This window comes from Alligator mississippiensis, chromosome 1 (genome assembly GCF_030867095.1).
Source record: "Alligator mississippiensis isolate rAllMis1 chromosome 1, rAllMis1, whole genome shotgun sequence".
Lineage (NCBI taxonomy): Eukaryota > Metazoa > Chordata > Crocodylia > Alligatoridae > Alligator > Alligator mississippiensis.
Window position 1 is genome coordinate 478,137,682 of NC_081824.1, and position 133,077 is coordinate 478,270,758.

At 58.5% G+C, this 133,077-nt stretch overlaps 1 protein-coding gene across 2 annotated transcripts; it reads left to right on the top strand.

Moving 5' to 3' along the window:
* The first annotated feature begins 20,423 nt into the window (after window positions 1–20,423).
* On the top strand, window positions 20,424–113,825 carry PDE2A (phosphodiesterase 2A). Of its 2 annotated transcripts, none has more exons than XM_059723072.1 (30): window positions 20,424–20,581; window positions 64,600–64,689; window positions 71,496–71,584; window positions 86,543–86,652; window positions 87,331–87,386; window positions 90,211–90,270; window positions 91,321–91,480; window positions 91,586–91,638; window positions 92,014–92,088; window positions 92,657–92,698; window positions 93,903–93,971; window positions 94,542–94,672; window positions 95,834–95,945; window positions 98,151–98,190; window positions 98,687–98,750; window positions 99,667–99,745; window positions 99,861–100,038; window positions 100,381–100,493; window positions 100,613–100,690; window positions 101,154–101,276; window positions 101,903–101,973; window positions 104,128–104,250; window positions 104,866–104,953; window positions 105,653–105,700; window positions 105,981–106,055; window positions 106,629–106,728; window positions 107,176–107,288; window positions 108,384–108,422; window positions 109,138–109,244; window positions 109,693–113,825. In XM_059723072.1, exons 1-30 carry the CDS (start codon window positions 20,474–20,476, stop codon window positions 109,904–109,906), a joined length of 2,808 nt encoding a protein of 935 aa, XP_059579055.1. In that variant the 5' UTR covers window positions 20,424–20,473; the 3' UTR covers window positions 109,907–113,825. The 2 variants fall into 2 exon arrangements, with proteins under 2 accessions (XP_059579055.1, XP_019354570.2); XM_019499025.2 differs by lacking the exon at window positions 20,424–20,581 and adding an exon at window positions 23,374–23,453.
* The last annotated feature ends 19,252 nt before the right edge of the window (window positions 113,826–133,077 follow it).

The following is a 133,077-nucleotide window of genomic DNA, read 5'->3' on the forward strand; positions in this document are numbered from 1 at the left end:
CCTCGCTGGGGCTGGCGGACTTGCTCAGAGGTCACCCAAGGAGACTGGAGCAGAGCCAGGCTCTCAGGTCTCAGCTTTCTCTCCCGAAACAAGAGACGGGCTTTCCTGGAGGCCTCGGGAAGGCGAACGCTGCGGTCCGCTCTCCCCGCTCGGCTTGCCCAGCTCGCTGCATCAGGCTAACAGGACTACGACACCCCTTTGGTCTGCCACTCGCAACTCCCTTGATGAGGCCGTCCCTGGGCCATGAGAGCCTGCTGCCTGCCTCTCCCCAGTCGCCGCTGCTTTTTAGCATGGGGAAAAACTTCTGCTGAAGAAGCAGCAAGAGCCACCGGGCAACAAGGTGGTGGAGGACACGGCAAGCAGAGGTGCGGGCACTCCTGTGCTCCCCCTTGTCTCCCGAGGTAGCCCAGCTCCCCAGCCCCTGCCTGGACATACAGGACCCCCCAGCAAGTGCCTCCCCTCCGGGTTCCTCATTTGCAAGCTGTCGCCATAGAGATCTCGTTAGGGCTTCATGACTTATTCATTGGCCAGTGCCACGGTAACAAGAGTTCACTCATCCAGTCCGTGCTGGCTTGCGAGTTAAAAATAAAAAGCTGCAGCCGGGGGCTTGGAAACAAGGCAGTTTCTGCCGGGCTTCAATCCGGAGCGTGGACCCTGCTCTTTGCCAAGGGATGCTGCTGCCCAGATAGGGCACAGGGCGAGGATCTGGGACACCTGGGCTCTTTTTGTACCATCTTGGGCAAGGCGGTTGGTCTCAATTGCACTGCATGCAACATGGGGATGGATGCATGGGCTGGCCTTCGCTGAGGTGTCAACCCGGGTGCATGGGATGGGAAAGCATGCCCTGGCCCACTGAGCCTGGGGGTGGATTCAGGGGCAGGGGATGCAGCGGTGCAATTGCACCCTGCTTTGATTCCTAGTCCACCTGAACTTTAAAACCAGCTGCCTGGGAGCAGCAGCGTATTTCTATTCAGGCAGCGCTGAGAGTCAATTGACTTCCTGATTCCTGATTATCTCCCTGCTTCCTGCTGATCTCTCTCCACTCTGCAGGTGTTAATGACCCTCTGTCCTTTTTAATGGTCCTGCTGTTCCACTGTTCAAACTACCCTTTCTTCTGCAGCGTTGCAGCCTGTTCGCCAGTCCTGGGGCTGCCTCTCTTCTATTTCACAGCCCTGCAGGCTGTTTTCAGCTCAAGCTAAACACTTTTAACTCAGGTGTGGCCATATCAACTCAGGTGCAGACACGACGGACAGTGCAGTATTGCGAAGACACTCAAGAAAGGGAGATTTTGTTTTGCGAATCTGAATAAGAGGTGTGCATTTACCTATCGTGAATATGGGGCTAATGACACAATGTCTTGTTGCCTATTTTGACTCTTTTTTGCCTCGTTGGTGGGTTTTTAAAAAAATCTTAAAACCTACGCTCGCAAATTAATGTGCATGCCAGTAGTTATATTTTTTGGCTTTGCTCTTAAATTGAATAATATAGCTTTTGCCTCTAGCATATGAGTACAGCTTCTACAACTGGAGGAAAATGAGTCGTGCTGCATGTGGAGATGTGCCACATGTTCTGCACCCCCCTTCTCAAAGTCCCAGATCCATCCATAATTGAGCCCAATGCCCTGCTATGGGCATGTCACCTGTCCTTCCAGGCAGCCTTCGCGTCCCCTGCCCAGCGCCTGCAGGCTCGTCTTGTAGCGTGTAGCCTTCTGCACTGGCATTTGCAAGGGTTTCTGTTGGGAATTAAATGCTCATTAGCCTTGTCCAGAGCCAGCCAGTCCGCAGCCTATTGCTGTTCCCTTTTAACCCATTCCTTGCCCATCTGCAGCCAGGAGGATCCGGGAGCTGGACCAGCCCTGAACAAGCAGCGACTGACAAGGCTGAGACTCTTCTGTCGGGAAAGAAAAAGGCTGAGGGGGGTGGGCTGGAGGTCTGTAACTTTGTGCAGGGTGGGCTGTGCCAATGCTCCTGCTGGGCTTTGCTGCCCCCCCCCCCCCCTTTCTGCTAGGGAGGTTTTTAAGCCTCCCATAAAGGTGCTGGCTGCAGCCCAGGCTGGGGATGGGGACTGGGCTATGCCAATGCTCCTGCTGGGACCAACCTAGAGGGCTGCCCCTCTGCTCAGGGTCAGACCGATGCTGCATTTGGGGTTAGGAAGGAATTTCTCCCTGGTCCAATTGGTGTGGACTGGGGTGGGGGGGGTTGTCTTTCTCTGCAGCGGGGCACAGCCTGTGCCTAGGATCTCTTGAGTGTATATGGACATTTCATAACAGCAGGACATCACGGTCCCCCGGCTTTCCCTGCGACAGGGTGGGGTGTGATGCCTGGTGCTGTGCCAGGGTGACGGGGGTTTTGCTCAGAGGTTGGATGGTGGGTTTGTCTGGGCTGGTTTGGACAGGGCGAAGGCAGGGCTTGGACTAGATGTGACTTGTGCCGTGTCTCTGTGAGTCTAGGAGCCCGAAGCCCGGTGAGGTCAGCTGCCCGGCCTCTCCTGCCTAGATGAATCCCGGACCGTACGGAGGCGAAGTCTTGTTTATGCAGAAAGCAGGCATCGCGTGGCTTTGATCTGCCCTGACGAGCCCCCGCGGGCCAACGGCTTCAGACAGCTCGCTGAGTCTGCCCTCGAGGGAGCCAATTAGTGGCAGATGAAGGGGCCAGGGGTGTCCCTGCAGGGGTGAGGGAGCAGCAGGAGCTCTGGGCTGGGAGCCAGGTTAGAGCCCCCCCATCCTTGCCCATCCTTTGCCTGAGCTCAGCTGCAAGGGCGGAGAAGAGCAGGGCTTGGACAGAGATCCTGGGTTGTCTCCTGCTCTACAAGATAGCACTATGCCCTCCTGATCCTACCTGGAGTCCCCAAACACTTCCTGCCTTGACCCGGACTCACACCATCCTTGGCCAGACCCTTTCCCCACTGCTTTGCTGTCAAGGGCATCGTGGGCCTGCAAAGCTCATTGAGATGCTGCAGAGGAGGCAGGTCCTCGGGCTGGTGTCCGGATCCCGTGATGATCCGGAGCCACTCGAGCCCTCACCAGCGCCAGCTGCAGTCCCCGCTGCCTGGCACGGGGCATGCGTCTCCCCGAGCGGCGCGGCAATTAGCAGCTGCTTTGTTCAAACAGAGCCAGAGGGCACCGGCGAGGGCAGCTCTTCGCTTGAGCTGGCAGGGAGCCGGCAGGATCAGCCGACTGCAGCTGGGGAGAGCTGGCAGCACGACCCCTTTCGCAGAGGGCTCGGGGCAGCCGGCGGGTGACGCGGCAGGTCGGGGACCAGAGAGGGGCTTCAAAGCCAGGGGTACTTAGTTCACATCCCCTGGCCTCACTAAAGGGTATAAATCCCCTGACTTCAGTCTCAGCAAGACCCCCTGATCACACTGTTCGGCCTTATCAAGTGGAAGGTGGCAAGGGGGGCAGCGAGGGACCCGTTCACCCCAGTGCCTCTGCCGCCCTGGGTGCAAGCCTCGAGGGAGGGCACGAAGAGACTCTGTCACCCCCGTGCTGGGCCTTTGCTGCGGGGAAGGTCCCGGGCGGTTTGCTAATCCAAGCACTGATGTCGTTGCTCTTGGGCAGACATCTCCCATTAAGCTCAGAGCAGTCCAGGTGCTGGTGAGTCCCTGCACCGTCCCCCAGCCCTGAAAGACGGGGGGCTCCATGCCCTGCAGACCGACTGAGGGAGGGTGGCTGTCCCCGGCCAGAGCTGCTGCACCTAGGCTGATATCCACTTAGGATGAATCTCAGGAAAGACTTCTTCTCTGCCAGAGCAGGGAGGCAGTGGGATAGGCACCAGGGAAGGGGTCGACTCTCCATCACTGGGGGGGTTCAAGGAGACTGCTTGGGGATGATCTAGGTGTAGCAATGCCTGTACTCTACATTTCCAGGCTTCTGGGCTTTGCTGGTTGCTCCCTTCCCACTATTGCTACGCGTGTCAGGGGGGTTTTAAGCCTCTCAGCCCCCCAGGACCCACCATGCACGGTGCTGACAGAGCGACACCCAGATGGAAGAAGTGCTGCTGCTGCTTCCAGCAAGGGGCTGGGAGCACACAGAGAAGAGAGCATGCTTGCGGGTCAAGCGTGACCTTGTGCTCAGGGCACGGCTTTCTGCCACTGCTTCCCTGTCGGGCCCTGGTCCTGTCACTCAGCCTGCCTGCTCCCTGCCTGGACGATGGGCAGTCTCATCTTGGCTCTTGCCCGTGCCTTGTGCATCGAGTTGGCAGACCCTCCAGCCTATCTCTTCTCGGGTATAGCTCCGGCACTGACACAAGACCTCCCTGGTCTCATTTGAGTTCCCCGGGGAGGGCTGTAACGCTACCCTCTATCAGCTATTTCCCAGCCAGGCTGACCCGTGCTTCGGTGCTCAAAGGAACCCCCCCTCCAGCCAGCTACGATTCACCCCCTGCATCTCACTTCTGCTGAAACCCTGCAAGAGCAGAGGAGAGATTCCCCTCCTTCCCAGGCTTCAGCCCAGTCTCTCCTTATCTCCCAGGCAAAGACGCTTTAATGGATCTCCTCATCCTTGTGTCTGCGGCGAGTCTGCTCCCTCAGCTCCCGGCCGGACCAAAGCTTCTGAGCAGGGGACAATTTAGATGGCAGCAAGTGATTAGCTGCTTATTTCCATCCTGAATTAGCACTCTTGAATAACTTTTTGGAGGCCCTTTATCCCTCTCCTCCTTCCCCCCGCCCCGCGGATGCCAAGGGCATGGGGTGGCTCTTTGATTTCCATGTTATTTCCGTTGTGACGCGTGTGCATTTTCTCTCCAGAGCCGAAGCACAGGACACAGGCGGGTTACAGCTGCCTTGCCGGGGTGGGGGAGAACGGGGCAGTATTCTTCACCCCTGTCCTTTCCAGGGGCCAAAATGCAGCTCCTGACACATGGGAGCCATTTGCGAGTGACAGCCTGTCGCCCCGGGCTTGGCTTCGCTTCCTTTTTGAGCCAAAGTGGCCCAGTTCTACATTATTTTTGGCAGTAATTTTCCCCTTGGAAATGACTTTTCTTTTCAAAATGCCATCCCTGTTAGTTTAGGAAACGTCTCCCCCCCAAAAAGCCCCTGACATTTGGAATTGAAAGCAAATGCGTCGCCGTTGTTGGAATGAAAGGCTTTGATTAGCCTCGATGATTAGCCTTTCTCCTCCTGATTTTATTTCAGTACAACCTACTGTATTTTGGGGGGTTTACACTGCATAGGAGCAAAACAGGGTAGGGGTTGAATCATGGAAATTGCCTTTCAAGTTGACCAGGGGATAGGTGGTCAGTCTAGGGGCATCATGCTAGGTCAGGGGTTTACTGGAATGAGAGTCAAGGTCAAAGCTGGGGGTCAGACCCAGTCTTGGATAACAAGCCAAGGGCTGAGACAGGGCCGTGGTCAGGGCAAGAGGTGGATCCAGGTCAGGAGAGGAACCGGCAGGAGGGTCCAAGCCGGAAGTTCACGGCACGGCATCAGGGTTAGGAGCTCCAAGCAGGCCACAGGCACAGCAAGGCAGTCTGTTGCCCAGACAGCTCATGGCTGGAGCCCATGGGAGCGGGACCTTGCCCTCATTCTCGGATTCCCTCCAGCCGGGACCCGGGGCTGGATTATCCCCTGCTGGGCTTCGACTCGTGGCAGTAACCAGCACGCTGCCCCTCCCCTGGCTCCTCTCGGGAGACTTGGTTTCAAATCTCAGCTCTGCCACTGACTCCCCGCTGTGGCCTTGGTCAAGTCCACCAGTCTCCGCATGCCTTTGCTTCCTGCTGGCCCAGCAGGGCTGGAGTTACGTCCTCCCTGCCTTGTCTCCTCAGAGCGCTGGCATTGGCAAGGATGTGGCTGGCATGGTGAGCCTCGCTGCAGCAAATATTCAATTAAATGGTTATTGAATGATCACGGGAGGCTGGGGCTGGCTGGAGCCACAGAGAGAGTGCAGCCAGCAGCTGAGAAAAACGGCCCCCCGCTCGGACCCCTGCCACGTAACTGTGGTTGCTAGCAGGGGACCTCCTCCAGACTGAGCCCCCCATTTCCTAGGCCCGTCAGGGTATACTCTCCAGCCCCGCTTGCCAAATGCCAGCACCTAACCCAGACCCCTGGGAACGTCGCTCAGCGCAGGGCGGGAAAAGGCTGGGCATCAGGGGGCCCGGATCCTGCTCCAGGCCCGAAGCGAGATGAAAGAGCATCGGCAATATTGTGCTGGGCTTTGCCAAGCTGTTCTCAGCTCCCGAGCCTGGAAGGGGGGCTAGAGCGGGCCGAGCGGGGTGAGAAGACCGGATCGTTTCATCCTCGGCAGGTGAAAGGCACGGGTCCCCCCCAGCTCCTGCAGCCGCTCTGCAAAGCAAATGCACTTCACACCTGCTCGAGGGCAGGTGGCAGGGCGGGCACCGAAAGGTTTCCGTGCTCTGTGCCCAGCCCCGTGGTTTCACCAGCCACCGAAGATCCCTGTGAACGCTGGGCATGGAGCAGGGGGTCTGGCTCCAGAAACTGGAGTCAGAGGCCAGGGTGGGAGTCAGGGACCAGGAGAAGCTAGAGGGCTCTGAGCAGGAAAAGCCTTTTCTGACCCCTTTCCTGGACCGGCCAGCTCCAGCAAGGGGATTTTTTGTTGCTTTATAGCTGCAGGGAGATGAATGGATAAAAAGGCAAGTGCTCCAGCTCCATGCACACGGCACCCCAGAGGGATGGCACCGACCCGGCAGCCGTGGCAGGATGCCCGCGGGAAGCTCTGGGCATGCACAGGCTGCAGAGGGTGCAGGCGGGCAGTTCTCGCCCCCTCGGTGCTCCCAGGGACCCTCTTCAAATGCCAGCACTGCGCTGGGTGCTAAGTGCCATGCTATGGCAGCTGCTTGGCACTGGGCAGTTAGCAGCAGGCACAGCTCACCGGGACAGTAGAGAGAGAAATCCCAGACATCCTAGAGCAGTGGGGCTGGAAAGGGGCTCCAGAGGTCACATCTAGTCCAACCCCGGGTCTGAGGCAGGATCAGCCCTGTCCAAAACACCCAGTGGCACTGGGCACAGGCACATGCTGCAAACAGGATGCAGCCACCGCAGCGGAGGAGCAATCTGGCAGCAACAGGAGAGGCAGAAGGACCCGGCAGGAGCTGCCTGGAGAAGGGCAGGGGCTGGGGATGTGGTTACTTTGGTTGAACCAGATCTTCTGCAGGAGAGAGGAGAGTCAGGGCCCCTTGGTGCCCCCCTGGCATCCTCCGATGGGCCCTGACAGCTCACCTCATAGCAAGGGGGGAAGGCGGTAGCTCCAAGTGGACCCACTCCACCGCCCCCAAACACGTGCCTAGAAAGGGGATTCACTTCTGAGTAGCTGGAGCAATAGAGAGACAGCCAGGACAGATCACCGGGGGAGCACAGAGACCTGGGGACAGGCCAGCGGATGACCCCCGAGGCCTGAAGTCAGTAGGAGCCTCGCTCCTAGCTGCAATGGGCTTTGAAGGAGGGCTGCAGAGAGACCCAGAGCAGAGACATGAGCCCAGGGCTTCTTGTGCTTTTCCAGCCAGTCTCGTTAGGTTTCTGCTGGGGAAGGTGCGGGGTTGTCTGTGCGTCCGGGTGATTTGCAAAGTGCAGATGATCTGAGTGCCCCACGCTCCAGCTGCAAACCGCGGTTTTTTCAGGATTAAAGATGAGTCACCGGAGAAAAACCATGCTGTTGTTTCTCACCTATCACCCCCCGGCATAGCATACGCGCCTTGTTTCTGAAAGGAAGAATGCAGGAAAACAAGATCTTTCTCTGTAGTAGAGTCCCTGCCAGAGCAGGGAGGCAGTGGGCCGGGCGCCTGGGGACAGGGTGGGCTCTCCATCGCTGGAGGGGTTTGGGGAGAGGCTGGACAGTCCCTGGCCGGGGATGATCTAGGTGCAGCGATGCCTGGGTGCTACTATCAGGCTTTGGGGCTTTACTGGTTGCCCCCATGGGGCTCAGAGGGAATTTTGCACCTCCCCTTTGCAGCTCCATATGTCAGAGGGGGTTCAAGCCCCCCCCAGAGGTGCTGGCTGCAGCCTTGGCTGGGGATGGGGACTGGGCCGTGCTTTCCCTGTGGCAGGGTGGGTGTGATGCCTGGTGCTGTGTCAAGGTTGACTGCAGTTTTGTTCCAAAGTTGGACAACAGGTTTGTCCGGGCTGGTTTGGACAGGGCTGATCCTGCCCCAGGCAGGGCTTGGACTAGACTTGACCTCTGCAAGTCCCCGCCAGCCCCACGGCTCTGGGAGTCGATGTTTTCTTACTGAGTAGCAGCAGCAAAGGAGCTCACCTTCCCTGCTCTGCTTCCTGCAAATCGCTGCAGATTTGACTTTTGCTTTCACCGAGCGAGTGGCTGAACCTGCTCCTAACATATTTCTTGTATATAATGCACGCTACAATACACTGGCAGCTGGTTTTGGGGGAAAAGGCGCATGTTGTATATGGAAACATATGGTAATCGGCCTAGCCGCCCTGCTTGTTCCTTACCAATGGATAACGGCAGCCAGGAAAATGGTATTGCTGCTGCTTCTTTTTTTTTTTTTAGAAGGACTTTTCTTTGGCTTACTTTACACTTACAATGCAGAACTTTTTTCCCCCTAGAAAGCTCTGGAGAGTTCAAGTATAACAAGTGGCAGATGAAACCCTGGCAGGTGAAACGGAATGGACTGTAAATAGCTGGCTTGTTGCAAATATGCCTGGTCCTGCGTTACCTCCTATTTAACTCAAACAGTCAACAAACAGCTCGGAGAAAAATTCACTCCGGTAAAACTCTTCCCCTCACCCCCAGCTCCCCACACGGCCCATTCGGGGGCGGAGGAGAGTCCCTCTCTGGTTCCCCAGCCCTGCAAAGACACTGCCCGTAAAAGCAGCTGGGCATTTCTCAGAGAGAAGCCAGCAAGGGCAAGGGGCTGGGAGCAGGGCATTTGCTGCCCGTGAGCAAGAGATGCCAGCTGCCTTGCTCCGCTCCCGAAACCCCGCGCGCTCACCCAGCGCCAGGCTCCTCGGCGGAGATGCATTGATCTCCCTCCTCCCCAGCTGCCTGTAGCTAAGCAACGGGGGTTTCTGGGACCTTTGCCGCTGGGCTGACATTTCCCTGCTCCCGACCTGGTAGGGGCTGGCGCTGGGGGGAGCCGGTATAGCTGGGGGCTTGCAATGCTGGAGCCGGGGTGGTGGTGGGGGTGGATGGATTAAGCAGAGCCGTGCCCCCCTGCATCGCAGCAGAGATGCCCAGGCAGCCATGCAGATGCTTCTCCATCCCCTCCCATCTGCTCCCACGGCTCTGCCCCCACCACCGGTGTATATTTGGTCTGCCCGTGGGTGTTTCGGAGGTGTTGGGCTCCTGGGCAGCCGGGGGGAGGGACCTAGCAGTGATTTGAAGGGGAAAGGCCTGAGTGCAGCTCAGCTGGTCCAGGCACCCCGGTGCCTGAGGGCAGAAACCTGAGCCCCTGCATCCCCACGGGTCCTGTAATGCAATCCTCCCTCGCTGTCTCAGCTTTCCTCTCCGGTTTCAGCTGGATGCGGGGGTCTTCTCCTGCCCCAAGCTGTCCTGCAGGGGTGATGTGATGCCACTCTCCACACCAGAAGCAGCTGCATTTCCGGGTCAGGGGAAGACACTTTGCCTTTCCAGGGGAGCAGTTTGGGAGCTGTCAGGCACGCGGGCCTGGCCTTGCAGCGATTCCCTGGGGGGACGGAGGCCTTTCGTGAAACCGGGATTTCCCCTACATAGTCGGGCCAAGTATTGCTGTGTCCCAGGTAAACAGCCACCGGCTGTGTGAGCTCCCTGGGGATGGCTAGGTGTGATTCACAGCCAAATGCAAACCACTGCCAAAGACTCTGGGATCCCCCAGGCCTCTGCCGCCTGCCTAGAAGCTCTCGGCCTGCCTGGGGAGAAGGCCCGTGATGGTTTGACTCCCCTCCTCCCCTCCTTGTCCCTTCCATAGATTCATAGACGTTAGGGTCGGAAGGGACCTCAATAGATCATCGAGTCCAACCCCCTTGTCACACCGCGGCTCAGTTCTGGGACTAAGTGGCTGATACGTGGGGAAGCGAGGAGCGTTCAGCCCCCGACACGCTCCCCAGTCCTTTGGGAAGCCCCACCTTGGCAAGGAGGGAGTTAATGCCTTGTGTGATTACTGAACTGGAGGGAAACTGAGGCACTGAGGGAAACTGTGGGGTCACCCAGGGGTGCTGCAGAGGCTCCTGTACTGCAATGGAGCACCCCCAGCTTTACAGATGGGGAAACTGAGGCTGAAGTGTGTGTGTGTGTGGGGGGGGGGTGTGCAGGGAGGGGGTCATCTGTGCGGTCCTGCGATGTGTTTGTGGCAGAGCTAAGACCAGAGCTTGGGCTCCCCAGGTCCTAGTGTCACGTCCTGTCTACTGGACCCGCCGCCTTCTGCCGTCAAACTCGACTCGCCGCTGTTTCGGCCTGCCCGGCTCTTTCCCCTTTCTGTCTAATTAGGTCCGTGTGCTGCTGTCTCGTTTTCGCCTCTGTGCCACTTCCAGCCAGCTCGGGCTGACCCTGAAGGACTCCCGCACAGCAAGGCTGCTCTCGACAGGCCTCCTAGAAGCTGCCAATTAAGGAACTCGCTAACAACGCTCGCGCCTGCCCGCAGTGTTCACGGCAGCGTCGGCGGCCAGCGCCTTCCCTCAACAGCAGCAGGTGCCCGTGCCGTGGTGAGAGCGGGCACCGCCACTCCTCAGACGGGAGGCCCTGGCTCAAACGAGCACCCCGACCCAGAGCATTTCATTCCTGCTTCTCCAGCGACCAGGTTTTCTGGCATAACATCCCCCAATTCGGCTGCTGGAAAAATAGGAGTGTGTGTTATAAGTGAGGAAATACGGTAATTGCGGCTTCTGCTGGGGATGGAACTCCCTGGCTGCTGGCTGTAGATCCTCCCCACCCCCTTACACACACACACACACACACACACACACACCCCCAAATGGTGTGTCTCTTCTGGGGGGGGTGACATGTTGTAGGCAAGAGAATATGGTACTTGGCCTGGCATACTCAATCTATCAACATCCCCGGGCACCCCATACCTGCTACCTACCTTATTGCCGCTTGTACCTGGTGCTAAGCCCTGTTCTGTGGTGTGTGTGTGGATTTGTACGTGTGTGGGGGGTGTGGGGAGTGGGAGGATGTGTGTGTGGGGGTGTGTGAAGGTGTGGGGGGTGTGAGTGGGTGTGGGTGGGTGAGTGAGTGAATGGACATAGGTTTGCGTGGGGGGGTGTATGAGTGACTGTGTGTGAGAGGGTGTGGGGGGTGTGAGTGGGGTGAGGTGTAGGGGTGTGTGTGGGAGGGTGTGAATGGGTGTGGGGTGTGGGTGGGGGCGTGTGAGTGTGTGTGTGTGCATGGGAGGGTGTGAGGTGCATGTGTGAGTGTTTATGGGTGTGTGTGTGGATGTGTGAGTGGGTATGTGTGTGTGTGTTGTTACCTACACTTCGTGTTAGCCTTCAAGTGGTGGCCCTGAAGCCCCAGCTGTGGCCTGGACTGGAGCAGTCGGCTCTCTGGGGAGCGCTTTTTGGGAGCAGACATTTACCCCCAAGACAAAGGACCAGCGCAAGCCATTGCCCACGTGAAGACACAACAGAAAGTCTGCACAAGCCTCACGCGGTGCCGAGCACAGAGCGCCTCCCGCATCTGGGCGTGCAGAAGTGCTCTGGGGCAGCGGGGTCCCTGCTCTTGCTTGCATCCCTCGAAGCATGCCGGGATGGTGGGAATAGGAGAGCTTGGAAAAGTCAGCCCCTTGCAGCGGAGCTCGCAGCCCCCCTCCGGAGAGCCCTGCCCTGAGACCAGCCTGATCTCACTGCTGCAGCCCCACGGAGGAGACAGACTGTCCAATATTGTTAGACTTCAACCCACAGCCCCCAGGGCAGCCGGCTACGGGGAGGGCATCTGCTCAGGGTGCGTGCATCCAGGACTGGGGGCGACTGGTCTCAGCATGGGGCTGGAAGCAGAGCCGCCGGATGCCTTGTTCTCTCCCACCATGGGCCTCAGACCTAATGAGGCTTCACTGATGGGACATGATTTGCAGACATGCTGCCAGGGTTGGTAATTGCTGGGCCGTGTCCCGTGTGTCTCTGGCCTCTGCCAGGTGAGCCAGGCTGTGTGCCAGGCTGGGCCGTGCCTCCCCGAGTGCCAGGAGCAGCTGGAGCGTGCTCTGATGCTGCAAAGGGGGTATGGCGTTGCTTGGCGGGGCAACGTCTGGAGGTAGCCAGCTGGCCACGGTAGTGGTAGCTCTGCTGTCTAGATGGGAGGGGATTGGGGGTGAAGAGGAAGGCAGACCGGTGTTCTCCTAGCTACTTGGAGGGGAAACGCTGGCCTGAAAGGCGAGTTGAACTTGTCGGTGTCTGGGCTGCTGACCTGGCCTGGTGGCAGCCGCCGGAGCTCTCCTTGTCCTTGAAATGATGGAGCTGGGGTGGGGTGGGGGGTGTCTTTAGCAGACAGGACTCTGACGCCGAGTGTTTCGGAGCTGAGCAGTGGGCAGGGGGTGGCAATGGTGAGCCGCCCGAGCACAGCACCCTCTTGGGTTCTCCGGGCGTCTGGCACTGGCCTTTCCCTTCCCAAAGCAGGATGCAGACCGCTGGCTTGAAGGTGCAGCAAAGTAACTTCAGATCAGATCTACGGAAAAAAAAACTCCTTCGCTGCCAGAGCAGGGAGGCAGTGGGACAGGAGCTTGGAGAAGAGGGGAGACTCTCCAGCACTGGTGGGGTGCAAGGAGAGGGTGGACAGCTCCATGTCGGGGATGATCTAGGTGCAGCGATGTCTGGGTGCTACTAGGGGAGTTTTCCAGGCTTCTGGGCTTTGCTGGTTGCCCGTGACACCCACCTTGCTGCTCTATGCATCAAGGGGGTGGGGGAGTTTAGGCCTCCCTTAGAGGCACTGGGTGCTGCTGCAGGCCAGGCTGGGGATGGGGACTGTGCTGTGCCAATGCTCCTACTGGGACCAACCCCAGAGGGTCCTGGCTAGGGGGTTTTGCCCTCATGCTTAGGGTCAGATGGATGCTGCATTTGGGGTCAGAAGGAATTTCCCCCCCTGGTCACATTGATATGGACTGGAGGGGTTTTTGCCTTCCTCTGCAGCGGGGGCACAGCCTCTGCATGGGATCTCTATATGAACAACCTTTGCAGCAGCAGGATGTTGGCAGCCGCGGTCCCCCTGCTTTCCCTGTGGCAGGGTCGGGTGTGATGCCCGGGCTGTGTGGTTGTGCTCAGAGGTGGGACAATGGGTTTGTCTGGGCTGGTTTGCACAGGGCTGAACCTACCTCAGGCAGGGGTTGGACTAGATGTGACCTCGGCAGGTCCCTGCCAGCCGCACTGCGGTAGGATTTTCTATGATTTTTGCTCCGTCCATCCTCTTTGCCCTGGCTGGGGGGGCCAGGAGGAAGTGCTACACAAGCCCTTACGGGCACAGCAGCTGTCCTGGGGCTGGGGGTCCTGTCGAGGGGTCCTGGAGCAGCTGTTGTGCAGTGGGGTGAGGTGGCCCAGCTCCTGGCACATGATACAGCAGGGATCATGGGGCTCACAGCCCCTTGTGCCCTCCAGGACACCAGCGGTTAAATCAGAAGCTGCTCTAATGCCCCCAGAGAGGGGCAGACAGCATGCACCCAGCGTTCGGAGCAAGCCCCGCGCCAGGGCTGAGGAAGGCTCTGCTCCTCCAAACTCATGCCTGGCATGTGCAAGCCGCTCCCGCTGCTTCCTTTTGGGAAGAGGATGCTTAGCCCTGCGCTCTCCCTGCCCTCTTGGTGGGTGTGAAGAAGCCCCCAGGGCACCTGTGCTGGGCAGGATCCATCCATCTGCCGCTAGCAGCTCCCACAGGAGCAGCTCCAGGCTGCTGTGCCCTGCAATTTCCTCACAGGGCAGCTGCAGACAGCTGGTGATTTAGCCCCGCAGTGGTTCTCGGTGCCGCGGCGGGACGTGGCCGCAGCCCTGTCATTACCCACTGCCCCTGTAGTCGCACCGTGGCCCCTCACAGACAGGATCCATCCTATCCTAGGATGCAGCTAGCTCTGGGGTGGAGTGTGGCTGGCAGGTTGCAGGAGGCATTGCAGGGTGAGGAGGTGGAAAGGAAAATCCCTGCTTAGGTTTGCAGGGAAGAGGCAGGTGTCCCTTGCTCTCCGTGGCAGGGCTAAGTGGCTTTGTCCTCCCCCCAGGACTGGGCCTCATCTCCTTCCAGGGTCTCTTAAGCCGCTGGGTGCCCTTGGGAGCCCCCAGCCACATGTGCCAGCTGAGGCCCCTGTTCGTTATGGGGCAGGCTCATCAACGCCCTGAGCCAGGATCTCTTGCGAGGATGGGGCCTGGGGTCAGGCTGCAACCCCTCTTGCAAGAGAGGGCTGAGCTTGCCTTGCAGGGCTGGGGAAGGGGAGGGCGGGCTGTCCTGCCCCTGTGCCCAGCCGCCTTCCCCTCCTTGCAGGGGGAGCGGGAGCAGCTTGGCTCAGCCCTGAGTCATCAGCACAGCTGGTCACTCCAGTAAACAGCCCCTCTGTGCCTAAACCGCTGCACCCGAGGCTTGGCCCCCTGCCTCTCCGTTCCCTCCAGAGTGCTGCTGGGTGACGCACGGCACTAGTTGTTCCCCTGCCTTGCTGCTGAGGGTCGTCACCGGTGGGCATGGGATAGCGGGGTCATGAATGCCAGGGGATGGGCCTTTGGAGTGCTGTGCCAGCACCAGGGCTGGCATGGATATTTGTTGTTCCCTGAGCCGTGGACAAGAAGCTGAACAGGAGCCAGCAGTGTGCCCTTGCTACCAAGAAGGCTACCGGCATCCTGGGCTGCATTGGCAGGAGCGTTGCCAGCAGATGGAGGGCAGTGATTTTTCCCCTTTATTCGGCACTGGGGAGGCCACATCTGGAGTCCTGTGTCCAGTTGTGGACTCCCCACTACACAAAGGATGTGGGGAAATTGGAGAGGGTCTAATGGAGGGCGATAAAAATGGTTGGGGGCTGGGAGACATGACTGGTGAGGAGAGGTTGAGGGAAATGGGCTGATGTAGTCTGCAGAAGAGAAGACTGAGGCAGGATTTGATAGCAGCCTTCACCTCCCTGCAGCAGGGTGCAAAGAGGACGGAGCTAGACTGTTCCCAGTGGGGGCAATGACAGGACAAGGAGCAATGGGCTCAGGCTGCAGCAAGGGAAGCTGAGGTTGGATATTAGGAAAAACTCTCTCACAAGGAGGGTGGTGAGGCACTGGACCAGGCTCCCCAGAGCAGTGGTGAACTCTCCATCCTTGGAGGTTTTGAAGACTCAGGTAGACAAAGCCTTGGCTGGGATGATGTAGCTGGGGCTGGTCCTGCTCTGAGCAGGCGCTGGACTAGATGTGACCTCCTGAAGTCTCTTCCAGCCCTCATTGTCTATGTACCTATGAAGGGCCACGGGGCGTGGAGCTGGGGGCCTGCTGTGCCTGGTGCTAGGCTCACGGGTACCCACGGCAGCTGTTGCCCCATGTCTCCTTCGGAGATTGATGGACATCTCCCCCTGGTCCCAGATGCACATGCCCCTGCAGTCCGCTCCATGGCCATGGGCTACCTCGCCTGCCAGAGCCACAGCCATGGAGAGACCCCTGAACTCACATGCCTTGCTGATCTCTTTAGGCTGGTCCATGCCTCTGTATCCTGGCCAGGGAGTCTTGGGCTGGGGGACGAATCCTGCCCTGGTGAGCAGTCTCTCTCATCCGGCCCTGGCGCTGCTGGAGCCCTCCTCCAGGCCTCCGACACTGCCGTGTGCAGCAGACCTAGCACCCCTCCTTTGCCCTGCTCCCTGCCTGGGGCCTGCCCCACTCCAGAAGTGCCTGCCAGCCCCTCGCAGGCTGGGTCCGGCCCCACGCGCAGCCGCCACTCACGTTAATTAATAATAATCCCCCTGTCCCCTTCCCTTCACGCCTCCAGTGCATTAAGCCTGTAACCATCACAACGGGGCCTTCTTCCCTCGTGTAGGCGCCGGCTGTGAAGGCGGTTGTTGCTGCAGGGGACTAAAAATACCCAGCCATTATAGTACTGAACAAAGGAGCCGCTCGGGCTGGGTCTCTCCCCACCTCTGTATTTCTTCTGCAGGGCCTGCGGCCCCCTCCTCAGCTCCAGGCTTGCTCCATTCCCTTGCCCAGCTGTGCCTTGTGCTCCCAGCACCTCTTCCAGTGGTTACTGCTGGCTTCTGAGGCCGTGAACTTCCCTCAGAGCAGTGTTACGGGGGACGAGAGAGGCAGGAGCTAGGGGGCTGTTGGCTGCTTTACCACCTGGTGCTGGACATGTTTCCAGAGCTAAGCAGGTGTGGCATAGGAGACTTGGTGCCAGCAATGGGTGAAGCTGGGGCATGCAGCGTGTTGCAAAGTTGCAAATGCATCATGCAGCTGTACCCCAGCAGGGGCAAAATTACTGCCCCCTGCCCCCCTCCTCCCGAAGGGCAATTCTTCTAGCTTTCCAGCACCACGTGCTGCCTTTGTGTGCGGCTGCCCTGGCTGTGTGCTTCCCTTGTCTGTGAGCGCAGAGCGGGAGAGCCGGGGACACTGATCCTATCACCCCAGTTGCATGGCAGGGGTCAGTGTCCATCAGCTCCTGAGCTGCCAAGGACGGGCGCACAGCTGGGGGCGCCTGAGTTGGGGGGAGGAGGGATTGCACCCCACAGAAAAGGGGTGACTGGTCCCCAGGGGCAGTGCTGGCATTGTGGGCCCCTCTCAGTACTGCCCCCCTCCGCCAACACTGGCTGCCAAGACTTCCCCCATTGCTGCCGTGCTCATCTCTTCACTGTAGCAACAAGCACAACATGTGGGCAATGCCCATTGCATGGGGAATGAACCTAATGGGAGCAGGACAGGTATTTGGGGCAAGGAAGGGGCCTGGCTTATAGCAGCCCATGGTTCAGGGCCTCCATCCAGGGTAATAGAGGAGCAAAGGAGCCATTCTACCCATTTTATAGCCAGGGAAACCGAGGCACAGAGCCATCAGCTCACACAGGGAGTTTGCAGCTGAGGCAGGACTGGACTCATCCTTCCTTACTGCCCCCAGGCCCAGCTGCCTCTCTCCCACCCTGCAGTCAGCAAGGTGCCCTCCTCCAAGCGAAGCATCCCCTTGGTGTCTGCCTGGCATGGCCAGCTCCCCGGAGCGGAGCCACCGACTTAGGTCCGTGGCCAGACCCTGGGCAAAGACAGGCAGGATAATAACCTGTGACTCAGCCCCGCCGCCTGCATGGAGCCGTGGCGCTGGGAAGCTGCAGGCGTGTGCATGCATGTAGGGGAATTAGTTGGGAACACGCATGCTGCTGACAGCCACTGAGCCCGGCAGGAGCCCAGCTCCCACATGGGCTGTTGCAGCCTGGTCCCTCCTCACCTTGTGGGGCCAGGGGCGGTGGGATGGGGCTGCAGCCCATTGCCCAGGCTTGGCAAGGGGGCAAAGCTGGGTGGGCATGGGGATCTAGCTGGGGGAACGTGTCTCTGGGCTCTGGCCACGCGAGGGCAGCATCACTCTCCTGTACGCACGTGGTCAAACTGGGATGGTTTGGTGCCAGGCAGCGTGCTCCAGCTAAGCGCTCTAGCTGGGTTTATACCATGCCGGGAACTGCAGGCTTTGCTCCTCCAGGCCTCTTCTGGTCCCCAGGGAGGCACCAAACCCCACATCCCCAGCTCTGGTAGGGGAGAAGAGGATTGTGAAATTTGCTGGCTTCCTGGAGGAGGGCAGTCAGGTAGCCCGGGTGCTATCCCAGGACTGGCTGCAGAGGGGGCATTGGGCCTGGGTCACAGCCCTGTCCTGTGGTTGCTGCTGGCCACCTGGCTCTGGATGGGCAGGGAGACAGGGCACCCCCTCTGCCTTTGCTCTGGGTTTGGATCCCAGTGTCTGGAGACCTGAGGAGGCTGCAGAGGAGACTGGGGCTGTGATCTCAGTCTGTGGAGGTGTGCTTCTGTGCCTGTCTCCTGGAGTATGCCCCTCACAGTGGCATCCAGGCGCCCATCAGAGCCCCGGCCAGCAGGCTCTGGCCCTTGCCATCAGAAGCTGCCTTCCTCAGGCCTGGATTGGGCCAACAGGGGTGGGATAAGGCCGGTCCTGAGGCTGCAATCGGGAATGCTTTCATTGTACCATGTATACTAGTATTTGGGGAGGGGTGGCGGGGGCACTGGGCTGCACAGACAGAGCTGGGAGCATGTGGAAGGCTTCCATGCAGCCCCTTGCACCTCTGGGTGGGTGCCTCAGCTGACACACCCAGCCCCAAGTTGCTGGGTGCATGCCTCGGTTTTCCCAGATGTAAAATGGGCACAGTGCCCTGTCATTCTTTCCCACTCCCTGTGTTAGGGCTGGCCAAGTGCAAGTCCATCGGGGTGGCGAGAGGGGATGATGTAGCTTGGAGAGCCAGGCAGGAGGAGGCCTGCTTTGCAGCCTGCACCCTCTCCCCCACGGGGCTGCAGCAGCTCGTGTCCCTCTGCAGAGCTGGGCCGATCACTGCTCCCGACTCCCCTGTGGCTGGTGGAGAAAGCTGGAGTTTTCTTTGCTTCCCAGCCTGCGGCCACGGGTGCAAGAAAGTGCATGGGTGCAAGAAAGTGCACAGATGCAAGGAAGTGCACAGGTGCAATGGTGCAAGGAAGCCCCAGCAACACCTCACGCCAGGCACCTGTCCCTGGCTGCCTTGGACACTTGTGCTGGGAAGGCAGAGCCCCTTCCAGCCAAGTCCAGGGCCCAGCTGCCACCGAGGGTCTCTCAAGTGAATTTGAATCCTCCTTGCAGCAGGGCACTGCCAGTTCTGCTTTACCTGGGGCAGATTCAGTGCTCTGGGTATCTCTGGGCAATGGGCCCTGTGACTTGAACGGGTAGTTTCCAGCCTTGCTTAGACAAGCCCATGCCCAGGGTGTTTGGATGGGGATGCTGCTCTTGTTTCAGGCAGGGGGTTGAATGCAATGTGACCTCCGCAAGGTCCCTGCCAACCTGGCTGTTCGACGATCCTACAACAAGCTTCTGGGCATTGCCCCGGGACTCACATGGAGCAAAGGCATCAGCCAACCCCCTTCTTCCTATGCTCCCAGGGGCTGGCAGATGCCCCACCAGGATTTGCAGTGGCCCAACCCTGCACTGGATGGCTTTGCTCTGCGTCTGGTTGACCACCCCGCTCCCTGGGCTCCCCTGCCTGCCACAGGAGCTGACGATACAAGGGTCCCATTGAGCGCAAGGAGGAGATAGCTGGCCAGATAACCACGCAAATGGAGACAGCTCCGGCTGGGAACAGCTGCTGTGGCACGTAGGAAGCCAGGTGCTGTTGGGTTGCAGACAGGGAGGTCTGCAGGCAGCTCATTGCATAGCTGGCATGCCACATGCCACTGCCACGGGGCAGGGCAGGACAGGTAGTGGCGTGTGGCATGTCTGAGAGGGTGAACTCCCCAAAATGCGTGAGTGTAAGCCTATTCAGGGCCCGCTCCTTGCACCATGCTCAGTTGTCCCGTGACATATTGCAAGCACTGGTGCCTGGCTATGGGGGTATAACAACCCGCTCCTGGCCATAGGGGCTGCTCCTTGCAGTGTGGGGTGGCAGGACCTGCTGGCCCGTTTGCAAGGGATCAGCCTTGTGCCTCAGGCAGGCGGGCACTCGCGGGCCAGCAGAGCAGCTCCATCCGTGGCTCAACACGGAGAGCGGCTCCTGACAGGAGCCAGAGGCTGCAGGGTGGGCGCCCGGCTCAGCCAGCCCCCAGCTCTTCCTGGGACGTGGGTCCCCTCATCAAGCTGCACGCAGAGCATCCCGGGAGCGAACGTCTGGCCCGTGGGCTCCCAAGCTGAGCAGCAGCTCCAGCATGCACCCATTTCTGTGGGGCAATGTGGAGGGCCACCAGGCAAGGAAAAGCCAGGGTCCTCTCTGCCTGCCGAGAGAAGGGGCTGCCAGCTCGGCACCACCAGTGCGTGCAGGGGGAGGCACAGGACCTGCGGGTAGCAGGGGGCAACACCCGCCCCAAAGGATGGGAGAAAGGGACACCGCTTGCCCCCATGTTACAGATGGGGAAACTGAGGCAGGGCTGTAGCAGAGCTCAAGGGCATGGAGGGTGCTTATGGGGGGGCTTTGTGGGACTTGAGGGCAGGGGATGGGCAGCAGGGAGAGAGGAGGCCTGGCCCCAAGCTGCTGCCAGTATCCGGTCGCCAGGCACATGTGGATTTGTGCCTCACAGGGCCCAGGCTCTGTGTCCGTGAGGAGACTGGGGGTGTCTTTGTGCCTCAGTTTCCCTGCTCCTCTTCCAGTGGTGGGGGATGGCAGCGGGGGGGGGGGTGTCTTCATGCCTCAGTTTCCCCACTCCCCTTTCACCAACTCGTGTCTCCACTGACTCGTGTCCCCCAGAGCCCGGCTGCGTGTGATGGGGTGGGGTGTGTGTGGGGGGGTGCCTCCGTGCCTCAGTTTCCCTGCCTCTTTGCCCCGGCCCGTGTGCCGCGGGCGCCCCGGGAGCGGCCGGCAGGTGCGGGCGCGGGCGGGCCGGGCCGGGCCGGGCCGGGCCGGGGGCGGGGAAGGGGCGGGCCGGGGAGGGGCGCGGGCCGGGGCCGGGCGGGAGCTGCTCGGCCGGGCGATGCTGGGCTGGGGCCGGGGCCGGGGCCGGGGCTGGCGGCGGCACCATGGTCCTGATCCTGCACCACCTGCTCATCGCGGCCGTTCAATTTTTCAGGCGGGGCCAGCAGGTCTTCCTCAAGGCGGACGATGCCCGCGGCTCCGAGGCGCTACAGGTAGGAGCGGCCCCGGCCCCGGCCCCGGCCCCGGCCCCGGTGGGGGGATGCTCGGAGCCCCCGGTCCCCCGCGCGCCAGCCCAGGGGCACGCTCACACCCAGCCCCGTGCACCTCGTATCCAGCCCCGTGCACCGGCCCCCAGCCCCCGGCACCCAGCACCGTGCAGCCAGTACCCAGCACCGTGCATCCAGCACCGTGCACCCGGCACCCAGCACCGTGCAGCCAGTACCCAGCACCGTGCATCCAGCACCGTGCACCCGGGACGCAGCACCGTGCATCCAGCACCGTGCACCTGGGACGCAGCACCGTGCATTCAGCACCGTGCACCCGGGACGCAGCCCCTGTCCCCCCGCACCGTGCACCCAGCACCGTGCACCCAGGCGCTGGCCCCCAGCCCCGCGCATCCTCCCGCACGACAGCTCCTCGCGCTGCCCCGGGGGTCGCTGCTCGTTGCCGGTGGCCCCGCAGCTCCCGGGCGCCGGGCTCTGGCTGCCTCCGCGCCTGGCAGCGCACGCGGGCTCCGAGCTGGCTGCGAAGTAACTTCAGCCGGGGGGGCTGCGAGCTGGAGCAGCCGGAGTGAGCCCCGAGCTAGCAAAGCCCCCCTCCTGCAGCATCGCTGGCCCGGCCCCCACTCCCCCCATGCCCATCCTCATCCCCTTCCCTGGACCCTGCCCTTGGCAAGGGCAGGTGGGCACAGGGAGCTGGCACCTCCCAGATGGTTGCAGCTTTGGTGCCAGGTGCCAGCCCCTCTTCCCTGCTGGCGGAGGCTGCACCATGGCAAGGCTCCCGGTGGTTGCTAAGGGTGCCCGGCTTCGGGGAGGGGGTGGAAAAGGCTCTTGCCCGGTTTGCACGCTGGTGTTACGCGCACACGGTGATAGCTGGCTGGCTGTGCAAAGTGCTGCACGGCAGCCAGGCCCTTCCCAGAGGGGCATCCAGGACGTAGGGATCAGGGAGCAACAGTTTCCTGGCCCCCCAGGAGCTCTGGCAGGGCGAGGTGGCAGGGATGCACATCAGCGGCCGCACTGGGGGTGGGAGCCCCCAAAGCCACGGGCCGGGGTGTGTGCTGTTGCAGGCGGACCCTGGAAGGCCCTGATCCCCCGCCCCGCTGCGCCCTGCTGCAGGCAGTGTCTGTGCGCTGGAATTTGTCTGCCCGCTATGATCAAACTCAGATGGCGCCAGTCCCCTGCAGCCAGCAACTGCTCTCCTGCAGCTGGCGGTGGAGCCGGGTCTCTGGACAGCCCTGGCATGGCTGAAGCCTTCATCCGGCACTGCCAGTGCCATGTAGGGATCAGGCAGGACAGACCTGCTTTCTGCGGAGGGGACTCCGAACAGCGCGGGGTCGGACTTCTCCCAAAGTGAGGCAGAGGCTGCAGCGACTTGCGTGTGAGGCGGGTTGAGCCCAGCCAGGGTGGGGGAGGCGAAATCGGTCTGGAAAGGATCCAGGGTGGGGAACAGGCTCCTGCCCGTCATCGGGAGATGCAGGGGATGCTGCGCTGCGGGGTTGGAAAGCAACCGTCTTGCGGAGAGCATGTGGCGCCTGTATTATACATGAATGCACATGCACAGGGCCTGCATTACACGTGAATGCACACACGCACACATAATGTCTGTATTGTACATGCACACACGTGCACATGCACACACTGCCTATACAGTATTGCACGTGCACACACAGGTGCACAGTGCCTGTATTGCACATGAACACTCATGCACACACGCGCACACACACACACACACTGCCTGTATTGTACATGATGGCATACACACACGCACACCCAGTGTCTGTATTATACACGCACACACACACATGCACAGTGCCTGTATTATACATGAATACACACACACACACTGCATTTATTATATGCACGCACACACACAACAGCTACATCCTGGTGGATTGTGGTCTGGGAGCTGTGCTACGTGCGTTGCTCTAGCAGGGGGTGTGGGGAGCTGGAGGCAGGGGCGGTGGGGCGAGTCCAAGGGTAAGTGCCTGGTGTCGCCCTCTCTGCTGGCCCCGGGACAGAGCGAGCACTGTAGGCAGCTGGGGGATGGCAGCCCGGACCCTCCAGGAGAGGCAGAACAGGGGAAGGATGGTCTAGTGCTACGGGCAGTGATCAGAGCTTTGGGAGACACGGGTTCGAGTCTCTGCTTTGCTACCTGTGTCTTGTGTGACCTTGGGCAAGTCCCTTAGCCTCTCTTAACTTTGGTCCCTGTCTGAGCAATGGAGTCTTAGACAGAGAGCAAGAAAGAAGGATGCTCGCATGCATGCGGGGCTTCATGCCAGGTTCCCGGCTGCTCTCAGGCCTGGGGCTGGTCAGATTCGGGTGTGGGTGCCCCTTGCCCAGCAGCTGGGCCGAGCTGTGGGCAGTGGGTGATGTGGTGCTAAGGGTGTCTGCTCCCGTCTCCACCTCCGTGCCGATGCTCCCCATCCTGAACAGGGCCCTGGCAGAGGGCCTCCGCACAGGTCCCTTCATTAAAAGGCTCCTAATGAGGGGATCTCTAACATTGCTCCTGTTGCAGGGAGGTCTTTGGGGAGGCAGTAGCAGGATCGGGGCCTCGCCTGGCTGGCGGCAGGCTCAGGCCGTCGGGTGAGGACACTGCAGGGCTCTGTCTTGGGGTTCTCCAGGGTTTCCCTCTTCCCTGTGACCTCCCTCCCCGGCCCTCGTCTCGCGTGTGACGCCAGCACCCCACCCCGGCTGCTCCCAGCGCTGAGGTCGCCCTGGCCGCCCGTCCGTCCGTCCGTCCATCCGGGCCTGGAGGAAATGGGCAGGCCGGCGTTCTGCCTCTCGCAGGGACGGCACGGCTGGCCGGGATTCCTGCAGCGCTCGCGGCCGGGGATGGGCTGTGAAGATGGGCGGCCTCCAGGACAGCGTGAGCACGAGCCCCTTTCTCTCGGGATTGCTTCTGTCCCCAAGCCCCCCGGACCCTCTCCCCTCCTCATGCTCCTCCCTGCTGGGCTTCTTCTCCGTGGCTGTCTTCCTTGTCCTCCTCCCGTCCCTCTGTGTCCCAGCCCGCCTGGGGTCTGCAGTGTCCCTCCCTGTCCCGGGTCGCATGTCCCTTGCCATGTCGTGCCAGTGCAGGCAGGGGTGGCACGCGGGGCTTTCCGGGAGCCATTGGGCCAAATCCTCGGCTGGTTCAAATCCCCAGGGAGAGCAGGGGGCTGGTGCCGATTCCTGCCAGCTGCTGGGACGGGGGCTTGGGGAGTGCATGGCAGGGGCTCAGGACAGCCGCTGCCCAGCTGTGCACGACCCCAGGCCCCCATTAGCCTTGGAGGGAGGCCGTGTGAAGCCATGAGCTTGCTCTCGGGCCTGGGAAGAGAAGCCAGAGGGCTCTTGGCAAGGGGTGGGCACGGTGTTTGCAAGGGGCAGAGCTCCCTGAGCCCCTGGTCTGAGCCCCTGGGACGTGCAATAGGGCTGACTCATTGCTGCTGCTCCGGGGACAGGAGGTGGGGCCCGTCCGGTCCTATCCCCGCCACGTCGTGGTCCCCCGTGCACAGCGCTGGCCCCCGTCAGAGGCTTTGAGACATGATGTGGCCTTGGCATCACTCGCACAGACCCCCACATCACTCAAGCAAGTGATGCTACTTGGTTCTCCCCCCCAGCTCAGCCCGGTATGAGCCTTTACCCTGAGGTCTAGGAGCCTGCCGTGCTGGGCGCTGTACATGGGCAGAGCCTGAACAGATGCAGGGGAGAGTCCTGAGACCTCAACTGCAGGCAGGGAAACTGAGGCACAGAAGCGTGACATCCATGAAGTCTGCCAGGGATCCTGGCTAGTGGGACCTGCCAGCCTGGGTCTGCTCTGGCTCTCTCTGCTTCTGGACTCTCAGGCAGGACCGAGTCGGGGAGGATAGGTGATGAGAGGCACGGGGCTCTGTCCCCCTCCCCTCTGCATGGCTGCGGCTAGCAGGAGCCCCTTGCCCTATTCTTTTCCTCCCCTTTGCTGTGTAAGGAGAGGGGAAGGAAAACTTGGCAGGAGCTGAGCCAGCCCTGCGGAGGGAAGGATGGGTGCAGCTGGGAGTGGGAGCAAGCGATTCCCATGCAGGCTGCTCTGACATCTACCCCCAGCTGAGTCTAGGGGCTTGCAAAAGGCTGCCACCAGGTCCTGCCACCCTGCTCGAGTCCCTGCCACCAGGCTTCAAAGCTGTCGTGGGCTCTTATCTTCTCTTGCAAGCTGCAGGCGAGGGGGCCACAGCAGGGCTTGGCTACAGATAGGAGGGGCCCCCAGGCCTGCCCTGGGCACTGGGCTGCCTATAGCGTATGCCCCTGGGTCTGTTTGCAGCTGCTTTGGCTGTGATGTGAGATGCAGCCGGTTGCAGGACAGCAAGGGAAGAGGCTGGAGGCCTGCATGTGGGGCTTTGTGAGCTGCAGACAGTGCCAGAGCCACAGATCCAGATCTGAGGGGGCTTGGTGGCAAACGTGCCCCATTGCCTGCATCTGCAGATGCCCAGCAGCTCGTGCTTGCGTCCGAGCTGAGGCTAGGCTTAGCTGTGCCATGCCTGAGGTCACGTAGCAGGTCGGTAGCAGAGAAAGGTCCCTAGTCTCAAAGCTTGAAACTCTGCTCCAGCCAGCACTGCTGCCAGGCATCACTATCCCCTGGGTGCTGGACATGCACCAAGCTCCTTGCCCCAGTTGTCTCTGGCATCAGTCAGGGCAGTAAGTAGCTCAGGTGTCCTGGCGTCTGGAAGGGGAGCATGTCTCTGTGCCCCCAGCCTGACTCCCCGCTGCCCAGCCCGCGTGCAATCACTGTTCGGAGCCCAGCTCGGCCCGCGCCCGGGCTGCGCTGGTTGCCATCTGCGGCCCCGTCATCCTTCTTCCTCCCTGCCTGGCTGGGCCGAGCCCCGATGCAATTACCAGCTGACACCCCCATGCATCACAGCCTAATTGATATGTGTTAGCAGCCTGGGCAGACAGGCCCTAATCTAATCGGGCCGAGCAGGGCTGGCGTGGTGAAGGCAGAGTTGCATGCCTGTCTGCTGTGGGTGCTCAGGTGGCGTGGAGGCCCCCGCCGCGCCTGGGACTGGATGGCGTGTGAGGATCCTGAGGTGGTGGGTCTGGAGGGGGCAGCTCCCAGAGGTTTTGTGCAGGCTCTGCTGGTCCCATCTGCGGTGCCAGGGCTGCCTCCGGCTGTGCACATGTGCTGTCGTCCCTGCCCTAGCTCCTTATCCTCTGACTTCTGCCTCCTTGCCAGTCCCTGGGGTGGGCATCCGGGGGTCCCGAGCATGCTCAGATCCCAGGTGCTGGTGCAAAGTGTGCCCTGAAGCCCCCCTGCTTCCTCTGGGTGACGGTGTGTCCAGGAGCTGACTTCTCCTTGCTTTTAGGAGTGCAATGGGCTGTGCCTCCTGGCTGTCCCCGAGCCGCAGTAAGGAACCCAGGTGTCCTGAATGCCATTTCCACCTCCAAGGGCTACCTGAATTGGTTTCCAGCAGATGGTTTTCAGGCTGAGACTGAGGGCGGGCTGGCAGGGGAGGTGGGGCATTAGCCGCAGGGTCTTCAGGGCTAGTAAGGTGAAGCATTGTGGCTCATGGCCTAGTAGAGATCGGGACTGAGCCCTGCAACCCCAGCAGCAAGACCGCCGTCCCCATGGGTCCCTGCAGTGATTGACACCGACCCGTGTTAACATGCCCGGCCCCCGGCTCCCTTCCCCGGTGTTTTACAACTGTGTTTCCTTAACAGATCTAATTGCATTAGCGAGGCAGCCGCCTCGGTAATTAGAGGCTCTGCCTGGGATGCATTGCAGAAGAGCCATTTGTCTTTGGGATGCGGTGTGTGCAGTTCTGTGTGCAGGGGTGTGTGTGTGGATGGTTTCACGGGGTCTTTTCTGAGTTGCATCCCTGGGGGGAGGGGTGCATCCCTGGCTGAGAGAGCAATGGGCTGTGAATCAGACCTCTTGGGTTTGGGAGGTTGGAGCAAGGGGGCTGGGACTTCTCCCCACACCCCCCATAGGACTGTCGCTGTGGGTGGGATCAGGATGGCTGGGTCTGTCTCTCTGGGACATAGAGACCCTCTTCTGGGGTACAGGGCGGCAGCGCCCCGTGGGTGGGCAGGCAAGAGAAGTTATCCGTGGGCATGTGCCCACCCTGCTTTACAGCTCTGGTTGGCCAGCTTTTCTCCCCAGGGTCTCCCTGACCAGCACGCTGCGCCTGGCTGGCACGCTGCACCCAGTGCACCCCTGGGGACAGGCTCAAGCAGGCGGCAAGGGGAAACTGAGGCACCCAGTGCGGGTCCACGATCTGCCCCAGGCCTCACCCTGTGGGGCGGGGGCCGATCTGGGAGCAGAACCCAGGTGTCCTGAGTCCCCGTAAGGACATCATTAGTGCCAGACTGAGTCACACTGGGTCCGTCTAGCTTGGTGTTGCACCTCCAATAGTAGCAGGCATGGATATTTTGCAGGGAGAGCATCTCCAGAGGGGTCTGTCCCCTATGCACCACCCTCCCCGACATCCACCATCTGTTGGGTTAGAGATGCCCAATGCTTCTGTTCGATAGCCACGAGCAGATCGATCCCCCGTGAATGTATCCGGTCCCTTGCTGATCCTGGATCAGCTATCCGCCTTCACCCTGTCCTGTGGCAGTGAGTTCCACAAGTTAACAACATGTCGCATAAAAAAAGGGTCCTTTTTCTTGTTCATTTTGAACCTTTTAATATTCTAGGACTTGGCGAGCAGCAGGTCTCCATTCACTTGCTCTATGCCCTTCGTGACCATATAGACCTCTGTGCTGTCCCCCGTCCGCCTCCTCTTCTCCACACTGAAGAGTTTCCCCACTTTGTCCAGAGGCAGCTGCCTTTCTAGTCCCTCATTTTTGCTGCCCTTCTCTGTCCCTTCTACTACATATTTCTGGAGATGTGCTGACTCCCCCAGCCGGTGCTTCCCACCCTCCGAGGAACGGTGGAACGGGATCTACCCCCAACCCAGCCATGGGCCTGATTCTGCCCTGCCGCTGCATGCGGCCCCGATCCAGCCAGAGACCCACGTGCCACTGGCTTGGAGGAGACCGAGTCTGCATTGCTGCGGACAGAGGAGCTGGGGGCTCAGATCCTTGTACTAGGATGGCCGCCTACCTTGCACGGCAGGGTGCCCGTTGGAGGCAGGCCAGCGCCACGGCCAGTCCCAGCCGCACTGTGTGGGGCCGTGCTGTGCTCTGCTATCCTGGCATTCCCTGCTGCAGCAATGCCCTCCCTGCCAGCCCTGCCTGTGCCCTGCAGGTGGTACACCCCCCCCCATGCCTCAGTTTCCCCATGGGGCTGGCCTGGAGCCTTCTCCCCACGCTGTATTTTGCGCAGAGCCTGGAGCGTCCAGGGCGGCGGGCACAGACTTCCCAGGGAGTCATTTGTCTCCGCGTCAGCATCGTTTCCTCCCGGTGACACAAACACATTAGCAGGGTAATAAAGGGGAGGAAAGGGCCGGGGACCGTGGCCGCACACAATGCCGTGCTTGGACGCGGGACAGAGGCAGCGCTGCAGGCACGCCCGGCTTCCTCCCCCACCCCCGGCCGGCCGCAGGGCCCCCATCCGCCCAGCTGGGGTGAATGGCCTGGGGTTGGGGGGACCTGGACCCAGGTCGCCACTCCCTGCCTCAGTTTCCCCACTCTGTCCAGAGGCAGCTGCCATCCTTCTTGGGCCCTGTTAGGCAGGGGGTGGTTTGTACAGCGCCGTGCACGCTGGGGCCTTGATCTCCAGGGGCTGCCAGGCATGGGTTTGCGGTGCTTTCTGCCAGGCTGTTTGCGGGCAGGGCTGAGAGCCCGGCGGTGCTGGGCTGGATCCCCAAACCCCTTGGAAAGGGCCGAGCTCGCAGCATCTTCTCCCTGATGGACTCACCGCAGCCGAGTCCACGATCAGACCGTGGCACGTGGCTTTCCAGGAGCCCAGGCTATGCAAGGGGGGAAGCCGAGCCCTTGTCCAAGGCATGGCTCTGAGGCTGAGCACCCAGGAGTCCTGCTCTGCCTGACCCCCTTCCTTATTCCTTTCCTGCAGCCTGAATGAGCTGCCTGCATGCCAGGAAGGGAGCCATGGGGGGACCCCCGTGGCACGAGGAGCTGCCAGGGCCGAGGGAGAGGGAAGGGGTGAGGCTGTGGGGGTCAAGCCCCAGTCCCAGGGTTCCTGCTTCCAGCCCCCGTGGCCTCGGGTGCTCGGAGAGCCTGCGAAATTCCCCTGTGCCGGAGATGGGGCCTTTCTTCTCGCGGCGCTGAGACATGTCGCACGTAGGTGCTGGCACCGACCCGCCAGGCACGGGGCTCCCCTTGGGACGGGGCTGTGTGCGGGGCAGGCCACGGCCCCCGGGGTGGGCAGGGTGTAGGGGGTGGGCCGGGGCAGCCTGGCTCTTGGGACTAGGACCTAGCCCTTAATCAGGTGCCAATCCGGAGTCACTCCATTATGAGCTGTCTGGGCCTACGTGGGCACAGCGGCCAGGAAACAGCAACAACATGCAGCTGCAAGGGCAGAGAGGTGTGATCCCAGCATGAGATCTGCAAGATGCTTTGGTGCCCTTTGTGCCTCAGTTTCCCTGTCTGTAGTATGGGTACAGGGCCCTCTGCCTTGGTGCTTTGCAAGGGCTGCCAAGAGGGCTGGGTTTGCCTGGCTGCTGTTTTGTCATCTGCTCTGGATTCACGCTGAATGCCAGGCCGGTACCCCCGTGTCGCATCTGGGCAGGCTCCAGGAGGGTTTTGCAGGCTGTGATGGAGATGGGGTGGGAGAGGGGATGGACCTAGGGAAGGAGTGAGTGAAGCAGGCAGGGAGCAGTGGATGCGACGGTGGGATACGGGCCAGGGGAGCTGGGGCTGGCGTGGAGGCCGGCTTCGGTTGCATCCATCCCCAGGCGTTTGTCGCCCAGTCGAGACTCCCGGGATGTCCTGGGCGTGTGCACGCATGATTTGCACAGCTGCAGCCACGTGCGCTGTATCGGAGCTGTCCTGGGCGTGTGCACGCATGATTTGCACAGCTGCAGCCACGTGCACTGTATCGGAGCTGTGCACGTGTGTGTGTGTGTGCACACATCTCCAGGTGCATGTCCGTCCTGCTGGTGTGCAGAGCAGGCACCGCCCAGCCCCATGTGTCTCACCAGCCTGTTGTGTCCGGACGTCCCTGCAGGCCCGTCGCCCCCTGTCCTGGCCCATCCCCGCCTGCCCAAGGAGAGGAAGCGTACAGCCTGTGACCTGACCCTGGCCCCGTGCATGCTCTCGCTTCCTGCCATGAAGGGGTGTCCGGCCCACGACACTGGGTCTGGCTCCGGCTCTACCCAGGGTGTTCAGCTCCTCAGCAGATTCTTGCCCCTCCAGGCAGGAAGGTGAGAGCCGTCGATGCCACTCATTGCACGGGGAGCTGGGTTTGGGCCCAGCTCCGCTACTGCCTTGCTGGGTGGCCTTGGTGCAGTCACTTAGCCCCGCTGTGCCTCAGTTTCCCACCACAGTCTGGGCTGTGAGTGCAGACCTTGCAGGCCTGGGCTGAGCATGGTTTATGACGTGCCAGGGGGATGCCAGGGCAGGAGCTGGGCGTTTGCTTGCACATCTTCTGGCCCCTGTCTCTGGTGATATCTTGGGGCTGTTGTCGTAGATGAGGGAGAAGTGGCTTGCCCAAGGTCACAGGCTCAGTTGCTGGCAGAGCTAAGGCCAGGACTCAGGACTTCACAGCCTGTGGCTTCAAACCATGAGACCTTGCTTTCTCCTGGCGTCTGGCCCAGGATTGGGGCCCCAGCACCTGGAGCAGGCTCTTTGTAGGGCATTCAGCCTTGCAGAGCTTGCAGCCTTGCAAGGCAGGGGTTGTTCTGCCACCAAAATGCAGCTGCCTCTGGGGGGGAGCCTGCTGCACCGAGCACCGAGCCAGCTCCTCCTACCGAGCTCGGGGTCCTGGGTTCAGCATTTCAGCTGAACTGAAGGTGGTGGGGGGGGGGGACCCCAGCAGCCCAGAGCCCCCCAACTCTGCTCCAGGCCTCTTCCTCACAAGGGAGAGCACCCACCTCAGTCACGGGTGATCTAAGTGTAGCATTGCCCAGGCTCAGTCCAGCTCCCATGGTTGTCACTGGGAAGATGCCAGGGCTCGGCCAAGTTTGGGCTGGGAGCTCTGCCCACGGGGGCAAGGAGGGCCTAGGAGGCAGGACCCCGAGAGAGCTGTCCCGTGGATGGGTGCAGGTGCGGGAAGGACAGGGTTAACTCATTCCTCCTCTCCCACCGTCCCTGCATGCAGCCTCGGCTTCGGCTGAGCAATTTCTCATATTCCTGTAATTTCCACTGCGCGCCGCTAATAATCACAGCCATTAACCCCCCCGCCGGGAGCCGGGCCCGGGCCCTGGAAAAATTAACTATGAAACACTGCTCTATTCTCCAGACCTCACGGGGCTGGTGCAGAGGAAGGGGAATGGCAAGGACCCTTCTTTATGGTCCTGCTCGTGATGCAGCTGCTTCTGGGGTGGGATGCCTTGGGTATCAGTACTGCCATAGGGAGAGGGGAAGGGGAACATGGGTAAGCTAGGGGCTTTATGTGGGAGGAACCTTGCATGGAGCCCCTGCCCGTAACCCCTGGCCGGGCTGGGTCCGGCAGGGGGATTTGGTTGCATAGTTAGCCGGCTGCGTGCAAGGGTTGCTTTGCTAATTATCCCTTGAAGCCTCTTGTCTCTCTTCAAGTTCTTGGCATCCGTCGCATCCTGCGACAGAGAGATCCGGGGTTAGTTGCGGGCCGGGTGAGAGCAGAGGTGTTCTCTGCCGGGCCAAAAGGCAGCCACTGCTGGGGTGCAGCCAGGCAGGGCCGTGGCGTGGCACCCGGCTCAGCCTTTCCCACGCCTGCGGTGCATGAGGTTTTGGGGTCCTGGCTGCACCCCTATGCAGGAGGGCTCCCGTCCAGCCTCTAGACAAGCCCCGCTGCCGGGTGATAGCCCTGGGGCTCATCCCATCTCCCCCCCGCGCCTGGATGGAGACAGGTTTTGCTTGCGGTCGGGCTGCCCCTCTCACTGCTCCCGGAGTCTTGCACCCTCACCTGCCATCCAAGGCCTCGACTGTTGTGGACAGCCAAGGCACCTGCCCCAGGTATTCCTGCTAGGACGGGCCGGTCGCCTCTGTGCCCTGCTTCGGAGATGCCTGGGTGCCCCTTGGTTTGCTATTCCAGGCTGGAAACTGTCTCTCCCCAGGGAGAGGCCCAGCCATTCCCAGGCTGCTGGAGGTTGTCAGCTGCTGCAGAGAGCCTGGTCCCAGGCGCCCGCACCGTGCCAGTCTCCATCACCCAATTCATGTACTGTTCGCAACCTCCGTTCATTGCCTGTCATTTGAGCCCCGGGGCCTGCTCTGCACTCGTGCCCCCGTACCAGCTTCATCCCTCGCCTCTGCCCCCTCTCCCATTTCTCCTTGTCCTTAAAATGCAGTGCCCAGAGCTGGCTGTGGGTCCATCACCTCCCGTGCACTTGGCATCTTTGCATTGCTCCCTCCTGCTCTGCTTGCAAAGTACCTGGACACCCAGGCTCTTTCTCAAGGGTGCTGGTACCCAGCCAGCGACCCTCCTCTGCATGCACATGTCCTTCCCACAGGGTCTCCCTGTGTGTTGCTCTGGATCGAGATGGGTGCAGACCGCAGCTTTGCCAGTCCCTGTGCTACATGCAGGACGGCAAGGCAGCCCTGTCCTGTCTGACATTCCCTTGGGCACCCAGAGCCCGGGCTGTCGTGGCAGCGAGCTGGCGCTGGCTCTGAGCAGGGTGCCTGGCTCTGCTCGGAGGATAATTGGTGCATGGGATCGAGACAGGGAGGAGAGACATAGAGAGCCCAGCTAGCCCTGGCAGTGAGCCCCTGGCAGCCCTGGGCATGGAGGGTGACTGCCACATGGGAACTTGACCCTGTCCTGGGCCCGGATGGATGGAGACGAGCCGGGTTTTACGGAGGGAAGGGGGGCAGGGATGAAGCCTGGGCCCCCAGCACCAGCCCCCCGCGGCTCTGGGGCTTTGTTAGCAGCCGTCTATGAAAAGCGAGCCCTGGACATCTTCTCTGCCTGCGTCCCCGAGCAGATGGAGATCCTAGCAACCGGCGCCGGCAGCCACGGCGCCAGCAGCCTGCTAATTATTATTCATAATCAAGGCAAATTAGCCTCGATTTTCGGGTTGCCGATGGCTGTTCCCCACTCCCTGTTCACCCTTCTCTTCCTCCCTGTGCGGCTGGCGGCCGGGGGGGGATGCTGCCCCGGGAGCTGTGGTCTGCAGAGGGAGGCCCACACCCTCAGCCAGCTCCGCTCCATGCCTCAGTTTCCCCATCCTCGGTGATACAGGCAAAGCACCCCGATGCCAGGGGTGACCCCAGTTCTGCTCATGCCACCTGAGCTACGGGGCAAGGCCACGTTTCCTAGCATGGCCTCTGCTCCCCTGGACCGTCCCGCTCCCCCATTGACTGAGGTTGAATCTCTCGTGCCCACCTCTCTCTGGAAGCTGCTCCAGGTGCCATCTCCTGGGGGTTGCAGTGGGTGGGGAGTCTCTTGCAAGCAGCCTGCCCTACAGCTGACTCCTGGAAAGGGGCTGCCCGCTTTCCCGTCCTGCAGGAGCCCTCTTCTCTAGGGAGGACCCAGTTGGTGCTGCAGGGCTGGGCATGGAGATGACCATGGTATTTCCGTGCTTGCCAGGCTGTTCCTGCCATTGTCTTGGCTCCTCTCCTTGCACTCAGCCCCAGAGGTGGCTGCCTTCTGGTGCTGGGCCAGCATCCCCTCCCTGTCCTGGTCCAGGGGAGAAGATATCTAGGAAGCTCATTAAAATCCCCCAGAGCCCGAGCGGGCTTGGGCCAGGAGACAGGAAGGCGAGTGCCCTTCCCGGGAAAGCCTTCCAGGAACACCGTGTCCCGCCGCCGCGCTCTGGAGCTCTTCCTCCATTATGAGTGCAGACCCGCGGCTCCTCTCCCTGGCCTCATAGTAGCTGGAGCCCCCTTGGATGCCAGGTTCGGGCCCTGCCGGCCATGGCAGTGAGTCCCTGGCTGTGTTCCACCCCAGAGGTGGGTGCATGCCACAGGGATGTGTGCATGGCTAGACGCTTGCCCCCCGGGTCAGACCGTTTCTCTGTGCAGCGAGTCATGCAGCCACTTCTGGCAACCGTGGCACCAGCTCCTGATCAACACCCCCGTGCTCTGTTGTCTGCTGCATCCTAGTTGACCTGCTCCCCGCACCCCTCCGGTCCGAGCTGAGGCCCTCCAAGCGGGCAAGGGGGCACTTAGGAGACCCCATGCCCAGCATGCACCCACCCAGAGGGACAGTGCGAGGTGCCCTCAGGTCTGCCTTGTCCCGCTGTGCCTGGCTTGATTCAGAGGTGGGCTGAGAGGTGGCCGGGAAGCTCGGTAGGGCCGTCGACCTGGATGGGGTCTTCCTGGGCACGTCGCAGTCGGGCTTGCTGATGGGCAAAGGGGGTCGAGCCTCCAGGCTGCTAGCCATCCTGGTCTGTGAATATAAGCACTGTTCCCACGGGAGAGAGCCCCCGGCTCCCTCCTGCACATCTCAAGGCTTTTTCCAGGCTCTTCGCAAGCATCGAGGTCCTCAGGCAGAGAAACCTTGACCCAGCACGGCTGCAGACCGACCCCTTCCCGGTGTGTCCCTGTTCCCCTCTGCCCCTCAGTCTGCCCCTGTCCCCTGCATTGCTGCTGTCTGGCCCGTCTCGCTGAGGTTGACAGCGATGAGTGAGCTGCTGCTGTCTCTGCCACTGATGGCATCTTATGGGCTTAGGCACATCACCCAGCCAGGCACTGTGAGAAGCATCCCCCACCCTTGGGTGCCAAGTGCCCCGTGTGGGTGGGTGGGTGTGTAACGATGGGCTTTGGGCTCTTGGCATGAATCCAGGGGCCAAATTTCACCCTGGGGCAGCTCCTTTGGAGCCAGCATGAACACCCCTACCCTTAGCCCTACCCCTACCCCTAACCCTGGGCCTGTTTCCTGCCCGGGGACGTCAGCACTGGCTGCTGCAGGCACACGGCCCTTTCTCTTGACTCGCTCTTTCCATCGGGGCCGGGCAGCTCCCTGCCCCCCGCTGCGTGGATTCATCATGGGGTATCACAGCCCCCAATCCCCCACTGAGCGCGGCCCTGCCCTGTCCCCCCCGCCGGCCAGGCGGACAGCTGAGCACGCCGTGCATCCACCACCCGCCTCCTGCTCCGCCTTAATCTTGGTGGCCAGAAATAAGTGCCCGGGCAGGCTGCAGTCAGCTGGCTATTTTTGGAGGCATCCAGCCTGCCCCCGTCAGTCACCTCCGGCTGCCCGTGGGCACTGGGCTGCCGCCTACCCCCTCCTCGTGGCAACCGGCAGATACTCTCTGTCCATGTGCTGCAGTGGGCACATCCAGTCCATAGACTTTGGAAGGACCTGCCGAAGTCACATCCAGCCCTTTCCAAACCAGCCCGGACAATGCCATTGCCCGACCTGTGAGCAAAACTGCAGTCATCCCTGGCGCAGCACCAGGCATCACACCTGACTGCCACAGGGAAAGCAAGGGGACCACAGCTGCCAGCTCCTGCTGCTGCTGATGGAGAGCCCACCCCTTCCCTGGCATCTGTCCCACTGCTCTGACAGTGAAGTTTTCCCCGGGATCTGATCGGTGCTGCCCGAGGCCCTGCGGGACAGCTCCTCCCCACCTCCCCTTTGTCTGGGCGTAGCATTTCGGTGCACCCTTATCAGCAGCCTTGTTGCACCACGGCCTCATGCATGGCGGGGTGCTGCGATACCAGGCCAGGCTCTGCGGTTGTATGGAGGCAAGCAGCCGGCTACCACGTGGCCACAGCCCGCTCTGGCACCGAGCACACGTGTGTCCTCCAGCGGGCAGTGAGGTGGGACTGGAGGCTGCAAAGGTCTGGGCTGAAAGGGCTGAGGCTGAGTGCAGGTGGAAGGGGAAGGGCTGGACTGGCTGTAAGGGCCGGGGCATGGGGCAAGGGGAGTGGGTTGTTCATCCTTGTGTGCCTCAGTTTCCCAGGTGGTTGAGCTAGGATGTTCCTCTTGTCTGTCCTGCCCGTCCCCCTATGCAGGTCGAGCCCAGCACAGGCGGCCCCGGTCTCGTTCGCAGCATGGCTGGCTACCGCCAGCAGTACTGGAGGCCACGGGCGGGCAGTGCTCATGGGCATCTGGGGCAGGCAGAGTGGGGTGAGCCAGCCCCTCACTCGCTGGCCTCAGCATCCCAAGGCAGGCCTGATCCTGGGGCTTGCTCTGAGGTGCACATGCATGTGCATGCCTGTGAGTGTGTGCCCATGTGTACATGTGATCACATGCACACATGTGCATACATGCGTATGTGTGCATGGCTGTGCACATGCAAATGTGTACATGTGTGCATGCATGTGTATGTGCAAGAGTGCACACACTGTGCCTGCAAATGCATGTGCACACGTGCAGGTGTGAGTGCATGCATGCTCATGTTCGCACAGGAGCGGACGTAGGCATGCGTGCACGTGGGAGCACGTGCGCACGACTGTTTGACAAGCCACTTGTCTGCCCCCTCCGGCCCTTTGTTTACCCCTCCAGTAACAACTTCCTCCCCTTCCCTTTGCCAAGCCCATGTGTTTCGGGAGCGCGCCCGCCCGCCTGCTCTTCTCCCTTATCAGCAGTTTGTTAGCAGCCGGTGGGCAGGCCCGTGTTGTTCCAAGGAGCGCGTGACGTTTCGGGCCACGGGAAATCCTTGAAGGGGGTGGCTGGCGGCCACCGCACCGCCTGTCCTCCCCGACAGCAGGACATCAACAGGAAGCGGCCTTGACCGTGGGTCCCTTGTAGGGCCGGAGCGTGGGAGGAGGGGGCAGGCGTGCGGCAGCTCGGGCGTTGGAGCGTCTGCCCTCATGGAGGCACCTGCCTCGCTGACTTTGGCAGCTCTTGTGTGGAAGGAGCATGCTGAGGCTTCTTTATATACAGCACTGTGCACAGCCCGAACGGGGCTCTTTCGGGGTACGACCAACGGCGTGATGGGCAGCAGAGCACTCGCCTGTGGCTCGGGACAGCTAAGACCATGCACATTGGCCCGGCTCAGTTTGAGCCTTGATTCCCTTCTTAATAAGAGATGGCCTCCCGGTCACTCCAGGGACCGTGGTCTCCAGGCTGGTAGCTCTGACCCCGCCGCCGGCTGGCCTCGAGTGCACGCAGCTTGTGCCCCTGCTTAGCGAGGTGCGGCCCCGCTCCCTGGCGGGTGCAGGAGCCCAGGGGTTGCCGTCTCCCGCCAGCGCTGCAGGAAGCTGCGGTTCCTTCCTCCGTTTCCTCTCCTGATGCAACGGGAGGGCAGGGCGAGGCTTGGGGCAAGGCCCGTGGCGCTGCCTGCTCCCAACGCTGGCACAGCGGAGCTGGGGCCACTGTCTGCAAGCTGTCCCGGTTGAGCCAGGGAGGGTGACTGGGCTGTGCCAATGCTCCTGCTGGGACTCAACCCTGAGTGGTCCTGGCTAGGGGGTCTTGTCCCTCTGCTCAGGGTCAGATCGATCCCCGTTTTTGGGGCCAGGGAGGAATTTTCACATTGATACGGACTGGGCGGGTTGCCTTCCTCTGCAGCAGGGGCACGGCCTCTGCCTGGGATCTCTATGTGTGAACAACCGTTGCAGCCGCAGGACGTTGGTGACCGCGATCTCCCTGCTTTCCCCGCGGCAGGGTGGGGCGCAATGCCTGGTGCTGTGCCAGGGGCGACTGCGGTTTTGCTTAGAGGTCGGACACCGGGGGAAACACAATTCCTTTCGTTAGTTTTAATCTCACTGCCTGCTCGTTTCTCGTCGTGATCCCCAGTTCTTGTCTGGGAGAGTCGATCATAAATCCCTGTTGCCTTTCTCTGTGACCTTTAGCGTTGTGCAAACCCGTCTCCTACCCCGCATCAAGCATCTCTTTTCTAGACTGACCGGGCCTGGCCTTTTCAGTCTATCCTCACGCCTCCCCATTGCATTAATCATCCTCGCTGCCCTTTTCTGCACCTTTTCTAGCTCTTCTGTCTCCTCCTGCAACTGCAGGGGCCAGACCCGGGTGCCCTATTCCTGGTGTGGATGCACGTGCTCCCTAGATGCAGCAGACGGCTCGCGTGGGCATTGCTCAGTGTCTGTGTGTGGTCATGGCTCGCCAAAGCATCCCCAGTTCCCCATGGGATGGGCACTGCCCCGTGCAAATGGGGAGGAGATGCAACAGCCATCGGTCACCAGGCGTCTGAGCATGCCCTGAACCCCAGCGGGGTCAGGAAGGTTTTCGTAACATCGTGGGCTGTTGACCTGGCAGCAGCCGAGGCTGCCCGTCTTTAAGGGACCGATCCCCACAGCTGCACAGCCCTGGCGTCGGCGTTGCATGGGTGGGAAACTGAGGCACGGGGAGAGCTGAAATCATGCTGCTCAGGGCATTGGCCGGCATCCTAGGAAGGGGCCAGCGACAGAGGGGTATTGTCATGGAGATGGTACCCAGATAAATGCATGAATGGCTGCTGGGGGAAAGCATGGGGGGGAGTGAGGCACTATAGGATCGCACCTGGGATTTTCCCAGCATGCTTTGGGGCAGACCCATCACCTTGTGGGAGGTGGTGGGTGGCAGGGAGCCGCATGCAGCCGGCAAAGGGGCCAGGCTCCCATCTGGCCTCTCGCCATCCCAGGCAGACCCCCCTGCCCCCTTCCAGGCAGGGATCCGGAGGTCCGGGGGGGCTGCAGGCACGACCCCTCTCCCAGTCCCCCCAGCCACAGGGCGCGGAGCTGGTGCTGGTGAAGGCATCTGGGGGGGAGGGAGGATGAATCATCTCCCGCTGGTATTTTTAACCGCGCTCCAGATGGAGCTCAGCCCGGCGCGCGGTGACGCGGCGTCGTGTTGCTCGCAGCCTGTTGCTGGGGCTCAGCCTATTTCAGGCTCCCCCTGGGAGGGGAGGAGCGGGGGCCGGGGGTCTCTGTCTCATTGCTCTGCTCCCTGCCGGCCCCCGGCCCTGCACCCCGGAGCAGGGCCTGGCGGCTGGGCAGCGAAGGGGCTGCCCCGCGTGGCAGCACCCCTGCCCCAGGGGTGCTGAGAGGCCACGGGGAAGGGCTGGGAGCAGGACCGAGCTGCCCAACCTCCCTGCTGGAGATCTTCCTATGCCCACTGCTGGGGTGCCCCTCACTCCCGACCCGCAGCCCCCGCCGGGTTAGTGCAGGCGAGCCTACAGCTGCACCGGGACTTGTGGCAACGTCCTCTGATGTCCATCTCAACCCCTGGGCCTGGTTCTGCGGTAGCACCCCCACTCTGCTGAGCCCCAGCATTTGCACCGTCTGCTGCTTGCAAGCTCCTGTCACTTCTTCCGTGCTGTCCTTCCTCCCCTGGTTCGGGCTCCCTGGTGCTGGGTTTTCCGGGCAGTGCCCTGCAGACCTGGAAGGTCTGGACTGCCCCTTCCTGGCATGGCTAGCATGGTCCAGCCCCTGCCAGCCAGCCAGTCCCATGGACAGAGGCTCCTAGCAGTGACCTGGTCTTTGGCTCCATATGGACGTTTGCCCGACAGACTTCCAGCAGGAGCATGGTGCGTGCGAGGGGTCCCAATCCTGTGTCTTGGACCTCCATAGGGGCCCTAGGTCGCTGCCTCCCAGCAAAAACCCGGTGAAAAGGGCGATCTGCTGAGAGCAGCAGAGAGTGTCTGGTGCTTCCCAAGCTTTTGGGCTTTGCAGGTTGTCACATGGGGCTAGGAAGGAATTAATGACATTTGCAGCAGCACAACGTTGGCTGCTGCCGTCCCCCTGCTTTCCCTGTGGCCAGTTTGGGGGCTCTGGGAGACTGGGCAAAGGGCCTTGTAACTGTGCGGCTGGGTTGATGGTGTAGTTTCCAGCCTCCTTTAGACAAGCCCGTGTCAGGGGTGGTTTGAATGGGGGGATGCTACTGCCTCAGACCGGGGGTAGGATGTGATGTGACCTCAGCAAGGACCCTGCCAGCCTGGCTCTGATTCTGCGCTTGTTTTTTGTTAACACCCGTTTGCCTTTGGTGCCTAACGACCGGCAGAGCATGCAGTGAGCAGGGCACGTGGGCCACGTGGACAGGAGGGCAGAGCGAGATGCTCCTGGACACCATGTGCTCTGCTCCCTGGGGCTGCCACGGGCTCTGTGCTGTGAGGCAATGCCCACACGTGAAGGCCCCAGTATGCACATGGCTCACGGGCCTGGGTCGGTCCATGCCGATGGCTGCCCGCCGGGTGCAGCTGCAGAAAGGGAAGTCCGCCCCCGCCGTGGCTGGCTCTTGGCAGGCAGCCCCAGACGCCTAGTCCTCACTGCCAATCCTCCGTGTGCGTGCCAGCCCAGCTCACATCTCTGCCCTAGGGCATGCGGCTCCGTCCCACCCCTCCGGCAGCCTTCCTGCCGCCTCCTGCATCGTCTCCCTGCTTTGGTGCTCCAGCTGTTAAACAATGCAGCCTTCGAACTCAGCAGCAGTGACAGCGCCCAGCCCCTCTTAGGGACAGAAGCACCCTGCAGAAGCAGCTCATCAGCGACCTGGAAGATGGCAGAGTGCACCCTTAGCAAGGTGGCAGATGACACCAGCCTGGGGGAGTAGTGGATACACTGGCAGGTAGGGCTAGGATTCAGAGTGACCTAGACAAACTGGAGGATTGGCCAAAAAGAGATCTCATGAGGTTCAACAAGGACAAGTGCAAAGCCCTGCACTTAGGATGCAATAATCCCATGCATCGGTGCAGGCTGGGGGTGATGGGCTGGGCAGCAGCTCTGCAGAAAAGGTCCTGAGGGTGACAGGGGACAGTAAGCTGAACAGGAGCCAGCAGTGTGCCCTTGGTGCCAAGAAGGCTACCGGCATCCTGGGCTGTATTGGCAGGAGCGGTGCCAGCAGATCGAGGGCAGTGATTCTCCCCCTCTGCTCAGCACTGGGGAGGCCACATCTGGAGTCCTGTGTCCAGCTGTGGGCCCTACTACAGAAAGGATGTGGACACATTGGAGAGAGTCCATTGGATGTGATAAAAATGGTTTGGGGGCTGGGGGACACAAGTTGTGAGGAGAGACTGAGGGAATTGGGTGGATTTAGCCTACAGAAGAGAAAACCGAGGGGGGATTTGATAGTCGCCTTCAACTCCCTGAAGGACAGTTGCAAAGAGGCTGGAGCTGGGCTGTTCTCAGTGGGGGCAGATGACAGAGCAAGGAGCAATGGGCTCAAGCTGCAGCAAGGGAAGTTGAGGTTGGGGATTAAGAAAAACTTTATCACAGGAAGGTGGTGAAGCACTGGACCAGGCTCCCCAGAGAAGTAGTGGACTCTCCATCCTTGGAAGTTTTTAAGTCCCCGCTAGACAAAGCCTTGGCTGGGATGATGCAGCTGGGGCTGGTCCTGCTCGGAGCAGGGGGTTGCACTAGATGTGACTCCTGAGATCCCTTCCACCCTCATTGTCTATGATCCTATGAATTGGGTCCTTGGGTCCTGTCTGCCCAGGGATGGTCATCTGGATTAAAGGGCGAGAGGGATTGAAGTTTCATAGTTGCATAGTAGTTTCATAGTTGGTAGGGCCGGAAGGGGCCTGAACAGATCATCAAGTCCGACCCCCTGCCATGGGCAGGAAAGGATGCTGGGGTCAAACGACCCCGGCGAGGTGGCTGTTTAGCCTCCTTTTGAAGACCCCCAGGGTAGGAGCCAGCACCACTTCTCTTGGAAGTTGGTTCCAGATCCTAGCTGCCCTGACAGTGAAGTAGTGCCTCCTGATGTCTAGCCTGAATCTACTCTCAGTCAACTTGTGGCTGTTATTCCTCATTACTCCTGGTAGTGCTCGGGGGAACAGGGACTCCCCCAATGCCTGCTGGTCCCCCTGACCAATTTGTAAACAGCCATCAGATCCCCTCTCAGCCTTCTCTTGTGGAGGCTGAACAGGTTCAGGTCCCGTCGCCTCTCCTCGTAGGGCCTGCCCTGCTGCCCCTGACCGTGCGGGTGGCCTCCTCTGGACCCTCTCCATGTTGTCCACATCCCTCCTGAAGTGCAGTGCCCAGAACTGGACGCAGTACTCCAACTGCAGCCTGACCAGTGTCACATAGAGGGGGAGGATCGCCTCCTTGGACCTGCTCGAGATGCATCTGTGGATGCATGACAAGGTGTGGTTGGCCTTCCTGACTGCATCCCCACACTTTCTGCCCATGTTCATTTGACATCAGTAATGACTCCAAGATCCTTTTCTGCCTCTGTGCTGATGAGAAGGGAGTTCCCCAGCCTGTAAGTCTGCTGCTGGTTCTTCCTCCCCATGTGCAGCACCTTGCACTTGTCAGTGTTGAAACCCATCCTGTTCTCATCCGCCCACCCCTGTAACCTGTCCAGATCTAGTTGCAGCCTGTCCCTCTCCTCCAGTATGCCCACTTCTCCCCACATCTTAGTGTCATCTGCGAATTTGAACAGGGTGCTTTTTACCCCCTCGTCCAAGTTGCTGATGACAATGTCGAACAGTGCGGGTCCAAGGACCGAGCCCTGGGGGACCCCACTGCCCACGTCCCTCCAGGTCGAATGTGACCCGTCCACCACCACTCTCTGGGTGCGGCCCTCCAGCCAATTTGCAACCCATCCTGCTTTGAGCAGGGGGTTGGACTAGACGTGACCTCCAGAAGTCCCTTCCAGCCCTTGTTTTCTGTGATTCTATGAAAGGAGGCCTATTGCACCCAGCTCTGAACCTGGATTCATCATGACAGACACAAGGAAGACAGATGCACCGTGATTACTGCTCTTGCAGTGTTTCTTCCAAGTTACATCAAGCCACAGTTTGAAACAGCTGTGCGACAGCCACTAAAATACTGCACGGGTTGTGACCAGATGTGTATGAGATAGCCGCTCCCGATTGCCCCCCATGCCGCTTTTTTTGCTCATCCGTGAAGCACCCCTTCCCTCCCTCCATCTCCTGAATCATCTTGCTCCCTTTTGGGAGCGTTTCATCCTATTTGGGACAAGGGGCTCTTATCCCAGTCTAAGAGTAGACAGTAGCAGCAGGCCTTCTGGTGTAAATCCCCAAGCTGCACTTGGGAAGGGCATAGCAGGAGGGACGATAGCCCCCATGGAGCCGGCATGCTGTGGCTGGGAGTTAAGGAAGGTGTTATGCATGTGGTCGCCGTGTCCAGCCTCCCCTCTCTGCCATCCACCAGGCACTGAGTGACCGGGGCGACCCTTCAGAGGTGGCAGAAACAGGCCTCAGCCATCAAGTGCCTTGCACAGGTGACAGCAGAGGTGGGCAACCTCTGGCACACGAGCCACAAGCGGCACAGGCAGCTGATGCGTGTGGCACACGGGACAGGCTGCTAGCAGGGAGCGGACAGCAGAGCAGCAGATCGTCAGGGGGCATGGGGCCAGGAGCAGACAGCAGAGCAGCAGCTCGGGCAGGGCAGACCGGTTCGGCCACATCGGATCCTGCTCGCAAGGCTCCCACCAGTCTGTAGGAGATGGCGATTCACGTTCCTAAGGGCCGTGGCCGTCCAAATCCTGCCGTGCAAAACCGGCCAAGGTCAGGTTTCTCTGGGTGTCTCGCCTCTGAGGCGCCTCTTTGGATTGACTCTCTTCTCTGTACAAGCCTCGTTTGCCTGGGGCCAGGAGCTCACCCGGGGGCTGTACAAGTGTGCGGCGGCAGCAGTCCTTGCTTCTCGACGCGTGCCGTGCTGTTCTCCCGGTGACGATGCCCGCGAGCAGCGTGGGTCCCTGTGGATGCACCGACTCCTGCCAAGGATAAATAGCAGGCAGGGCCAGGTGGGGAACCGAGGAGGTTTGCTTCTGCGTGCTGCCAGAAAGTGATAGCCTTTGAGTGGGTTTGGGGGACTAGGCGGGGGCAGAGACCCGTGCCGGACTGGCCAAGAGCCCTGTGTGAAAGGCGGGTTGGATGGAGGGCGCAGAAGAGACCATGTGAGGCTGTCATGAGCTGTAATGAGGGCAGTTTCTCCCTGGGCAGCTGGACATGGAGATGAGGCCAAGCTTGGTGCCAGGCTCCCTGCTCCTGTGTGGCCCCTGCACCCACATCCCCCTGGAGCAGCAACCAGGGGCTCCTGGCCCCTGCGGGGAAGTGGGCACTGGTTTGCTCCCTGCTGCCCTGTGGTTATTAGGACTGGACGACTCTGCCATCCCAGATGCCCTGCGAGCCTAAATGCCCCGCAGGGTAGGAGAGGGTCGGCTGGGCATCTGAGGAAGTGGACTGGAGCCACTGGGCTGCTCTCTCCCTGTCACCCGTGCATCCTCCCATCCTTATGTCCTCCTGTCTGAGCAGCTCTGCCCTCACCAGGGATGCAGCCTGAAGCAGGAGCATCTCTGTCCAAACCACGGTCCAACCTCTTAGCAAAACTACCGCCACCCCCAACACAGCGCCAGGCATCACCCCCGATTCTGCCACGGGCAAAGCAGGGAGACCGCGGCAGCCAACATCCTGCCGCTGCAAAGGCTGTTAATAGATGCTCAAGCCACGTGTTTCTTATCTCTTATCCAGGTTCGTGATGAGCGTCTTAAGTTTCCGCTGGGGCACATCTGTGCCAGCGGCTGGATTAGCATCCCCCAAGCCATGTCAGGTGCTGCCGTGGGCACAGACAGACGGAGATGCAAGCTGGCATTTAATCTGGGAGGCATTCCTCTGCTAAGCTGGCAGATCCCGCCAGCCCTGCCTCTTACCCCCTTCTCAAAGCAGAGCACTGCCCAGGGCTGGGAGAGCCGCGGCCCCTGGGGGAGGGCTCCAGGCCCCCTGCTTGGCCCTGTGTTGGCACAGGCTTGAGCATGTCTCGGTCCCCTCGGCTCCAGTCCGAGATGCTCTGCAAAGACTCCAGCCGGGCAGGGGCTGCTCTCTCCAGGAGCAGGGAGACCAGGCATTGCCCATCCCTGGGGGCAGCTGCAGCAGATGTGGAGCACCCGACTCAGCTCCCTACTGAACTTGGGAAGCCGGGAAACCTGGGCACATTTATGGCATCACTGCCCACACCCTGGGTTCAGGGGCCTGGCAGAGGCAGGTGCAAGGCAAGTCGGCGCAGCAGTGCAGGGTGCCTCCAAATCCCCACTTGCAGATGGCAAAGGACACGGCCCCCAACCCCTCCCTGCGTACTCAGCTCACCCCTCTGGAGCCTGGCCCTTTAAATGGAGGGGGGCTGCTACCGCTGGGCAGATCTTGGATTTAGGAAAGGGGGGTGCACACGATGAGCTGCATCAGTGCATGTAACACAATGCACATTTTCCTTAGTTAAAGAGATGTTACAGAGGGAGGCAATGCCCCCCTCCCCTCCAAGTCTGTATGTGTTTTACTGGGAGGGAAAATCCCTTCCTGACCCCAAATAGGGGGTCTTTTCCTCAAGCTGAACATGCCCAGCTCCTTCATCCTCTCCTTGTGCGACTTCCCTTCCAAGCCCTTGATCATCTTCATCACCCGCCTCTGGACCCGCTGTAACTCCTCCATATCCTTTTCTAAAACGTGGAGCCCAGAACTGCACGGTCTCCAGACGAGGCCTAACCAGCGCCCAGCAGAGAGGCACGATCATCTCCCGCATCTCGCACCTGATGCTTCTGATGTCGCTCAAAACGGCATTCATCTTTTGTGCAGCTGCATCACGCTGCAGAACAACCCAAGGAAAAGTTAGGCGGCGAGAGCAGCGGGGAGCTGGGAAGCACCGAGACACTTGGCAGAGCGAGTCTGTCAGAGGCTGTGAACGGCTGGCCCGCACAGGGGAGCAGAGTATTTGATGTGCGGTTGTACACAAGTAGGACAGCACCACTCCGATACCTTTCTACGGCATCCAAGTGCAGACGGCTGTGCTGCGGGGAGGCAGATAAGGTCATGCATCCCATCGGGGCTGCAGCTTGAAACATTTAGGAGATGCCATTCGGGCTTTTGCAAAGTCAGCGGGCATTGCAGATGTTCCCCGTGCCCGTGGGATTGCACGTATGGCAGCTGTTGTTGCAGCCCGTGTCCCTGCACAGGCATGAAGGGGTCCGGTGCTTCCCTGCAGAGTCAGATGGAGGAAGGGGGAGACAGTGGGGGTGTCTTTGAGCAGGAAAGGGGAGGGAGGAATTTCACCTGCTGCAGGGGCTTTAAAAAGCGGTGCCTGGATGGGGACTGGAGAGGTCTGGGGTCTGGTCAGGGGTGCCCGTGGGAGCCGGGGTGCTTGGGTCAAAGGGGGAGTTGGTTACACCTTGCTTGGACCCTGGGAGCACGGGCCTGGAGTCCCCGCTTGCTCCATGGGGCTGCTTTCAGCTGTGTTCACCTCCTGCCTTCCCCTTCCCATCCAGGAGCTCCCAGGTGGGAGGGCCGCATCCTGATCTCACTGAGGCATGAAGGTAGAGGAGCCCCGGGGCAGGGAACTGAGGGCTGCATGGCTCGGCGAGGCTGAGGGCGCACTGGTGCATTGTAGGGGCCAAGGGGCCAGTGCAGATTTTCCCATGCAACCACTTGCAGCTGCTTTGGATGTCAGCAGAGCAGCGGGCCCATGAAAGGCCAGGGCCAGGCAGCTGGGCATGCAAAGGGTTGGCTGTGCATGGGGTGTGCAAAGGGTTGGTTGTGCAGCGGGGCGTGCAAAGGGTTGGTTGTGCACAGCCCTTTGCACTGGGCTAGGACCTGTATACAGGGCAGCTGTACTTGGCCCCGAACGCGAGTGACGCATCCCCGGGCAGCTGAGCTGCCCCCGCGGCCTCCCCCAGGCGCCCGCGCTCCAATTAGGCTGGTGACAAGCGGGTGCATCCCGGATGCCAGCAGGCTTGGGCACAGCCATAACGAGGTGGCCGCCAACGAGCCGGAATGGGGGGGGCGGGGACCCCGCAGGAACTGACTCGGTGCCAGGCATTACTCACGGCCCCGTGCCCATGGCTCCGGCGGACTCGCTGCAGGGAGCAGCGTGGTCCTGCTCTGGCTCCAGCACCCAGCACGCCCGGCCTTGGTGCTTTCCCCACCCAGCCCACATCTCTGGGCCCAAGCGTGCCATGTCTGGGGCTGAGCATCCCATGGGCGAAGCCTGAATGGGAGCCGGCAGGGAAGTGCCAGGCTCCCTCCTTGCTTTGCTCTCCTGGCTATAACTCCAGAACCAGGGCATCCTCCTCGCTTGGGTTTGGTGGCTGACCCCAGGTTGGCCCTCGGACTTCCGCACTTGCTGTGGGCAGCCGTCCGCGGCACCTCTGCACTCAAACACAGGGCCAGGTCATAGGATGACAGGAAAGCAGGGCAGGAAGGGATCCCTTCTGCCTTCCAGCCCCTGAAAGGCAGGAGGAAGAAGGAACGATCTTTCCCTGTGCTAAGTGGGAGGGAGCCCAGCCTGCTCACTGCTCTGATCCTTGCACATCTCATGCAAATTTTACTTTTGCCCCATCAGTGGGAGAAATGGCTCCTACCGTATTTCTCACGCATAACGGGCACTGTGTAATGAAGTCCAGAAGCCTGGACCCAGCTAGTCACAAGCAAGAGATCCCTGGAACAAGCGTCATCTGCAGCAAGCCCAGAGCAGGGGGCCTGGTCCCGGCTGGGCTGGGGAAGCAAAGCCAGAGGCATCAGGCTCCACCTGGTCCAGCCCTCACAGCCTCCTCGTCCTCTTGCTCCTGACTTGCCGTGTGCTTCCTTGCTGGACTCCTGACTCCGGTAAGACTCTTGGCATCCCCTGATTTGGGTTCCCTGCTCTTGCTCCTGGTCTGACCTTTTGCTCTGGCTTCTAATCCTGGTCAACCCTTGGCTTATCTCATCTCTGGTGGCTGACCCTGCCTTGTCCGACTTCAGCTCTAGCTTCTGAATCCAGGTCTGACGCCAGGCCTTGCTGGACCCTGGGGACTACGCCTGAACTAACCCCTAGGCAAGACCACCCCTGCTTCGGTGTGTGACACCCTGCAGTTCCCTGCCAGCTGTTTTGGGTTTTTTTGCAAGACGTGCACGTCGTATGCTTGAAAATATGGGATGTGGAAACCAAGTCAGCTTGGAATAGCTTCTTCCCCAAGGGTTACCAGTCTCGCTGCCAGTGGGATCGTGTCCCAGTAAGGCTATTCCCAGTCTCCCCTGACTCTTGACAAGGGAAGTCCCAGCCCCTTCTTTAGTGCTGGGATGGGAACATGCAGGGTTGTGGGTGTTACGGCGGCAGCACCGAGCTTATGGCCCCGTGGCGCTAGGGGCTGTACATACGGCCAGTGAAGGGCTGTGTCTTAGGGGTCTGTGTGAGCGGACAAGGTTAACGGGGCTGTGAGGGGCAGCCTCCAAAATGTACCTTTGGCAACATCGGGCTCTGGGTGCACAGCTCAGGGGCGCAGCACCATCTCCTGTGAGCATGTGCAGCAGGGAGCTGTGCTGCGATCGCCAGGGAGGCAGCTGGCAGCCGGCACTGACCGGCGGCGCAGGCAGGATTGGCAAGTCAGCTGCAGGCATATGGTGTGTGAAGTGGGACTGGCTGCTCCCCCACCGGTGCTGGATCCTGGCGTGGATGGCAGAAGTGCCCCTAGCACAAGGAAAGGGGGCGCTTGTGGCCCGCGGGGGGCTGAGACATGGCTCTGGAGGCACGGGGGTGGGCAGCGAGGATGGGTAGCAAGGGCTAGGCTGGCAGTGCGAGGCTGGGTGGGCCCTGATATGAACTGAGGGCTGGGTGCAGGGGTGGTCTGCAGGATGCACAGTTCTGCCTGGGTCTCCAAGCCCAGGGATGGCACATGGGGGGGTGGGTCTCCCCATATCTCAGCCTGCCAGTGCCGGGAGGGCGGGCGGCCTCTGCTACAAGACCCCAAGGGCAAGGTGGGGAGGGAGCGCCGCGGTGCTTAGTGTAGGTTGCATTGGAGTCACGTGCCGTGCATGTGAGGTGGAACGAGTGAAGCAACGACATCCTTGAAGGCTTATCTCTGGTGCAATGCACGGTGTCGGCGCTACCCCTTGAGAGCCGCGTGCAACACCAGAGTGCTGCAGAAGCCTTGTCTATATTAGAGACCCACAGCTTTGCCCACGGTGCAGGCAATGCCCCCTCCCTGCGTAGCTACCCCTCCTACCGAGTGCCATTAGCTATGCCAAGCCCTATCTATCGGCAGGGCTGTGCTGCTATGGCTCCGTGGGTTGGGCAGTGGTGCTGTCACATCTGTGTCACTGACCCAGCAAAGCCTGGGCAGACTTCCCAGCAGGGATTGCAACCCCGCTTGGCGCTTGAGTGCTAGGACGGCCCTAACGAGCTGCCCCGGGTGGCAAGACACCCGGAGGGTTAGGGGGATCAGTTGATTTCTTTAGTCCCTGCTTGCCACAAGGTCTCGCCTCGTGTCAATGAGATGAGATTCAATAAGGGCAAAGCCCTGCACTGGGAACAGGTTGACAGCATGCACCAGTACAGACTGGGGAAGGACTGGCTGGGCTGCCGTGCTGCAGAGAAGGACCTGGGGCCATGAGCTGAACGAGTCCACAGTGGGGTCCTGTTGCAGGAAAACCCAACCGCGTCCTGGGGTGCGTCTGCAGCAGTGTCACTTGCAAATCCAGGGCAGTGATTATTCTGCTCTATTTAGCACTGAAGAGGCCTCCCCTGGCATCCTGTGTTCAGTTTTTGGCCCCACACTTCCAAGGCGGGGAGCTTGGAAAGAGCCCGGTGCAGGGCAGCAAGAACGATCCGGGCCTGGGAGACGAGAGCGATGAGGAAAGGCTGAAAGCACTCCAGCTATTTAGCCTGGAGAAGGGAAACCTAGGGCGGGATTTGAAAACAATCTTCAAATCCCTGAAAGGCGATGACAGAGAGGATGAATGCGGGCTTTTCTCTGTGGCAGCAGGGGACAAGACTAGAAGCAATGGCGTCAAACTGCAATAGGGGAAACTGAGGCTGGAGATGAGGACTTTGAGGGTGGTCCGGTATTGGCCCCAGCTGCTTGGAGAAGCTGGGGCATCTCCATCCTTAGGAGCTTTTAGAAGGAGATTGGATGGACATGTGGCCGGGGTGGTTGAGTCGGGGCTGACCCTGCCTTGAGCGGGGGGCTGGACTAGATGTGACCTTGCAAGGTCCCTTCCAGCCCCACTTTCCTATGATCCTATGTGTCTGGGGCTGGGGGAATCAGCCCAGGCAGGGAAAGGAGCCCCTTCAGACCCGTGGGAGTCTCCTCTTGCTTTCGTGGGGCTTGGGACCCCACTCGTGGAGATGAGCAGCCTGCAGGCAGCTAGCGTCCTTTGGGTCTCATCCTTCCCGTGGTTCTCTGCAGCCTTGCAGCAAAAGGAGCCCAGGGTGGCTCAGCCCCTGCCCTGCCACGGGGCCTGGAGTTGCCACCTCTGTGCCCATTGAGGACTGGCTCCGGGGGGATCCTGTGCTCAGCATCTTTGTTTGGCTTTTGGGGGAAGGAACCAGGATCTGGGCAGCCCCAGGCAGGCTGCTCCCAGGCCTGGACCGCGACTCCCTTGTGCAGAGAGCTCTGAAATGCTTCCTTCTCGGCCTGAATGCAATGGGATGCAGAGATCCCTGCTTTCTTCCCACACCCCAGTGCAAGCGGAGCCATGCAGCTATGTGACCTATGCCCTCTACTGCCGAACTGGTGTGGAGACTCTCCTTCCGCGCTGGTGGTTTGGTCGTGTGCATTGGGATCTTGCAAGGACTGCCTGGGGAAGGGGGGAGCTGTCCATCACCGGAGGGGCTCAAGGAGAGGCCTCAAGGTGTAACAATGTCTGTGTGCTGGTCTGTGGATTTCCCATATTCTGGGTTTTGCTGGTTTCCCTCCTCCCCGCCTTTGCAGCTCCATGTGTCAGGGGGTTTTAAGCCTGCCCCAGAGGCGCTGGGTGCTGCTGCAGGCCAGGCTGGGGATGGGGACCGGGCTGTGCCAATGCTCCTGTTGGCACCAACCCCAGCGGGTCCTGGCTAGAGGGTCTTGCTCCTCTGCTCAGGGTCAGACCGATGCTGCTTTTGGGGTCAGACAGGAATTTCCGCCCTCCCCCGGTCAGATTGGTATGGGGAGGGAGGGTTGTCTTTCTCTGTAGCAAGGGCACGGGCTCTGCTTCGAGCATCTATTAACAACCTTTGCAGCCTCAGGACGTTGGGGGCCGCGGCCCCCCTGCTTTCCCTGTAGCAGGGTGGGGTGCGATGCCTGGCGCTGTGCCGGGGTGACTGCAGTTTTGCTCAGAGGTCGGACACTGGGCTCGTCTGGGCTGGTTTGCACAGGGCTGATCCTGCCTCAGGCAGGGGTCAGACTAGGTGTGATCTCTGCAGCTCCCTGCCAGCCCCGCGTCTCGGGGACTCTCTAGGATGTCCGTGGGCCACTGAGCTGCGTGACATCCTCAGGGGCCAAAAAGAGCTGCTGGGAATAACTCTTGGGGCTCGGTGCCCAGGACATGCCGTGCCCGGAGCAGTGCTCCTGGAGCCCACCCCCCGCCTCTCCCAGCAGCTGGGCCCAATTGCTCTGCAGGAAGGCACTGGAGATGTTTTGGGAGCAGCCTGTCTGGGGGTATCAGCGCCCCCTAATCCCCATCCCTCCGTGCCGGGATTAGCTGGGCCGTGACTGGCAGATGCCGGTCCTGTGCGACCGGTAGGAGGGGTCCCGCTTCTGTACCGCTAGCCTGGCCTCGGTCTGCCGGGTGGGCGATGCCCCCGTGCTAATACCAGCAGTGGAGAAGGGAGTGGGCGATGCATCAGTGCTGCTAAGAAGCAGGCCAAGGAGATGGGCTCGCGCCGGCTCCATAAAGGGCTCATTAGGCAGAGTGGTAATGATGCCACGTGGAGAATTGGTGCAGAACTGTCTGCCCCCTTCCTTGCACAGTGGGAAGCTCATCTCAAGCCTTGGAAAGGGCTGACCTGAGGAGTGATGCGGACTGAGTCTTGCAGAGACCCCAGGCTTGGGGGGGGACGGGGACGTGTGGGGAAGGGGGTCTTGCAAGCTGTCTGTGGCTTCGAGTCAGCTCTCAGCAATGTGTGGATGCTGTGATATTTTTTTTTATACTGGGGGGCTGCAGCTGAGATCAAAACCTTGCTGCCCTGGATCAGCAAGGAGCATCTGCCCCACTGTGCAAACAAGCGGCTGAGTCTGGGGGCAAAGGGAGTTGCCCAGGGTCACCCGCAGAGGCAGTGGCAGAGCTGGGCATGGACCCTGCCTGGCTGAAGGCGCAGCTCAGCACCTCCGCCCTGAGCCCCACTCTCTGGAGGAGCCAGAAATGCATGGGCTGGGGCTCTGGGGTGGCTGCTGTGTGTCTCCCACCCCGCCAGCTTTCTGGAGCTGCGGAGCGGGTGCTGGAGCCTGCAGCCCCTCTCGCTCCCCCAGCCTCTCACCCAATGGGGTAGGGGGTTTGCAGGCAGTTCCCGGTGCCAGCTGGCAATGCAAGGCCCTGCACCACCCCAGCGGGGGGGGGGAATATTCGACATCCCACGCATGGCTCCCCTGCGGATGCCATCGGCGTTGCTAAGGAACCGCCATCACAGCCCGGCAACAGAAACCCGAGCAGCCTGGCCCAGCTGGGGTCCCCCCCTCCAGCCTGGGGGGCTGCGGCACCTGCTTCTCCCTGGGCAGGGGGGTGAGGAACATGGAGGAAGCTCTCTGGGAGCATGAGCCTGGAGCTGCCCGGGCCCTGCTGGATGACCTGGGGCTGCCGTGCCCGTGGACTCGGACTGTAGTGGGCACTTGCAGCACCCCCATGTGCAAGGCAGCCTGTAACCACGCAGCTGCAGGGACCCAGCCCCCTGGGTGCCATGGGTGCCAGCTCTGGGCAGGGGCCTGGGCAGAGCAGGTGCAGGGGCAAGGCCTCCAGCAAGGTGCATGGCTCTGCTCTCCTGGGGGGCTTTGAGGGTGGGAACAGGGAGCTTCCCCATGCCCAGGTGTGGGCTGTGGTTACGGACCGGTGTGTCCCCATCTCTGGGGTTAGGAAAGGCTGCAGGTAGGAGGACCGGGCATGGGGAACTTTCTCTGTTTCTCCCGAGCAGTTGCATGGAAGGAGTGGAGTCGAATCCTACCAGGTGTGTCCTAAGCCCTATACTGCAAGGCAGGGAGGTCCTCCTCAGGGTCTACAAGCACAAGATCAGAGGCTCTGGGTTTAAATGACTGGTGCCCAGTGCAGCAGCATCCCTGCCTGCACCAGGGCCCTGCAAAGTGTGGCCAGCACGCACCTTGCACGGCATCACCGGGGCCCTGCCCATGGCTAGAGTGGACCCCAGGCAGCATCTGCATGGGCTGGGTGGTGCACGTGCCACCACTCCCTCCATCAGCTGCAGTGTGATCTCCAGCCCCAGGTTTGCCTAGCCCAGTCCTGCCCTGGGAGAGGCCGGGGGCCCTGCCAGAGCGAGACCATGTGGTCTTGAAGGCAGGGTCCGACAGAGCAGCTTCTGCAACCCTGGCTCTGTCCTCTTTGCAACCCCCCTGAGGGAGCTGAAGGCTGCGATGCAATCCCCCCTCGGTCTTCTCTTCTGCAAACTAAATCAGCCCGGTTCCCTCAGCCTCTCCTCACCATGTGCCCAAGCCCCTGAACCATGTCCAAGGATGGAGCTGCAGGGAGAAGGGAGGCTTGAAGCATACCGGGCTGTGGGGGACGAGTCCCAGGGGCTGAGTGATGTGAGGCCTCGACAGCAAGGACATGCTGCCCTTGGAAAGGTGCCCGGGAGCGGTGGGTGGGGGGCATCGCCAGCACTGTGGCAGGCCTGGACCGAGGGGCATTGGCAGGGATGTGGGGGCTGAGGCCTGGGCTGGGAGAGCTGGAGGATGGGCCCAGCTGCACTGCTTGTGCCCCTGCCCCAGAGCTCTGGCGCGGGGCTGCCCATCCCCACCTGCCCGCGCATCTTCCATCAACCACCCCCGCTCCCCTCTCCGCCTCCCCCCGGCATGATTCATGCGTTTGTCCTTTCGGTCCGGCGCTGCTGTTCTCTTGATGGAGGAGCCGGGCTGATGACGGCTGATTAGATGGTTTGATGTCAAGGACTGATAAAGTGAACTGCCAGCAGTCTCCTCTGTAATCTGGGCGCGGGGAGAGGGGGAGGGAATTGGGGAGGGGTGTGGGGAGAGCAATGGGCCGTGAGTAACTGCCGCCGCTAATCACGCCCGTGCCCTCTGCTCCGGCGGGGACTCTCCCGGGACAGCGAGCTGATGGATGATGGCGGCTCTGATGAGCAGTCTCTGGCACGAACCTGTCTGACATTGGCTCCAAGAGACAGAGCGGAGCTGATGCTGGGGGGAGGGAGGGCTGGAAGGCAGGAGAGACTGCCTGTAGGGTACCAATTCCTTGCTCTGCCACTGACTCGCCATGCGACCTTGGTCACAACACTTAGCATCCTGTAGCCTCTGGCTCTCCCCAGCTATAGCAGGATGATGCTTGTGCCCCAGCTATTGGGATTGCACCCCGGCTGGCTTGACTGGAGCGAGTGTGTCTGTGTACGCTGGAGTGGCTCTAGACTGCCAGCTCTGCAAGGCAGGGGGCTGTCTCTGCCTAACACCAGGGTGATGACTCTTGGGGTCCGGGGGCCTGCCTGGCTTGTCTCCATGCTGAAAGGCTGCAAAGGAGGCCTGGTTCCCTCCCGCGGCACAGCCGGTCTACATGCTTCCTAACAACCCTCCCCCACCCCCCCCCGGCTGCTTATCGTTTCTCCAGCAAGAGCAGGAGCATAGGTCGTCTTGTCTACGCTATTGTATTCGGTCAAAGGCAGGGGCCGGCAGTACCACCGCGCCGTGCCTCTCTGTATGCCGGCTGCATGGGATAAATCAGATAGGCGGTTATTAAAGGAAGTGCCCGCTCCCGCCGGCCCCTGATCAGCACCAGCCATCAGCATCGTTGCGTTGCCAATAGAGCAAGGAGGCATCAGCTCCGAAGACAGTCCACGCCAGGGTTTCAGTGTAACCGGGGTTGGGAGAAGAAATGCAGGGGCAAAAGCAGAGTCAGGGCAGGATTTGGGGGCCAAGTCCATGAGACAAGGCGGCGATGAACCAGGGGGATTCAGGCCTCTCGGCCGTTTCACAGCACCAAGACGAGGCCCCGATCCCAGCTGGAGGCATCCCCTCAGGGGGGCAAATGGTGAGGAAGAAGCTCGGGCCAAGGCCAAGGCTTTGAGTGGGGCTTGGGGCCTGGAAGAAGGAAGCGATTGCCCCTGCACCCTCTTTCCTTTTTAAACGCCTCATTCTGCACTTGCAAAGCAGGTTCTCAGCTCCCGGCCACTCCCGCCATGGGCCAGGCCAAACCCCCCTATTCCCATCCTGCTGAAACGATCCTGCCTGGAGTGGGAATGGCTTTTGCAGGCAGGTGCCACTCCTCCGCCAGCCTGAAGCAAGCAGAGTGGGCGCTGCCAATGGGGAAACTGAGGCAGGCACAAGCTAAGTGATGTGACTGGGGGGGGGGCAGACTGAGTTAGTGGCAGAGCACCTCTTCCTGCTGCCTTGGTCCCCATCAGGAGCTGCATTGCTCACGCCAGACTGCGGAGGTCACTGCCGGGAGCCCACATGTCCCAGCACCAAGCTGGTTGCCTTGGCCTCATTCTGCTGGGCCTGTCATGCCAATGTGGGGGCAGCCCTGACCACAGCAGGATGGACACCAGCCTCCTTGGCCCCAAGGCCATGGGGACAGGTAGACCCAAGGGAAGAAAGGCCCGGCTCAGGCCAAATCCTGCCCCTTGCTTTTGAGCTGGGCTTGGTGGGGGGTGTGCAGCCGGCATGGGGCAGCTGCTGGAGGGGACCGGAGGGGCTCTGTTGAGGGCAGGCCTGTGGGACCCAGCTGGAGAGGGGAGCTTGGGCATCCCCTCAGTCCGTCAGGGTTGGGGGGACGCATCGCTGTGCAGGGGCCGGCGAGCAGGGTGGGCACGGTACCCATCGGAGGAGCCCGGCGCGGCGCCGACAGGCCTGGCTGTATTCTACAGTGCATGTGTCTCCAGTGTTTCTAAGCGACTGGAGATACAGCCCTGTCGGAATAACAGCCAGCGCCAATGCCTTCAGCCCACGCCACCTGGAAGGGCCCCCGCCACCAGTGACACCCCGGGGGCGGGTATTGTGCAGGGGCTGTTGTCACCCTCGCTGCCTCGGGGGCTCGGTGACGTTGGGTCTGCATGTGGCAGCACTGGGGAGCCCCTCTCCAGACCCAGGTGTTGGGGCCACCACGTACTGCCATGTCCCTGCATGGCCAAACCGACCAGGTGTGTGCTGTAACCACGCAGCTGCAGAGACCTAAGCCCCCTTCCTCCACCCTCTCAGCAGCAGGGAGATGGCATTAAAAGGGCTCCACGATGTGTCCTAGACTCTCCAATGCCTGCACCTGGAGGTTCGGGTGTGATGTGTGGTGCTGTGTCAGGGTGGATGGTTGTTTTACCAAGCGTTTAGATGATGGATGTGTCTGGGCTGGTTTGGACAGGGCTGATCCTGGCTCAGGCAGGGGTTGGACGAGGCGTGACCTCGGCAGGTCCCTGCCAGCCCCAAATCTCTTGACTGTGCTGCTCAGATTTGATTGCAGCAGTTCAGCCTTGGGGGCAGGGAGCCGGGCACCCCGTGGCAGTGCGCCTGCCTCTTCCCCCATGGTACCACCCTCCTGCTCTCATGAATACCCAATGCCCTGGCAGGCACGGGACCAGCCACACAGGTGCTCTCTGCAAGTGGCTTCCTGCAGGGGGGTAATTCATTAAGCAAGAGGTCCCCCTATGCAGCCTTTTGCAGAACTGGGGGGGGGTGCCAGCCCCCGTGCTGGGTCACTGCAACCTGGGCTAGGCAGAGGAGAAGGAGTGGGCAGTGCTGAGGGCAAGAGTGCAGGCACCTGGGTATGCAATGATGGTTGGGAGGGGAAGGCATGGGGTGTCTTGCCCAGTAATGCAGCCCACCAGCCGGGGACACTGCCCCTGGGGTCACAGTGCCGAGTGTCACACTGCGTCTTGCTGCGGTGAGACAGGCCAGAATCGGTGTGCCCAAGTGCCCCCCCCCATCCCAGTGTCCCATTCCCCCAGGTGACACCACTGTGGGACAGGACAGGAACGTTGTACCTGTGTCGCAGCATCACCGTGTCAGTGTCACCCCCTGCCCCGTCACTGAGACAGGCCAGGAATGGTGTATCCCTGTCTCCTGGTCATCCTGGTGTCACCCCCCATTGCGGGGCCATGGCGCGTGAACCGTCACCCATGCCCCACTGTTGTGAGACAGGCTGGGATGTTTGGCCCCTCTCACCCTGCATCCTGCCACGTCAGAGTGCTGGGCCCAGCGGGCATGCACCTGTGTCACTGTGGCTGCATGGAGACATGGCATGGCTGCATGACATGGGATGGACCCAGGGCCAGGGCAGCAGTGGCAGAGAAAAAGCCCCAGTGGTCCCAAACCAGCAGGGGCCAGTTTTGAGAGCTGGCTCTGCCACTGACTCCCACTACAGCCTTGGGCCATCTCCTTAGTCTCTCCATGGCACACTGTACCCTGCTCTGGCTGGTCTCTGAGCTCTGGGGTCCTTTTCCTGCTGGCCTAGGTCCACAAAGACTGGTCTGGTCTGTCCCCAAGTGCCCCAGAGGGTCAGCTGCAGCCGGCGGGTTCCCGGGGTTTGGGCAGCGTCTTTCCCAGCATGGCTGGCGCTGGCTCCGATGTCCCTGTATGTGTGGCAATCCCGTGCTGCCCCTGCCCTTGCTCCAAATGCGGGGCAGATGTGCCCTGCCCAGGGGGACATGCTTGGCCCCCACAACAGCGTGCCGCTCCTGGCACGGGGGTCAATTTTCCCTTTCTCTAGCTGTTCTCCCATGGAAATGGCTCCGTGTGAAGTGAGACCGCGTGCATGCACGCATGTGGCAGCTCAGGGCAATACCTCCGCCCCCTGCTAGCAGGTCCTGGAAAGCCAATGGAGCAGGACAGACATGGAGCTAGAGGGCTCTTTTATCTCACCAGCCAGCTTGGCCCAGTCCCCACAGCCTGAGGTTTGCAGCCAGCCAGACCCTAACACCCTGCATTGTAGTTGGGAGGCAGCAGGCACCCAGGGGGATTCAGGGCATCTACACAGGGGTCAGACGACGTGCTTCCCTCTGGCCTCGGAGAGCTGCTGAGCTGGTGCTCTCCAGATGCACCAACCAGAGGCGTGTGCATGGCACAGGCCTGGGTCCTCCGTGCCATCCAGGCGGGCATGCCCCAGGCTGCCAGGACCCTGCAGGGTGGGCCATGCTGCAGCCTCTCCTGGCCCAGCAGCTGCTTTCCCAGCCTCATGCTCTTTGCAGCTCCAAAGGATTTGGAAGTACCTGAAGCCCCAGGCTGGGGTGGAGGATACTTGCCAGTAGCAGGGCCACATATGGTCCTTGAATGACTCAAACGGATTTTGGCTAATTTGACCTGGGGCACACAAAACATTCTTTAAAAAAGTGAAAGCTGCTTTATGAAACCTTGTGGGCTGGCCCTGCCTTGCCCCACCCCGCATTTATCTGCTGGGGATGATTTATTGCCCCGTCAGATTCTTCCCCTCCTGCTTTTTATTGCTGTTTCCCCGGGCACCCGGGTAAGAGCCTCGTGCTCCTCTACATCTCCGCAAGCTGTCAAACAAAAGCAGACAGCAGCTAGGGGCTGGGACCAAGCCTGCGATGTGCACCGCCTTGATGCCTCGCTGGCTGGGATCCACGGGGCTGTCCTGGGCCCCGGCCAGGCTCACTCCGCATTAACCTCTGCAGGAATCATGGCTGAGCTACCGGTGGTCAGTCCCTTCCCTGTGTACCCCTCGGGTATTTTCCGGGCATGGTGTGCCCATCAGTGCAGGTCTTCCAGAAGCGCTCACCTCTGCCCTGGGCTGGGGAAGCTGCCCTCTGTGCCCCTGCCCAGGTACACCCTTAGGCTCGGGTGTCTTCAGTGGTATCTAGCAGCTCCGGTGGAGATGGGGGCTTGTACCCAGCTTTGCAATGGTTAGCTGGAGCATGCCATCGCCTCCCAGGGCATGGGTCAGAGCTTAGCCCTTGCCAGGCCTCGGTATTAGGTCATTACAGCGAGGGGACAGGGCAGCCGGCTCCCTGGGGAGGGAGGGTGGGCATCTGAAGCTGGCACTCGGGGATAAAGGAGGGGACCCACTGCCATTTGTCTTACACAACACACACCGGTGGGTTTTGGTGTGAGCAGCATCTTTGCAAGCTCGTGCATGGTCTTTGCTGCAGAGAATTGGACGCGGCTTGAAGCTGCAGCGGAGTAGGTTTATATTGGGCCTCAGGAAACACTTCTTCACTGTCAGAGCAGGGCGGCAGTGGGACGGATGCCTGGGGAAGGGGTGGACGATCCATCACTGGAGGGGATCGAGGAGAGCGTGGACAGTCACTGGTGGGGGATGATCGAGGTGTAGCGATGCCTGGGCTCTGTTATGTGGTTTTCCCTGGGCTTTGCTGGTTGTCGCATGGGGCTGGGAGGGAAGCCCATGCCTTTGCTCTGCCCCTTTCTGCTACGTGTCAGGGGAGTTTTTAAGCCCCCCCCAATGGTGCTGGATGCTGCTGCAGCCCAGGCTGGGGATGGGGACAATGCTCCTGCTGGGACCAACCCCAAAGGGTCCCGGCTAGAGGGTCTTGCCCCTCCGCTCAGGGTCCAACTGATGCCACATTTGGGGTCAGGAAGGGATTTTCCCTCCTGGTCAGACTGGTATGGACTGGCGGGGGTGGGTTGCCTTCCTCTATAGCGGGGGCACAGCTCTGCCTGGGATCTCCTGAGCATCTATGAGCATCCTCCGCAGCAGCAGGACGTTGGCAGCCACGGTGCCCCTGCTTTCCCTGCGGCAGGGTCGGGTGCGATGCCTGGGGCTGTGTCAGGGGTGACTGAAGTTTTGGTATGAGTTTAGACAATGGGTTTGTCCAGACTGGTTTAGACAGAGCTGATCCTGCCTGAGCCAGGGGTCGGACTAGACGTGACCTCAGCAGCCCCATTTCTCTGGGATCTTACCAGTGCTGTGTGCTCAGCTGCGCTGCGGATGGGTCCCTCCTGCACCCATGCTGGGCTGAATCAGGATGCCCTCGAACACCAGGGCTGCTAGGTCCCATCTCTCCCAGCTGGCTGTCTCTCCAGTGTGGTGGTCTCAGCTGGAGAAACAAGCTTTTGTGCTGAGGCTCCCCCTCACCAACTCACCTTCCTGCAAAGTGCCCCCCCACCCCACTTTTATTCCATGATTTGGGTTTGCAAACGTTTCTCTTAACCCCAGAGCATTGTAGCTTCCCCCCCTCTGCAGCTTCTCAGCATCAGGACCCAGCCTGGAGCGGGAGCTTATATTGCATCCCTGCAGCCGACAGCACGTTGCAAAGCCACCGTCGCTGCCGGGCGCCACTTTGGGTGACACTTTGACTGCCTGTTCTGCTCCACTGCATGGATGTGCTGGCTCTACTTTGAGTGCAAAGATGCAGGGCCGGCTTGATGAGTCCCCTCCCTCCTCTAGAGACAGCTTTTGAGATGGAAACATTGCTCTCACCAACATAGCCCCCCTTTGCTCTGAGTGCCGTAGGGACAGATGCACCTCCAGTGAGATGGAGCAGTCTCAGCGCCCCTGTGTTACAGATGGGGAAACTGAGGCATGGCACCAAAGGGAGATCCCAGTGGGAGCCAGGCACTGGAGATGGGAGATCCCTTTTGCGGGCAGGAAGGAAACTGTGGTGGGGGGCGGATAGAGAGCAATAGCAGGCCAGTTGCAAGGTGCACCCAGTGACATGGGTCTTGCTTCTTCTCTAGGAGCGTCTCGGGGGTACGCTCAGAGCTCTGGCTTGTTCTCTGGCCGACAGGATGGGCCTGCCTCTCCATCCCTGCCCCACTGGAGCTGCCTCTGTGGGACGGCTTCAAGGCTCTCCAGTTGGCTCCGATCCCGAAAAAAGGAGTACAAAAAGGCTTAAAATAGATGGAGCCGTTGTGTCCTCAGGAGGCCGAGCGCTCCCAGCACTGCAGCACTTGCCTTGGGACCACCTCCAAGCGCCCCTCTCCCCTCCACCAGCTCAGCTCCGGGGCGGCCGGAGGTGACCCACTTCAAAGCCACGAGGCATCTGCAGCATCACGGGTGGGGGCTGGGGTTGGAGTTTGTCCTTGGGAGGATGCAGGGCACTTTGCCACCCCCCCTCTGCCCCTTGGGTGTGTATCTGCAGAGGGCATTGCTATCCGCTGCAGGGAGGGGCTCAGATTGTGCTGGATGGGCGGCGTGGCATGGCAAAGCGCCGTCTCCACAGGGATCCACCTTCGCTCTGGTCCCTGGCTCTGCCGTGGCATGCCGGGTACAGTGCCTCAGTTTCCCTCTGTCCGAGGAGGATAAGGGTCCCTCCCTTCCCCGGTCAGAGAGGAGCTGTATGAGCTGCAGCTTGGCCTGAGATGTTGCCTCCTATGACCCTGGTCTCTGCTCCGTGCCCCATGCCAGCTGGCTGGGAATAGGCAGCCAAGTCACAGCTGCCGCTGGGACCCCCACGGGGCAGGTCCTGGGGATGGAGACAGCATGGAGGGCTGCAGTCTCATCCCTGCCTGGAAGCCCTTTGGAGTGGGGAGCTATCCACACGGCTGACAACTTCAGGCAGGGGGGTGGCTGGACACATGTCTAGCCTCGGGTGGGCACTGGGGTACTGGACCCGAGCACTGACTGGCATAGGCATGGGGGAAGAAGGAGGGGTGGGCAAAGATGGGCAAAGATGCCACCTGGGGAGTCATGCTTGCTTCTCTAGGAGCATCTCAGGGGTGCGCTCAGAGCTCTGACTTGTTCCCCTGGCCGACAGGACCTGCATCTCCGTCCCTGCCCCACTGGAGCTGCCAACCGGCAGAGGTGCGGCAGGCTGGGGCTTCAATTCCCAGTTGTCCCAGCTTGATGCTACTTCCAGCTCCACGATCCCAGGTGCTGTAAGCTTACGGCTGAGGCAACGTGGGACTCCCTGCCCTGCTCTGAGTTCCCTCCAGGGCCCGTCTCTGTGGTCTCAAAGTTGGAGGTCAACCTCCTTGCCAGCTGCGGGAAGGATTCAGGCTCCGCAGACTGAGCGAGGAAGATGAGGCTAGCCAGGGGAAGGCTGGCTTTGGTAGCGCCCCTTTCTGTGCCAAGCCGGTGTGGGTGGCAGGAGGGCAGCTGGTGCAGGGCTTCCCTGCCAGGTGCTGGGACAGGGCTGGGCACTGGCAGTGTGCCCTGGGGAGTGCAGAGGGATGGGGCAGCGCTGCCCATCCCATGAGCCCATCTCCTGCTGGCGGTGTGCATGGCGTGGAGCTGCACCCTTCTCCAACCATTGGCAGCTGCTCCTGGCGCAGGGATGGCATTGCTCCTCTCAGCTGAGCCCTGCCGCCTTTCCCGGGTAATTCAGGTAGAAGCAAGGCCCCCTCACCCCATCCCCACCCTGGCCTGGAGCAGGACACATTGGCTGGGCTCCTATAGCTCCTCATCTCCCTGTGTGTGCCCACTCCCAGAGGACAGACGGGTGCCAAGGGCTTAGTGTGTGCCCTTCCAAGTCATCTCCACGGGCTTTGCAGATACAGAGAAACTGAGGCATGCAGCAGGGCTTGAACCCGCCAGAAGTCATTGGGGACGGAGCAGGTGGCTGCGGCGCCGCTCGTCGCATTTAAAATTCCACGGTTGCTTTTGCTCGCCAGGCTCGGGTCATCTTTTACGAATGCAAAAGAACTGACAGCCTGGCGAAGAATAAATACATCAGACGCGGGTCAGCGCCCTCGACCTGCTCGGCGCGCGGGGCCGCGAGAGGGCTGGACACGCGGCCTCTCTGGCACTCTGCCGTCAGCACGGGGAGCCTGGGAGATGGCAGCACCCGCGGCCAGATGGAGCCTGCCTCGTCGGGGCAGGAGCCGCGGCGGTAACGAGCTGGAACGCTGCGATGAGCCGTCTCCTGTATGAAGTGGAAGCTGTGTGTCCTAGCCCATCCACTGCTGGATGCCACTGGTGATTCTCCTTCTGCCAGACCGTGAGGCTGCTGGTGTTACAGGGGAAGCGGGGTCTGTCCAGACATGGGCCCATGGCCGTATGGGCAGGAGGAGCTGTGGGAGTCGGCTCAGGCTTCCCTTTTTGAAGAGGTTTGTGAGTCAAATGCACAGGGCAGAGTTCCCAGGCTCTGCTCGAAGCCCATTGATTTCCTGCCAGGGGAAGAGGGCGATGTCCTCGCTGACTGCAGTCTCTGGCGCCCGCGTCGGGGCAATACCCAGTGAGCTCAGGGGTCAGTAGTCCCTTTCCCTTGCATGCAGCGTTGTGCACCTGGCTGGATAAGCCCAGAGGCTCGCCTGCCTGCATCGGGGCCCTGGCCCCTGGGAGCTGTGAGGCTGATGTGATCTAGCGAGCTCAGCATTGCAAGAAGGGGTCTGTGCACTGGGTACAGGCTTCTTGGAGAGAGGCGTGGGGTGTGCGGGGACCCACCATCTCGAGGTTAATGGTGTGGGACTTGGGGGTCTGGCGTGCGTGGGCCCAGAGGCTGGGCCTAATGCAGTAGAAGAGGGAGAGAGACGGCTCTGGAGTCTGGAAACAAGTTGCCTGGAATGAGCTGATGCAGGAAACCTCTTCGAGTAGGGGTCTGGAGGCCATCCCACCACTCGCAGCCAAGGGTGTACTGGGAGCCCACCCATCGGAGCAAAGGGCGCTGTCGTCTCGCCAATCAGAGCAGCGGACGCCGCTGGCTTGCCAATTGGATCGGAGGAGACGCCAAAGTCCCACCAATTCAGGTGGAAGACGTGGACGTGGTCAGCCAATCGCAGAAGTTGCACCAGCAATTTTAACTGGTTTCCCGCACTGAAACCCTTCCATCCAATCACAGCTCGGGGGCGGGAAGCGACAGCTGTCCAATCGCAACAGAGGGGATCCACTTAGTCTGAAAAATCCCTTCTTGCCTCCAAAGTATTGGAGTCCATTCCACCAATCCCGGCAGAGGATGTCCGACATCAGGCCAATCCCTGCAAAGGATGCACCGGCCTCCCACCAATCCAAGGCCACGGTGGAGCCGCTCCAGGTCTGCTTGGAGGAGGATGGTGTCACATGGCCCTGGGGTGTGGGTTCGACACAGGTGTGAGCAGAGACCCTCCGCCCTGTGTGTCACGAGCCTGGCACTGCTCCTCTGCTGCTCGCTGCCCGTTCGGGATGCGGGGAGCCCGGGAGCGCTGGCGAATCCTCATGCCGTCTCCTTCTGGTCTAGTTACCGGAGCAAAGTCACTCCCGGGGCAGGGGCATGAAGCATCTGTCAGTCTCTGGGGTCCCCTGGCAGCACCCCTTGCAGGCGCTGTGAGAAAGCCTTGCTGGTCAGGACCCTCTGCTTCCTGGCTACCAAACCCCAGCCCTCTCTGCTTCTAAAGTTCATTGCCAAGGTGCTGTGGCAGGGTGGCATTGCCAGCTTGGCTCATGCCTAAAGCAGAGGGGGTGGCAGGTGCATCGGGGCAGGTGTTGTGCATGGCTGGGACTCTGAGCCTGTAGCCCCAGCCCTGGTCTGGCTGGAGGGGGAGGAGAGCGGAGGAGCCTCCAGGCTCACCCTTGCATCCCTTCCTCTTCCCGTGGTCTTGCAATAGAGCTGCTGCTGGGCTGAGCTCAGCCGGATGCCCAGGGCACGAGGTGCCCAGGGGAGGCAGCTGCCGGTGCCAATCATCTCTTCCTCACTGCCAGATACTCAAGGGGGGTGCAATGAGCTGGCAGGCCTCAGTAATGTCAGGAGGGAGGGCATCAAACTTACCCCCGGGGTGGCATCGGGGCTGAGTTATTTTGCAGTAACCATGCTGTGTGCCCGCGCCCTTCAGCTGTCTCATGGGCTATACCAGCATCCCGACTCTGCTGCAGCCTCTTTGCATGGCTGAGGGCAGGCTGCTTAGCCCTGCTGGGCCTCAGTTTCCCCTGGCCTAGCAGGGGTGATGGTCTCTGCCTCTCCTGCAAGGTCCCCGGGCCTGGGGCTGTCTCTTGCTGGCTGTGTGCCCTTCTCCAGTCATTGGCAGCTTCTCCTGGAGAGGGAATGGCATTGCCCAGCCTTTCCCCAGTAATTCGGGTAGAAGCAAGGCCCCCCACGTGTCCCCTAGGATGCATTGGCTCAGCATCTAGCACCTAATTCCCCCTGTGTTTATCCACTCCCAAAAACTTAGTGTATGTCCTTGCCAGGTCATGCCCATGGGCTTTCCCAATACAGGAAAACTGAGGCAGGCTGGGGACGTGATCTCGAGTATAACACATGTTGGTGCTAGAGTTGCAGAGGTTTTCATGCCAGGAGGAGCCGGGCAGGCATGACGAATAATCTGTGGTCTTGCCGGTCCCCTGCCTCTGTCTGGCTGCTCTGGGTTCAGCCGTGGCCACCCCTGTGGTACCTGCGCGGTGCATGCTGGTGGCTCGGGGCCAGCGAGCTGGAGTCCTGGCGCTGCCATTAACCCCCTGCCTTTCTCTTCCCCCTTCCAGGATGCCCTGCTGAGTTTGGGGGCTGTGATCGATATTGCCTGCCTGCGGGAAGCCATCAGGGATGCCATCGCCTCCGTCCTGCCCAAAGTGGTATGTAGGGCCAGGCTCTGGGTATGCTGGGGGGGGGGGTGGGGGGGGTGTTGTGGCTGGGCAAATGGGGTTTCCAACCTCCTAATTGCAAAGGAAGCACAGCCAACGGGGTTTCCAACCTCCTGGCTGCAGAACCCAAGTGCACCACAGCTCCCTAGGCACCGTTAGGCCTGTGGTTAGGCCCCTCGGGGCCCTGGCCGACAGCTCCATCACAGCTATCACTGCAGCATTGCAGCTTCAACCAAGCTCTTGGGAGTCACAGTGCTTGGTGCTGTACATATCTATGGAGGGAGACCACGAGGGCATGAGATGCTTTATAATATACAGCACCCTGCACTGTGAAAGCAGGCCTTGCCCTATGCTTGAGGTAGTAGTAAGTGTTTCGTCCTCAGAGAGCGCATGTCCTGGGGAGCCCCCCTGGCTGCAGCCCCCTCCCCATGCACCCACCCCCCAGCAGGGCTGTCCCTAGCCTGGGAGCACGTGAGCGGATCTAGGATTTTGAAAAGGAGGGTGCAGCTCACATCTAACACAACGCACTCTTCTCCAGTGAAAAGCAAACCAGATGCTTTACTGAGATTGCAGGGCCTAGGGCTAGAGCTGTATTATTCCGTGAACATTTTTTTGGAAGGTGCATTAATGATTTATTAGAAAAACACACACACAAATTAGGCAAAGCATAATCAAAAGAGACTGCTTCATTAGTCCTGCAGTCACGGGAATGACATGGGCCTCTCCCTCTTTGGAGATTCATAAAACAAACTCAGGCCTTTTGGAGCATCTTGGCAGCGCACCCACATGCTTCGCAGAAAGTTATTTGCAGGCTTGAGTTAATGCTGTTCGCTGGAGTGAAAAACAGGCCGCGGGGCTGTGAAATGGGAGCTACGTTTCCAGCAGCAGCTAGTTGCAAAAGAAGTGGAGCAGAACATCGGAGGACCCTAGGCGGCAGAATAGCTGGATTAGTGGATCGTCAAGGCCATTGAAAAGGAGAGAGGGAGCTTAGCACCTGTGGAGTGAAGAGGTTAGAAGGAATCAGGGCGATTTATAATGAGCCGTGAAGTCAAATGACTCCCTGGCTGCTGCCTGCCTAGAAAGGCTGCTGTCCTTGCTGGTTATAAAACTGTGGGTAGAGCAGGTATTGAAGGGGCTGCAACTACATCACTGCATCCCTCCCCTGGCCTTCTTGCTGAAGAGGCAGAGAAGACCCCGGTCGAGGTAGTACCCGCTGGCTCCCCTGGGCCGTCCCTGCCCCACGGTGATTGCTTTGTTGCAGCGAGCGAGTGATTTTTTTTTTGAGCCCCTTGCACCAGAAACCTGACCTTGGGGCCACTGGTGGCTACTGGCATCACTCTCCATGGCAGTGCAATGACCCTATCCATGTGCTCCCACAGCTGTAAGGGCAAGGGCACCCTCCCCCCTGGACAGAGCATTGCCCTGTAAATCAGTTAAGCCCATGCTGGGCCTGGGTTTGTCTCTGGGGACCACTGGGGACTCACCACAGCACTCTGTGCCTCAGTTTCCCCATCTGTGAAATGGGTCTAGCAAGCCTTCCCTCTTGTCGTGGGACCAGACAAAGGGCGGAAGGTGCTGACACTAAAGAATGGGGCTCCCTAAGGTGGGGTTTGCATGCCAGGTCCCTGCTCGGGGCTGCCGGCTGGTCCAAACTCAACCTCCACGTCCACTGTTGCCACACAGGATAGAGATCTGGGAGTCCCGGTTCACTACAATCATCATCTCAGTGCTCAGCAGCCGTCAAAAAGGCAGACAACATGCTGGGGTGATTCAAAACAGCAAGGCACCAAAGGCACACTGCTGGCTCCTGTTCAGCTTCTTGTTCCCTGTCCCCCCTAGGTCCTTGTCTGCAGAGCTGCTGCCCAGCCCGTCACCCCCAGCCTGCACCGGTGCAGGGGATTGTCCCTCCTAAGTGCAGGACTCTGCACTTGGTTGAATCCTCCAATTTGACATCTCTAAATCATGGCAGATATGGGGCTCCCAGTACGATGCTGCAGCCAGCGTGGTCCTGGGGTGTGCGAACAGGGATGAATCTGGCCAGAGCCCCGCTCCCTGGACGTGGGTGTCCAGTCCCGACACCTCACTTCACCCAGGCTGTTGGCACGCTGGCAGGACTGGAGGCTGCCTTCTGGGGGAGATGCCAGGCCCTCGCTGTGCCTGGAAGAGCAAGACAAGGGGGCATTTTTGCTCAGAGGGGGAGGCTGCCCTAGGGGCTCCTGCGGTGGCCGCTGCACTTAGCAGCCTGTCTCCTTGTGCATGAGACCGGCTACTTGGGTTCACTGGAGCCTGGCTCCCTCCTTCTCTGGAGAGGCTGACATCAGTCTGCTTTGGAGGCTGCCAATAAAACTCCCTGCCATCCCGGTTGGAGCTGACCCAGCTGTCGGACCGCTCCGGGCAGAAAGGTCTGGCTTGACTTGTGCCTTGGAAGAGTCGATGCCCCTCTCCGGGTCGGGATGCTGCTCTGCATCGCAGTGTGACGGCTCTGCCCCGGCGGTTTGATCTTGCTGGAGTGCCCGTCGAGTGGCGACGGATAAGGGCTGCTGCTCTCGCGCCCGCGTGGACCCCTCTCTCATTCTGCTTTTGCTTCCTTTACCCCGGGACAGAAGCAGAAACCCAGCAGGATGCGCTCCCTTGCTGTTACCCTGCCCTCTTCCAGGCAATTTAACAGCCTCGTCTGCCCACAACCTGGGAGATAGGCAGGGCAATGCCTGGGCCCAGCGCCCCCCACCCCAGCACAGCTCTGCCCCTCCTCCCCCGTGCTGCTCCAGCCTCAGGCTGTCTCTCTGCTGCAGGAAGCGTCGTCCTGCCTTGGAACGAGCCCAGGAACATTTTGCAAGACGGGAAATGTGTTTCCCGCTTGGCCTCGACCTGCAGAGAAGGTCGTTCCGGTCCCGCCTGGCCTGGGTCTCCGTAGCCGGCCCGGCTCTGGGGAAGGCAGCTGGTGCGAGCTGGGTGTTGCACAACGGCCTTCCATCGCCGAGGGGCTGACGCATGACGAAGCCGTCCAGATCAAACCACGTTATGCAACGATCCCGGCTCTTGTGCCTGCTCCCGGCAGGGCAGGGGGTGGCTCGGGCGGTGGCAGCAAGACCCTCTCTTGGCCTCTCCCCATCGGGACGGTGGGGTTTAATGCCTTGCAGCCAGCTCCTGCTTCTCCCACGGCTCCAGGGGCAGCAACAGCAGGCACCTGCTGCCATCGGGAAGCCCTGGCCTGTCTCTCCCAGGACATCTAATGGGTTTCAGCTCCACTGGGGGCCTGATGAAACCCTGGGCAAAGGCATCGGGGTCTTCAGTGGCGTTCTGCTGAGGCTGGCACCTGGCCCTTTTGCAGACCCTCATGCCCCAGCCTGACCTGGGATCCCGGCCGAGCAGGCACCAAGGTGGAGCAGAGGCCGAGTAGGTGACTGCCCCGGTTTCATCTCAGGTGCCCCAAACCATGTGCTCCCTTCTCTCGGTAAAGGACCGATGCAGTAACAAGGGGGTGGAAAGGCGCCAGGGGCAGCACTGCATCCCTGCCCTCTGCTAGATACACTTGCAACTGCTCACCGATGTGTTCTAGGCCCTGCACTGCCTCACAGGGAAGGGCGTTTCTTTCCGTCCCGGTCATGGGAGCCTGGGCTCTTGAAGCAACCCGGCACCAGCATTGGGTTGGGGGGTGTCAGGGTCGGGCAGGGAAACAAATGCTGGCTCCTGGGGGGGACTTGAGCAAGTGGAAACAGCAGTGTGGTGCCCCTCCTTGATGTGGGGAAACTGAGGCACGGAGCAGCAAAGGCAGCAATTCCTCCTGCTGGAAAGGCTGCTGTTGGGGTCGGTCACGTCGGGGTGGCTGCAGGGCCCACGCAGGAGGAGGCAACAAGCTCTGGGGTCTCTGTGCTGCGCCTGGCTGCCACTCCTGCCTCGGGGAGGCTTTTCTCCGGGTCTGTGGATGGAGAGGGCTGATCCTGCTTCGGGCACCTGACTTTTGGAGGTCCCTGCCAGCCCCACGCCTCTGTGACTGGTCACTGCTGGGCTGGCTCCTCCAGGAGCCGGCGGCCTTTTCCATAATGAGCTTGATTGAGCGTGAAATTGGGCGGAAGCTCATGTCAGCCCCTGAATCAATCAACCCGGGAGATAAACGGCGGCGCGGCCGTGGCTGGCTCTGCGCCCAGGCAGCCTCGAAGAGCCAGGTGCTGCGCGCGGATTACGAATGCTCTGTGCGTGCGGGTCCCTGCCCTGGGTCTGGACCCCCGCTCTCCCCCCACGTGGTTCAACCAGCCTCCCACCCCCGGACACTGCTCCCGAGCTGGCAGCCGGCATGCACCAGGCCCTCGGTCTGCAACGGCCCCCAGCCCCCCGGTCGCTGTGCCGTGAAGACTGCGGCACGTCAGGCTGGGAGCAGCCAAGGTGGAACGAAATGGGCTCTTTGCCTCGATGTCGTCCTCGTCGATGGCTCCCCGGTGCGGACGTGCGCCACCTCTGCTGCTTGCCCAAGGGACCGGCCGCCTGCCCTGAAGCCATCCTTGTCTGCAAGCTCCTGGGGATGTCTGGGCTTCTGGGCACTGGTTGTGCAGATGGGCTGGGGGTGTAACATGGGCCCCGGGGAGGTGCCAGGATAGAAGGGGGTCAGGCCCCAGCTTGTTCAGGCACCATGTCCATCCTGCACTGAGGCTCAGGTCCTGTTTCCTTGGACGTCTCCATGCACTGGAGGATGGAGGATGCTTGCCCGGGCCTGGCTCTGTCTCCTCCCCAGCAGGGACAGCATTCCTGCCTTGCTCCATGCCCCCTGGACAGGCCACGGCCCACTTACCTCTGGACCCCAGCAGGGAAGTTGGCCCACGTCTTCCTCCTGGGTGCATCCAGCCCCAAGCCACTCCATGGGCAGCAGAGCTGGGATCCACTCCACCTCCCTCCCCTCCCCCCCCATGACCATTAGTGCTCATTAACTGAGCCTTAATGAGGGAGGTCCTTGCATGGGCCTGGAGGGATGCTGGATCTGGGAGGGAGCTGGGGGTCAGAGCAGCCGGGGACGGTTTGGCAACACAAGCCGATTCCTCCTCCACCAGTTGCTTCCTGAGAGCAGAGCCAAGGCCCTGGGGCTTCATGGCCCCCCTGCCCACCTGCCTGGGGGTACCCGATCCCAGTGCAGCAGTGTGAGGAGCTGGCTGGCACCTCCTGGCTCTGTGGAGTCCACCCATCCTGGGGACAGGGCCATGTGCCTCGCAGTGGCTGTGCCGGTGCATGGGATTCAGATGCTGCCAGCCCTGGCCATGGGCTCCATGCAGGGTCATTGGGGTCCAGCATGAGGCAGGGGCCAGCTCAGTGCCTCCACCCGGGACCACACCGATGAGCACTGTGTGGTCCCAGGACTCACCTGGACCCTGTCCGAGACTAGTTCTTCCCTGTGACTCCAGACAAAAGCTCCCAGATTGTGGGTGGCAGGACCAGTGGGCATGTCTACACATGCAGTAACATGATTTAGTTAATGCACATTAAATCTAGTTACTGTGTTGTGAGATACTAAGGAAGTGGGCATTAGCCTGTCCTGATGCGCATTACATAAAAGCACGGGTTTTTTAGTGACACTTTGATGTGCATTAAAATAGGCTAATGCACATTAAAGTGCACATGTAAATGCACCCTGTGTGACTGTGTCTGGGGGAGCTGTCACAGCGAGCCTGACTCCACAGGTGATCCATCCATGCTTTAGCAGGACACGCTGGGGAAGCAAGTATCGGTGATCCACGTCCCCTTTCCCGCCAGCCACACCACCCCTTGCAGGAGGTGGGGGAGTGGGGACCGTGCCCGAGCCGGCCGTGTCCCCCGGCTGTGATCCTGGACTGAGTCACTAGGGCTGCATGGGGAGTGGCACCGGTTCCCTGACAGCATCCACAAGTGCCTCGTGGGACTTTGAAGGCTGCCGAGGCGTCTCTGTGGCTCTGCTGCCCCCACGTCCCGGGGGCTCAAAGCACAGCCCTGCTTCGCAGGGGTGTGATGCAGCTGCATGCAGGAGTCCCAGCATGCTCGGTCAGGCCCTTACACGAGCTGGCGGCTTTAATCCGCTCTCCCAGATGATGGACCCTGCTGGAGCTTCCCCTGCTTCAATTCAAGGGCTGGCCGCTCTCTGGGCTGGTCGCTGGGTGGGTTTTCATATGGAGATGGAGCTCTTGCAGCATGGGGGCCTGGCTTCCTTCCAGCGAGCGAGTGAAGCGCAGCCCCGGCCGTCAGAGCTGGTGGTTCAGCAGGTGCTTCGAGGACGCTGGTGTGCGGCTCCATGTGCAGCGCCTCCGGACATGCTCTCTTGGCTTGGCCAGAGCCGGCGGTGGGAATCAAAGGTCCCTTTGTCCCTGTGTCTGAAGCACCCTGAGCGTGGGTGGGTGTCCTTAAGCTTGGGCTTTGCACCCCTGCTGCCGCCAGCGGTGCCAGGCTGCGGAGGCTGTCAGAGTCGGGGCACTTCCCCAAAGCCCCTGAGGCTTGGAAGCGCTGCAGTCCTGCTCCAGGGATGGCTGGGGCTGAGACGCAGGTAGTTTGGTTGGCCGTGAGCGGTGGAGACTCGTGGCCCTTTGAGAGTCAGGAGGGCCAGGACCTCATGGCGGGGATGAGACCTCGGCAAGGGGCCCGATTCCCGCTGGTCTCTGAGTGGCACTAGCCCCTCTGAACCTCAGCTGGGATCCGGTCCAGGCACTGGCGTGTACGTAGGGAGAGAGGGAGGACTGGGTGGCAGCACAGCGGGGCCCTGCTGCACATTGCTGGCATCCCGGACCAGCCTTCATCCTTGCCATCTGTGCCCCCAGTGACCAAGAGGTGCTTTCTCCCCGCAGGAGCATGTGTACACCTACCTGCTGGACGGGGAAGCCCGGCTGATCTGCGATGACCCCCACCACGAGTTGCCTCCCGAGGGAAAACTCAGGTAAGCCCAGCTGTGGGAAGCATCTTCAGACGGGTCCTGGGAGGGTCCCCTAACCCTACCCCGCATCCGAGATGTGCCCTCCAAGAGCGGAGGGGTCGTGGTCCTGACCCTCTGCTAGGGCTGGCTGAAGCATCCTCCGTGCCACGAGCTCTCCGTGCAGCAGTGGAATAAGCTGCTTCATGTGCACCAAAGCAAGGCAAAGACGGGTGACTGACCACGTAGCTGGGTGGGGGGTGCGGAGCCAAGGGCTGGCTCAGGCCGGAGAGCCTCTGCTCTGAGCAGCACAGGTGGGATGCGAACCTGGGTCTCTGGGACTCCCTGGCTGCAGAGTGGGGCAGCAATGCACACCGGGAGCTTGCACTGCCTCTTGCATGAGGCACATACCGACTCCCCGATCTTGGGGACTGCCGTGACCCAGGGCTGCCCTTTGGTCCGGGGCAGCACGGTGAGTCAGATGCTGCTGAGGTTAGCGCAATCGAGCCTGGCTCTGGTGTCCCTGCTTATCAGCAGCTTATTATTTTCCTGGAGAATGAGATTTCCCAGGGTGAATCGAAACCCTGGAGGTGAACTTGGACTTGCTTTGGTGAATCCAAACCCTGGAGGTAAACTTAAACTTGCTTTGGAAAGCTCATTCAGCTGCTGCTCTGGCTTTCTTTCGGGATGGGGGGCAGCGGAGGGGTGGGCATATATTTTTTCCTAATAAGCCCCCACTCCCAGCCTGCTCTGTGCATTGCATGGGACGGGGATTGCCTGTGTCTGGAGCCTGGCTTGTCAGGGTGGGGCACTGCTTCGCTGTGTGTCATAAGCCTCATACCGCTGGCAGCAAATGCTGACCTGGCATAGCCTGGAGGGGTCTCCGGAGGAGAAACCTTGGTGGCCTCATGCAAAAGTACAGGGATAGCTTGTGGGACTGATGCGGCTCGGGGATGTGCTGTCTGGGCTCACGCCATTGCGATTCCCCCCTCTGCCGCCGCATCCTGGGGTGGGGGAGCAGCTGGGCAAGCCCCTGCAGTCAGGCCTGCCCTGCTCCTGGAAGGATGCACGCATTTCAGTCTCGCAGCTGCTTGCTAATCCAGTGCCCCTGCCCAGCTGACCCCGGACATCCTCCTACTGCTGCATCCTGTGGCATTCATTGCCTATCGCCATGGTGTCTGAACACCACTCAGTCTATGACGCTACCCATTCTCCCCATTTTACATATGGGGAAAACTGAGGCTGAGGGCAAGTGACTTTGCAGGTCCTTCAGTGAGTCGGCCACGGTGAGAGACGTGCATTTGGCCCTATGTTTGTACAACTGCCACCGAAAGGCAACCCCCTCTGGGCTGGAATGGGGGCTGATCCCTTTGGAGGCTGTGACGGTGCTTCCCCCTGGTACAGCCTCTCCCTCCAGCTACGGATCAGCCCCAGAGCCATTCTCATTTCTGGATACAATAGCAATGGGTAGCTCAGGATTGCACTGGGGGGGGATAAGGTGTTCGGTTCTGCCTGGCTGGGGAAGGAGGTTTTTATTTCTCGATGCCTGCGGGCAGCCCCTGGAAGAGAAAATTGCTGTTATCCGCCTCCTGCTTTTGGGACCGCGGGGTCAAAGCAGAAAAAGATGCCCTCACCGGGGAAGAGCTAAAGAAGAAAGAAGAGGGCGGAAGAGATAAACGGAGACCCTGGGAGCTCACAGCTCTGCACTGCACCCTGACCCTCATGATACCATGCTAGGGCATGATGGAGGAGACTCCCCGTTTGCCAGCAGCAGTAGTGGCTCTATGACGCTGGGGGACAAGGGGGCAGTAAGCAATCAGCTGAGCGAGACCAGGAGGTGGGAATGAAATGACTCAGTTGCCCAAGCCCGGCGCCTCTCCCCGGCGCTGCTCCAGCATCCATCTCCGTCTGGGAACATCTGCTCCCTGGATTTGTCACCAGGCTCATAAAAGCCAGGGCGGGGGGGTTTATAGCTCCCGGGGGCTGTGTGTGAACCTGCCTCCTCTTGGGCACAGGAAGGGTAACGGCATTAAGCTTGCTGGGTGCTGGGATACACAGCTGGAGAGAGGTGGCTGCAGGTGGAGGGACTTGCAGAATAAACCACCCCCGCACCCTAGCGCTGAGCCCTCCCAGACTGCAGGCTCTGAGCCGGTGCTGCCGAGTCCTAGTGTGTGCACAGCGGCCCCGATGGGTGGCCGGGACACCCCCACCCCCAGCTAATATCGAGGAGCTGGGAACCACTAATAGCACAACAGGGGTCTGTCGGTGCCTGCTGCCTGCCCAGCCCTGCACGAAGGGGAAGCACCGGCTGCATCTATTACGGTCTCCCCAAAAGCAGCAGATGCCTGCCCCTCCCCTTGGCCTGTCCTGCGTTGAAGCCCTGGCTTGAAACCGAAAGGCTCCCTTCCTGCCACCACCTGACAGTGCGCCCTGGGGTGGCTCATCTGTGCCTCAGTTTCCCCATCTGTAAAATGGGCGCGATGGCATCCAGCATCCGCATCATGCTGCTGCCTTGGGGGTGCGGGCACAGCTCTGTGTCTCCTCCATGGGCTGCTTTTCCTCTGTCTCGGGAAGCAAAGGTTAATTGCTGTGGAGTTGCAGCCCCCCCCACCAGGATGCCCAGCTCTGAGACCCCGACTGCTCCGAAAGCAAGACGCTTTACCTTGAAATGGGCTGCTGCTTGGGTGAGGCTGCAGTGCCGTGGGAGTTTTCAACCCAGGTGCAAGGTGACCAGTGGGTTACTGCCACCTGCATGCAGATTCGTGGCTGGAGACTGCCGGCATCACTCGTCCTGGCTCCATCATCGCCGGGCTTTTGGGGGTGCTTCCAGCGGCAGAGTGTCTTCGTTTAAGGTGAGGAAGCTGGTGCACGGATGCAGCCAGCACACAGTCTGGACAAGGCAGAGATCGGGGCCCAGTGACGAGGGAGAGCCCGAGACCTCCATCGTGCTGCATCTGTGGATGAGATCCTGACATCTTCTTCCTCCCGATCCACCACTGAGGACTTGGCACTGGACTGCGGTTTGTCTGGTACCTCCCTGCAGGTCTGTTCGTCGTGGGTGACTCTGCCAGGGGTGCGGGACACCGGGCGATATAGCTCTGAGGATCACGGGGACACGCAACCTCTGCACGGCTGCAAGGTCTGGGTCCAGGGAGAGGGTCACTGGGCAGAGACGTCCTCCTAAGCATGCTGCTGCAGCATTGAACCCTGGGCTCCCAGCATGGCCCTTCTTCCCCCTCCCCGGGGTTAAAGGACCGACGCACTCTCCCCATCTCAGGAGTGCAGGCAGTCCCCCAGCGGCCTCTCAACTGCATTGCAAATGGACATCTCCCTCTCAGGCCAAGAAAGGACCCCCAGCTCACTGCTCGGGCCTCAGTTTCCCCAGAGAGTTCAAGTGACTTGCCCAGGGCCATTCAAGGAGGCAGTGGCATGGGAAGTGTTGCATCCAAGCCCGAGCCCAGGACTTTCAGCACAGACTAATTCAGCTTCCCAACCCCGTGTCCCTCTGCCCTCTGCCCAAGGGATGCAGTGCCAGCATCCAGCAGGGAGCTTAGGTACTGCATTTAAATCTGGCCCTTGACTGTTCAGGCCAGGGGAAGGAAGTGCATGTGGGCAGGAGCATGGAGCGGGGCCGCCGCTGCATCTAGGGATTTTCCACTTCTTCTGGTCTGCAGAGAGGCTGCGCTTGAGACCAAATAGCCGTATGCACCAATACAAATCGGGGAGTGACTGGCAGGGCTGGGGGTTACGGTGGATCCTAAGCTGAATACGAGCCCAAAAAAGCCAACAGCCTCCGGGGCCGTGTTAGCAGGAGTGTCACGTGCCATGCAAGGGAAGTGATTCTGCCACTCTATTCGGCACTGGGGAGACCTGCCCCGGGGACCTGTGTCCAGTTTTGTGCCCCGCTCGTCAAGAAGATTGAAAAGAGTTCAGCTCGGAGCAGCAAAAATGATTAGAGGTCTGAGAGACAAGACTGATGAGGAAAGGCTGAAAGCACTCCAGTTTTTTAACCTGGAGACGAGATGAGTGAGGGGGATTTGCTAACAGCCTTCAAGTACCTGAAGGGCCGTTATAGGGAGCATGGAGATAACTAGTCTCAGCACTCATACGACTAGGAGCAATGGTCTTGAATCGCAGGGTGGACTTGAACTTGCAGCCAAGGAGGTCTCGACTGGCTACCAGGAAAACCTTCTTCCCTGTTAGAGTAGTGAGGATGTGCAATAGCATCGTAGACTCACAGAGCAGCGGGGCTGGAAGGGACCTGGGGCACATCTACACGTGCATCAATGCACCATAATGACGGTGCATTAAGTTTAGTACCTGTAATAACCATTTCTAACTTAATGTGGAGTAATCGGCTGTGCCTTAGCGCATTAGCACCGCTTTTGCCATGACATACTAATGTGCAGTAGAATTAGTCTACTGTTGTTTTAGTGTCTCGTGTAGACATGCCCGTGCAGAAGTCACATCTAGTCTAAACCCCTGACAGAGGCAGGGTCAGCCCTGTCCAAAGCATCCCAGACAAACTCAATGCCCAAGCTCTCAAGCAAAACTAGTCACCCCTGGCAGCACCAGTCATCACACCCCGCCCTGCCGCAGGGAAGGCAGGGGGATTGTGGCCACCGACGTCCTGCTGCTATGAAAAGTTGTCAATAGGCACTTGAGGGATCCCAGAAAGAGGCCATGCCCCTGCTGCAGAGGAAAGCAAACCCCCTCCCCAGTCTGTACCAGTCTGACCAGGAGAGAAAATCCCTTCCTGACCCCAAATGCAGCATCAGTCAGACCCTGAGTAGAGGGACAAGACTCTCTAGCTATGACCCTCTGGGTTTGGTCCCATTAGGAGCATCGGCACAGCCCAGTCCCCATCCCCAGCTGGACTGAAGCAGCACCCAGCACCTCTGAGGCTTAAAAACATCCTGACACGTGAAGCAGAAAGTGGGGGGTGGAGGCAACCAGCAAAGCCCTGAAGCCTGGGAAATCCCATCCCACTGAAGCTGTGGACTCTCCCTCCTCGGAGGTGGTGAAGAAGTTGGAGAACCACTGGGCAGGGATGAACTAGGCGTCATGATGCCTCGAATGTGCCCCCACCTGCCCCCACGCATGCGGCGCTTGCAGCTCTGCAGGTGGACGATGGAGATGACCGGGCTTTGCAGCAGGAGGATCAAGCAGAGCTGCACCACCGGCTAGGAGAGCAGTGAGGAGCTGGGGGAGGCTTGTGGAGGGGACAGGAGGACAGGAAAGGATGTTCTGGCTGTCCCGTCGGGGCTGCGATGCAGGACTACCGGCTCTGCCCATGCTTCGTGCTTTCCAGCTGGTTGGCATCAAGCCGCTCTTGGCCCCGTGTGCCAAAGGCTTCTTCCAGGCTCCAGAGGGGGAATGTGTACTCATCTGCATGGGAGTGGGGCATCTATGCACTGCCCCGTGGGCAGGACCATGTGTGAAAGGCAGGAAGGATGCAAGGACCCCATGCAGGAGACAGCACCTGTGCCGACAAAGGGAGGGTCCTCACCAGCGGGGAAACTGAGGCACGGAGAAGCAACGCTTTGCCGAAGGGGCACAGGAGGCCCGGGGACGTGAGGGCACAAGTCATGGGCTAATCCTCACCAGTTCCCTGCACAGGGGAGCGCTTGGCCCTGCAAGAATAGAGCAGGGTGTGTTCGTTCAAAATTGTGACGCCAGGCTCATTTGCTTTCAATCAGCAAGAGAGCGGGGAACGGCCTGATTGAAATCGCTCCTTTTGAGGCCTCTCCGCGCCCGCAACGAAGGCAGCACCGAGCATGCAGCTTTGCAGTCGCGGGCATCCCTTTCCATGCCACCGCGTACGAGCCCCGGCTACCCCGCGGGGCAGGCTGGGGGCCCACACCTTTATTTACGCTCTCCCGCCACTCTCTGCTCACTCACTCACGTCCTTAATTTTTATTGTTGCAGCTGGTAGGAAATGGCTAGTGACTCATTTCTTATTTACGAGGAGGTGTTTAAGACGGTTGGGTTTTTTTCCCTTCTGGGCTCCTGGCGGGGTGGCAATTGGAATCCAATTGAGAAATGTAGCAAAAAAAAAAATAAAAGGCTTTTAAAAATAGTTGCAAAATCAAAGGACCTTAAATGCAGCGGGTCCAAAAGAAGTTTTGCATTTCAACCTAATTACGTTTTTTTAACAGGGGAGAAGGGCTTTCTGCAGGTATTGGGGTGAGAAGCTGGACAGTCTCGCCAAAGGGCTTTAGGCACCTGTCGAGGTAGCGAGGAGCCCGGTGAGATTTTCACCGATTTAAATTCCTGCCGAGCTCTCTGCATTTCGTGAGGTCTAAACCCCAGGGATAAACTGACCCGGGTCGTTCAGAGGATTAGAGTTAGCAGAGCTCATCCTCTCCTACATGCATAGATGCGACGGGGAAAGCAGCTTTCCTGCATTTTCTCAGCTCTGGAGCCCCCTTCTCAGCTTGCAATGAATTGGCCACGCCGTGCGGTCAGGTATTTGGGCGAGAATTAAGGTCACGGCATCGTTATCTGTGGGGGTCTCTTACACCCTATTTAAATACTAGCATCAAGCCAGCTCAGACTCGTCCTCGCTGCAGTCAGGGGCACCGGGGCCTGCGTGTGGGTGCAAGGATCTGGGTCCCTGCAGACTGCAACCCTTGGCCATGCGTCTGCGTTGACGTGGCCCCTCGTTTGAGCTGGGTGTCGTTGCACACGCCGGGCTCTGTGCTGACGGGCCCTTGGGCAAACAGCCGTAAAAGGCAAGGAGCTGTAAAGAGCACAGGCAGGCGGAGGTGCCAACAAGCCATAAAACACCCATGGGTGCCAACAAGCTCCCCCTGAGCAAACAGCCGGAGCGGGAGAGGCGTCTGCAATCCAGAGAGCAGCTCAGCCTCCGGCCCGGCCGTTCGGGACCGGGGCTCGTGGGTCGTGACTGTCCCCTGCTGGCCAAGGGCTCCGGGTGGCAGATGGACTCACGCCGCTCGGCCCATCCGGGTACCACTCTTCCTCTGTAGCGGGGGCACGGCCTCTGCTTGGGGTCTCTGGAGCGCATATTCACAGCCTTTGCAGCAGCAGGACATTGGCAGCCGTGGCACCCCTGCTTTTCCTGCGGCACGGTCAGGCGCGATGCCGGGTGCTGTGCCAGGGGTGACTGTAGTTCTGCTATGAGGTTGGACAGTGGATGCTTTGCACAGGGCTGATCCTGTCTCAGCACTAAGTCCCTTCCAGCCCTGCTTCTCTGCGACTGTGATTGATTCGCAGTCCCGTCAGGCCGTGCAGGGGCCGGACACCTTCTCCCAGGTGCATCCCTGTGTCTCACCCCCTTCATGGCCTGTGGGACCCCCCATCCCGGTCCAGCCTCCTACAGCCCCAAACCAGTGCCCCCGGGAGTTCCTGCTGAGCTCCCCTGCCCGTGGGCCCCCTGGGTCTCCAGTCATGCCCGTCAGCACAGCATGGCAATGAAACCCAAGTTGAGCAAGGGAGCCTCTGATTCTCATGTCCCTGACTCTTACAATGCCCGAGAGAGCCACGGAGCTGGGGATGGCTGCCGTTTGCTGCATTATGTCCAGAAAAGGGGAACTGCCCTGCCAAAGTCCCCTGAGGGGCCCAATCCAGCAGGTCCTCGGAGCCCACCATGGGCTGACAGGATCAGGCCCACGCGGACGGCAGCTGGGGTCTGTTCCCGTGTTGCACAGGGCTCGTGCATAAGGGACCAGTGGGAGACCAGGGCTCAGGGTGCCCCTCAATGGGAGGGGGTCAGGCCTGCAGCTCCCACCCCAGGAGCATGGGCAAGGAGCTGGGTCCCTGTGCAGGGTTCCCAGAGCCAGCCAAAGCAGGGCCCAGAGCCCAGGCCTCCCTGCAGAGCCACGTGCCCTCGTCCCCAGGCGGCACAGCTGTAGAGTCGAAGCCCACAAACCCTGCCCAGCTCCTGCTTGGCACCGCAGGCTCTGTGCTGCATGGTGGGTGACACAGAGCTGACCCCTCTGAGGCCGAAAGGGGACTTGAACCCAAGCCCAACCCGGTAAGATGCCCCGGTCAGGGAAAGGACAGGGGTTTAGTCCTGTCTGGGTGGTTTCTTGCAGGTGGTCCTCACTCAGCAGCCTGGCAGGCGTCCCATGCTGGGAGACCTCAGCGCCCCAGGGCTTTGGATCCAGCTCTGGATCCCACGGTGTCACTTGGCTGGGTCTGGCTCCGGGGATAAGCCAACCTGCCTCGGCGCTTTTCTGTCCCCTGAGGATGTCCCTGCACTGGCCGAGACTTTGAACGACCCAGCTCTGCCACACAAGGCCCCAGCCCTCAATCCGTGACTCAGTTTCCCAGGGGCTTTGCCTATACGGGATGCCTAGTTTGTAAGCTGTTCGGGCCAGGAGGCTTCTCATCCTGCCTGAACACACAGCACCCAACACAGCTGGGGTGTATAAGCATCCACAAAAGCAACCCTAAGGCCAGCATCGTCCTTCTCCCCCACCTTTCCCATCAGCACGGCTCCCCCCTGGGGCGGCTGCACCATATTTCTTCCTGCAAGACCCTTCTCCATCCCCAGGCAGGAGCAATAAGTGAAGGATTATTAAAAAAAACAAACCCAAGAGGCAGGCAGCAAAGCCCCGAGCCAGACAACCCCTGCTAGAATGACAGCAAATTAAAACACCCGATTTAATTTATTTTGCCAGTTTGAGGAGATGAGAGTTCACGGGGAGGAGAGCGACGACCGCCCTCCTGCTGGTGTTTGTCTCGCTGGTATTCACGTGAGCTGCATGCATGCGGGGGTGCAGGACACGTGGGGGGTCCGTGCGGCGTGGGAGCCTGCAGGGCTGGGCAGGGGGGGTGCTGGTCGACGGGCCAGGTAGGAAGGGTGGCTAGGAGGCTGATAGCACAGTTGATGTCAGAGGCCATCACCATTGATCTTCACGATTCACTCACCACCGAGGCCTCTCGCCGCGCGCTTGGCTCCTCCAGGAGCTGCTGTGATTGCATCCATAAAGCAGATGAGACAGGACCGAAGATAAATAGGGGCTTCGAAGCAGAGTCGTGGAGGAGTCGGGCTGGCAGAGACATCCAGGAGTCACGTCTCGTCCAACCCGAGGCAGGATCATCCTTGTCCAAACCAGCCCAGACAAACCCAGTGTCCAGCCTTTAAGCACAGCTGCAGTCACCCCTGGCACAGCACCAGGCATCGCACCCTGCCCTGCCGCGGGGAAAGCAGGGGGACCGCGGGGGCCAGCGTCTTGCAAAGATTGATCATAGATGCTCAGGAGATCCCAGGATGCGTTATGGAAATAAAATAAGATCCAGGGGCATTAGCCACGCTTTCACGGTGTCTGAACTCTTTGGGTGGATCCGAGCGCTTCATGGGACAACACAATTGGTCCTAGAGAGGCATGTCCGTTGTTTCCCTTTCTTCACCTCCTCCACCTCTCATTTTTGGGGGAATCTCAACATTTAGTCATTGCCCAGGCGTTGAACAGAAATAGTTTCATTTAACAAAAGTGTTTGCGGTTTCCAAAAAAAATGGCAAATCTTCCAGACCAGAGAAATCCTTTTTCAAGCAGTCCCCCGGGGGAAAAAATGTTTGTAAATAATAATAAAAATAATAATAAAACCCCATACAGCACCAATGAATTGTTAAAGCATCACAGCTGGGAGGGTTGTTCTCAAGGCCCAAAAGTTTCATTAAAAAGGCTTTTACATATACATTGTATTAAAACACAATTACTGGTCTGAAGCTGCTTGAATTGGAAGATGGGATGCAGCGCACCCTCGGCAAAGTTGCAGATGACACCAAGCTGGGAGAGTAGTAGAGGATCTGGAGGGTAGGGGTAGGATTCAGAGAGCCCTTGACACGTTGGAGGATTGGGCCAAAAGAAATCTCATGAGGTTCAACAAAGACAAGTGCAAAGTCCTGCACTTTGGACGGAGCAATCCCATGCACCGGTGCAGGCTGGGGGTGACGGGCTGGGCAGCAGCTCTGCAGAAAAGGACCTGGGGGGACAGGGGACAAGAAGCTGAACAGGAGCCAGCAGTGTGCCTTTGCTGCCAAGAAGGCTACCAGCATCCTGGGCTGCATGGGTAGGAGCGGTGCCGGCAGATGGAGGGAAGTGATTCTTCCCCTCTGCTCAGCACTGGGGAGGCCACATCTGGAGTCCTGTGTCCAGCTGTGGGCCCCCTGCTACAGAAAGGATGTGGACACATTGGAGAGAGTCCAGTGGAGGGCAACAAAAATAGTTTGGGGGCTGGGGGATATGACTTGTGAGGAGAGGCTGAGGGGAATGGGTTGATTTAGTTTGCAGAAGGGAAAACTGAGGGGAGATTGAATAGCAGCCTTCAGCTCCCTGCAGGGGGGCTGCAAAGAGGATGGAGCTGGGCTGTCCTCAGTGGGGGCAGATGACAGGACAAGGAGCAATGGGCTCAAGCTGCAGCAAGGGAAGTTGAGGTTGGATATTAGGAAAAACTTTCTCACTCGGAGGGTGGTGAAGCACTGGAACAGGCTCCCCAGAGAGGTGGTACAGTCTCCATCCTTGGAGGTTTTTTAGACCCGGCTGGAAAAAGCCTTGCTGGGATGATGCAGTCGAGGCTGGTCCTGCTTGGAGCAGGGGTTGGACTAGATGTGACCTCCTGAGGTCCCTTCCACCCTCATTTTCTGTGATTCAATGAGTTTTATGTTTCTGACTCCTCCCATACCCAGACATCAGTTGAAGCCCTGATTCTGCAAATATTCGCAGAGCACTTGCAGCGTGGGGTGACACCCCTGCCCGTTTGTGTGATCAGAGTCAGTCTTACGGGTTTCTGTGAGTCTTTATCCTCCAAGGGGAGAATTGTGAAAAGAGGAAAGATGTGAGTGGACAGCCGCAGAAACAGGCACGGGCTCCCCGAGCTAGCATGTGTCGGGACCAATTTGAGTTGGATTGTTGCTGGTTTTGTCCTTGCCTTTCAAATACATCCAGGAAATGAGGCGCGAAAGCTTTGTCCGTGCAGGCAGTTAACAGACTAATATGGATTGGCTTTCATGTCCCTTCGGCATCCAGCTGTTAGCGTCGCCAGAAATGCATCTCGTCAGCTGAAAGGGGAAAGGTTTATCACCTGAGCTGGAATCCAGCAAGAGGCTCGTTTCCAGTACTAGCAACCAGGTTAGGAAATGGCTCGTACGGAGCTATGTTTGCATGGCTTCACTTCTGCCTGGAGGATTTAGGGTCGAATGGCCCTAAGGATGCTGTGCCAAAGCTTTGTTTGCTTTAAAGAAATAAAGGATGAGGGAAGGTTTGCTACATGGCTGGAGACTACTTCTCGTGGGGCAGCATGGCCTGTGGAGCAGAGGGTGTATCTGGGGTGGGCAGGCAGGTCTGGGGCTCAGCATCAGGACAGCTGGGTTTTCTCCCCAGCTGGGCTTGTGCCTCTGTGTAACCATGGGCTGCTCCTTGCGATGCCGCCGCCTCCTCCTGGCTTCAACGGAGCAGAACGAAGCTCCTTCGGAGCTATGCACTGGTGCTCGAGGCCTCTGTGCTTAGATCCGTCTCTGTCCACTTAGGGCAGCCCGCGTTCCCTGTATTCACTGCATCTAAGGAAGCTCGTGCTAAAGCCATAGCCATTAGCAGGTACTGAAATGCAGCCACCTCTGGTGCAGAGCCCAGCAGCCATTTAGCAGCACACAGCATCTCTTTGGAGACGGGAGCTAGTGCAGGGTGCCACGGGATTTCAGGGCTCCAGGCAGGGGCTGTCCACGGTATTGCTGTGCAGTGTCCGTGTGCTGTGGGATCTTGGAAGAGGGAGATGATGCGTATAAAGCACGTGCAAGCACATCCACCCATATGCACACCCATGGATACATATGCACACATGCACACACGAGGAATGCAAGGGGCCACGTCTGGGATCTCCGGAGTGCAGATGAACACCCTTTGCAGCAGCAGGATGTTGGCGACCGCGGTCCCCCCGCTTTCCCTGGGGCAGGGTGGGGTGCGATGCCTGGTGCTGTGTCAGGGGTGACTGTGTCGTGTTGCTCAGAGGTTGGACAACGGGTTTGTCTGGGCTGGTTTGCACAGGGCCGATCCTGCCTGAAGCAGGGGCTGGACTAGACGTGACCTCGGCAGGTCCCTTCCAGCCCCAGGGCTCTAGGATTCGAAGATGCTCAAGACTACATTTTGTTTTACAACTCTGAATAAGGGATGTACATGGAAATCCAGTGCCTGCAGCACTAATGACACGATTATCTGTTGCCTGTTGTGACCATTTATTGCCTCCCTTGCTGTGGGTTTTAAACGTACGATATCTAGCAAATTAATGAGCGTTCGGATCGAGTTACGTCAGCTCCTGCTTCCATCTTAAACCAGCAACAAAGCGCTAGGCCCCTGCCTTATTCGTGAAACTTCTGGCTTCTCTTTAATTAGGGAAAAATGTGCATTGTGTTACATGCAATGATGCAACTCATCGTGTGCACCCCCCTTTTCTAAATCCTAGATCGGCCCGGCAGTAGCAGTCCCCCTCCATTTAAAGGGCCAGGTGCAAGAGGGGCGAGCTGAGTACACAGGAAAGGGTTGGGGGCCGTGTCCTTTGCTGTCTGCAAGTGGGGATTTGGAGGCACCCTGCACTGCTGTGCCGACTTGCCCTGCTCCTGCCTCTGCCAGGCCCCTTAACCTGGGGTGGGGGCAGTGATGCCATAAATGCACCCGGGTTTCCCAGTTTCCCAGGTTCAGCAGGGAGCTGGGCTGGGTGCTCCACAATTGCAGCAGCTGCCCCCAGGGATGGGCAACACTTCATCAAGGTCCCCACCAGACTCAAACTCTGTGCAACCTCTTTGGGCTGCTCTTTGGGCACTTCCTTGCCTCCCCCCCTATAGCATGAGCCCAAGCCAGGAGCCACGAGGACATGGCAGTCCCAGCAGCCAGCCTGGTCGCTTTGCTCCTTGATTGCTTGGCTCAGGCCCATACAACAGCGCAGCCCCCAGAGAGAGACAGGCCATCCATCCTTCCACCTCCCGGCCAGCCCTCTCCCAGCTCCTCTGGATGGTTATGAAGCATATAAATCTCTGCTGGGCTGGCGGCAGCTCTCCTCCCCTCACTGCAGGGCTCTGGGATCAGGATGGAGACACAAGTGTCTGCTCGGGGCTACCGGGGATCTCTGGAGTTATAAGAACAACCTTTGCAGCAGCAGGACGTTGGCGTCCGCGGTCCCCCTGCTTTCCTTGCGGCAGGGTCAGGTGCGATGCCTGGTGCTGTGCTAGGGGCGACTGTGGTTTTGCTTAGAGTTTGGACAGTGGGTTTGTCTGGGCTGGTTTGGGGAAGGTTGTTCCCAGAGGGCAGGTTGGGAAGGGGCAAGGAAGGGCGTGGTTAGGGCACACCATCCAGGTCCTTGCTGCGTGGCCTTGGCCATGTCACTTAGCCCCTCTGCCAAGCCTCTCTGCCAGGGATACAGTGCTGCACCAGGATGCACGGAGCAGCAGGGAGGGGCTCGGGGCAGCACGGGAGCCTGACCTGTGCCCTGTGTTGGCCCACCATGGCAGGATCCCAGTGCCCTGAAATCCTGGCTGGGCTGGCAGAGGGCAACAGCACTGTGCACGGCATTGGCTTTGCCAGCTGCTGCAAACACCAGCAGCAATGCCCCCCCACCCCATGCCCACCCCAGCACTGGGCTTGTTGGTGTGACAAGTGCCCAAGCACAGGAAGCATCAGGAACGGGCATTTGGCCTTCAGGTCCCTACTGAAATGGCCATGGGCAGCAGGGTCCAATGCTGGAGCTGTGCCCCAAGGCTGGCAGGGGCAGCTGCTGTGATAGCCCCCAGATCTCTGAGCTGAACAGATTGGCATGCATGGGCCAGTTTCAGCCCCTCTTTAGCCAGGGAAGGTCGTTGCATGTGGGAGCCAGTTGCAAAAAAGGGAGAGAGAGATTGCAAGCAGCTGAACCCAGGGCAGTGTTGCCCTCAAGCCGAGGCGTCCCGTGGGCTGTGAACGACCCAGGCTCCAGTCCTGGCTGGAGCAGTGCCAGGGTCCCTCTGCATGGGGCCTGTCTGAGCTGGGGCTCACTCCCGTATCCCTGCTTGGAAATCCACGGAGGGGTCTGATTTGGTCCCGGGGCCGGATGGGAAGGCCATGGCCCTGCACAGCTCTGCAGTTCGGGCTGCCCGATCCCACCCCCCAGCCTCCCTCAGAGCATGCAGATGCCATGCCTGTTTACTGGCAGTGGAAAGCAAGGCCCTTGGGAGGCAGCGGGGCATGCGGGTGCTGGGGACGGAGAGAGCTGCTGTCAGCCCACTGCAGACTGGAGAGCCAAACCCCAAAATGCAGCCAGCTCTGGGGTGGAACAGGTGCCGCAGCAGCACAGCACAGCACAGCAGGGGAAGCGTAGGAGCAGTCAGAGCAGATGAATGACAAGTGGCTTTGTATGAGTCCTGTGGGACATCTCTGCCGCGCCAAGCACTGTCCATGCACATCCCTGCCCCGGAGAACCTAAAGCAGACCAGACAGACAGCAGGGAAACTGAGGCACGCAGCAGGGAAGGGAAGGGCTGGGAACCGAGCAGGGGTCTCCTGACTCCTGCACAGTGCCGTGGCCACCGGCTCTCACTTCCTTGGTGGTCTCATGAGCTCTCTCAGGCGGCAGACTTTCACGTGGTGCATACAGCTCCGAGCGCAAGGGGCAGCTGAGCTCTCCGTGGGGGCCTGTAGGCCTGATGGTGGCACCCAGCGTAATAAATACTGGGAGCAGGGTGGCTGTGGATGGAAGGAGGGAGCCTGGGGCTCGTGCATGTGTCCATTAGGCCCGTTGGGCGTGGGATAATTGCTGGCTTGGGGAGGGTGGCAGGGGCTGACAGATACCAGGCCTCTCCACAGCTCCTCGCGTGTTAGGACACCAAGCTGTCGTCTGCCGTCAGCACGAGCAGCGTCTGTGGCTACAGCTCGTGCCCACCCGGCTGCCCCAGCTGCGGGGGGCTGCCCCCATCCCTCCCCAGCCTGGCTGTCTCCAGGAGGGCTGTCCCATGGCTGCTGGCTCAGCACCGCGTCCTCTGCTCTTGTCCTTCCAGAGATGCCGTGCTCAAGCAGAAGCGGGTGGAGTGCAGCGGGTTGCCCCCGGCTGAGCTCCAGGGCAAGGCGATGGACGGCCTGGTAGCACCTTTATCTCCAGATAAGCAAGGTAGGGCCAGCAATGAGGGGTGGAAATGCTAGGGGCATTGGGTTGTGTGAGGGTGTAGATGGATGCGTGCAACTGGATAGATAGATTGTGTGTATATGCATGGATGGGTAGGTGGCTATGCAGGAGAAAGGATGGATGGAGGGAGGGATGGATGACTGTAGACGGATAGATGGATGGATGGACAGACAGATGGACAGATGGATAAGTGGCTGTGCAGAAGGATGGACGGATGGATGACTATATAGATGGATAGATGGATAGATAAGTGGCTGTGCAGAAGGATGGATGGATATGTAGATGGGTAGATGGACAGATGGGTAAGTGGCTATGCCAAAGGATGGATGGAGAGATGGACTGATGGATGGATAGATAAGTGGCCGTGCAGAAGGACAGATGGATGAATGGATGGACAGGTGGCTATGCAGAAGGACAGGTGGATGGATGTGCACGCAGATACAGCGAGCAGGGGACACATGGCTCGAGCACAGGCTGGGCTGGCAGGGCAGGTAGCGTGGGCGCTTGCGATGGATGAACAGAGACGTGTCTGCGGTGCCTCCCCGGACACTCCCAAGCTGCAGCACCCCCGCCCCTCCCCACATCTGTACACAGCCCGTTTCTGCCCCCCCTGTGACTGTGCTCGCTCCAGGGCACGGCTGACTTTGCTGTCTTGCCTTGCAGTGCTGATCATCCCACTGGTGGACAAGGACCATGGGGGCGTGGTGTGCGTCATCCTGGTGAGTGACCGGGGGCTGTGGGGACACGGGGGAAGCCACGGGCAGGGCGAGAAGGGATGGGCCGCACCAGGCAGTCTCCGGGAGGGGGCTTGCACCCTAGTGCTGACAGGTCCTGGACGCTCCTGGACAAGCCAGAGCCCATTCAGGTCAGACCCCACGGAGAACATCTGGCCGGTGGCAGATGTCAAGACATGTTTGCTTGTGCATTGAATGGCATGATTTTGCTGGGAGAGGAAAGAAGCGCGTGTGAGGCTGATGCTCTCGGCCTTTTCTTCCGGCAATTCGGCGACAGATTTTTGGGCTCAGCGGGGGGCATCACCAGGCGGGTCCAGCTCCACTGCCTTCCCAAAGCAGGACAGCCATGTGCCTATGGTGCCAGGTTGTATGTGCTGACTCTCTCAGCAGGCCTGGACCCTGAGTCAGCGGTCCCTTTCTGGGCAAGAGGGACATGGCTGGTGGCTGCCCCCCCAGGGCATGGCAGGTATCATGGTGCCACATGGGCACCTGGACACCACGGACCAGGGGTGGCCACGGCAGGATGATTTCTCTGCCGATGGAGCAGAGGACGGGAGGGTTAATGGGTGAATGCAGGAGGTGGGTACTCGCCCTGGGAGCCGGGGATGGGGGGAGGTGAGAGCTTAAACAGATTAAAGAGCAAGCGGAGCCGTGAGATTTTCTCCAGTGCTTATTAAAAGGGAATTATAATGATTAGCAGGCGCTGACCTTTCCTGGCTGCGCCCAGCCCCAGCCGCTGGGGACCACGCCGGTCCAGGCAGGCTGCCAGCATGTGCATGGGGGGCTGGGCTCACCTGCGCGGGTGCACGGCCCCGTGTGAGCACCAAGGTGATGTGTCTGCACTGCAGATGCACTGACACGTGCAGTGGTGAGACACACCAACACGTATACACCTGTGAGACACGCCAGCATGCGCTCGGGTGAGACATTCACTGACATGCTTACTTTGGTGAGACATGCACCGACTCACACACACTAGTGAGACACTCCATGACATATGCACACTGGTGGGACATGCACCATCACGTGTGCACTGGTGAGATATGCACTGACACACATGGGTGGGATTGATAAGGTGTTCACTGACCCACATGCTCTGGTGAGACATGCACTGCCTCACACGCACTGGTGAGACATGCACCAACACGGATGCACTGGTGAGACATGCACTGACACACGCATATTGGTGGGACATGTAGATATGTGCGTTGATGAGACATTCATTGACGCACGCTCCGGTGAGCTATGCACTGATTCACACACATTGGTGAGACACACAGCGAAATATGAACACTGGTGAGACGTGCACCATCACGCGTGCACTGGTGAGACATGCACTGATATACACACATTGGTAGGACATGCAGCAGCACACACTCACTGGTGAGACATGCACCAACACGGATGCACTGGTGAGACATGCACTGACACGCATATTGGTGGGACATGTAGATATGTGCGTTGATGAGACATTCATTGACGCGTGCTCCGGTGAGCTATGCACTGATTCACACGGATTGGTGAGACACAGCGAAATATGAACACTGGTGAGACGTGCACCATCACACGTGCACTGGTGAGACATGCACTGATATACACACATTGGTGGGACATGCAGCAGCACACACTCACTGGTGAGACATGCTGACCCACATGTGCTCCACTGAGACACGCACTGCCACATCTGCACAGACATGATGCTTGCTGGCGTGCACAAGGTGATGCACTGACATGCAGTAACTCAGGTGCAAGGATGTTAACACAGGTGAACATTAACTCAGGTGTGGGGATCACTTCCAGTGAAGCACTGGATGCACTGTCCAGATGCTCAAGAAGGATAGATAGTGCTTTATGAATCCGGAAAAGAGAGGTCCATTTCATTCAAACAGCGGCAGGACACATGAAACAGCAGCTTTTGATTATTTTTGGCTTAGCGTGTTGTGGGGGTTTTTTTATACAGGGCAGATGAAATAGCAAAGGAATGCATTTATGTTGGGTTTTGCTTTGATTTTCAACTGAATAATCCAGCCCTCAGCCCCTGGTTTATTAAGCAAGCTTCTGGTTTCTTTATAACTGGAGAAAAAATGTGTGTTGTGCTATATGGGATGATGCATCTCACCATCTGCATCCACCCTTTGCAAAATCCTGGGGTGTGCATTCCTCGTGGTCCCCCCAGGACCGTCCCAGGCTCTCTCCCCTCCACCCGAGCCTAGCATCACCCTGGGACCCTGACGCTCGGGACTGCCCAGCCCTTCCCTGTGGGGCTGAAGAACCCCAGCTCTGCAGTGGGGCAGCTTGAAGCCTCCTCCAGGCTCCAACTGGTTCCGGTGGGGGCCAGAGGTGCCAGGGCCCATGAGAGCAGCTGGCTTCAGGACCTGGCCCTGCTGGAGTCAGTTCACCCACAGATGCACAGGGAGAGGCTAGGGGAAACCTCACCCCTGTTCCATGCCTCAGTTTCCCTGCCTGGCCAGTCTATACTGGAGGATGCACCATGCCCAGCCCCACCGGCAGCTGGTAGAGGTGAGGGCCATAAGCTGGGTTGATCCAAGCGACTGTGGCTGGTCCAACCTCCTTGAAGTTACCAGCCCGAGGGAGCTGGACTGAAGCCAGCCCCAGACCTGGACATGCCACGGCTGGCAGGGCACGTGGAGGCTGCATTAACCCCTGTGCTGCCGTGCCCACTGGATCTTGAGCATAGGCAGGGCAATGCTGGTAGAGTGGGGCCAAGTGGGGCTGGGACTGAGCCGCGGGGGTGAGCAGGGCAGCAAGGGGCTGCGACCACCCCCTCCACTCTGCCTCTCACCCCCAGGTGCACTGCGGGCAGCTGAGCGAGCCGGACCAGCAGAACCTGCGCACGCTGGAGAAGCACGTGAGTATCCTCAGTGCTGGGACAGGGGCACCACTCGCCTCAGTCCCTTGGCCCCAGCCCCCTGCCCTGGGTGGCAGATGCCTGGTGCATGCAGGGGGGGCTGGGTGGGTCCAAGTGCAAGCCACCTGGCTGTGCATACAGGACCCATGCAGGTGTGAGCATGCGTGTGCAAGGCGGGGTCTGTGCATGTCCAACTATGGAGGGGGTGTGTACGCCAGGTTGGGCTCCCCTGGCCTGCCACAGACCCGCTTTGACCACCTAGGAACGGACGTTGCATTTGTCCCGGGACAAGTCATGCCTGCTTTTGTCCTGGAACAGAAATCTCCCAGGATTGGCGTAGACACACGTCGCTTTGCTAATCAGGGTTTAGCCATCCACGGCTGCTGTCCTGCCATCCCAGGATAACCGATCAGATGCACTTTGCGATGACCCAGGATCAAGCTTCTCCAGGAAATTAATTTAGGATTTTAGGGATTTTGGACAATGAACACAGGCGTCTGTACGATGCCGCTGTGTCCCAAGATAAAAATGGTTTATCCCAGGGACAAACAAGACAGACACACAAACATCATAGATTTATCCCAGGACAATGGACGCGGATATCTGTACAATGCCGCTTTGTCTCGGGATACGACGGGTTATCCCGGGACAAACAATACAACGACATAATCGTCGCATATTGATCTTGGGACAATGGGTATGGGCATCTGTATGATGCTGCTTTGTCTCAGGATAAAATGGTTTATCCCGGGATAAATGGGACAGCTGTTTGCAGCCCTGCAGACCAAGCCCCGTGCCCCGGGCAGTGCCCCGTCCTGTGTGCCCTGGCTCCGGGAATGAAGCCTCTCACCCCAGCGCGTGGGGGGTGTTTTCTGTGCAGACCCCTTGCCTCCAGCCTGGTTCAGGGGCCAGGGCAGGACACGTGGCCGTGCTGGGTGGCATAGCAGGTCCCGCCGTGGCGGGAGCCTTACAGCCCTTTCTCATGGGAGCTGCTGGGTGGAGGGGAGGGATCGGCTTCCCACTGACCCCTGCCCCGGGCTGTCCTGGCAGGTGCTGGTGGCGTACCGGCGCGTCCAGGCCCTCCAGAAACTGCAGCCCTGGCCCCAGGTCAGCCTGTCTACCAGCTCCTCCCAGAACTCGCTGGCTAAAACCGAGAGGGCCACCAGCGGCGACTACAATGACTTGGACCGCAAGATCCTCCAGCTGTGTGGTAAGGGAGGCACTGCCCGTGGCATCCTCCAGCTGTGCATGCCTTCAGGGCACATGGGCTTGGAGGCACCCGCCGGGCTCATGTGGCCTCTCCATGCCCATGCAGGGGAGCTGTACGACCTGGACGCCGCCTCGCTCCAGCTTAAAGTCCTCAACTATGTGAGTGCCACATCTTTCCCCCTTGCCCCGGCCTTCCCGGTGCTCTGCCGAGCCGGAGTTAGGACCCAGGTGTCCTGGTGCTCTTCACCTCAATCAGGGCCCTCCCCCAGCTATGCCTTATTAGCCCCAGTGCAGGGTCTCCAGGTTCCCAGCTCTGCCACTGCCTGCCCTGTAACCTTGGTCAAGTCACGCAGCCACTCTCTGAGCCGTGCCTCAGTTTCCCCACCCCCGGCTGCATGACTCTCCTCCTCCTGCTTGTGCCTGGATGCAGCTGAAGCACCAGGAGCCATGGGGTCTGGGCGCTGCCCCGAGCCAGCGGCAGGTGAGTGTCCCCATGTGGGGCCTGCCCCTCACCTTGCTTCCCTCTCCCCCCAGCTGAAGCAGGAGACCCAGTCGCCTTGCTGCTGCCTCTTGCTGGTCTCCGAGGACAATCACCAGCTCTTCTGCCAGGTGAGTGGGACAGCGCTGGGCACGGGGCAGGCACCGGGGGCCTCTGGCAGGGCCCACGTGCTCCCAGCACCCACAGTGGGGAAGGCCGGAGGGTCCCACCTGTGACCTGTCCTGCCCCTGCTGCAGTCTTCCCACCCCTCGCTGTCCTTTGCATCCCCTCCAGCTCCCCTTCCGGCTGGGGCTGGGTGATCTGAGCACAGCAGTGGGAGCTCCCTGGGTCTGGGGCTGCCTGCTGGGTCCCCAGCATGATGACCCCAGCTGCTACGGGACCGAATGCCCATCAGCTCTAGGGCGCTGGGCAGTTTTGCACCCTGGGCCTGGCTCAGATGATCGGTTGTGGTCCTGGGCACAGCTTGTGTCAGCCCTTCAGGGGGTTTGCCCTCTGGGTGCTTTTTGGAAAGACTGGAGAGGCCAGGACCTGCTCCCCTGGGTGCCAGGGACTCTGTGGAAGGGCAGAGGCAGCTCTGGAGCAAAGTCCTGTCCTGGCATCGACTCCAGAGGCTGCATTAGCCACGTTCACGTGCCCCAAAGCTGAGCTGTCCCTCACTCCCGGCCTTACTTCCTCCAGGTGGTGGGTGATAAAGTGCTGGAGGAGGAGATCAGCTTCCCAGTAAGTACCAGTCTTGCTGCCTAGAGGGTGAACAGCAGGGAACAGGCAGGTCAGGTCAGCCCCAGCGTGGAGATGGGTCCGGCCCGAGCCTTGGAGCTATATGGCATAAACCAGCTAAGGATGGGGACATGCTCACATCCCCTGCAGGGCATGAAGCACATGTACCCGGCAGGGCAGCAGCACTGTGCTAGAGCCACTGAATTAGGGATAGCTCAGACCCGTCTTGCATGGAGAGCTGGAGATGCCATGCCCAATTTCTGCTTCTCCCTCTGCCGTCCTGAGCCGTGGTTATCAACTGCCCCGGTCCAGCTGCTTTGGCACCGGCTGGTGGGAAGACGGGAGCTTTCCCATGACCGCGGCTGCATGGGCTGGTCTCTGGTGCGGTCCCCTGGCCCATGGGAAGGAGCGCAAGCAAAACTGGACTGGAATTGGCCTTGCTACATGGCTGGACCAGCCTGATCAGCCTCAATCCATCAAAACCAAAGTGATGCTTACCCCTGGATCAGGGCTGAGCGGCTCCCCAGGGGCCCGGTGGCTAGACAACCAGCCCCATCCATGAGCTACCTCTACAAGAGAGGTAATAGGCATAGTCCCGACGGGCCGCGGTGAAGTGCTGCTGATGAGGCCGGAGGAGCAGCCTGCTCTGGTTTATGTCCCGTGCCTAATCCCCACAGGCGCGCACCTCTCCTCAGTCAGAGGCTTAAGTGTGTTTGTCCGCACAGCGGTGATAAGGCCATTAAAGCGTCCGCGTGCACACCCATTGCTGGCTCCCGGCATCGCCACGCTCCAGTGGCACGGGCAGTTCATTTAGCGTCTTTGCTAATCCAAAGTGCCGCAAGCTGCCATGGTCCTAGTGCCAGGGATGCAGCCAGCCTGGCATGCTAGGGCTCTGAGCAGCAGGACATGGGCTAATGTGCCTGGGGAGGCCTGGAGGAGATGGCTGGGGACGTGGCTGGAGGCATCTAGGCACCACATCACCGGTGTAGCAGGGTGCCAGGAGCCAGCCGTGATTGTGCTCGTGTAGGTGCGGGCTGGGGCTCTCCCGAGGCACAGGGAAGAAGCCACATGTGCTTGGAGAGCCCAGCTTGAGGCCACCACCGGGTGCAGAGCTGCGGGAGCTGGGCTGCGGGCAGAGCAGCATCTCCCTTGCCCCCATGGCACCGCTGCCCGCAGAGCCCACCCCATCTATGCGCTTTGTCTGCAGCTGACGGTCGGGCATCTGGGGAAGGTCGTGGAGGAGAAGAAGTCCATCACCCTGCAGGACATCAGCGTGGTACGTGATGGGCCGTGGGCGTTGAGGTGGCAGGTCCGGGCAGTTGCGCAGCCCTAAAGCCTCCACCCGTCGCTGCCATCTGCACTGTGCTGGGTGGCCGTGGCCTGCTGCGTGGTGGAGTGGCCGGGCAGCTGTTCTCCTGTGAACCTGGAAACGTGGGTTTGGTTCCCATCGGAGAGGGTCGGAGCCCCCAGCTGGCTCGCTGCCTTGCACCTGGCCTCTGCTGCCCGCTGCTTCCTCCTCTGTGCCATGCAGAAGGGCTCGGGCTGGCCCAGGTGCCCACCTGAGCGGGGCTCTGGCAAGGGGGGCAGTGCCCGAGGAAGGGGCAGACACCTGCATGGCAGAGATACATCCAGCACTGTTGCTCTTGCTGCTGTTTCATTGCTGGGGAAACTGAGGCAGGGGGAAGAGGTTGGCCAGGGGTTTCTGTGCAGACCAGCTGCCAAGCGGGGACTGGGAGCCAGTATCCCCTGGCCAGCCCACTCTCCCAGTGCCTGTGTTTGCTGACAGCAGGGGTCACGCCGGGGAGATGCGCAGCTCACCCCTCCTCATCCCACCCTCTCTTGGCAGGAGGAGCACAAGCAGCTGGGCAACATGCTGGGCTTCGAGGTGACCTCCATGCTCTGCGTCCCCGTCATCAGCAGAGCCACTGCGCAGGTGGTGGCCTTGGCATGCGCTTTCAACAAGCTTGGCGGGGAGAGGTGAGTGGGGGGCAAGGGAAACTGGGATGCAGGGTCCCTGTGGGGTCATCCTGCATCCCGGCCATCCTCGGAGACCCAGCCAGGGAGCTCGAGCTTGGCTGTGGCTCCACGTCCCAAACCGGATGCCTCAGCTCACCAGGCCTTGAGGCTCTGGGATGATGCCATGTGGTTCCTTATGCCCTTGGGTCTGAGAGGCCTGCAGCCTTTTGCTACCTGCTGTGCCCTGGTGCCCTGTGGGACCTGCCCTCAGCCCTGGGGGTGCCCAAACAGCCATTCACGCTTGCACGCACAGGCAACCACATTTGCATGCTCACCATTCACTCCCACATGTCCAGACAGCCATGCACACTCGCACACACAGCACAGCACTTGCACATCCACCGTTTGCTTACTCCAGCTGTGCAGGTTCACACACTCAGCCCAACATGCTTGAATATGCCATTCACTCACGTACACATGTCTAAAAAGCCATGCACGCTTACACACACAGCCCAACATGCTTGCATTCACTCCCACATGTCCAGACAACTGTGCATCCACCGCTTGCTTACTCACACGTATACAGTTGTGCATGCTCGCACATGCAGCCCAGCATGCTTGCACACGCCATTCACTCATTTACACGCGTCTAGAGAACCATGCATGCTTGCACACACAGCTTATGGGTGGTCTGGTGATACCCTGCCTGCCCCATGCCCTGCCAGACCCAGCCCAGGCGGAGGTCTTGTCTTGCCCCCACTGAAGTCTCCCGCTAGTCCTGTCCCCTTAGCAGGCTGCAGATGGGGCTGGCACCCCCTTGGGCCTGCGAAGCCACCAGGTCCAGCCAAGTATAGGGAGCAGGGAGCAGCTTGGTCGGGGTCCCAAAGCTCTTGGGCAGGCTTGTCCCCTGTCTGAAGGACCGTGGACATTTCATTGCAATGTCCCCCAATGGCTGGGAATAAAACCCAGGTGTCCTGGCTCCCAGCTCAGTGCCCCGGCCCCCAATGTCCTTGGCAGCAACAGGCTCTCTTCTTGCCCTAGGCCTGTGCTGGGGGAGAGGAGGGCCCAGGCAGCAGCCCGGAGGGAGGAGGTGAACGTGGAGCGGGGTATGGCAGCTGGGTCCACCCCAGAGGTGGGCGCATCCCTGGCCCCTGACATGACCGTGCCCCCTTGCCTCCTTAGCTACACGGAGGCCGACGAGCACAAGATCCAGCACTGCTTCTGCTACACGTCCACCGTCCTGACCAGCACGCTGGCCTTCCAGAAGGAGCAGAAGCTCAAGTGCGAGTGTCAGGTGAGGCCCAGCCGGAGGGGTAGGGCAGGGCAGGGGTCTCTGGAGGGGAAGGGGCTGAGCTGGGCACTTCCTGCATGTGCAGGGCATAGCCCCCGGCCAGCAGGATGGCCGGCTGGGGCACAGCCCCGAGTCTGCAGCTCTGTAAAGGCAAGGGAGGAGCTCCCCTGCCTAGCAGCAGTAGTTGGCTTTTATCCACCCTGTGAGCCAGCTGCTAAAGCAGGATGCCTTGAACCAGCATCTCCATCCAAACCCGCCTGAGGGCCCTGCCACCTTCTGCCCTCAGTTGTGGCTGTCTTATGCCAACCCCTTAAAGCACTGGGATGATGCCACGTGGTTGCTTATGCCCTTGGGTCTGAGGGGCCTGCAGCCTTTTGCTACCCTAGGACCTTCCATGCCCTGGTGCCCTGTGCGACCTGCCCTTAGCCGTAGGGGTGCCCAGACAGCCATGCACATTTGCACACACAGCCCAACACACTTGCATGCTCACCATTCACTCCCATGTGTCCAGACAGCCACGCACACTCGCCCACACAGTACAGCCCTTGCACATCCACCGTTTGCTTATTTACACACATCCAGCTGTGCACTCTTGCACACGCAGCCCAACATGCTTGCCCATGCCATTCGCTCACTTACATGCCTAGACAGCCACGCATGCTTGCATGCGCAGCCCAAAACAGTCGCATGCTCACCCTTTGCTCACTCACATGTGCATGCTTTCACACACCCTGATATGCTCACACAATCACCCTTCATTCACACAGGTGTCCAGCCATGCACACTCTTACACACAGCTCGGCACACTCGCATGCATACCCTGTGACGTGCTGTTTCATGCCTGGGCCACCCTGCACGCCTGCGGCCTCACATCTGCCAGCCTCCAGCCCTCTCTTGCCCTCAGAGGCTGCCCCCTGCCCCTGCCTCTGTTCCCACCCCCAGGTCCCAGGCTGGCACTGGCTGGGCTGTGGTGCCCATCACTGCACTGGGAGGGGGATTCACTGCCTTGTGCCCCACACAACAGCCACGACCACGCTGCTGGGAGCAGCACTGCCCTCCAGCCATGGGCATGGGGTGCCCTCTCGTGGCCAAGTGGGGTCCAGGCTCCCCGTCTCCGGGCAGCATTCAACCAGCTGGGCAGGATTCCCCAAACAGGGAGCACTGGGCAGCTGCTGACAATGACTTTCCTGGGTGCAGTCCAGGCACAGCACACAGCTTGCAATTTGATGCCAGCAGAGGATCACTAACCCCAGGAGGACACCGAGGCAGCCTCAGTTTCCCTACAGACATCTCCACTGCTTCCTGCCCCCCTCTCCCCTAAAGTACCCTCCACCCCAAGTTTCCCCTGACCCGCTCAATGCCCAGTGATTAGTCACCCCCATCCTAGGAGGAGCAGGGCGGTCAAGAGGACAGTGCCCTGGCTTGAAAGCTAGAAGACCCTGGTGGAGGCCTTGCTGTCTCTCTGCGGGCGCTGTGTGATAATTACTTTGCACGTGTGACCAGTTTAAATTTATTGCGTGATTCACCAGTTCATTGTGTGATCGTTACTTTGCACGTGTGGTCTGTTTAAATTTCTTATGGGATTCACCAGTTCATTGCGTGATCATTACTTTGCATATGTGGTCGGTTTACATTTATTGCACGATTCACCAGCTCATTGTGTGATCCTTACTTTGCACATGTGGCTGGTCTTCCTTGGCCCACGTGTCTAATTGAAATTTATTGCATCTCCAGCTCATTGTGTGATCCTCATTTTGCACATGTGGCCGGTCTTACTTGGGACATGTGGCCGGTTTAAATTTATTGCGCGATTCACCAGCTTATTATGCAATAATTACTTGGCACATGTGGCCGGTTTAAATTTATCGCACGATTCACCATGTCACTGTGTGAGCCTTACTTTGCACGTGTGGCTGGTCTTATTTGGTATGTGCGGCTGGTCTAAATTGAATGCACAGTTCACCATTGAATTGTGTAATGTATGCAACATATAGCATGGGCCTTGGATCCATTCCCAGGCGTGGGAGCCCTGCTGCCACACGGCACCGTGAGCTCCTGCCCCCCTCTCCCTGCTGGAAACATAGCAGATTGCTGTCGGGGGCAGGAGGAGGGAGTGGGGCTCAGGCTGGTCCTAAGCCTATGAGACGAGACACGGTTAATTAACTCCAGCAACGAGCTGGACTCTGAATGGCTTCTTCTCCCCTCCAGGCTCTGCTGCAAGTGGCCAAGAACCTGTTCACCCACTTGGGTAGGTGGCTTCCCCTTGCCTTCTGCCAGCCCCAGAAGGAAGCTGACTCCCCTCCCATGGCTGTCCCTGGGCCAAACTGTTGGGTGGGGGTCCGAGAGGTCTCCCCTGCATCACTGAGGGCATGGTCTGGCCTCTGCTCCCTGCTCCCTGCATGCATTTCCCTCTGCCCTTGCATGCTTGGAGGGTTGGGGAGTAGCAAGCACAGCAATGGGGAAACTGAGGCATCTGCTTGCCCAAATAATGGCTTGGCAGATGCCAGCACCAGGGTGGGGAACTTCTCAGCTGCACCTCCTAAGGGCTGATCTAAGCACCGGGACCGCTGCACACCAGACCCGGAGCATCCAGTGGGGCAGACCCCCACACCTGGGAGCTCAGGCCAGTCCCAGCCTGTCGCCACCTCGGGCTGGCCTCTCAGCCTCCATGGGCTGCCCAGAGCCGCACTGCCGGGACCCCCCCATCACGCCCCATCCTCATGGTGCGCCTTGTCCCCCCACAGATGACGTGTCGGTGCTGCTCCAGGAGATCATCACTGAGGCCCGAAACCTCAGCAACGCCGAAATGTGAGTCTGGCCACGTGCGGGACGGGGCCACGGTCAGACCAGCCCACACGTGAACCACAGGCTGGGCAGAGTTGAGCCTGTCCCAGAGGCTGGGGCATGGGTAGTGCACATGGGGGTCATATCCTGGAGAGGAAGCCCCCTAACACAGCATCAGAGTGACTGAGATACAGCATGAGGCCCTGGGACTAAAGAAATGATGTGACCTGGCCCTGGGCAGAGTTAAGGTGATGCCCCCCAAGGAGCCAGATTGAGGTGAAGTGTTGAAGGGGCAGCATTAAAGTGATGCCCTGCTCCGGGGTGTTACTAGACTTAAGACACTCCTCAATAACCCATAACACACAACTTCATCCAACTTAAAACACAACCAAATATGCCAAAAAGACATCAGAAAGGCTTGCATAGACCTTGCATGATCCTGAAGGCAGAGTGTCTCCTTGCAGCCAGGTATTTGGATGGTCTTTCTGGGGGATCTGTAGGTCTTTTGGGCAGGTGAGGAAGAGATCCTGCGGACCTCATCATTACCTGGGTTTTTATTGGAGATCTACACCTCCTTCTCCCCCCTTGGGTGCCTTGACCATAGCGTGCTTTTCACATCCCGCACACCCCTCAGCGTCCCTGTCTCTTCTCAGGTTTTCCAGTCTCTCGCCCCTTCTACAGGTCCTGCTTTGCAATGTAAATGTAGCTCCCTGCAAGTTGCTTCAGGCTCAGTAAAAAGGCCTGCACTTGTTATGACTGTGCCAGGTCTTTGCCAACGAGGGGCAGAGTTAAGGGGACTTGTTTCCACTCCGAATGCTCCCCGAGGTTGCATCTGTAGTGAGGAGGGGCAGGGGGATGAGAGAGGATGGGATGGATTCTGCATCGGGGCTGTCTCGGCTTCTCTTCCCTGAGCCTCCCCGCGGCCTCTTGTCCCCGGCAGATGCTCTGTGTTCCTGCTGGACAGAGGCAACCAGGAGCTGGTGGCCAAAGTGTTCGATGGCGGTGTAGTGGACGACGAGGTAGGCCACCTGGATGAGGGTGAGGGTGGGCAGGGCCAGCGGGTGCTCAGGGAGGCATGGGTGGGGGGTGGCACTGGAGACCCTCTGAGCAATCCCCCTCTGCCAACACCCCCAGAGCTACGAGATCCGGATCCCCGCGGACCAGGGCATCGCAGGGCACGTGGCCACCACAGGGAAGATCCTCAACATCAAGGATGCCTATTCCCATCCGCTCTTCTACCGGGGCGTGGACGACAGCACCGGCTTCCGGACCAGGAACATCCTCTGCTTCCCCATCAAGAACGAGAACCAGGGTGAGGCCCTGCTCGGCCCGACCCCAGCCCTCATCTCCTCCGTGCGGGGCTGGACAGACCCACCTGTGTCTCCAGGGCTCTTCAGCATCCCTGGAGATCTCCAGGGTGCAGGGCGGGGAGGGCATGAGAGGTCCCCAGGGTGGGAAAAGGGCCTGCATCCTACCTCCCCAGCCTCAGCTGCACCCTGTCCAGCCCTGTGCTGGCATGGAACTGGTTATACGGAGCATGGGGTCCCAATCCAGGCCGTCAGGGCCCCTTGAGCCCAGGCCTCCTGATGCCATGGGATAGCTGTAGCGTGCCACTCTGCTAACCATGCGTGCTGTGTGCTCCTGGCTCTTCCAGAGGTCATCGGGGTGGCCGAGCTGGTCAACAAAATCAACGGCCCCTGGTTCAGCAAGTTTGATGAGGACCTAGCCACGGCCTTCTCCATCTACTGTGGCATCAGCATTGCCCACGTAAGTGCCAGGGCTGCCCCATGGCCTGTCTCAGCCATCCCGGATGGGTGCTGGGTCTCCTTTTGCCAGGTATCTGCCCCCCAAAACCACTAACCACCCTCTCCTCCCCCTTGCCACAGTCCCTGCTGTATAAGAAGGTCAACGAGGCGCAGTACCGGAGCCACCTGGCCAACGAGATGATGATGTACCACATGAAGGTGAGGGGGGTGAGCAGGCTGCCAGGGGGAGTGGCAGAGGCAGCCAGCTCTGGGGTGGAGCACAGATCTAAGGGTCTTCCTACAACGCTGCAGCAGCCCATGGGTTTCCATCAGCCTCCAGCCAGCCGTCCCAACAGCTCCTGAGCAATCAGCCTCCAATGTATTGCCTGCAGTGGTGTTGCTCTGTTGCTGCACCCCAGAAGCAGCTGCATTTCAGGGAGGAGCAAGGTCATAGCTCTGCAGGGGAGTTATCTCGGCGTGGCTGAGCTCTGTCTGCAGAGCGGCCAAGGGCAGCACACCCCAAGGGCTGGACCGTGGTGCATCAGGAAGCTTGTATAGCTGCCGTCCCATGCCGTGCATGGCAGATCAAGGACCCCAGGATGGGGCTGTCTGCCCAGTGCCAACGGGTGAACCCTGAGATTGCTGCCCATCACAAAAGGCCTGTCCCCATCTCCTCTTGCAGGTCTCGGACGACGAATACACCAAGCTGCTGAGCGAAGGGATCCGGCCCGTCCAACACATCGATTCCAGTTTTGCCAACTTTTCCTACACTCCACGCTCTCTGCCTGAGGACGACACATCCATGGTGGGTGCTGGGGGCGGGTCTAGGGCCCCGGGGGCCAAGCCTTATCCCACCACAGCTGAGAACAAAGCCAGGAGAAAACCGGGGCTTAAAGGGTTGAGAGTCCAGGGGTCTAGTCCCTGCTTTACCTGGGTTTCTTTGCTCCTACTTGATGTCTCTGCAGGCACAGGCAGGCACAACACCCACCCAGGTCAGCAGCATTGCACCGGGGTGAAATCAGCAGCAGACAGGCAGCACAAACCCCTCTGTAAACTGTCCCTGGTAGGATTGGGGGTAACCGGGGCCTTTCCCCTGGTAAGACTGCAGCGGTCTGCATCCATCCAAGGGGAGCATTTGCCAAAGGTGGTCAGGGTCCCTTGCCCCCCGTGCCTAGCCCTCAGATGCAGCTGCCTGCTGCTTGCCCTGCCCCAGGATACTGCATGTCTGTGTGCTGCTCACCCCCAGGTCATTTCCCAGCTCAGTCATAGTGGATGTGCAAGTGCCTGCCTGTGCCCTGCACCTCTCTTCCTATCTGGAGTTGTTCTGTCTTTGGGTCCTGGGCAAGGAGCCTGGCATGAGGGGCTAGACTGCATCTGCAGTCTCCGCCAGACCAAGCCCCTCATCCAGCTCTCTCCTGCCTTACTCCACAGGCCATCCTGAGCATGCTGCAGGACATGAACTTCATCAACAACTACAAGGTGGATCGCCCGACGCTGGCCAGGTGGGCTTGCTCTCTGCACGGCGCGGGGCTGCGGAGGGTGGGGGCACGTGTCCGCTTCTTATGAGCCTCTCAAGTTCACTAAACACATCAGCTTCATGCTCAGTGGCCATCAGGAAGGCAAGCAACATCATAGTAATAGAAAATGAAGGTTGGAAGGGACCCCAGGAGGTCACATCTAGTCCAACCTCCTGCTCAAAGCCTCAACTACATCATCCCAGCCAAGGCTTAGTCTAGTTGGGCCTTAAAAAACTCCAAAAATGGAGATCCCACCACCTTTCTAGGTAGCCCATTCCAGTTTCACCACCGTCCTAGTGAGAAAGTTGTTCCTAATATCCAACCTCAACTTCCCTTGCCGCAGCTTGAGCCCATTGCTCCTTCTGTCATCTGCCCCCACTGAGAACAGCCCAGCTCCATCCTCTTTGCAACCCCCTGCAGGGAGCTGAAGGCTGCTGTTCAATCCCCCTCGGTCTTCTCTTCTGCAAATTAAATCAGCCCATTTCCCTCAGCCTGTCCTCACTACTCATGTCCCCCAGCTCCTCAACCATTTTTGCTGCCCTCATGAACATGCTGGGGATGATTAAGAAGGTAACTGTGAACGAGATGGAAAGTATCATGATATCCCTTTATTAATCCATGGTGCATGCGCACCTTGAATACGATGCCCAGGTCTGGTGCCCGCACCTCCACAAGGAGATGGAAGAGCTAGAGGAGGTGCAGAGAAGGGCAGCAAGGATGATGAGCGGTGTGGAGCAGAGACTGAAGAGGCCAAGCCTGGTCAGTCTAGAAAAGAGACATTTGAAGGGGGATGTGAGAAGGCTTTGCCCAACACTAAACAGCGAAGAGAAAGTTGCTGGGGGTTTATGAGTGACTCTCACCAGACAAGAACGGGGGGTCACCACATGAAAGGATCTCGTAGCAAGTTGAAAATGAACAGCGTGAAGTTGTGTTTCACTCAGTGTGTCATTCAAGGGTGGGACGCATTGACACGGGAGGTGGGGGAACCTGAGAGTTAGCCCCATTCACCAAGGGACTGGACACAGGCTTGGAGGAAAGGGGCATCTGAGCTTCCTGGACCCTAAATGCTGGAGGCTCCAAAGAAGAGGAACAGTGGAAAGACCCCCTGGTCAAACCCAGTTTGCAAGACCTAGGCTGGAGAGGGCATGGCTTGTGCAGAGATGTTGAAAGGAAGGAGCCCCTTGGATGGGCACAGCCTCCCACTCTGCCCGGGCACACTTATCCACGCCAAGACAGGCAGGGCAGGCTCAGAGGGGCAGGTGTGCCAAGACTATGCACGCGGATGGGGCAGGCAGTGCGCGCAGCCCTGTCAGCACACGAGCAAGCACGCGTTCTTGGCTGCAGCAAGCTGTACCCCTGCTTTCCCTCGGCAGCAGCTGCAGAGCTCAGGTGCTGACAGGTCCAGTGGGGTCTCGGAGGAGAGTGGGGCTCAGAGCCAGGAGCAGCTCAAAGCTGAATAGATGCCCAGGGAACAGATACCAGGGGAAGGGGTGAGCTCTCCATCACTGGAGGTGTCCAAGAGGAGGCTGGACAGCCCCTGGTTGGGGATGATCTATGTGTAGCAATGCCTGTGCTGTGCAATGGGGATTTCCCAGGCTTCTGGGCTTTGCTGGTCCCCCCCACCCCTTTGTGCTCCATGCGTCAGGGGGTTTTGAAGCCTCCCCCAGAGGTGCTGGGTGCTGCTGCAACCGAGGCTGGCTGTGCCAAAGCTCCTGCTGGGACCAAACCCAGAGCGTCCTGGCCAGAGAGTCTTGTCCCTCTGCTTAGGGACAGACCGATGCTGCATTTGGGGTCAGGAAGGAATTTCCCCTCCAGTCGGATTGGTACAGGCTGGCGGGGTTTGCCTTCCCCCGTAGCAGGAGCACGGCGTCTGCCTGGGGTCTCTAAACCATATATGAACAACCTATGCAGCAGCTGGATGTTAGGGGCCGTGTCCTGTGTCCGTCTCCCCAGGTTCAGGTGTGAAGCCTGGTGCTGTATCAGGGATGACTGGTTTTGCTCAGAGGTTGGACACTGGGTTTGTCTGGGGCAGGGCCGATCCTGCCTCAAGCAGGGGTTGGACTAGACTCTGCAGCTCCCTTCCAGCCCTGCTCCTCTCTGATCCCACGATCCTAATGCCTGTGCTCTGCTCCCGGCCAGGTTCTGCCTGATGGTGAAGAAGGGCTACCGGGACCCCCCCTACCACAACTGGATGCACGCCTTCTCCGTCTCCCACTTCTGTTACCTCCTCTACAAGAACCTGGAGCTGGTCAACTACCTGGAGTAGGTGGAGAGAGGCTGCCAGCCCATGCCAAAGCCGGCTTCCCCATGCCTTGTGCTGCACCCACACCCCCTGCAGCCCCCATCCCCATGCTGCTGAGACAGTGCTTGATGGGAGAGCTCCCTAGGTGCACCCACACCCCTTCCACCATGCCCAGGGGTCTGTAGGTGGCACTTTTCTCTCCGGTCACTACCCCAGCAGCTCCCCAGACTGGCTCTGTGCCCCCTGTGTGTGCTCGTGGTCCTCACCCCATAGCTTCATGGAAGAGCCAGGGCTTTGGTTGCAAGTCCGAGGGTCAGCGCTGGTGATGATGTCCCCACTGGGGCACTCGGTGACTACGTGGCTCTTCCCTTCCTGTCCAGATGCATCATACCACTGATGCCCCCATTGGGGGTTGACCTGGCCCCTGCATCCATCTTTTGCATGGCTGGGATCAAGCCCAGGGTGATGGCACTGTTCCCACTGCCTTCTGCAGCCACAGGGCTGGGCAGGCAGCTGTGGGGAGGGGGGAAGCTTGTTTTGGAGCCAGTCCAGTCTGGCTGAGATCTGGGTGCCGCGGCCCCCCGTCCCTCCGCTTCCATAGCTTAGTGCTTGTCCTGCCTGTCCTCTCCCGGCAGGGACATCGAGATCTTTGCCTTGTTCATCTCCTGCATGTGTCACGACCTGGACCACAGAGGCACCAACAACTCCTTCCAAGTGGCTTCGGTAGGGGGGGAGATTGCTGCGGTGCAAGGGGGCTCCTAGGTCTGGGGCAGCCAGGGGCTGGGTGGGGGATGAGCCTGGGTGACCCGATCCGAAATGACCCAGCTGGAAATGACTCATCTCAAAGAAGGGGCAAGGGAATGGGGGAGGAGGAGTGGACAGCCTCTTCCCCCTCCAGGACCTGTGACCATCTCAGGCCTTGGTCTCACCTCTGCCTTGACCATCTGTGACATTTCCATCCCACTTGCTGCTCATCCTGTCTCCCCCAGGGATGCTGTGGTCCCCAGCCCAGCCACGAGCAGGGAGGGCTGGAGCACTGTGGCTGCGGGGGCCAATTCGCCACGGGCCGGGGGGCAGGTGGGAGTGCAGGCCAGGGCAGCTGGACCCCTTGAGACTGCCTCTGGCACCCCAGACATGAGACATGGTGCTGGACCCTGCTCATGCTGGGACATCTGGGGCCTTTCGGTCACTGCCCCTCTCAGAGCTACATAGCCGCTGCAAGGCCTGGGTGGGAACGAGTTGCTGGTCCCACATGCCCAGAGCTGGCGGGGCTGAGGCAGGCTGGCCAAGATGCCAGAGGGCTGCCCAGCCTGCTGCTGCCTCGCCTCCCCTGGGTCTTTGGCTTGAGCTGCATGGCCAGGTAAGGAGGGGCAATCCCATGCACCTGACCAGCCTCACCGCGTTGGCTCCTCTGTCTTTCAGAAGTCCGTGCTGGCCGCGCTGTACAGCTCCGAGGGCTCCGTCATGGAGGTAACACGCGTCCATCCCCCCGCCTCCTCCCGCAGCGCTTCCCAGCCCGTGCCCGAGAGCACGGCACCTTCCTCCCTTGCCCCTTTGCAAGCACATCGGGGACATCAGGGTGCCCGCTCCCAGCCCCTGCCCTTCCCTGGAGCCCTGCTTTGTAGCAGCGGGACCCAGGCATGAGCCATGGGGGCGAGGGGACTGCACAGGGCAGGTCCCATCTGGTCGCTGTGCATGGGGACACCAGCCCTGTCGCTGACACCCCTCCCCTGCACACTTCTCTCTGCAGCGGCACCACTTTGCGCAGGCCATCGCCATCCTCAACACTCACGGCTGCAACATCTTCGACCACTTCTCGCGCAAGGTGAGTTGGGGGGGGGTGCAGCTTCCCAGCTCTCTGTCCAGCACCCCGGGGACCAGGGCACTGGGAATGTGCTGGGCTGGGCAGTGAGCTGCCCCCAGTGCCCAGCCAGCATGGCTCCACTTGCTATGTCAGCCCTAGGTGTGTGGGTGCGGTGGGATCTGACACTTGCCCTCTGTACTGTACCCCCTGCCCCAGAGGCATAAGCTGGCCTGGGTCCCTCTTGGAGCTGAAGGCATCTACTCCTTGAGCAGTCCCAGCTTGGGGGCCCCAGGAACAGGCTGCCCTTAGTCCCTCCGATGCTGCTTGCAGCCCTGAGCCTGATGGGGAGAGCTATGGGCACGTTGCTGGCTCAGCACCATTGCTTTTGAAGCAGCAGAGGGTACAGAGCCCCATTTGAGTCAAGTTGCCCATCCCATGCCTGTCCCCACCTGCCAACCCATCCGCACGAGCCTCCTGGTTTGCTCGCCCCCTGCCCTGGCTGCATCCGATGCCCTTGCCTGACCTCGTGGTCTGTCCTGAGCGGTGGCATCCCAGAGCCACGCTGCAATAACCCAGCGTGTGATTGCCACGCAGGATTACCAGCGGATGCTGGATTTGATGAGGGACATTATCCTGGCCACGGACCTCGCTCACCACTTGAGGATCTTCAAGGACCTCCAGAAGATGGCGGAAGGTAATGCATCCGGGGAGCAGCAGACCTGCCGGGAGCGTTTGCTTTGTTTCATGGTATTTTTCCCACAAAGAGTTTGCCGCACCAGACCCATCGCAGACCAATGCTCCTGGGTCGCAGAGCTGCGGGTCTGCGATTCGGTGCTGAGGCAGCCGCGGCAGGCGTTGGAGGTCTCCGGTGTGATTTGCAGGGAGAGATTTCTATGACCCCTGGTGACTGGGGTGGGGATTGCACCCAGGTCTGCCTCAGCATGCCATTCAGACCCCTAGATTTGGGAGCCTTGGGGACCCTAGTGCCTCTTCCCCTGTGACCCTGAATGTGTGCATCATATGGGAGGCAGTCTTGCGGTGCAAGGGGATGGTAAGAGCACGTCCGGGCTGCAGGACTCAGCGCCGGAGCTTGGTAGGGCCAGCGTCAGCCCCCTCACCCTTCTTCCCTTCCCCTTCCAAGTGGGCTACGACCCAAAGAACAAGCAGCACCACCGCCTGCTGCTCTGCCTCCTCATGACCTCCTGCGACCTCTCAGACCAGACCAAAGGCTGGAAGACCACCAGAAAGATCGCGGTGAGTGCCCGCGGGGCGCACCCCTGCACCTGCCCTGGCTCCACCCTCACCAGCTCCAATTTGGACTGTGCTTCCCAGAAACCCCAGAGCACGTTCCCTGCGGGGTCCAGCAAATACGGCCTCTGCCCCCCTGAGCATCTTCATCTCATCCCCTCTGATTCCTGGGGCATTCATTTCAGTGGTGGTCGAGAGCTCTGGGTCCATGTCGGGAGGCCAGTGCCTATCCATGGGTGATCTAGGATGTCGAAAAGGGGGTGCAGATGGTATGGCGTATCATCCCATTTTTCTCCCAGATCATCCCATTCCCAAACCATCCCAGTTAAAGAGAAACTAGAAGCTTTACTATAAGGCATCTTATTCACTTTAACACTATATATTCAGTTGTATTAACACTATATAATTCAGTTGAAGAGCCAAGCAAAAAATATGTATAACTAGTGGAATGTGCACTAATTTGCTAGAGTATATATTTACTTAAAAACCCCACAAACCAGGCAAAAAAAGAGTCAAAATAATCAAAAGGATACTGTGTCATCAGTCCCTATTCATTTTAGGTAAATGCACCTATAATCTTGTAGTGCACTAAATGCATGAAATCTGATTCAGATTCACAAAACAAAATCTAGCTTTCTGGAGCATCTCGATAGCGCCTCATCGGCAGTCATTTCTCTACCTTGAGTTAATCTGATTGCATCGAAGTTAAGGTTTTTAGTTAGAGCTAAAAGCAACCCGTAGGGCTGAGAAATAGAGGAGAGGACTGGGGAACTGGCAGCAAGATAGCAGAAGAAAAGATAATTTGCACATACTGTGAGAAAGGACAGAGGGCCATTCACACCTGCAGAGGGGAGAGAGATTAGCAGGAAGCAGGGAGCTGACAATGAGCTGTGAAGTCAATAGAAATATGCTGCTCCTCCCAGGCTGTGGGTTGGAAACTTTGGGTGGAGCAGGAATCAGCGGTGCAGCGCTGCACCCCCTGTGCCTACCTAACCACGGGGGGAAGTGGAAGGGGGTTTGGCCTGGGTGTCTAGGGCTCCTATGAGCTGGGCTGTGGGTGCCTTCCAGCAGCTCAAATAAGCAATGGCCTTTCCTTTGCAGGAGCTGATCTACAAGGAGTTCTTCTCGCAGGGAGATCTGGTGCGTGAGGAAATCCCCTGGGGCAGCCTGCATGCCCCTGTCCAGCTTCCAACTCCTTGCCCCTGAACCAGGCAGTGGGAGAGCTCAGACACTGACTCCTTCCTGGGCCACGGGGGCCAGGGAGTTGCACCCTCCATCTGTCGCACCTGAGCTGGTATCCACCAGCTCGGGAGCAGGACATAGGCGAGAGGGGTGGAGGGCTGGTAGTCCTCCAGCGCCGTCCCACCATGCCTCCTGCAAGAGCCACGGCTGGCCGGGGCAGCCTCCTAGAGCAGGGGTCGGCAACATTTTTTGGAAAGAGCGCCAAAAACACCTGCAAGCTCAGGTTGTAAGATGTTGGCGTGCAAGGAGCAGATGGCAAGGGAGCTGCAAGGGGCCTGATCCTTGTTGAGCCAGTGCAGCCCTGGCCTCTTCCCTGCTGTCTGCCCCAAGGTGCACATGCCAAGCAAAATGCCTTCGTGTGCCACACTCTAGCACCCATGCTGGGGGTTGCCTACCCCTGTCCTAGACCATCCCATGGGGTCTGCCCTTTGGCAGAATGCAGTCGCCTGGGGACGTTGCTCACAGCCAGGCCAGGCTGACCCGGTGCCAGTCACCAGCGCTAAGCGTGCGGTGTGGAGACAGCCTGGGATTTGTGGTCATGGTACCGTGAGGAGGAGAGGGGAGGGCGACCAGGCGGGAGGAACTCACTGCCCCCACCCCTGGTTCCCTGCAGGAGAAAGCCATGGGCAACCGCCCCATGGAGATGATGGACCGGGAGAAAGCCTACATCCCCGAGCTGCAGATCAGCTTCATGGAGCACATAGCCATGCCCATCTACAAGTGAGTCCGGGGTGCGGGAATCCCAGCCAGAGCGCTTGGGTCCTATGGTCCAAAGTGCCCCAGGGAGGGGAGGGTCCCCTTGAATGCTCCCCTAGGCACCAAGTACACAGATGGTGCAGGGTATGGACCGGTGGATGTGTGCCCACTGCCTTGCCTGCTCATAGAGGCTTGCGGCATCCATACCAGAGCATCCCAGCTCTGTCCCTGCCTGGGGATCTGTGATGGGAAGCCCTAGATGGGACAGTAATATAGTAGGGACCATCCTGCACCGGGCAGACGGCCTCTCCCATTAGGTCTACCCCTAATACAGCTTCCCCCTGCAGCAAGGGGCTCCGTGGGTTAACAGCCTGCTACATCCCACGTTGCAAGGGCTTGCGGGGGTGGAGGGAAGTAGCCGGGACACCCCAAAGGGTCCGTGGTTGCGGCAGCCCATCTCCTTGCCCCGCAGGCTGCTCCGAGACCTGTTCCCGCGGGCCACCGAGCTGTACGAGAGGGTAGCCAGCAACCGGGAGCAGTGGACCAAGGTGTCTCACAAGTTCACCATCCGGGGGCTGCCCAGCAACAACTCGCTGGACTTCTTGGACGAGGAGTACGACCTGCAGGGCCTGGGCGAGGACAGCGCCAGGATGAACGGCTGCCTGGATGGGGAGGGGGCCGAGTGAGGGCCGCCCCGTGCACGGAGGGGCAGGGCGGCAGGGGGCCAAACCATGCGATGCCTGAGCCCTTCCTTCCCTGGCCCCGGGAGGTGGATTCATGGCTCTTATTTATACCAGGAGGTCTCGACACGGTGGGCGCCCGAGCGCCAGGCTTCACCCCAGCCGGGGCCGACTCACATCAGGGGTTACTATTCAGGTCTCTCACCCACTTGCTCTCTTTTGTATTCTGGGTGGCTGTTCTTTGGACTCCTTTTGCTGTATATTGACTCAAGCCCTACCTCCCGCGCCGCGTTGGGGACAGCTCCGCGAGCCCGGTATGTCACGTGCGAGCAGCGAGGGGCTTTCGGTGGGCTTGAGGCTGCTCCAAGCATGGGGTTTCCAGACACAGCTTCACACCATCAAGGGACACGGGGGGCTAGGGAAGTGGGGGCCACATCCTTGGATTTGGCAGTTCAGGCTGGGGCTTTTGAGGGTGCGAGAGGGGAGCTCCCTGCCGTAGCAATCTTCATACAGCCTGCTTGGAGGACGGCGGCGTGGGGGCCTGGGAGAGGGATGGGTGCAGGCGGCTCTTCGGGGACAGCTGCATCCCTGGGCAAAGCAGCGAGGGGCAGAGCTCGTAGAGTCCCCCCAAAGCTAAGTCCTGTTCTCTGAGCCACCGGCGCCCCACACTCCTCCTGCCGGCTTTGGGGAGCCCCCCTAGCCTGAGCACCCGGAGGCAGGTGGCAAAGGGCACAGGTGCACCCAGGAGAGGAGGGGCAGGAGTCCTGACAGCCATCACGTGCTCCTGCTCCACAGATGCACCTCTCGTGGGGAGGGGGGGTTAGGGTTAGGCTTAGGGCTAGGCTTAGGGTTAGGGTTCCCCATGCAAAGGGCGTCTGCTAGCTCTGCCTCACTCCTGCAGCTGCCGGTCTCCTGCCGGCAGCATCCTGCTCCGTGATGACCAAGTCCTGCAGCTCCGGCACGTCCACCCCACTCATGGCCTACGGTCCCCTGGAGCCGTACGCTCCACCGGGTCCTTTATGTCTTCTCCTGCGGCAGGGAAATTGCGTGTCCTCCCCAGGGGCCGGTCCCTGGGGAAGAGCGAAGCTTTTAAAGGGCTGAAGTCGCCGTTCCCCTGCTCTTTGAACTCAGGTCAGAGGGGTTTCGGCTGCTCCCCAGGGGAGGAGGCGGGAGGCAGAGAGGAGGAAATCTCGGAGGAAAGGGAAGAGCAGAGAGAAGGGGGTGGGACATGGACCTTGCCATGAAAGCAAAGCAATTCAGCGCGGAGAGCTGCTCCCCTGCTTTCACCCAGCTTTCTCTCTGCTCCTTTACTTGGGAATCCAGCCCAAGCAGCTCCCCAAGGTGGGTGCCCCCATGACGCGCCAGCCCTGAACTCGCTCAGAGACCAGGGCATCCCTTGGCTGCTGGTCCGATGCCCAGCAGGCCACATCCCAGCCTCATAAAGCAGAGCAGCTCACGGGCCCTTGCCTTCAGCAGAAGCTGCTTGCCTCATGTCACCCCTCCCGTACTGCAAAGCGGAGGTAGACATGGCTCCAAAGAGCATTTACCGGGTTTCAGACCATTGCAAGGAAGCCAGGAATAGGGCTTGGAAAAGAGCATGGGGCTGCCTGCAGCTCCAGGCTGTCCCACGGGGCATTGACTTTCTGCTACTCCTCCACCCCATGCACAGCAGGGCATTACTGAATCCCATTTCAACCCAGCTTCGAAGGTCTGGCATTAGCCCACCGTACAGTTCCCCCCCCGTCCGATCAAAGCAGCCGCAAGCCTTTCGAGCCTGGCCTGGCGTTCTGACAATCCCGCCCACGTTTACCTGCTCGTGGCTTGTGAACGTGGCTCCCGTGATCCATGGAAATCCTGCCTCTGGGAACAAGGGCCGATAGCAACCAAAGACATTCGACGCATCCGCGGCTGCGAGACAATCCGCCGGGCGGCGGGGAGAGCGGGACCTGGGCCGCGAGGGCTAATATGAAGCTAAGCGTCCATATATTTTTGTCCGGGGGATCAGGATGCAGCCCCAGGGAGCGTGCTGCTGAGCCAGGTGTAGCCCGCTGCAGAAATCAGCCAGGGCAGGGGGACAGCTAGGAGCTGGTGTGTTTGGGTAGCCCAACCCTGCTTGAATTTCCAGTGCTGAGACATGGGGAAGGCTCAGTCCCAAACAAATTGGACAGAGGGGCCTTTCAGGTAGCATTGGGCCTCGGCTTCCCGCACCCCATGCCACAGGTTTGCATCCCAGTGCCGTGCTCTGGGCCAGGAGAAGGGGTTCGCCAGCAGGCGGCCTGAGATGGGGATGCTTTTGCTGGCACTGCCACTGGCACACTGCACGGCCTTGGGCACGTCACTGGATGTCTCTTTGTACCTCAGCGTCCCTGTCTGTGAACGGCTTCTGTTCCCCTGTGTCCCAGGAAAGGCTGCAAGGCTTGAACTTCTACTTGGATAGAAAGGGCTGTAGTTTCCCGGGAAGGCCTGGGAGCGGAGCCGTCCTGAACAGAGGTCATGCAGGACTATGGGCTATTCAGTGACCCATTGCAGCCTGCACCTAGCAAACACCGGCTTCCCGCGTGACTCCTCCCGGGCTCGGGCTACCTGGAGGTTTTCCTCTTGGCTTTTTTTTTTTTTTTTTTAAAGAGAAAAAAAAAAAATTGTCTGTTTCTCTGAGTATCTGTCGCGTGCTCCGATGTGCGTGGAGAGCAGTGGGGGACTCTGGAGACCAGACGCTAACTGCAACTGTGTAGTCATTTGCCTTACCTATTCTCAGTTGCCTTTAGAAAGATGCTTTGTATGAAATACTCCGTAGGACCCTGCCTAGCTCCTCAACGTGAATGTTGGCCGATAGCTTCGTGTGCGAGAACGCCTCTTTTTGTCTCTACCAAAAGCCTTCTGAGGGCAGTTGTAAATATTCGCCGAGGGCCAGCCAGCGAAGAAAGCGGAGGGCGCCCCACCGGCGACGCGACCCGGAAGGCCAAAAAAGACCTGTCCTGATAACAAAGCTTTCTCTGATTGTGATCCGCTCTGTTTTACCTGGAAGAGCTTATACTAGTTTCTAACCACAATGGTGTACTATAGCCAGTGTAAGTGCGCGTGGTATTATTTATCAGTCCTCCAGCTCCCTCTGCAAGAAGAGCAAAGCTTGCTGCGTGTGTCGTGCGTGGGGGCTGGGGTCTCAGGGTCCTGCCTCGGTCCTGAGTGACGAGGTGGGAAAGGTCCAGGGGAGTAAAAGAAAAGGATCGGTGAGTCAAATCCCCCTCCCCAGTGCAACTGCCCTGGAGAGATGTACAAAAATAGGGCGAGTGAGACCCAGTCGTAGCAAACTCAAGCGCTCTCAGCTTGCACACACGCAGAAGCATGCTTTTCCTGCAGCCTGGCTCTCTCCTCCCTACCCCCTCGCCTTTCCTTCCCCAAATCAAAGCCAGAGATGTCGGCAAGCTGCAAAAGCCCGTCCCCGACACCCCGCCAGCTCGACCGAGCGGACAGGAGTGGAGGGGCAGGGGGGACGGGGTCATCGCAAACCGTCTTGCCCAAGGTCCAAAGATGCTACCAGCCCCCCCGGCTCCACACGGGCATCGGGAAGGCAAGTGAAACCAAGCTGTGCCGTGGGCATTTCTGAGCCGTGGCCCCATCCCCATGTTTCGCCCCCCACCCCTTGCTGGTTTTAACGTGGGTGTGTCTGTGTGCGTGTGTTACTTCTCTCCCGGCGCTCTCTCCTCTGTACAGAGCCACCTGTAGATACTGTAAAGCGCGGCTGGTTCGTAGGGGTTCGGTGGCCCAGTGTGCGTGGGTGCGTGTGAAACTTTTCCAGCTTTCCTGTCTTCTCTTCTGATGACATCGGTTGTTCTGGGGTTTCCTTGTTCCCCCTGAAATCATTGTGAAGGGGAAACAAATGAGGAATTTTTTTTTTTTCCTAATAAATTTCATACACCAAACCCTCTGCTCGCGGCTTGGCTGTTTTTGAATGGGAAGAAGGGGGCATTGGGGTTGAGAGGACTGGTCTGGGTGCTCAGCTGGGTGGCACAGGGCTTCTTATTTTAATGTACTGCTAAGCAGGAGGAGGTTTTACTCCCTGGATGGGATGCTTCAAAAGAGCACTCGGGTGTTGAGAGCAGCGGATACAATTTTCCTGCTCCGTCAAGGTACATTGGGACATTTGTAGGGCAGCTTTGAATGCCGGGGGGTGAAAAGTCTGCCTCCTGTACATCGCTGGGCACATCTACATGTTCATTAATGCACCGTAGATACTGTGCGTTTAGTAAATAAAGCACTAACTAAATGCACAGTGCCTAGAGTTGCTGCACACTAGCACCGGCGCGTGGTTATTTAGCGGCACTAGTCTAATAACACTGCGCAGCTGGCTATTAGCGTGCTTTGTGCTGTGACACGCAGTGTTATTAGGCTAATGTGCAGGAAGCATCTTGTGTAGATGCACCCACTGACCAGGTCTCTGAGACCCAAACCTCGGCTTCATTCCTGTTTCCAAGGCAGTTCCCGGACTTGCATTTGTCAGCCTGTTCGTTGGCAAATAACACAGCAGATTTCAGTGCACCTATCAATTACAGCAAACCAATTTAGTCCATTAGGAGCATAGCAACCACCAGGATGGCACTTCTCCCTGTACAACCACCCAGCAGGGCTGCCAGGGCCCCGAGGGAGTCGTATTGTCCAACCCCCTGCTCCAGGCAGAACTAACCCTGTCCAAACCGTCCCGGCTGACAGTCCCCCCCCTCCTTAAATCTGGGCCTGCGGGACAGCCACCGGTCTGCAAATCCGGGAGTGCATGCTGTTGCAAAGCAGAGGAGCTGGACTGCATGGCACAGGTGCTCCCTCTCGTGAAAGGCAGTTCTCCTTTAGGTCTCCTGGGGAGGCCTGGAAGTTTTGAAGGGGTCAGGTCTATCCCTCCCCTCAGCCTTGAGCATGGTGTGAAGCAGCTTGCGCTGAAGCTATTTATGTTCCCCCCTGGTCAGATTGGTACAGACTGGGAGGGGTTGCCTTCCCCTGTAGCGGGGGCACAGTCTCTACCTGGGATCTCTTGAGCATCTATTAACCTTTGCAGCAGCAGGACGTTGGCTGCCGCGGTCCACTTGGTTTACCTGTGGCAGGTGGAGTGTGATGGCTGGTGCTGTGTCAGGGTTGACAGTAGTTTTACAAAGCATTTAGATTATGGATTTGTCTGCGCTGGTTTGGATAGGGCTGATCCTGCTTCAGGCAGGGATGGGACTAGACATGACCTCTTCAGGTCCCTTCCAGCTCTGCTTCTTTATGCCTAGGACAGACAGCTGTGCACCCCTACATGCACCTTTAGTACAGAGAGATATGCACCCCTACATGCACCTCTAGCACAGACATGTGCACCCCTACGTGCACCTCTAGCACAGGCAGATATGCACCGCTACATACACCTCTAGGACAGACAGCTGTGCACTCCTACGTACACCTCTAGGACAGGCAAATGAGCACCCCTACATGCACCTCTAGCACAGACAGATGTGCACCCCTACATGCACCTCTAGCACAGACATGTGCACCGCTACGTGCACCTCTAGGATACACAGATGTGCACCCTACGTGCACTTCTAGCACAGACAGATGTGCACCCTACATGCACCTCTAGGACAGACAGATGTACACCCCTACGTGTACCTCTAGAACAGGCAAATGAGCACCTCTACATGCACCTCTAGCACAGACAGATGTGCACCCTACATGCACCTCTAGGACAGACAGATGTACACCTCTACGTGTACCTCTAGAACAGGCAAATGAGCACCCCTACATGCACCTCTAGCACAGACAGATGTGCACCCCTACATGCACCTCTAGCACAGACATGTGCACCGCTACGTGCACCTCTAGGACACACAGATGTGCACCCTACGTGCACTTCAAGCACAGACAGATGTGCACCCTACATGCACCTCTAGGACAGACAGATGTACACCCCTACGTGTACCTCTAGAACAGGCAAATGAGCACCCCTACATGCACCTCTAGCACAGACAGATGTGCACCCTACATGCACCTCTAGCACAGACATGTGCACCGCTACGTGCACCTCTAGGACACATAGATGTGCACCCTACGTGCACTTCTAGCACAGACAGATGTGCACCCTACATGCACCTCTAGGACAGACAGATGTACACCCCTACGTGTACCTCTAGAACAGGCAAATGAGCACCTCTACATGCACCTCTAGCACAGACAGATGTGCACCCTACATGCACCTCTAGGACAGACAGATGTACACCTCTACGTGTACCTCTAGAACAGGCAAATGAGCACCCCTACATGCACCTCTAGCACAGACAGATGTGCACCCCTACATGCACCTCTAGCACAGACATGTGCACCGCTACGTGCACCTCTAGGACACACAGATGTGCACCCTACGTGCACTTCAAGCACAGACAGATGTGCACCCTACATGCACCTCTAGGACAGACAGATGTACACCCCTACGTGTACCTCTAGAACAGGCAAATGAGCACCCCTACATGCACCTCTAGCACAGACAGATGTGCACCCTACATGCACCTCTAGCACAGACATGTGCACCGCTACGTGCACCTCTAGGACACATAGATGTGCACCCTACGTGCACTTCTAGCACAGACAGATGTGCACCCTACATGCACCTCTAGGACAGACAGATGTACACCCCTACGTGTACCTCTAGAACAGGCAAATGAGCACCCCTACATGCACCTCTAGCACAGACAGATGTGCACCCTACATGCACCTCTAGGACAGACAGATGTACACCTCTACGTGTACCTCTAGAACAGGCAAATGAGCACCCCTACATGCACCTCTAGCACAGACAGATGTGCACCCCTACATGCACCTCTAGCACAGACATGTGCACCGCTACGTGCACCTCTAGGACACACAGATGTGCACCCTACGTGCACTTCTAGCACAGACAGATGTGCACCCTACATGCACCTCTAGGACAGACAGATGTACACCCCTACGTGTACCTCTAGAACAGGCAAATGAGCACCCCTACATGCACCTCTAGCACAGACAGATGTGCACCCTACATGCACCTCTAGGACAGACAGATGTACACCTCTACGTGTACCTCTAGAACAGGCAAATGAGCACCCCTACATGCACCTCTAGCACAGACAGATGTGCACCCCTACATGCACCTCTAGCACAGACATGTGCACCGCTACGTGCACCTCTAGGACACACAGATGTGCACCCTACGTGCACTTCTAGCACAGACAGATGTGCACCCTACATGCACCTCTAGGACAGACAGATGTACACCCCTACGTGTACCTCTAGAACAGGCAAATGAGCACCCCTACATGCACCTCTAGCACAGACAGATGTGCACCCCTATGTGCACCTCTAGGACAGACAGATGTGTATCCCTATGTACACCTCTAGCATAGACAGATGTGCACACCTACGTGCACCTCTAGGACATGCAAATGAGCACCCCTACATGCACCTCTAGCACAGACAGATGTGCACCCCTACGTGCACTTCTAGGACAGACAGCTGTGTATCCCTATGTACACCTCTAGCATAGACAGATGTGCACACCTCATGTACCTCTAGCACAGACAGATGTGCACCCCTACATGAATCCATCTGTAGCACAGACACACTGGCAAGTCCGACCACGTTTCACCCTAAACTGCTTTGTGAGCACCACTGCAATGCAGCCGGTCTGGAAAACAACAGCTGCCTTGTGTGTGGCAGCTTGCACAAGAGAGGGAGAGAAGACACGAGCTCAAAAGAAACCTTCTTTAATGCCCATGCTGTGGGACTCTCCCAGTGCCCACACAAAGGTTGCATGCTCTGGTGCCATTTGGGTCTCTGCTCTGGTACCCCAGTCCACTGAAGACCCAGTGCCATCTGTCCTGAGGGCTGCAGGGTTGCCTGCTGGGCTAGCTACCAGGAAACTACAGCCTTCAGCATAGAAAATTAGAACTGCTGCAGCTGTGATCAAAGGCAAATGCTGTCCTAGGGTGGCTCATGCAAAGCATTTCCGGCAGCTGGACAGATAGATGCATGAGTGCTGGAGAGACATCACGAACGTTGTGTGCAGTTCTGGTCATGCATGTTCAGCCGGGCTGGGGCAGAGGGCTCCTGGGATGACCAGGGCAGCAGGAAGACTGTCTTATGGAGACATCCATATGGCCTTTAGGAAGCCCGCCCTTCCCTTCTTGTATTACCTGCACATTGAATATGGAAGGAGAGAGACGTGTCCCTTCTCTAGCCCCAGGAGGGGCAAGGACTTGAAAAGGGAGTTCCTTCCCTGTCCCTTCACACATCTCTGCCCACCCTCCATTTTGCTACTCTCTGCACTGCTTGCTATAACTCATGGTGCTTTCTGTGAAGCGCCATGAGTTAGAGTGAGGACCTGCTTGTCTCTCGGCACTCTCAAGGCTACAGAAAACTGAAAAGCCAGGTCCTTGCCATCTCAAACTGGGCACCCAAAATCAGTGGATTGGCTTTTCCTCAGCTCCCTTTCATAAGGCAATAACAACCCCTCTGCCCCTTACAAGGATGACATGAGAACAAATGAATCACCATTTGCAAAGGACCCAGTGCAAGCCAAGGAAAAGTCCAGGAGGAAATTAATCATTCTGTCTTGAGAAGAGGGTTTGAACGGTAGGCAGTAAATAGGACCTAGAGCTGCGGTGAACAATAAGGATAAAATGTAATATTGAAGAGCTGCTCATTCATTAAGCTCTGGCCTTCCTTTGTGCTGACAGAGGCAGCAGCCCTTTGGAAACAAATAGGATGCGATCATGTAATTAAAGATTGTATCGTAAGGCGCGCGTACCTGGCAGGGGGGGAAATCACAACGGCTCAGGCAACCTTCATTCTGGCACTTCTGAAGACTCAAGTGCTTGGCTGTGCAAATGCAAGGATGGTTGGGGAGGTGGTTTTCTCTGTGTAATTACGTAGCTAGCAACATAGGCATGAATACCGCATTGCAGGCATATAAGAAAATGAGGCCTTTACCCCAGAGGGTTTGTAAGCTGGATCAGAAAGATGATAGACTGGGATGGGTGGGGAAGGTGATCATAGGGTGAAAGAAAATGAAGGTTGGAAGGCACCTCAGGAGGTCACATCTAGTCCAACCCCCTGCTCAAAGCAGGACCAGCCCCAATTACATCATCTCAAGGCAAAACTTTGTTTACCCGAGTCTTCAAAACCTTCAATGATGGAGACTCCACCACCTCTCTAGGCAGCCTGCTCCAGTGCTTCACTATCCTCCTCGTGAGAGACTTTTTCCTATTATCCAACCTCAACTTCCCTGAGCCCTGATCCCAGTAATTGCATGTCTTGCTTGAGGGTACCACCAGGGCATGGCTGGACACATGCTTTTCAGGACTGAGGACTGATCCCAATTGCGTCATTCTTTTCCAGGGAAACCTTGCAACTCAAAGGTGACCTGCAGGCATCCCCTCGAGGGGTGCCAAGGGCTCCCTCTCACCAGGTAGTTCAACCCTATGCCCCTGGAAGCCCAGCGCATTTGCTGTCTTGCCCCACAGGATCCAGACTCAGAGCTACCTTTGTTCTGATGAGGATTATGGTGAGCTACAAACCAGCCACAAAGTTGTTTTGCATTATATGTGGCTTTGTGGCTGGTTTGCATTCATTCGATGGTGCCAGAAATTGGCCGGCCATTTGGCATGTTGCTATTTACAGCACAACTGACATATTAATTGCGCCGCACATGTAATATCTGCCAGGGGCTTCGTGCATCCTCTGTGATGTTGGGCATCTCTAGTTCTGCTGACCTCTGGTAGAACAGGAGGCAATCAGCATGGCTGGATCCCACCACCTGTACAGTGTATAATCCCCTTTAGGAACTTACACAGCTCCATCTTAAACCCAGTGAGGTTCACGTTCCTGCGGTCTGAGCCGGAAGCTCTAGGCAATAAGAAGGAACCGTGCCCAAAAGTTTCCTAGAAAAGCACACCCTACCCGGGCCTTTGTGCCTCTGTCTTTGACACACGTTTCTTTGTATGGCATTTCATAAACTTTTATAGCTCCCCATCTAAAATAAAGTCACTCTATAAAAGCATCTTCAGTACCTGAGTACGTGGAGCGGGACCAGTTTTCAGTTTCCCGGAGGAAAGGGGCGGACACCAAGTCATTTAAAATGTTACAGCCAAGTTATTCCCAGTCTCACTGGTAGGGATAAGAAACTATCAGGGGTTAACGTCCATGTTACTGATAGAGTGGAGGGGGGATACAAAACCCCCCTTTTTATATACAGAAGGGTCATGGGGTTGTTCCAGATTTATGAGGGAGGAGAGGGGAGGAAGCGCACATCATCCTACAAACATTGGACCGGGGCTATTAATGTAATGCTCCATCCCAATGTAATCTCCCTAATGTCCTCGTGGGCAGAGCCAGCAGCTGTGTGTGGCAGTGAGCGATAGACGGCAGGCCATTTAAAAAGCCTCGTTGAAACACAGCAAAAGCTGCCATTACATAGAGGTGATGCTCATTACAACTACTTTAATACGAATGCCAAAGAGGGTGATGCTTTGGCAGATCTGTGCTGGGCTGCGGCGATCCTAATGGGGGTGATTTCTACAGGAGAAGGAAAATGCTGGGAGTTCAGAGGGCGTCCAGGGAACGCACACAGCCAAACCCTTCAGTGCCAAGGAGCGATGCCCCAAAACCTGATTAAATAGTAGCTGAGACCTTGTGACCAAGGGTTGTTTTCAGATGCATGGCATTAAATCCCATATTCAGTTATCACTGTTTGCATTGAACTATGTTTTTGGTCACAAATTTCCTAGGGAAAAACACTGCCTCCCTGAGGCATGCAGCACAATCCAGATAGAAGCTTTTACATCGTGGGTGTAACTTATCTCCCCTTTTCAAGGGAGCAAAAGAAAAGCAAGAGCACAATTATCCCATTAAACCCTGTTAGAAGGCGAACAGGACGGCCCCTACAACATGATTTTGCTCCTTGCTTTGCTTGGCTGAAGAAGTCCTTGCCAGTTCCCCAAGTGGCTTGCTATTACAGATGTAATGATGAAGGATGAATATCTTCATACTATAGCAGTGCCCAAATTGAATGAGATGAGATTAAGCATTTTACAGCCCATTGCTCAGCTCCGAACTTGTTCCATTATATTGATCTCCTCTTAGGAAATCCAAGCTACCAGCAGTTACTTGGGGAAGAGCCATATCTTTGCATTTGCTAATGATGTCGAAGAGGAAGAGCCATCTGTACAGCCCAGGGTTGAGAACATGTAAGAGGACTCTCTGGCAGTCAAGGTCTTCGGTGACACTGAATTCACTGTTTAATGCTAACAATCATGTGAATAACCTCTATTTTTCATTTCAATCTGTGGCCTTGACCTCACCATGATCCTCTGTCTGGGGAATTGGCTCCATGGCAGGACCCAGAGGGTGGTGGTCGACGGGAGCCAATTGTCGTGGTGCACGGTCACCAGTGGGGTCCCACCAGGCTCTGTCCTATGGCCTATACCATTTAACATCTTCATCAATGATGTAGGCATTGGTGTCACAAGCAGACTGGCCAAGTTTGCCGACGACACCAAACTCTGGGGTAAAGCATCCACACCTGAGCACAGGAGGGCGATCCAGGCAGATCTGGACAGGCTCAGGAAATGCGTGGATGAGAACCTGATGGTGTTCAACACCGAAAAATGCAAGGTTCTCCACCTTGAGAGGAAAACCAGCAGCATGCTTATAGGCTCGGTAGTGCTACGCTGGCTAGCACTATAGATGAAAGGGACTTGGGGGTCACGATTGACCACAAGATGAACATGAGCCTTCAGTGCGATACTGCAGCTAGTAAAGTGAGCAAAACGCTGGCTTGCATCCATAGGTGCTTCTCAAGCAAATCCCAGGACATCATTCTCCCCTTGTACTTGGCCTTGGTGAGGCCGCAGCTGGAGTACTGCGTCCAGTTTTGGGCTCCACAGTTCAAAAAGGATGTGGAGAAGCTTGAGAGAGTGCAGAGGAGAGCCACGCGCATGATGACAGGGCAGGAAAACAGAGCTTATGATGAGAGGCTGAGAGCCATGGGACTCTTCAGCCTGGAAGAGCACAGGCTCAGGGGTGATTTGGTGGCCACCTATAAGTTTATCAGGGGTGCTCATCCGGATCTGGGGGGACGTCTGTTCACCAGAGCTCCCCAAGGGATGACAAGATCAAATGGTCACAAACTCCGCCGCGACCGATTCAGGCTGGACATAAGGAAGAACTTCTTCACTGTCCGAGACCCCAAGGTTTGGAATAGCCTGCTGCCGGAGATGGTTCAAGCACCCACTTTGAATGCCTTCAAGACACATTTGGCTGCTTATCTTGCTGGGATCCTATGATCCCTGCTGACTTCCTGCCCCTTGGGCAGGGGGCTGGGCTCGCTGATCCTCCCTTCCAGCCCAAATGTCTATGAAATCTATGAAATTATTCTCCTAAACTGTGTTGTCCTGCAGCAACTGATAGCTTTGGGAAGGAATAGCTTTCTGCCAGGGCATTTCCACCTGTAAGACACTAGTCCACTGGCTTGCTTCGAGCAGGTGGAGTGGCATTAATACTCTGCTGCAACCTCGAAAACAGAAATAGCATCTCTGTGCTGTTAATCAGGTCACTTCTACCCTCTAGTGACTGCAAGCGAAAATACCAGCCTGTGTCCTGGGAGACTTCAGTCTCCAGAGCTTGGTGTAGCATCACAGAACCTGCTTCTGCCCCTTTGCATTTCTCTGTGCAGGGGTGCTGGGCTTTGGGGCATGTTCCCATGGGGATGGGAGTCGGGAACGACTCATTTGATTGCAGAGAATGAGCTCTGCAGTACTGCCATGTGCCCACTTGCATCAATTGTGCCAGCTCAGGGGACTTTCCTTGCTGATTTTTGTATCTGTAGCCGTCTGCTTCATGGCTTTGCATTCTGGGCAGATATCCCATGCTGCAGCTTTCCATCGCTCAGCTCCACAGCTGCTCTCTCAGGGTGGTGTGGAGTGTCTACCGGGACCTACAGGCATCACGGCTCTGGGGATCAAAGTAACAGACTCCCGTCTATTCCAGTCCATCCAGTTCTGAACTGTCGGGCCCCGTGACGGACGCTGTTCTGACGTGGTGCCGCTATTGCACTGGTGCAGGCTGGGGACCTACAGGTTAAGCATCAGCTCTGCAGAAAAGGACCTAGGGGGACAGTGGACAAGAAGCTGAACAGGAGCCAGCAGTGTGCCCTTGGTGCCAAGAAGACTACCGGCATCCTGGACTGCATTGCTAGGAGCGGTGCCAGCAGATGGAGGGAAGTGATTCTTCCCCTCTGGTCAGCACTGGGGAGGCCACATCTGGAGTCCTGTGTCCAGTTGTGGGCCCCCCACTACAGAAAGGATGTGGAGAAGTTAGAGAGAGTCCAGAGGAGGACAATGAAAATGTTTCAGGGGCTGGGGCACATGCCATGTGAGGAGCGGCTGAAGGACCTGGACTGCAGAAGAGAAGACCGAGGTGGGATTTGATAGCAGCCTTTAACTCCCTGCAGGGGGGTGCAAAGAGGACGGAGCTGGACTGTGCTCAGTGGGGCAGATGACAGGACAAGGAGCAATGGGCTCAAGCTGCAGCAAGGGAAACTGAGGTTGGATATCAGGAAGAAACTTGTTCACCAGGAGGCTAGTGAAGCACTGGAACAAGTTACCCGGAGAGGCAGTGCAGTCTCCATCCTTGGAGGTTTTTTAGACCTGGCTTGACAAAACCTTGGCTGGGATGATATAGTTGGGGCTGGTCCTGCTTTGAGCAGGGGGGTGGACTAGATGTGACCTCCTGAGGTCTCTTCCCAACTCTCATCCTCTATGATTCAAGGAGCCCTGGGTTTGCGGCAATCAGTGGAGCAAACAGGCGGATGCACGTGCCTTGGCAGTCACATAAGCGGGTGGATTTGGCCCCACAGTTTTGCAGACATCTTCATGCCAGGGCAATTTGGCTAGTGCAGGAGGATGAAATCAAGCAGCTACTTCTGCAGAGCACTGACCTGGTGCAGCCATACTCAGGGCAATGTCACTCCCGGGCTGAGTCAACCAGGTTGCTACGGGGCCTGTCTTTAATGCCAGTCGTGCATCTTTCCTTTGGTTAATAGTATGTGTATTATGTTAGTGTTCACATCTCTATATAGCTCTGGGTCTTGAGGCCTCCCTTGCCTTTGAGCTAAGTGGTGTCCACAATGCACTCCCTTTATGCTAAGCCAGGCTAGAGAACATAACCTACCTCCGACTTTAATGTGATACCAGAGTGGGGCCTGCATTGCCCTTCAAAATAAAGGCTTTGATGGCAGGAGTCAAAGTATTTCTTTTTTGGACAAATCACAGTTAAAACTAAGCGTGGGTCAAACCCCATTAAACCAGCATAAAACCCCAGGCACTTCTGCTAGAAACTGGTAGGATGTCATAAGTGCGATGTGCACCTCCAAAATGGGAGGTCTGAAGGTACAGCACAAGAAGTCCCCTGTGGCTTTGCTCTCCAGAGTATACCTTTATTGCAAGTGCTGGCTTTGTCTTACGCTAACAAGCTATTTCAGTTTGGACTTCAGGGTATTTTCCATATTGAATGCATTTCATACACATTGGCCAGAGGTCAGTACCTAGCACTGACTGCTGGGGCAGGGTGGTGATGCTGACCTGGGATGGCCCGCGGTGGCAGCAACACTTCAGGATGACAAGGAGTATTTGAGGCTCTTCAGAGGATGGTGCAGTGCATGGGAGGTTACTGAGTGCTTTGCGTGGATAGGATCCCCAACCTGTCCAAGAGCCTCCATGGGATTCATGTGTCTCTTCTCTTCCCACCGCCCCAGACATCAGACTTGACTACGTCTTCCTTGAGGATGATGGAGGGTGTCAAAAATAGGGTTCAGTTCCTCATAGCTTGGGCAGGTCAAAGGGAGCATGATCCTGCTACGGTCCCTTGTCCTCAAGAGCTTGGCTTTGTTTGGCCATGCGGCCAGGCCCTGCAGTGCCCTGTGTTCTTCATTTATTCTCATTGTGTCTGGCAGATTTGCAGAGGAGTCTGAACAGAGACCCTACAACAGGCCACGCAGAGGCACAAAGGGGACCACCGCTGCTCTAATGCTCGTAGGAAGGCAAGCGTCTTTGGGTAGAGGTGATATCTTTTATTAGACCGACTGAGTAGTCGGAAAAAAATCTCTTTGCAGGCTTTTGGGCACAAGCCCCCTTCTCCAGGCATAGGGAGTCTAATGCTCATAGGAATTCACTGCTCCCAGGTCTCAAAAAAGGGGCACATCTGGCTGCCCGGCAGATTTTAAATAGAGAGATGACAGCTGCTTCAGATGATCCTGCAGCAGTGGAAGGTGCAACCACCAAGGTCACCCCCGTGTGAAGCAGGGCGGGGCGGGAGACGCTAAATCATTCCCTTCAAAAAGACCCAAGCTGCGTGTAGGTAGACGGCACTTTACAGCCAGCTAATTAAAGGGAATCCAATTTAACATCCCCATGCAGCTACGCCCTGGTAACGGTAACACAGAAACAGGCCTCCCAGAACAAGATGAATTGCGATCTTCCTTCCACTTGGCCTCTGATCAATCGTACCTGTTGCATGGACCCGTGCTGTTCTTCGTGATAAATGAAGGGGAAAGTAGCTTGGGGAGAAAAAGCAAAGAATGAAAAACGACCACTTCCAAATGTAACTGAAATCTGGGTCCCTGGTGTCCGCCTGCCACCTGGAGACTTATTATCTCTGGTAATGTGTCTAAACGACTTTCCTATTTATTAACGGCATTCCCATTCACCGCTCACCAGATGTTTATTTTGCAAAGTAAATGTAAGTGACTGGAGAAATTATGATTGCTTTGTCTTTGCCCGTGAAAAATTGCTCCGTTCTACCCCACTTCTGGTTCGCGCTCAGCGGATATTTTCTCCCCAGGTAGTTTTTTTGGCTTGTTGCGAAGATGACTGATCTGCACCGCAAATGAAATTACATCCTGCAGCATTAGAAGGAGGAAAAGTAACAAAAATTAGTATTGAAAAGGGCGTTTGGGAGCAGCTGAGCCCAGAGAACAGCTTCATTAATACCCTCTCCATCCCTGCAGTTACATCTGTCAACACGAATCTGGATTATAATACGTTAGGAATCTGTGCCAGCTTTGGGAATGACAAATGAGTGTATATGTCTTTACTGAGGATTGGGCCATTGCGAGACAAATGGCGTTGTGGTAAAGACGTGCAGCTTGGAAATGCATAGACTTGGGCACAGAAGGGGTTAATAGCAGCCACTGCACTGGACCCTGCATCTGTGGCAGAGGCTTTGGAGGACTGTGGGAATATTGCTTCTTGGCACAAAGGAAGTTGAGTGGAAACAGATTTGCATTCAGGACTCCTGGGTCCCTCTCATGCTCTGCTAATGACTCACTATGTGACCTTGGGCAAGTCACTCAAGCCAGACATGGTCCCTTGCACAGGTTAAGAGGTCTGCAGGCTGCTTTCCAGCCATGCTGATTGCCTGCTACCCTACCAAAGGCCAACATCACAGAGGATGCACGAAGCCCCTGGCAGATGTTACATGTGTGGCGCAATGAATATGTCAGTTATTCTAGAAATAGCAACGTGCCAAATGGTCAGCTAATTTCTGGCACCATCAAATGAATGCAAACCAGCCACAAAGCCACATATAATGCAAAACAACTTTGTGACTGGTTTGTAGCTCACCATTATCATCATCAGAAGAAGGGTAGCTCTGGGTCAGGAACCTGTGGGGCAAGGCAGCAAATGTGCTGGGCTTCCAGGGGCACAGGGTTGAACTCCCTGGTGAGGGGGAGCCCCTTGGCACCCCTCGAGGGGATCCCTGCAGGTCACCTTTGGGTTGCAAGGTTCCCTTGGAAAAGAATGACACAATTGGGATCAGTCCCCAGTCCCAAAAAGCATGTGTCCAGCCATGCACCCGTGGTATCCTCAAGCAGGACATGCAATTCCTGCCATCAGAGTTCAGGGAAATTGAGGTTGGATCATAGGAAAAACTTTCTCATGAGGGGGATAGCGAAGCACTGGAGCAGGCTGCCCAGAGAGGTAGTGCAGTCTCTATCCTTGGAGGTTTTGAAGACCGGGGTAGACAAAGCTTTGCCTTGGGATGATGTAGTTGGGGCTGGTCCTGCTTTGAGCAGGGGGTTGGACTAGTTGTGACCTCCTCTGGTCCCTTCCAGCCCTCCTGTTCTGCCCTCCATCTCTCCTCCACATTTAAGTGGCAGATGTGGCAACATGGCCCTAGACCCCTGCTTTGATCTAAAAGGCATTGAGGGCAGCCTCTTTCGTGTAGCCCATCTCAATGTGGCCCTTTCTTTAAGTGATATCTGCCTCGATGTAGCTGGTTCCAGCAAGATAATGAACCTTGATGCATTTTCCTACTGTTGACAAATCTCTCTTGGCCTCATTTCTAAAACAGGGGTGATGACACTGTTCCTTTCCTCCAGCCCTGGATAATTCAGGTCGAGATCCCTGCATTAAAACAACTTGCCTTAATACATTACATAAATGGATGCTATCTTCGACCAGCCCAAATGAATTGGTTTTGGGTGGTCTGTGGACCGGGCAGCAGGGATTCACATTTGATGCTTGATGCTTGCGTGGTGCATATTTGATGCTTGCTCAAAAGTCACAAGGTTTAAAAACCAGTAATACAGTCAGAGCCTTCCTGTTCATCCGCGGGTTGTTGGGAGGCCTTTTTAGGCCACGCCGTTGGCTTTCTCAGGCTTTAACCTGCAAACACAAGGACGAGCAGGGGGAAAAATAAAGAAAAGCTGAGATCATTATGTGATCACGTCACTCCTAGAGCTGAGGCTCCATGGGAAATCTCACGTATTGCAGGACTCCTGAGAGCATCGTGACAACTTTTGCTTCCCATGACTAAGCCTCCCTGAATCGTGCATGGTTGGAAAGAGGTCCTGGGAGCTACTTCTGAGAGCAGGAAGGAGGAGCTGATAAAGACCCAAAAGTGACTTAAAATCCATGTTATAAGGTGTAACTCTGTCCCCAGTGTGATTAAAGGCCTCCTACTGCTTTGCTCTTAATTCTCTTCTCCTTATAGGACCTCTCTGCTTGGGGCAGGGACTCCTCGAAGCATTTCTGCAGGGTATATACACTTGGTAGATCTGACTTCCACTTAGCTTTCTCCCTACTGCCAATGGTGCAAAAGATACAAGCAAAAAGGCTCTAATTCCTCTTTGCAGCATCGGTGCCGGAGCTGGATTTGAGTCTTTCACTTCCCTCCCCAGACTCAGAGCCGCCAACACAAGGTGGCCCCTCCTAACCACAGAAGACCGCGGGGCGGAGGCACAGGGTATGATATGACACCCGCCTGCTAAGTCACAGGCCAAAAAAGCAAGCAGGGAATCATTCGGTGGTTAAAAACATGCATTGCGGATCCGTTTCACTGAGTTGCAACAAGTCTGGTGGAACTGTAAACTGGTAAAGGGGACAGCTGCTTCCAAGACACATGCACGCAATTCAAGGTGAAACACCGTGCTGAAGAAACAGGCTTCCGATGAAATGCAAAATACTGAAATGTCCAGAATAGCTGCATTGCACATCTGGCTGACTGGTTCTGCTCACATTTGAGAGCAAAATCATGGTGACAAATGGATGGCCTGCTAGGATGCCTTGGTTGCTGAGATGGTATACACGGCAGCCACCAGTAACTTCACAGCGAGAGCAGCGGTAGGACTCAGCTCAGCCTCCTTTGCAATCTCTAGCTTGCTCGCCTGGAGCTCTACCTGTTCCTCTCTAGCACACTCCATCACATTTTTTATTCTTATTCAGTGAAGGGCAGCAGTCACACATGTATACCCAGTGCAAGATTAAATCATGCGCTTGAACCAGCAAACTCTATAGTCCACTGATATTCCCGGCTGCCCACTGGAGAGGTGGCTGTTGCTATTGATTTTGTGGCATGCCCTCGGCTACTGCGGTGATTAATAACCCTAATATAAAATGCAAAAGAGCGGAAACCATATTTGCAAAGCAGTCAAATTAATATTGCTATTGGACACTCAGCTGCTGTGCCTATTTGATCACTTTGACACAACAGCTTTATGATAGCAGTAACTTAGTTGTTTATTTAATATCTTCTGGGGAAGGAGTGGGGAGCTAGGATTCAGAGAGACCTCGACAAATTGGAGGATTGGATCAAAAGAAATGTCATGAGGTTCAGCGAGGAGAAGTGCAAAGTCCTGCACTTTGGACGGAGCAATCTCATGCACCTGTGAAGGCTGGGGGGTGACTGGCTGGGCAGCAGCTTTGCAGAAAAGGACCTGGGGGGACAGAGGACAAGAAGCTGAACAGGAGCCAGCAGTGTGCCCTTGCTGCCAAGAAGGCTAATGGCATCCTGGGCTGCGTTGGGAGGATCGGTGCCAGTAGATGAGGGAAGTGATTCTTCCCTTCTATGCAGCACCGATGAGGCCACATCTGCAGTCCTGTGTCCAGTTGTGGGCCCCCCAATACAGAAAAGATGGGGACACATTGGAGAGAGTCCAGCAGAGGGCAATAAAAATGTTTCAGGGCCTGGAGGGGGACAGGACTGGTGAGGAGAGGCTGAGGGAACTGGGCTGATGTAGTCTGCAGAAGAGAAGACCGAGGGGGATTGAATAGCAGCCTTCAGCTCCCTGCAGCAGGGTGCAAAGAGGATGGAGCTGGACTGTTCTCAGTGGGGGCAGATGACAGGACAAGGAGCAATGGGCTCCAGCTGCAGCAAGGCAAGTTGAGGTTGGATATTAGGAAAATATCTTTCTCACTAGGAGGGTGGTAAAGCACTGGAACAAGTTACCCAGAGGGGTGGTGGACTCTCCATCCTTGGAGGTTTTGAAGTCCTTGCTAGAAAAAGCCTTGGCTGGGATGATGCAGTTGGGGCTGGTCCTGCTTGGAGCAGGGGCTGGACTAGATGTGACCTCTGGAGGTCCCTTCCACCCTCATTTTCTATGAGTCTATGACTCTAACTGGCCATATTTAATAACAAATGCATAGGAATTGTCTCATGTAGGGCTAGGTCCTAGATAGTTTCCTAATGTTAGCTTTTCATGGCACCCAATACTGCAGCCACTACAAGTGAAGTGGGGATCCAGTGGATTAAGAGCTGGCTGCCAGACAGATCCCATCAAGTAGTCGGCAATGGGGAATTATCCCTGACGGAGGTTGTTTCTCGTGCGGTTCCACCAGAACTGCTCCTAGACCGGGCACTGACATTTTCAGCAGGGAGCTGGACATGCATAGAAAACCCACTGCTCATACAAAATTGTAGGTGAGGCCAAGGTTGGTGAAAGGATAAACGGCGTTGCAACAGGGCTGTCCCACAGAGGGATTTGGATTGCTTGGTAAACTGGGCCTGTTCATACAAAATGGGATTTAAGGAACGGCAGTGCAAAGGTCTTTCTTTAGGAACAAGGAATGCAGGCTCTACTTATGACCACTGAGATGGTCCCATGGGAAGTGCAGCCTCTGAAAAGGTCTATGAGCCATAAAGAACAAATTAATTAACGCGAGTTCTAGGTGCTGTGCCACCTTGGGTGGGAAACGGTGGTTTGACCTCGGTATATGGCTTTCCTGCCCCGCATACTGAAATATTGCACCCAGCTCCGGGGTCTAGATTTTTGGAAGGACATTTAAAAGTTGGACCAAGAGTAGAAAAGAGCCGCAAATATTATTCAAGGGCTTGCGAAAATGCCTTTGCATGAGACTTAGAAAGTCTGTTTCCCTGATCAAAAGAAAATAGGGGAATTGATTTTGGTGCCTAAGTACCATCCCTGAGAAAAAAAATAATACCGGGGATGAAATAGGTTTCTGATGTTGTGCAGAAAGGCAGAACAAAGGCCAGTGGCTGGAAGTTGAAATTAGTCTTTTTCAAATGGAAAATAAGGCACAGGGAGGGCAATTCGCCGTCGGGGTACACTGCCCAAGAAGGTGATTTTGATGGCTGGAAGTTCAGGTTTAATTAAATCCAAGTTCAATGCAGAACAAGAGCCAGGAAATCAGAGTGGATGGCATCTTTTGGCTTTAAACTCTACCAATGTGTGAGCGTGAGCGCTGGTGCCCAGCTGGAGGGGTTTAAGCAACAGTTCATGCGATGAACCTGTGTAAGAACTGTGTCTTCAAAAGATGGCCATGCCATGTGCCACTCTGATCCCCTGACCTCCAAAAGGATATAGCAGAGGGAGAAAAGGTACGGAGAAGAGTAGCCAGGTTGGAGAGGCTTCTGTGCAAGGCTCAATGGCTATGTAGGCTATGTAGGCATGGGGGCATATGGCAGAGGTCGCAGAAACACGAAGGGAGTGGCGACAGTAAATGGGGGGTTATTATGTACTGGTTCGCATGACACAAGAGCTAGGGGAAACACACAGCATTGATTAGGAAGCAGGTGTGCAACCAGCAGAAGGAAGTTGTGAAAATGTAATAAGTTTGGGAAACTTGTTGCCACAGGATGCTGGTGAGCCTGAGCGAGTTCAGGAGGGGACCAGACAAATTCACGCCGGGTTTTCCTGGTGGGGGGTATTCAACATGATGCTTAGGGGTGCGACCTCCACATTAGGATGTCTCGGGGTCTGAATGCTGGGAGCTGAAGGTAGAAAGGGGCAGGGGACAGATCGGTCTGGAGGCCTGAGTACTTAGCATCTGCACTGTGCCCTGGTGAGATACATTGTGCTGGGCTCGGTGGATGTGTGTGCTGGCCCAGCGAGGCACCCTGGTTGCTCTTAATATGTTAATTTAATAAGAGAGCTAAAATCATCAGGCCTGGCCTGCAGGCCTCGATAAGCAGAGCTTATGGGGTGGTACAAACACCCCAGAAACAGCAGCTGCTAGGGATGTTGTAACTGAGGCCACTGTTACACGTTACATATACTACACAATTAACTGGTGAATTGTGCAATCCATTTAGGGTGGCAAAAAAAAGTTGGACTAGCCACAAGTGCAAAGTAACGATCGCACAATTAACTGGTTGATCACGCAATACATTTAAACCAGGCACTCATGCGAAGTAATGATCGCACCATGGAAGTGACTGTCCCGTGATAAAAAGAGCCAACCCTGGAAAGCCAGGAGCAATGTTTCCCTTAGGAAGATCAAAACCCAGCCAGCTCCAAGTGTCCTGATGCCCGCTGGATGCCAGCTTCTCAAGGATAAAAAAAGCAGCTGGGAAAGGTGCTTTGGGACCACGCTGAATCCCTGAGGATGGCCAGTCCTCCTGTCTGGGTCTGAGCAGGATGAGTCTCAGCGGGGCTCCTACCCAGCGAACAGCTGCTGCGGCCTTATCGATGTAGGAGTTTGGGTTGCGCTAGGCTGTAGTTAGGCTACACTATAGTAAGTGACGGTGCTGACAAGCAGCATGGGAGAAAGGGGCCTCCTAACCACTGGATAACTCAGTAAGAAAGAAAAAAAATGGCACTAATGAGCAAAAAGATGCTAAAGGGGGCATGAAAACAGCAACTGAAAAACTCGAGGACAAATGTAAGAAGTCAGAGTGTACTCGTGAGACAGAGAGCAAGGGCAGGTGCGTAAACCCGGCAAACAAAACCAGTCAAGATGAGCATCCCGATAGAGAGAGAAGAGCTGGCATGAGACGGGGGCACGGCAGTCTAAATCCTGGGGTTGGCAGACCTGTCCCACATAGAGACCTAGGGGAGCATGGCAAATGTCTGGTGTCTCTACCTGTCAGGGACAAGCTGCACCAAGTGGGGCTGGCTGTTAATTAGATGGACAACGAGCCGTTCTGAGCTTTCACCACTGAACATGGGGGGTGTTTTCTGTGTTGCCTTCATGGACAAGCAGGGCTGGGAGGGACCTCCAGAGGTCATCTACTCCAACCCCTGCCCGAGGCAGGATCAGCCCGGTCCAACCCTGACCCTTGTAGCCATGATAGTTGCATGCACGTGTCTTATCCGGATTGACAGAACAAAATCTCACCTCCTGGAGCATCCTGACAGCACCTCCCACATTCACTGCCCCTCATTCCCATCCCTGAGCTAAGATGCCCGCACCTGAGTGGACCAGATGACCTGTGGAGGTCCCTTCCAACTGGCCTGTGCTGGGCTTCCACGATTTCTCTTTGGCTTTAATCACTGAATCATGGAAAATGAGGGTGGGAAGGGACCTCAAGGGGTCACATCTAGTCCAACCCCCTGCTCCAAGCAGACCATCCTCAGCTACATCATCCCAGCCAAGGCTTTGTCTACCCGG

What these genes read in the sequence shown, in the direction of transcription:
- PDE2A (XM_059723072.1), top strand. Translation starts at nt 20,474, where the DNA reads ATGGTCCTGATCCTGCACCACCTGCTCATCGCGGCCGTTCAATTTTTC. An exon ending in ACTCCTTCCAAGTGGCTTCG is followed by an intron (nt 104,954 to 105,652) that starts GTAGGGGGGGAG and finishes TCTGTCTTTCAG; the next exon opens with AAGTCCGTGCTGGCCGCGCT. An exon ending in CCTCCAGAAGATGGCGGAAG is followed by an intron (nt 106,729 to 107,175) that starts GTAATGCATCCG and finishes TCCCCTTCCAAG; the next exon opens with TGGGCTACGACCCAAAGAAC.